This window comes from Oryzias latipes, chromosome 21, assembly GCF_053564925.1.
Source record: "Oryzias latipes strain Hd-rR chromosome 21, Olatipes_Hd-rR_3.1".
NCBI classification, from domain to species: Eukaryota; Metazoa; Chordata; class Actinopteri; order Beloniformes; family Adrianichthyidae; genus Oryzias; species Oryzias latipes.
This window is the reverse complement of record NC_136257.1, coordinates 3,373,061-3,515,356: the sequence shown is the minus strand read 5'-3', so window position 1 is coordinate 3,515,356 and position 142,296 is coordinate 3,373,061. Positions and strand designations below refer to the sequence as shown.

The window sequence follows — 142,296 nt, the reverse complement described above, 5'->3', positions numbered from 1 at the left end:
GTGAAACTGAATGCCTCAATAAGTTGTTCAAGCATTTAAAATCAGCGGTGGGGAGCAGCAACGTTAAATTAGATTCTCTCATTTTTATTACATTATGGGCCTAAAACTGAATTTTCTCCTTGCAAATGAAATATGTGTGGTAACAAAATCTGCCGTCCTGAGAGTTGTTGGTCTTCCTTTGACTGTTGGACCCCCATGGGGGGGGTGCGGGTGTCATGTGCAAAGAGAGGAGGTGCAAATTGTGTTAATCCACAGCTGGCTATGATGCACAGCACCACGCAGCGAGATGTGGCTCCGGGGCCGCGGCATTGGAGGCGCTGGGCGTTCAGCTGAGTGGAAAACCTCTTCCACATGCTGGCGGAGGCTTTGCCCCGGGGCTGCGGCCCGCCGCGCCACGCCACATGTGTGTTGAATTGTTGAGGTGTTATCATGCCCTGGTGAGACTCTGAGCTCCTCCACCTCTGTCTCTGGCAGCGTTATTATCAGACTAAATACGATTGAATCCATTAAAAGCCCCTCGTTTGACTGAGCGGGGAGTTCCTCACCGGCTCATTTCGATTTTAAACAAACAACTAAAGAGAAAAGACGCAAAAACCAACAAAACAACACAAAAACGGCAAGTAAAAGGGCAGACGGCAAAAAGGAGTTGGGTGTTAAATAAATGCAAATTAGGGAGCTTGAAAAAAAAAGAAAACTTGCAGAGCTATAAACCTTTTTCAACAAGGACATTTCTTTAAAAATGCTGCAGTAACATATTCAAAGCAGACAAAAATTTGTTTTTTATAACAATTATTAGGTTAAAAATATTACAATTAAAAATAGATTAAATAATTACAGGTCATGATCAGCTGTTAATCACACAAAAAATTAATTGATTTGATTTGAAATGGTTTATTTCAAACAATCAAATAAGAATAATACACACAAACATTACAATCATCAGTTATACATTCATACAACGACGAATAAAACTTAGGATAATTAGACATATTAATAAATATTGCTTGAAAGGGAGTGGAAGGAAGCGAACTTATATAATCCCTCCCCTGTTCTACCGTAACTATTTTATTCCATGATTTATCAATATCTGGTTCATAACTTTTATCAGACAGAATTAAGAATCCTGAAATATCAAAAAAGCACATGACAAAGATGAATTACTTAAACGATTTTAGAGATCAACATGGCAAATGCAGATCAGTTATCCAAAATATATGCAGATTATGTTACTTATAAAAGTCATTTTAACGACTAAAAAATAATACGATATCAGTAAAATAGACATAACACTGTTTCAAAAATCTTCATAGCAATAATTGATCAAGTATCAAAAATTAAAATATGTGCTTAATTATATTAGGAAAAATCATGAATCAATTTTTGGAGCAAATGAAGTAAGGTTGGTATTTTCTTCTTCTGCTGATAAACAGCCGTTCTTCTGGGTGTATCCCTTGTGCTATCCTAGGCTCTTTAACGTTGGGAGTTGGGTCATCTAGACCCACTAGACAGAGCTCTGAACCTTTTTTCTTCAATGATTTGTGATCTTCACTGGTGTCCATGGATTACATGAAATCTTTCCACCTCTATCCACCTTTGTCATGGTAGGGAGAACACGCCAAAGTAAATGTGGGGTCATCTAAGATAGCACAAGGGTTAAACAGAGTTTATAGTTCTCTTCGATGTTATGTCTGCAGACATTAGAGTCAGGTCCATATCCTTCTTCAGCTGATATCAGTGGTGCTCAAAGTTGAGATCAACTTGTCTGCAGGTCAGAACTTTGCTGAAAATCAGGGTCACTTCAGTCTTTTGGAGAAAGTGATGAATCCAGGCGACATATTTCTTGAAATTATTTGGCTCCTTGATTTATTACTGCATGTTGGCTCAGACGTCCGTGATCAAACACTTCTCCAAATCCTTCATGGTGCTCACAACCAGAACCTAGGACCGGTCCAATGGACCGAGTGGTTTGACATAAATCCTGCAGCCTTTAACCCAAGTGTTCTCAATCTGCTCCTGCTTCCTGAGAAGCCTGGCATGTTTGGCCATTTCAGCATTCCTTCTGGTCAGATGGTCGTTCAGATAAACAGCAGATCCCTTCAGATTCCTTTTTTGATTCATCAGAGCTAGCTTGTGTTTTAGATTAACAAACCTGATGAGGATCGCTGGTTTATCCGTCTCCTTTCTCCTGGGGAGGGGGTAGCAGGTCTCCATGGTATTTAGATCCAGGGAAATCCCTTTGGACGTGAGAAATGATTCCACTTGATATTCCAAAGACTCTCCATCGCTCCCCGTTTCAGAAGAACTGCTAGCAATGCTGGCGTTATTAGCATTAGCAATGCTAAGAATGCTTATAAATGCTGACATGTTGGGAAAGAGTCAAATTTTCCGACAGAGATTCACTGAAGAGAAATAGAGGGATGTTGATTTGGATGCTGGTTTTGGTCAGAAGCATATTGCTCAGTCAGTTAGCTAGCTTTTCAGGTTAACATTTAAAACACAAAGGGCTTCACACATTCACAGTGCAGAAAAATACAAAAAAGCAACATCACATTCAATTAGAAAATAAAAATCCTGAAGGAGAAAAATATGAGAAAGAGATGTGATGAACCCAAACCCTGATTTTTGTTCCCATCAGTGTGAATGCTGCATTAGAACATTATGAACAGAATCCAAACACCGAGGAGACTGATTTAGAACATACCATTACCTTTCATTTAAATCTAAATGATCACTTTAGCCTGAAAACAATAGCAAAAAGTTTAAAAAAAATTAATTTTCATAGTAGACTATCATTATTTTAGTGTAAACTTGTGTGTGCCGTTAAGCTTGTCCTTCGCAATTATTTTTTGCAAAGCCCCCCCAGGTAAAAGAAAATGCCCCCCCTTCGTTACTGTGTCATATTTCTCCATGGTGACTCTGGAGGAGTTTGTTGGCACCAATTTAAAAAGTTTTATACACCTGCACAGACTTTGACAAGGAGGTCGCAACTGCACCACCTGCTGGCGTGGATGTACAAAAAGCAAAGCCTGTTCCCCTGGGTCATGTGCAGCCCCCCTGGCATCGCACTATTTGAGAAGGACTGCGTTAAGCAGTGATCACCATGGTAAGGACGTTTTGGTGTGAAGTCTGTGGGGTTTTTTTGAACTCACCAACAAAAGCAAAGCCCTCTTTCCTTCCTGGTTGAGCTTCGGCAGAGCGCGTCTTGGTAGTTTTGTGTGGACAGCTGAAGCGTCTCCAGCAAAGCTGTAAGCGTCATGTAATGGATGAGTGATGGATGTCCTGAGCATTTGATGTCTGGGAGAAAGCTGAAGGCCATTTCAGACTTCTCTGATTCAAGCCATACCTCCAGGCATCCCAGAGGCTCACATCCATAAAAATTTCTTGTTCTTTTTTGACGGTTTTCTTCTCCGAATGAAGGAATTTAGCATCAGGATTTAGGGTCTGTTTTCCCTCTGACTGTTTTCTTGTGGTCCTTCATTTGTCTTTGTTCAGATTGTTTAGAGTCACGACTGTCCAAATATTCTAAAAAGAAAGCAGTGTCTCTAAGAGCAAATGCTTCTAACACAAATGTCAAAGCGCACGTCTGCAAAAAAGTGGTTAGTTGGAGCGGACAGCAGATGGAAAACGGAGCGACTTGTTCAAAACCACTGGGAGCGTTTTCTTGATGAGAAGAGACGTTGACCTCATTTGACTGCAGCTTTGCTCCTGGTGCTGTACTTTGACAAGCTTCCCCGCTCCGTCTTCACGTGTTTGACTTCACTAACTGTGTTTCTGACTGACTTTTGTCTGTCTTACTCGTGTAAGTCAAACCTCCTGGCAGTTCATCATGTGCACTTCATCGAGGCAGATCTGCAGCTTAAATGAGCAAACAGAGCCGTCACACTTTCAATTCAATAAGTCACTTTTTTTCATTTAGAAAAACTTCTAATAAATGTGAAGAAAAATATATTTTTTTAAATCAAACTTTTGATAAATGTTGTTTTTACTGTTGTGATTTAATTAAGTTTACTTCAGTCAATATGTTTTTTTTCCGTCATTTTAGTGAAATGACTTATTCAGATGTTTGGTTGTTGATTTTCCATAACTCAGAGTGTTGCTATGGCTTTGTGTGTTTCTGTTTAGTCTGTTTCAATTATTTTTATGTTTCATTGATCTCTTAAAAAGTATACAAAGATCTCCAAACTGCCAAGTGGTACCACAACCGAGGCTCTGTATAGCTGACAGCAAACACGACGTTAAAGGGAACTTTGATAAAACCAAGTGTGCTTTTAGCTGTCTTGGATGAGCTGGCAATGAAAAGCAGGAGAAGGAAATGGAGCGTTTGGAAGCTATTGATGAGAACGAATCCAAACACATTTGGCAGACGTCCAAAGCAAAGACCAAAGTGACTGTTCAGATCTCATCATTGTGGCATTTTAACAGTGTTAGGCACAAACACTGGTGCTAATGTATGACCACCAGTGTCTTGCCAAAGGACCCTTCAGCAGATGGGCGGGGAGGCTGGGAACTGAACCTGCAAATCTTTTGCTCATAGGTCAACCTTTCTACCTCTGCACCATGGCCGTCCCCATCAGTCACAACGGCCCTTGAGTGTGGATCCGGGCTGCCTGTGGGTGAAAAATGGGCAAATCTGTACGGGGCACGTAGGTGACCCGCAGGGAAATTCAAGATCATATACAACCCAGTGAGCCCGTAAGGCGGAAATGTTCATGCACGTTTCTTTCTACCGGCATGCTTCAGGGGGCGGGGGGTTAATGAACACTTCAGACACACATAGGGGTAAGATGACAGGTTTTGAATAAGCTGGACCCAAAAGAAGACAAGAATTAGGGCAGAAGTAGTGCAGTTTATTGAAGGTAGAAATGTGGATGGCTGATCCGGTGAAGAGACAACTGGCAGATGGGCAATAGGTCCAGAGTTGTTCTTCCTGGGGGAGGTTGATGGCAGTGAAGGTAAGAATCCAGAAGGGTTTGACGGGGCTTGGCTTGGCTGGATAAGACTTAAAGCTGATTTAAACTTGGCTTAATAGGGTTTGGCTTGATGTGGCTTAGTTCAGCTTAGCTTGGCTTCAACCAGGCAACAGCAGAGGTCGGTGTATTCTTCCATAGAGAAGCAGACAAAGGCTGGACGGCGTGATGGACTGATAAGGGTTGATTAGATCCAGAACAGGTGCGACTGACCCGATCCTCAGGCAGGTGTGCGAGGGCGACCCCGACACTTGACAACCGAATACTGCACAGTGTGCAGGGAGCCTGTTTGTGCTGTTTACCCCTAGCTGTTAGAAATGAGAAATTTAGACAGAGCGTAGTCTGTGTTGTCATCCTACAGGCACTATATACCCTCACGTACCCTGCACACTCCATGTTAGAGTGTGGCATAAGGACACCATACGACAGCATGAGCCTTACTTCACAAGTGTACATTACCTACATTATCCATACGACTGCTTCACAATGTACTTACCACCCGCACGACAATTCATGGCGTCCCTTAAGGTGGTCGCACGAACCACTAGGGACCAGCAAGACACACCTGTGCTCCCTTTAAGATGCTCCTCTCTGCGACCCTCTACAGACCCGGTCAGGCCAAAAACCTGCAGCATCCATACAGGTCGACCTCCCCTACAGGTGCATGTGACTTAGGCCTTTGTCTTTGCAGTCAGCTGCAGGGTCTGACTGAGTCTCCCTCTCTTCATCTCTTTGACCACATGAAGGTCTATTCCGGGTTCTAACACTGAAAATGTGTCAAAAAAAACGCTGTGAGTAGAGATTTTGAGCAAAATGACATGACAAAACAGAGATAGACATGAGGTGGATGAACAGGTCAATTTAAAACCCGAGGTTTTTTCAGGAGTTCTGTAGGGTGAAAGCTTTTATGTAGCCCCACTGTTCTGCATCCAGGCTGCGATATTTCTGCCTGAAGTAGAATATAGAAATTCATTTCTGTTCCAGCTTTAATGCGTTTCTGAATACCATTCATGTTACTGTTCTGGCACTTTTGCCTCAGCTGCAGCCATTGAGGACGATCAGCTCCAACTGAGTCCACATCAACGACTTCCAATCGGATCCAAATCCACGAGGTAGAATCACGGCTGACCTTCTTTCTGCCTGTGAAAATCTTAAAGTAGAATTTAGCACAAAACATCAAACAATCCAAACAAAACTGGAACATAACATGGCTTATTTTGTAAAAGCCTCAGCTTAGTAAAAGTTATCATGGTACAAATGTGGTCAAAAGAATGTCAGCAAACCTTCAGTAATTGCTGTTTCTTTAAGTAAAGAGCCGGACTCCAGCAGGATAGACTGATGGATGACAGCTGCAGATAAAGGAAATCATCACTGTTTCCAAAAGCCCAATCAATCTGAGTAGAGGTTCGAAACGCTTCTTTAGTTCAAAGAGCTGACCAGGGGGTAAGTATTCAGATGGAGGCAGAAAGGAGGGCTATGAAGACCACTCTATGTGTCAATCTGAACCCAATCACAGATGAGGAAGCTGAATGTGAGGCTTTTGCATCAATGAAGGAGTGTTCAGCCCCAAAGTAACTACTTACAATCAAATGTGGTCTGCCAGAAGGAAGTAAGAATTTGTCATGCATTACAGCCTGAATGCTAAAATCTCATTTTCCCACTCTGATGAAAACTGAACAAATTGTCGGCCGTTCTGGAAACCAGCTGCCATTTAAGGACTATTCATGTGCATGCATATGTTTTTGTGTTTTCTACGCATCTGTGTGTATGAATCAGATAAAATAGGCTCTCTGTATTTCTCCCCTCTGGCAATCACTAAAGGTTGCCAATCACCTCCTCTTCTAATTCCTAAAAGATGAGCACTTGCATGCTGAGGCTTGGGCCGCCTCGCCACAGGCTTTGGCACAACCTCTGAGGCCCGCTGGGCTGCTCTTCACCCAGAACGTGGGACTGGGGTTATGGACACAAGAAGGCATGCTCACCAAATGAGAAGTGGCGCCACATTAACGTTACACATTTTCAGCTCCGTTCAACAAAGCATTAAATCCAAAAAATATAAGGCGTATCGGGTGGCAGATGGAAACCATGAATGCTTTTCCTTGATTTTGGGTGTGTGTGTGAGTGTGTGTGTGTGTGTGTGTGTGTGTGCACATGTGCAGTCTTTGGAGGACAATGTGAAAATCTGTCTCGTTTCTGGAGGTAATAAAAAAGAATAGAATTTACAAAATAACAACAGAAAGGCGTAATTACTTCCTGCAAGAGTTTTACTTTAAACCTGGAACACGGAGAACGTTCAGGATAAACAGGTGCAACTCTCATTACTGAGATCAGACTGGCTTTATTAATTGTGATAATTGTGCTTAACACAAGGAAAACATTCATTGTAGTCCTACTCCAGTCATCTTTTGATCTATTGTCAAAGTTTTCCCAGTGGTCTTTTAATTATTATTATTATTATTATTATTATTATTATTATTATTATTATTATTATGCTTCTTTAAGCCAAAATCCTAAAACCTGTGTCTTTTCTAAGACATAGTTTCTGCAGAACAGCAGGAGTTCATCAGAAATTCACCTCTGAGTTGTGGGCGGGACGCTTGGCGCAGAGTAAGCCTGTACTCATTTCCTGTCATCCCTTTGTTTAAACACTCTCTCTAACTTACAGCCCCTCACATTGCCAACCTAACATCATTAGCGTTGCGCTTAAAACTGATGAACATCGTAGCGATCCAGCCGTACAGTTTTGACTCAGATTCCATTGCAGATGAGGAAAACAAAGACGTTCATGGATCTGTAAGTGGATGTATCAGAATGGAGAGGAGCAGGGAGCTTGTGGCCTCCCCAGCTCATTTTCTACATAACAAATACCATTTTTTTTTCAAACTCCATTTTTCCATCTGCCCCTGATTCTCCACGATTCGATTAAAGAAATACTCAAAAAAGTAACATCAGACCTGTGTTTCTATGTCCTCCATCGTGAGCAAAAACAGGATTTTCATTGGAAGACTTGACTGCAGCTACAGTGCCAGTAATTTTTTCGCAATTCATCACGGAGAAAGACAGATAAAAGGGAGAAAAGCCTTCTTCTTCAAGAGCAGAAGCCTTAGAGTCCAGTCAATGAGATAGAAACAGAAACGTTCTTCTGCTTAGAGCAAACCCTGATATCATAAACTGATCTGAGTTGGGGTCAGAGGTGAGAACGGGCCAGTGATGACAGATTAATGAGCTCGTCAGGGCAGATGGAGGCCCCTCTCCTTCAGCGCTGAGTTCTTTACCTGCATCGTGATGGCGGCTTTCCACCTGCCAGCTGCAGTAATGCGCCCCCACCTGGCCACCTGGTGTCCTCACTGACAGGTGAGGTCAGCCATCCTGCAGAGAGCAAGGCTCTGCACTCGGCATCAGGTTTAACAAGCTGTCACCAGGCTTTAGGGAACAGAGAAATGATTGAGAGCCTAAATGTGTTACTGACGTACTGTACGCCCAAGCACACTCACACGTTTGCATGTGTGTGTGTGTGTGTGTGTGTGTCAAAGCACCGCAACACAAAACCTGTTTCCACTTAAAAGCAGAAGCCCCCACAACAAAGGCCCCAGCTGAGGGAGTCATAACGAGGAGAATATCATTTTTCTTTGGCCTCTGTGATCTGCTTTTCTTACATTTCACTTTCAAAGCTCGGCTCGCTGGCAGAGCTTCTCCACATCTCTGATGGAAGGAAGAAAAGCTGGGAAAGATGGAAGGAAGAAAAGCTGCCACCATCCTCTCCTCACACCCCCACCCCAACGCTAAAATGGACAGAAGTAAAGAGAAAGATTCACTCGTTACTGTTGATGAAACCGTCCGGTTGGATGTGGTTCCTCAGAACCAACTTGCCTTCGCTAAAGGGATCCACTTCGCTTCTGAGGTTTTCCTGACAAGGCCCCCCATGGATTATCTTATGCTCTCATTCCAGCATTAATTCAACAAATCTAGATTTCTTTCTCTATGAGGCGCTTTTCTCTGCTTCTTCAAAGACCCTCCCCTTCATGTCCAGGCTTTTCTCCTATTGGTTATTAATTCACTTACAACTTCATCCTGTCCGGCTGCATCAAGCTGTTTAGGAGCAGAACACGTCAGTGCCCTCACACCTCAGAAAAACAAGGTTATTTTGTTTCCTGCAGGGACCCCCCCCCCCCCCCACACACACACACACACACTTTAAACCTTTTCTGTGTAATTGCAGAGTGGAACCAAAGTTCAACAATGGTTCCTGCAGTGTGTGCTTTTCTGATCAAATAAAATACTTGTTGAAAAAGCCTACTGGATGTGTGTCACCTGCACCTGCGTCCCTCACCTGTCCCCTATGGTCGTGAAAATACGGTAACTGTAATATTTCTACGTCATTATCTTTCACTACTCAAGCTTTGTCATTTTTTTAGTCGTTATTTTTGCCAGAAACAATCCAAATGTTTCAACAGCAACCTCTAAGGCAGCTTAAAGCGGAACAAAATACATTTACATGCAGATTCATTTTAATGTGGACACTTTAGGCGAGCTAGGCTAACGTGAAGCCATACGGATTACCTGGCCCTGAGTCTACATTATTATTCTTAATCTTGCTTTCTCTGGCAGCTGCTGTGCTGCTTCTGCAGTCAGAATGATGTATTCATGCGATTGTAAATCAGCCAAAGTGGCACGCCCCCCATGTGGTCTGCAAGCCGCCTGGTCACTCCTTGACCATTTGGTCACTGAGACAATTGATGGCTCTGTAAAAAGCTGGAAACGATCAAACCTGACAAACAATAATAGCATGACAAAGGAATCGCTGAGACATTTATTCTCCCTTTACCACACATGCATCACAACGTAATGTCAACCATGTCTGTTCGTCCTCAACTGATCCTCATCTCTTTGACCAGCCTTGTGGTTTAAGGGTGAAGTCATCTGTCTAAAAATGTGTTCATTTTTTCCTTCTCTTGTTCAAAACTTTCGTTTAATTCCTTCCTATTACTTGACCCTCTTCAGAATTGGATGCTTCACTCACCTGTCGCGTCAGTCTGAAGCACCTTTACCCAAACACTACAGTTGTATGATCCACAAGTCAGTCAGGTTGCATCTCATATGTTGAGCACATGTTGATGTATGAACCGTGGTGACAGTGGGGGAAAGAGGGGGGGTAATTATTTATTATTATTGAATGGGCTGGTAGTTACAGGCGGAAGGAAGCACGCATTTATTGTTGAACGTCCTCCAAGAAGACAAGTACTCATGTCCTCTGCCTCTTCCTTTTCCCATCCCTTTGTGTCTCTGAAGTACCATGTCAATGCAAATATATATACACATATATATATATATATATATATATATATACATATATATATATATATATGTATATATGCTTGGGAATCTTCTTGTGGAATGTTAAACAAGCTATAAATTACCATTGTTTTATATTTGCTTCATGACGTTTAGATCTGATCCAGTTTTTAACTTTCTTTTCAGTCGATTTCTATAACATGACAGTTAAAAAACACACAATGTCACAAACATATAGCTCCAACATTTTCTGCTGTTTGCATTGTAACTCATGCACATTACTGCTAGGCTCTGTTGAAAGAGTTTTGATGTCAAGTTGAAGCTTTGAAAGCGATTGAAACCATGTGTTCCTGTTGCAGTAATGGGTCAGCTGTGCCACACATATGTGTACCAAAGAGACTAAAGCTGGATGGATGCTGCCTGGGTGCCAGTTGTGCTCTGAGTTACTGCACTGGGTTCTGGGGGCTTTGGGGGTAAGTATTGATGCTTTTTTATTTTTTTATGACAGATGTAGTCATCATGACCCTTCAGGTTTTACTGCAACAGCCCCATGGGGTTAAAAATGATCACCGAGTAATGTCTCTTTCCCTGAGAGGAAATGTTTGGAAGTTAAACTGTCCTCTTGGCCATTACAATAATTTATATGTGCGACAAGGATCTGGTGATATGGAAGGTAGCAGTCGAAATGAGACGTTAATACCTCTTTCTTCATCGCAATTGCAGTGCAGAAACACAAGTCTGATAAAAAGTTTGTTTTCCACAGCTACATCTTTGGAGAGATAGATCCAGTTTGATTTGAGAAACTGATCTGTACAAACTGTGTTTGACACAATGCCATGCTAAAGTGTTTTCTCTTTTTTCTTTCTAACTTCTCCTGGAAGTTTGTAATCATTACTGTCAGGTGTAAATAGTCTAAAAGGGGCGGGGCCTGTCCACACTCAACCTTAAATGTTGCAAACATATCTTTTGGCTCTAAAAATCTGCACACACAAACGGGTCAACCTGCACACAATACAACTACTATACAAACCATCACACGTAAAGCATTTCATTCAGCCAAGAAAGAGCCAGTCCCAGGGGCAGGTTCAGGCCCCCGCCCCCAAACTCTGCCACTGTGAGAATCTGGTCAGGCACCGACAGGACCAAGGCAGCCAGCGATGGCCTCAGCGGAAACCCCAACTCTCCAAACCTCCAAAGTCCTGTACCAATAGTGTACCGCCCGCCTCTCACCGCCTCTGTGTTTAGCTTTACCTGGAAGTCCTACCTTGTCTCCACCACCTTCGACCACCCACCATTCCATGGTAAACCAACCCAGGCTCCCAATCATCTGTCATCACAGCTTCAACCAGACCAGCAGCTCACCCGCTGTATCACCTGCCCAAGCCATGCGAATTGCAGCCCAGAACCCGCCACCACTACTGGGACTCAATAAACCGTTTTCAACTTACTGTCCTGCTTCTGGGTCCAGCAACTATCAAACATAACAAAAAGATGCATCTGATTTTACAAAAGAACAGTAAACCAAAGGTCACTTACTAATTTTCCCTTTTTATAATTCTATTTATACTGAGTTTCACATGATCTAATGTTATTTACCAGTATTTTCTTTGCTTGGAATGAGGCATAAAAACCAAATAGGTCAAAGAAAATTGGCCAACAGACTTGAATGTGTAGTAGAACAGGATGTGGGATCTGATTTGAGATGTTACAGCTTTAGGAGCGACTTTGAGTTATTTCCCAGTGATTTTTTCTTTTTCGCATTTTCTTGATCTCCTTTTGATGTGTTTATAGCAAAGCTCACAAAAGTGTCAAAGCTACAACCCAGCCAAAAAAAAAGTCCCCTATCTTCACGCTTCGATGGTTCTGAAGTAGAGCTTTTTGTGCTCTTTGGTTCTCACTCAGAAGGCAAGCATTGCAAACACAAACCTTGCATACATGTGTGCAGCAGGATGAGAGTCACAGCACTTTGCAACGTGTGGAACATGGATTTGACGTAGATGCCTGCCCCACATGTCAGGAAGGTGGGTTTTACATGTGTATTTGTGGGTAAATAAGTTTGAATGAGAGTTGTGAAAAAATAGGAGACAAGTGTTTTGTACATTAGCCTCTAAGAAGCAACAGAAGTGCTTCAAAACTTCAAAAATTGGTACAATAGGGGGACAAAGTGTTGTTCTGTTAATCCAGCCAACTGCAAATAAAAAAAGGCATGCCTTCTATAGAGCACAAACGTACTAAAAATGACCACAACCAAACCGTTTCTATGAATTGTGCACAGAAACAAAAACATGACAGAGGTTTTTTATCGGGACATACACTTAAATTCAGTGTAAAATTTAAAGTTCAAACAAAGGTTCCTGTCTGGAACCATCATCCAGTGGTCATTTGAAGAACTGCAGTATTTGGTATTTCTGTTTTTTCTTTTTAAGTTTTTAAACAGTTATCTAGAAATCAGAATTTGACCGTCCCGTGTAAAACAGAATTAAAGTTGAAAGAAGCACCTGCATGCAAGCACATGGATGTCCTTAACCCTTGTGCTATCCTAGGCACTTTAACATTGGAAGTTGGGTCATCTAGACCCACTAGACAGTGCTCTGAACCTTTTTTCTTCAATGATTTGTGATCTTCACTGGTGTCCATGGATTACATGAAATCTTTCCACCTTTATCCACCTTTGTCATGGTAGGAATAACATGTCAATGTAAGGGTGGGGTCATCTAAGATAGCACAAGGGTTACATTAACTGATTTCAGTTGATCTGATGTATTCTGGTAGTTTTTTTCCCCCCAGACATTTGGAGAATAGAAGCTGAATTCTCCATTTTCAATGTCGGTCCACCTTCACTGTTAAAGCGGACAACCACAACACTTTGGGTTGGAGTAATCAAGGCTGAAACATGCACCTCACACCGTGAACTCATAGAGACCTCCAGATGAAGGAGACTGGCCTAAAGGACACGGGAAAGTCCACCTTTTCAGGCTCATCAGTGAAAACGAAAGCTGCAACCTTCATCTTAAAGCACAGGAAAGAAGGAAAGAATAATTGTGGATTATTTGCTGCCATCTTTGGGATGGTGGCTTGATGCAGGCATTGTTCCATTTTCCACCGATTAGCTTGAGAAATTTGGTAGTTTAACCCTTGTGCTATCTTAGATGACCCCACCCTTACATTGACGTGTTATTCCTACCATGACAAAGGTGGATAAAGGTGGAAAGATTTCATGTAATCCATGGACACCAGTGAAGATCACAAATCATTGAAGAAAAAAGGTTCAGAGCACTGTCTAGTGGGTCTAGATGACCCAACTCCCAACGTTAAAGTGCCTAGGATAGCACAAGGGTTACATTTTATTGGCAGAAAAGTTGTGAGCCATGTTACCTGACCTCCACTGCTCAGGTCGTGTGGGATGAACCTGAGCCCTGCAGCAGATGGATGGCTGCTCTGGGATTTGGAGCAAAATCCCTCAAAAAAACATGACAGCAAAAGAAAGCTGTGATTTCAACTAAAACTTGCTGATTAATAAATAAGAAGTTGTTCTTAAATATTTTACCTGGATAAATACAGGTGTACTAAATCCTCATTCATTGAGATTTTGCTCATTGTGATTTTTGGCCCTTTTCTAGACAACAAGTTCATTTCTTCGTCCTATTGCTCAATACAAACATTGACATTCTGGCACAAAACATCCATCTCTTTAGCAACAAAGTAAGATACACTAAAAGTATTTTTCAGTGAGATTTGGAATGTGGTGTTGCATGAAACAGTGTGAAGTCCTCTCTTTTCATTACCGCCAACGTGGTGATCCAAAAACAAGCCTCTTCGCTCCTCCTTTACGCACACATGTGTTGCAAGTCTGGTTTCACTTTATGAAAAATGAAGAAACTGCAAAAATGAAAGAAGGAGAAAAAAAAATCATGCCTTGTAAATCCATTACTGGTTGGGACAGAAACCCAACGTCAATAGGAGTGTTTTTGTGTGATCCTCAATCCTGCTCACTCACTGAGGCTTAGTCTTATAACAAACACCACAACAAATTGCTTTACATTTTAGTAAACGGAAGGGACTAAACGTAAGATCTTCTCTGACCCAGTTCTTCAGATGACACTAACAAACCACATCGTTAACCTGGGCTGAGGCAATACTGTTCCAATACTACGTCGACAGTTCCTGCGACTCAAGCTCTTTAAGTTTCTATTGGCCTTCATTGGAGCACAATCAAAGTCCACTGATGTTCCTAAATGGAAGAATGTGTTCCTGATGCACAGATGTGTCAAATAAAGCCTTGCACATGCACCCCCCATATGGATGTCCTTATCATTTTTAGTCCTCAGGCTGGAGATGCATTAGAATCAGTGTGTGTTGTTTTCATTAGTGAAAGCTGCCCCCCTTCCCCGTTGTACACTGTACCATATTTGTGTCTCATTACACTAAAGGGGTCATGGGTCGTTATCCTGTTACAGTTTTCCCGTGATTCTTTCTTTTTGTGTCTGAAGTATTACTGTGTGTCTCGTGGCATCTGTTATTGAAAAAATATGGATGCACAATTTCTCCAACTGGATGAAAACATACTTTTATTTGGGAACTTATATTGTCCTGGGCTTTGGGGAAATTCAAAACTGCGATTTGCATAAGGTCGGCGTAAACAATCGGCAGTTATACATTCATAAAAAGACTCACTTAACTCAAAGTCAAGTGAACATTCTTTTAAAGAAGGGATCTTTTTTTTTTTTTTACAAAAACATATGGTAACACCAGACAAATCGTCACACAAGCGAGCGTGCCAACAGTAAACGTTGAAATGAAATAATGGAAATAAAGGACAACTATTTTGTTGGCAGTCTAACAGACAGCTGACATGACATTTTGACCCATCAATCAACCTCAAAGAAACATGTCATCCATATTTAGGTTTTTGTAATAAGCACCAAACGTTTGAATCGATACTGACATTTATAATGCACACTAAAATGAGGCACAACTGTGGTGAGTGTGCAAGTGCAGACCGTTGACTATAAGATTGAATATGATGAGAAGTGGACTGTCTGACCCCTCCCCCCTCACGTTCCACATAGGAAGTACCTGCTGGTTCCAAGAATCCAAAATCAATAGACTTCTATTGAAAGGGAAACAGTTATTTCTCAGTCATTCTTTTGGTCAGAAGAACCATTCTTACTCTGATAACTTTTTTAACATCTTCTTGTTAATCCCCTTTTTTTTCATGATGTTTTATATTGATAAACTGGCCAATTAGATGCCTCAGTAAAAGTCCAAAATGTCAGATTTAAAGATTCTCCTAAGCTGACTTTCAAGTGGTAGGGGTGTGGAGTGATTGGCAGACATGCTGTCCATAGAAATGTTGACTCACGGACCAATCACTGCTCACCGATGATTTCTGCTTCCAACATGCCGACGAACAAATCATGGAAACATAGTGACTGAATTTACTTCATTATGTTGGAACTGGAACCAAGGCCTACTCTATGGATGAAGTCACAGTCAATCTGTCCAGTTCTCTTATACAATCAATGGCATCAAGAAAAAATGGCGGTTGACTTCATCTGGTTGGAGCTGGAAGTAAAACATTTTCTATGGGTGACTTCAGTCCAGTTCTTTATTTACAGTCAACAGTGCGGCAGGTCACTGGTATCTTCAGGTGGGCATCCTCTCAACGATCAACGTAAGCTTTGTTGAATCAGGTCCCCCAACACGAGAAAGGCCCAATTTTCTGTTCCAAAGTCTGACCCCACCTCCGTCTGCTCACACACCCTCCAGCCCCATAAACCAAAGCTGTCAATCAAGTGGTGACAAGCTATCCGAAGATTTGATTTTATTTTGGATTGGAATCCTTTGAGACTTCAGAGGTTGTCTTTATTTCAATTATTGAGTTACACATTATTTCAAGAATTTACTTGGTGAGCTAAAAAACACAGAAAGGACGCTCCATAACAGGTCAATCATCTTTGAACTTTTATAGGATGTGTACATTTCACTCATAGAATCTGATCTAGCTCCTTTTTTAAATGACAGGAATACAATTGCAAAGAAGAGTTGATTAGTCTGATCTTTAACAGGATCCCAACAGTGGACACAGAAATATGGGCATTCTCTGCAGCAGACACATTCAATCTTGTTTACTGCATCCCTTCTGCAGCATCAATTTGGCTTTTCCTTTTTTTTTGCTGATAAATCAAGCTGAATATTAATTCAAATGTGTTGGGAGAGACAGCCTGCATCTCCGGCTGAATGCTAAATAACTTCCAATCACACATGCTCGAGGTCTGACGTGCTGACAGCAGTTGTAATGCATGGGAACATGTTTAACACATTCATAGTGGAGCGCATAAGTCGATGTGTGCTGTCAGTGTACACATCACTTCATCGCATCTGCACTGCTGGAAAAAATGAAATGCTTTGTGGTTGAATAGAAATATTTTTACAGTCCAAGTGGAACTGATTTGGAGAATAGAAATTTACTCACAAATGAATGAGAAAGTTTCAGGCTTAAATAATTCATTCTTTTTTGATGGGGGTGGGGTTGAGCACAGTAGTGAATCCTGTTCAGCAGCTTTCACACAGTGATGCACACGAATCCCCTGTAGGGATACCCTGGATCCCCTCATTCATATCCCAGCAGAACTTCCCTTTCCATCTGGCTTCTTAAACACACAGGATCTCCACCTTTCTGTTTTCCATTGCCATTTCTCTCATTTTCTCTGTCAAAGTCCCTAGACTCAAAGTTTTTACCCTAAATGTCACAAATCTTGCTCCAGACTTTTTCTTTTACAGTTCTATTCCGCTATCTCAAAGACTTTGTGTCATACAATTCTGGACAGGCACAAACCACAATTATTAATTGCTCCTTTATGATCGATTTTTAAATAGCTGGTACTTCTGCTTTCACTGCGAGAGTTGAAGCAGAGACTTTCTCTGGGATGATTTTATGAACGCAAACATGGAAACATGATTACCATGCAGAACTCTTTAATATAATAAACCCGATCTCTCCACATTCTCCTTGTCTACCCAGCAATGTATGTGAGACATACACAGAGAAAGCTCCATGTAGGGATCAGACCATAACTTTAGCTGGTAGCTCCTCCCACAGCAGTGTCAACTATCCCTGGCTGTGGCCCGGGGAGCGCTCAACGCTGCGGAATGCCTGAACGCTACGGAATGTTAACCCCGCCCACATAATGCTGTGGTATGGTCACCCCGCCCACGCTGAGCCCATCTTCTTCGCATTTTACAAGTTTCCATGTGCAATCTTAGGGAGTTAATCAAATTATGGCTCAGTAGCGGTACTTTTTGCTTGGTCTCACTGACCCAGAGGAAGAACTGTACGTGTGGCCGACTTTTATCCTTGGACGCACTTAAAATATGTGCGGGCAATGGAGCAATGTGCACCTTGGCTGCATGCTTTACGAGTGGCCAACGTCAATTTCCATCAGTTTTTGTGTTTGATCGCACGTAAAAAATGCAATTTACTGCCTTTAGGATAAGTACAATCGTGCTTTAAGGTTGATGGTTTTTTTTGCTCCCTTTTCTATACGGCTACAGGCGAAAAAAAAGGCAGACCGAACAAAGCTGCTGACTGTGACGTTAGTTGTCTCTTGGAAATAAAGTTTAACTATACCTGTCATTAATTGATCAATGGTTATATGTAAAATTATATCACGATATAAAATAAATAATTTATCACAAGCAGGTTCCACCAAGATATTGTGTCATAACTGTTGTGTATTTCAGCTCAGTGCATAGTCTCAGGTCAGTTAAACGTGGAAAGTAAAACCCCTGACCCCACGCTAGACATGCATGCGTGGGTTTTCTCCGGGCCTTCCTCCCACCGTCCAAAAACATGCTTTATAGGTAAATTGGTCATTCTAAAGTGTCCATAGGTGTGAATGTGAGAATCAGAAGTATTTTAATGATCCCACACGTGGGAAATTTGTGCGTTACCATAGCAGAAAACATAAGAGAAAATAGAATATAAAAAAAAAAAAATGTAATATAGCAGAAATGTAACAAAGAGTGTATGGCTGTGTGATTGTAGTCCTGCAAAAGACTGGCGACCTGTCCAGGATGTCTCCTGTCTTCACCAGCAAGTGGCAGAGATTAGGCTCCAACAGCCCATGAACCCAAAGGGATAAAACAGAATAGAAGATGAATGAATGTAATGCTACAGTTAGATGGCATTACATTACAATATACATACATAAAAATATAGACATTAAAACATTTTTAAAAAAACGGCAGACACTGCGATTTACTGTTCCTCAAAACACACATACACCTTACAGGCAAAATAAAGGACTGTATTTTGCACCATTTTGCTGCCTGAATGGTGTCATGCAGTAAAGCGTCTTCTTCCTGCATAGAAAAAAAAAAGGTTAATTAATAAAGTAGATACTGGGGATGCACAGACGGTGAGTTCAGAGGGATCCACACATTCCTTCCTGTCCCACTGCTGGCCTTCATGTCACCTTCCCCTACAAAGAGAATAGAATGACACTAAAAAATCATCCTGAACATCCCACCTCTTAAACTTTTATAATAATTACAATATTTCTATGAAGGCTCTCATTCATCCAGGCTGATTCCATCATAGTAGTTGGTTGAAAGGTCGTCATCTGGACTTGGTTTTTAAAGTTGAAGACGTTTCACCTCTTATCCAAAAGGCTTTGTCAATTCAGAATTGAACAGGTTATATGACAGACAGAGCCCGGTCCATTAAGCGTCTCTGCCTGGTGCGTTCACGGAGCTCCAGTACATAGAACTCCAACAGCCACACAGCCTAACGTAGTCCGCTATTATATTTTCATGAGAGAGAAAAACCGCCAAACCGACCCTAAAACCGACCAAATTATGCATACCCGCCCAAAGCCACTTTTACTCGCAAATTTAGAACCAAAACCGCCCAATCTGGCAACACTGGTCCTAAAGATGTTTCCTAGAAACAGCAATGAAAAGCCAAATGGGAATTTTTATTTCTTTTTGGATCATTTGTGTCTTCTTCAAAAGTTTTATTTCATAGTAAATCTATTCCTTTGTTCTGGTTAAAGAAGTGAAATGAAGAATGGGTATTTGACCCACGGTCATTTCCTCCAATGGTGTATTAACCACTGAAGGGAGATGTACTTGCAGCAGGTCTCTCTGAGGACAACATTGGTACGTGTAAGCACACACACAGACACAAAGTTAAAGCCATTAAGGCCGGATGATGCAGCAGGAAACATCACATTCATACTTCGAAGCTTAGTGATCCTTTTTTTTTGTATATATTTCGTTAAAGGTTCTCATTCAGTCTTGGATTGTGAGTCATTTTGTAAAGGTTTCTGACTCCAGAATTATTTCTTGACTGATTACGTCCAGATTGTTTTCAGAAATAGTCCTCTTGTTATTCTGGTCACAGAAAAGCTGAGGGGTCATCATTTCTTTGGGGAGACTCCTCGGCCCACCGTCCGCTGAGAAAATCTGCTTTCAGAGTAAAGCTGAGCAATAAACAGGAAAAAGTGCTGTTGGTTCTACAATTCTAACTCTATTTTTTCGAATGCTTATGTTATTTGTTGAAGGTATGGATGTATCCTGAACAAGCTCCCTTCTTTTCTGTTGTTTCAAAGTCCTTCAGGAAATCTGCGTGACCCTTTCTGCTTCATGTCCGTGCCGTTTTTTCTGGATTTGGACATAGTCTGACTCCAGCTGCAGAAGATGGAAGGTTGTTTTACACGAAGATGCTCCCGTCTGCTGTTTTTGCAGTTGTTTTTGCTTAACCAGTTCTAAACTCGTGTAGACTGAGGGACTGAGCTGCACTGCCCTGCAGCACTCACAACACGAGGGATCGATTCCCTGCATCAACAGCAGACAGGCTTCCAGATATTTTCTACATCTTATGTTTTTAAAAGGTTCATGATTAGCTGCTTTATTGTTTCCCCCTGTTTTTCTTGTAAAAATTATTCATAATTCTGTCTCTTTTATATAGAGATTAGAAATACATGTTTTTGGTAATTCAAACAAAATTAACTGCTTTGATAAAAAACAATGCTACTGTAAAAAGATGCATGCATGTGCTGCATTTCATGCAGACAGGGTTCTTTAATGAAGTCCAGATCTCTCCACCCCCTGTGGGTTGCAAACACTGCTTTACATAAAATACTTTGTCCTGAATGTTTATTGTGTTTGCTGAGGCTTCCCCCGTGAGGAAGCCTGTGTGGAGTGACGCCACAACCTGTGAGCCATCAGTGGTTTGAGGCGTCAAACACATTGTCTCTTCCATCAGTTTTGTTCATCTTTGAGTGTTTTTTTTGCAATTGAATTTGAGTTTCAGTGCATTATGGAATCGGCTGGAGTTTGTGCACGTGATGTTTTCTGAGTTCTTGCTAGCATCATCACGTCTCCTTCTGGCTGAGCTCTGAGCATCCTTCCTTCCATCCACTTGGGAGGTGGACGCCCTGTGGGCTCTGGACAGCGGGGAGATCCTGTCTTTCAGCATCAGGAACCAAAGTCCTGAAAACACACACAAACCCATTTCTGAGGCCTCTCACTCAGCAGCCCCCTCGCTCCCTCCCATCATGCCTTGCTTGGCTGTATTATGACAGGTGGAGTGTCAGTCACCCCAGCTGGACTTCCTAACCAACATCCACATTCAGATTTGTATGTGGTCGTTTTGTACACATCCTTACAAAAAGGGGAGCAAGGTGACATCAGAAGATCAGTAAGAATAACTGAAAAAAAAAGAATTGGAGAAAGAAGTTTGACACCTGATTTAGAAGAGGTTGAAAGAAGTAGAGGACGAGAATTTGAGATAAAAGTGGTGAAGAGAATGAGCAATGAAGGGGGAGAAAAACTCCCCTGATGACGAGGAGACAGTGAGTCTTCAGTCATCCACTGAGCAGCCTTCGTCTAATGTCAGACTGAAGAGTTTGATTTTTGTTTAAAAAAACTGAACAATTAACCAATTTTTCTTGTTTTACTGATAAAAACTGTGAAATGCAACAGAAACGTGTTTCTTCATTCATGTAGGAGGCATTCATGTTCATGTCCTGGGGGGTTCAGTTTCAGCAGCTGCTGTCTGCCTGCAGCACCAATGCTGCATTGTTACTTTGGAGCTATGAAAGAGTGAGCTGGTAGCAGAATGTTTTCCACCAGTTACTAATTTTTTAGTCAGGGGGGAGGTTAGCATAGTCCCTGCGCCAGAAAATTCCAGATTTGAATTTCCAATCAGATTTCCTATGAAGAATGTTCTGATGAGGAGCCAGAAGAGACGAGAACGAAACAGATTTGTCTAAAATCTGCTTAACTTTCAAAGATTAAATTTTCTATCTCTGTCTTGCTAACTTGGAATAACTGCAGTTTTTTAAAAAAAAAATTAACATTTGCATATGTAGACTATATTGTCTGAACAAAGGTTTTCAAATCCTAACAACACATTACCTGTTCAACCCTTGTGTGGCCTGGGGACCCTGACTTGTTTGCACAAACAGAATGTGTGACTGAATGAAATGCTTTACATCTGTATTGGTTTGTATGCAGACGTATGTGCGTGTGAACTGTAGTTGTATTGTGTGCACATTGACATGATTGTGTGTGTAAGGATATTTAGAGCCAACAGGTATGTTTGAAACATTTGAGTGTGTGTAGACAGGCCCCGCCCCTTTTAGGGTAACATTTACACCTGACAGTTATGATGATAAACTTCCAGTAACTTGTTGCTTTATGATTCTACACCCCGCCCCTTTCCCATTTCTTTTGTGCCCCCAACCCAAAACATCCTCTCTAACATCACTCTCTCTGCTTTACCGTCTGGTCCAATAAAAAAAGGATGCAAATGTGATCAATATGAATAAAGTTTAGCTAAATTACAGAAGGGGTTTATACAAATATACACCTTGTGTGTCAGAAGATTCATAAGCCCTGTTGTAACAGTAAAATATGTCCAACACAAGAGGGCTTCAGCTCTCATCTGTCTGCTCAGCAGCTGGACGGGACAAGAAAAAGGTCATAATTATGCTAATAAACACAAACCAACTCGCGCGATAAGTCATTCAAAAACATGGATTCACAGCAGATGAATTTAAATTTCTGCCACGACAGTAGCCCTCATCATTATCAATCAAAGTCTTCTTCAGGCCGTGGAGCGGCGAGCTCCTTACACGTGGGGGGGGCTACGGATGAAGCCATATTGGGAAATGGTGGTTGGTGATTTTACAGAGGAGCTGTGGATCCAACAGTTCCACAGGACATGCCCAACTTTGGATGAGCTGTGAGGTGCTGCGGGACCTCAGTTCCCAAGACAGCCAGTTCTTACCAAGAAGGCCATTGCCATCACTGTCTGACTCATTTAATTTGAAAAAAGTTTTTTCTTTGCAGTTTTGTCAAGTATGTGGCTTTTTGACGTCAATGCTTTTTTTCATGAATGTGTTTTTTTGAAATTGTAATGTCCCCATTCATTTCATTGATTTATCATCAAATTATTATCATAACCAATTTTTCAACCAGTGTCCTGTGATTCATTACTGTACTGTGAGAGATGGTCAATTGTATTATGAGAAATTATTCAATTTCACCCAAATGGTCTCTTAAACATTTACCATTGGCAGGATATCACCTCTCTGTTCATCCAATCAGGCTCAAGTTTCACACTGATGATAAATCACAAAATACTTTTTCTTTGTAATTGTTTGATTCTTCTAATAATGCCTATGTATTGTTAACTTAGACTACAAATATTATTTTAGATTTTTGGTTGATGATGTGCCTTGTCATTTTTCATCAACGAAAACCCTGAACCTTGGCTCAATTAAGGTTGAAAAACACAGGTCTACGACAACAGGTTTGCTGGCATTTTGACTCAGGAGGTCTTGAAGAGGATAGCAGTAGAACTACCGGTAATGCTTTTTGAATTCCATGTTCCAAACCCGTTGAATCACTGTGAATGGTGTCACAGAGCTCCTGGAGCCTATCTCAGCTACTGTTGGGCAAAGGCAGGGTGGACAAAGCACACCGTGGCAGGTTGCCAGCCTGTCCCAGGGCCACATATAAAAACACACACAAAGTTTAGAGTAACTTATGAACCTATGAAGTATGTTTTTGGGATGTGGGATGTGCCCAGACAAAACCCACCCATTCAAGGACAACATGCAAACTCCATGCAGTACGATCCCAGCTGGGATTCGAACAAAGAGATCCTCAATGTGGCATTGGAGTGCAAACCACTACACCACTCCGCAGCCCTGTGTTGTAGCAAGCGTCATGCGCATTTACTTGTGAAAAAGCCACAAAAAGACCCTGAAATGTGTGTTCACCTTTGGTAAAAGGGAACACAAAGGTGCACCACCTTATTGCCTATCAGTCAGCTGTTTGTTGTTATTTATCTCTGCAGCAACTGTTTGTCACTGACTGTTATGCAGCAAACGTCACTTTACAAATGAAGAAGGAAAAGAGAAGCGTGAGAGGGCTTGCACAAGAGGACTGACCTCTACTGGGTGGCCAGGAAACAGAAGCTGGAGGTTTCTGCACATGCACAAACCCACACCAGCAGCCGAACAAATCCACCTCCTGCCCGTCTTTGCTCCTCTGAAACGGTTTCTCCCGTCAGCCAGGCGTGGGAGAACGCAGCAGCCTGAGTCCTCAGATCTGACACACCAAAGAGCTCGGCCTCAGCACCTCAGGAAATAATAATGAATATGGAATAATAGTCTGTATTTTGTTCTGCAAATGCAGCCACATGCAAAACGGTGAGGGCAAAAAAATCAAGAGCAGATGTTGGAGAAACAAGAGGTCTCAGTGAGTGTGAGCAGCCGGTGTGCCCTGCAAACATGTTGTAACCTTACCCTGCTTGGAGCATAATCACTTGTAGCATGGATATCACCATTTTATAATGAGGCAAGGTATAGAATGGTGGATCTATGCAGCTGTACCCTGGGAAAGTTTGGCTGTTGAGGAAGCAGCCAGACACAACACCTCTCAATCAACTGGTAGATCCCAGACAACAAGGAGAGCACACATGTCTGACACATTTCTGTAGCTTACTGTAAATGAGGTGGTGGGAACACGTGCTGCATGCTGCTCTGGGCTCTGACACCACTGTCATGCAGTGCAATCGGCTGGTCAAAGCTCTGCAAAGACCCGGGCAGTTCAGCATTCACTGCCTAGTAAGAGGTCCAGCTGAAGTTCAGGGTATGTGAAGGTTTAATGCCAAACAGTGTAAGGAGCCATTGTCCACTTGGGACATTTTATTGCAACAGAAAAGCAGGATATTCTGACATCCTGTGGCTAACCCTTATCAGAAAATGTTGGCCTGCGACAATATCCAAAACTGAAAATTCTGGAAAGAGTTTTCTGAGTAATTTCTGAACTGAAAACAAAAACGTTTCTGAAAAAAAAAATAACAAAAAAAATAAATAAATATATATATATATATAGATATATAGATAGATAGATAGATAGATAGATAGATAGATAGATAGATAGATAGATAGATAGATAGATAGATAGATAGATAGATAGATAGATAGATAGATAGATAGATAGATAGATAGATAGATAGATAGATAGATAGATAGATAGATAGATAGATATTCTATTCCTCAACAACAGCTGCAAAAAAGAGAAATTATGCTAGAAATATTGCAGGAGTTTTTTTATTTAACAAATTCCCAACATAAAGAAAACGGACTGAAAATGTGTGTGAGATGTGAGTAATGATGCTTTTTTTCTTGGTATATTGCATTACATAAGGTATTTGTGTATTGTGAGGCTGCTTTGGCCTCCAAAGGGACCAAGAATGGAAATCAACCTTGGCTAATCTGCATGTTAACAAAACTATATTTCATTCCAGTTTTTATTTTTTGTCTGTGTTTCAATTGCTTCTCTTTTAGGCAAAAAAAAAAAAAGTTTCATGTAGACGTCGCCTGGCAATAACATTTGATCCATCCATCCATCCATCCATCCATCCATCCATCCATCCATCCATCCATCCATCCATCCATCCATCCATCCATCCATCCATCCATCCATCTTCCTTTCACAATAACATTTGATAATTTCATTAATGTTATTATTTTATTATTAGTTAGAATCGGGTGAAGTCAATATTTTATTTTCATTAGAGAAATATTAGTTTTATTAATGTCATTTTCTCTTTTTTTATTTTAATCGCAGAGCTGGAGTTAAAGCGTTGAGTATTTTGTCCTTTAACAGCCACCGTATTGTGAGATCACGTTCCAATATGGCGCTACCCTTGTGTACTGCGGTGAAACATCCATTCAGATTGATCCACATTTCCTCTTTCCCTCGAAGGTTGATGTGCTCTGGAGTCTGTACGGAAAACAAGGTACATGTTTCGCTTCTTTTGGACTACATGTAGTAAAGAGTTGCCACCGTTTCTCGACGCCGTTTCCTTGGAAAACGGTTGTTACTTTTTTAAGCTGAACTCCCTCTCTCTCTGTTGTGATTTCAATGTGACGAAGAAAAAAACACACAACACTTGAATTGACCTTCTGGGAAAAAAAAGGTGCAACTGTCAGAGAGAATTCACTGAAGCTTTTCTGAGGAGGGATTCCGAGTGAAGTGGGGTTGCCAACTCTGTGTCACGCATTGGCCGATTTGAGTGATCTCTCACGTCGAAATACAATTTTTTTTCTCTTGTTGAATTAATAGTTTTTTGTTGATGCTTAAGCAACACTGTGGGATCCATAACTTATTCCTTCGTGCAGAGACGGTTCATATTCAAGTGAGATTCTTGGTTTACGGGGATGTGGACGCATGCTGATGACGTATGCACCCGCTATTTTCTGTCTGTCGCATCATTCTTACGTTGAACACCAGAAAGAGTTCATCTACTTTGATTTCACATTTTCCAGGCGGGTTTTTAAGTATGAATGGTATTAAGGTCTAAATATTATTTACTCACTTTACTTTACTTCACTTTACTTTATTTACTCACTCATTATTTACTCACTACTCACTTAATGACCTATTTTTAAAGCATTTATTTCATCTTGAGAATCTTGTTTAACATACTGTAGACACGCAGTGAAAAACAAAAGAAGCACTGGAAAAATAAAGGTTTATGTTACCGTTTGTGGTAAACCAGAAAAATATTAATCTGACAATAATCAAGTCAAATTAAGTCACCCTTACTGTTTTTTTTCTAACCAATGCTTAAAATCCTTACATTTGTTCAAAAATGAAAATCTGCCTTGTGATCCAGTGCGCCTTATTTCTGGTTGTGCTTATGGACGTCCAGTTGATTTTCTGTTGTACGCAGTGCACAATAATCTGTCTAAATGTTTAGTTTAACAAGTTTCAATTAGTTTATTTCCCTTTTTTGCTATTTATATTACAATTACTTTTTGAAATGAAAAACTTCAAATGTTTCTGTAACCAGAGAGCCACAATGGCAGCGTGAACGAGCCACATCTGCAGGTTGCAGACCGCTGGTTTAACCTCTTGAGACCTGACGTCCACATGTGAGGACATCACGTTGTGGGTTTTTAATAGCACTGTAGTTAACTCTGATTACCCCTGTGACTATGAAATAAAAAAGACATCAATCAAGAGCTCGGGTCTCAAGAGGTTAAAGGATCCTGTATTTTTACTGGTCAGAGAAAAAAAAAACACCCTTTATTCTAAATTAATTCTGTTGAAATCACAAAAATATTGTCAGTAACCATGGTGTAAATACGTAAATGTGGATGCTTATCGATCTGGGTGGTAAAAGGACAAAGAGGACCAAACCCCCCCCCCCCTGTCTGATCTTGAGTTTACAAACCCTAAAATGCTTAAACTTCCTCCAAAGACCACAGGAGGCAGGAGGGAGAAGGCAACAATTTCCTATTGACTCCCATAATTAAAAATCATAAAAATCATAAATTGTTCTACGTTTGATGTTTATAACTTTTTTATTCATGACAACTTTGGGAAGCGGGTGTTTTTTTTTTTTTAAATCAGATGTTCAGATTTTATTAGATTTATTTGACATTGTGGAGCTTCAAACTTCATTTTGGTCACTTCAGGAGCAATATTGAGGTGAACTAAACTAAACTCTAGTCAATGCCCCGTCCACACACATGCACACTGTTTTTAGAGTTAATATGTCTTGTGTTTTTATATCTTTTACAAGATCTGTTTTTTTCCTTTCTTGATTATTATCTTCCTTAACCAAACTTGTTTCATAGTTCCCATCTTTTGCAATTACACGTCTAATGCTGTGTGAAAGCTAACCAAAGGAGAAGGTGTCACTGTTTTTTTTAACATTTCCCCACCTTTTAAAAAAACGGCTCTCCAAGTATGAAATCACTCTTGTTCTCAGAAAAAGTCTCTTCTCTTCAAGGGTTGCCTGGTCGTTTCAACACAACTTTATTCCATTCCTGCTCCAAACATATTTCTACTTTGACCTTCAGTTACACATCAGCTGTAAATTTGAGTCTCATCTCACTCGTCCTTTGCCTGTGGTCCTGTCATTGACTAATCTCCATCATGTCAGCCCTTTGCAGCACCAAAGAGGAAGTGACTTCTAACTTGCCTCTCTACCCCCCCCCCCCCCCCCCCCCAACTCCAGCTTCACTTACTCGGGTGTCAGCTAAAACCATTAGAGCAGCTCCAGCCCCACATGGGAGAGGCCAGCGAGAGTGAGGAAACATGGCTTCCCCTTGGAGGATGTTCATTAACAGCCCTATTTATTTTCAACTGTCAGAAAAGGCCCGCTAATTCACAGCAGTCCCTCCTGTGTGATTCGGCCTGTCGTAGTCATTCTGCTGCCAGAGCCGTCACTCAGATGCTCCGCACATTAACCCATTTCTTCAAACACTCCCATATGTCAGCTTATTCCTATTTTCAGAATTCATTTCACTAAGTCAAATTACAGAACCGGTCTACAGAAATGCAGCCGCAGTGGTGCCTGGGGAGTCCCCCCCCCCCATGTTTTAGTTGTGTGCCTGATCCAGAGCTCTTTTCTGTGCATCTGACATTTTTAATTAAAACATACCAAGTATCTGATATACTGGGCCTCGGAGCTCCGCTCCAGTCAACAGACGCTTGCTTCCCTTGCAGGAGGAAATGACTGCACCCTTCAGAGATGCTGGTGGTGGAGGTTTGCCCCGAGTGTTACCATAATTATATAGTGATAAATTTATGATGTGTGCACCAGTTATTTTTTGCTGTGTAGTGACTTTTATGTGTTTTTTCGTGTATTATTAGCTCAGCTGTCAGTCATCTGTTTCCTGTAAGTAAAATAAAACTGTAGCACGGCCTTTGTCAACACATGAGAAGGAAGTGGTTTAATGAAACTATTTAAAAAGACCCATAACACGTTTATCCAAAGGAAGAACTTTCATGCAAATAAACTGCTCTCTTACAGTTTCTTTGAGGGCTGTCTGTGTGCAGTCTAGGAGTTGTTGTTCCCCTAAATCAGTTTTAATTTGATTTCATTTGAGTGGCTCTTCATGCTTTTGGTCTTTGTTGGACAGATATCTGTTGTCAATGGGACCCAGACAAAAATGAGCAAACTAGTGTCATTCTGGCTTATCCTTCTGGAAATGAAATCATTTGTGGCTGATTAAAGATGGATAGATCAAGTTACGCATTACAAATGTGGTCTGGGTGTTGCGTAATGTGTATCTTGCTCTTGATTACATTTTTCTATCCAAAGAGAGTTTTGAATCTCTTGCAGCAACATGCTTTACAGCGTTCGAAACAAGCGGTTATCCTGTTGTCCGAGACAAACCGATTTCACGGAGGACAACCAAAAACGAACCTGATGGTTGTCCGTGTGACAACCTGGTGTTTTATATAGTTTTTGGGAAACCGACGTCCGACTTTTTAAGATAAAACCGAGTGTACACGAACGATGTCACGTGACTTCCGGATGAAGCGAGTACGCCCGAAGACATCGCAAAATGACAACATTGCACCTGCATGTCTTGTTCAGGGATATTAGTCTTTACTGCTACTGCAGCACAATGGAAACATGGTATCATTTACACATGTGTTTATTTGAAATAGATGTTAGATCATATTATAACTTTTCATCACATTTAAATATTACTTTATATTTGGAATGCTGTACCAGTCCCAGTCCATACAAGTGTTCTAAATTTTAAAAATACTCATTAGTTTACAGTGTTGGTTAATGTAATCAATTTTCTTATACATTATAGGGTAAGATAAAGTATTCTCATTTGACCGTGACAGTATTTGATTTACATGGCAAGACTTTGTGTAACCAGATGCTTCAATATTTAGTAAAATGTTTGTTTTTAATATTTAAAGAGTTTTTTAAATGTCCCTCATAAGAGGCAGCCGATATTAGATGTATAGAAGAAATAAAGATGTAAGTTCTGACATCTGAGTAGGTTTGGTTGCTGTTGAATATCGGTATAGAAGGACAACCAAAACTTGGGGAGGACAACCAAATATTACTTTCCACATTTCTTTTCCCTTATTTCTAACGCTGCTTTGCTAAGTCTGTGGGGTTTTTCCTCAGCATAGAGGGAATTTGTCACTCCTGTAGTGAAAACTTCAGAATTTCCATTGGCATGAATGCTGGTTACAAGCACTGTGCTGCTGGGGCTTCATGGAACTGGTTTCAATGACACAACAGCTGCATGGACTACTGTAAAGAACATTACCTCTGCACTAGGGCTGCACGATATGAGGAAAACACGCGATATGCGACATTGGTGATTAATATTGTGATAACGATATAAGTTGCGGTATATAAACAAATAGCAAAACAACCAAAAACATCATTCCATTTCACTGCAACAGTTTAAAAATTATACTCCAAATGACCCTCATCAACGTAGGCGGCAAACATCAAACATAAAAGGGCTCATCTGATTGATCAACAACGTAAACGGGTCCTTCCTATTGGTTAAATGCATAAAGGGATTTATTTCTTTTGTTCAATATTTCAAGCTGCCATGAGTTTGTTTTAGCACATTTAAGGTAACCACTTAATGCGATTTTCGGCATGTTTTGCGGTATGCATATTGCACAGCTTAATGTTGCGATAAACTTGCGGTAAATTGTGCAGGCCTACTCTGCACTGTGAAGCAGTGGAAACATGCGTTGTGGATTGACAAAAGATGCTTTGCCACATTATGACAGCTGAGACCTTTTACTCTGAAAGATAATGGAATGTGGGAGTTGTAGGGGTTTGGTTTAGACAAATGCTTTTGGTACAGTTTGGTCGTCTTCACTGGGACAGTCCAATCCTTTTAGCTTTGTTGAAGCAGTGTGCCATGCCGTATTCTGTTACAGCATGGCTGCACCAGTATACATAAAGCAATACCATTGGAGACATGGTGAAACTAGCACCGCTATCTAAAACTTAACACAAACACTAGGGCTTTCACAGCACACCACTCATTTCCTGACAGCGAATGTTTGATCCTAAAGGAGGGTTTGTGTGTCTGCTGTGATCACTATCGTTCGTTTTTATTTTTTTTTGGTCTTTTTTGGCACAAAGATATTGGCCTGCCAATTGGGGGGGGAAACGTGACAGCGTGCAAAGTGGAATAATTTGAACAAAAGTTCATTGCAACCCAGGATCAGAAATGTTTTGCCTTTTGGGAAAGCCAGACTTGCGTCACAAGAGCATTTATACAAACGCAAAACGTTTACGGAGATGACAACAAAGCAGACTTTCTAGTCTGGAGCTGAAGTTAAGTGTCTGCAGGAACATGTTTGTGTACCATGTCTTGTGGCTGACAGGAGTAAATACTGCCACCTACTGTACTCCTGTACATGCTACTGCACATACTCTCCATAGTAAGAGTAATTATACAGCCAGGGACGCTGTGATAAACTTAACAGAGTTTTTCGCCTCGTTCAGTTCAGATGATTAGCTGTGAGCTAAGCCTTTCATTCCATCTAGTCTAACACACAGCATTAGATTAGATTAGATTAGATTAGATTACCAGACCAACAACTAATAAATATTAGTTACAGTAGTTCATTATATAACTACTGTTAAAATGTAGTTTCTAGATAGTTGAGGACAGTGGAGTGAAGGGAAATTCCACTAGAAGGAGCTGTGGGGTTGAATGCTATATTGCTGAATGAAAATGAAGAAATGATCAAAGTTGATAATAAATAACGGCACATTAACAAAAAGTATGGGTCTCGAACCAGCGAAATTGTGCAAACAGCTCACATGTCAAGCCATAATGCCTCCAACCAAGTACAGTGGACAGGACATATAATCCATATAATCCTGGAATATCTTGAAAGTTCAAGGATTTGAAGGATGAAAAGTCATATCTGGAAAAAGCTGAAAGAGCTGAACATTTTAATAGTTGAATGGTTAAAATAGCAGAAAAATTGTAGAATGAGTTAAACGCCAAAAAATGGCGGAAGATACTAGAATAAACAAGAAGAAAATAGGGGTTGACGGCTATATTGCTGAATGAAAATAAAACTTTAAGGGTAATTATTAGTAAAAAAGAAGTAAAAAAAGTGAAAAAAAACACAATAACAGAAAATATATTTTTGTGAAAATGCCAGAGTCGGGTATCGACCCAGCGAGCTTCTGCACCAAGGATTCCCATGTATTTCAATAGAGGCAGAAATCCTGGAATATCTGGAAAAGTTGAAGGATTTGAAGAACCGAAAGTCAGTAGAAGGAGTTAAGCGATAAAAAATGGAAGATACTAGAATAAAGAAAGAGAAACAGGAAAACAATAGGTTGAATGCCTTATAGCATTCAACTAATGAGATTTCCATGAAGTAAATAAAGCATTTTCCACATTGGAACATACATGTTTTCTAGAGATGAGAACTGCTGAGATTTGTTACTCTTTCTCAAAGATGTGTATATTATTATACCTGCAGGTAAAATGATACTGCGATGAATGCTCCATTTGTTTATATGAGAGCCTTCAGGTAAACTGGAAGTCAATAAATGTTTGGTTTCCAATGAGCCAGGTAACGGTTTCCTGCTTTATGATGGTGCTGCTTGCCTTGGTTTATCTCCCCAGGTTCTATTGAAGTGTGTTTCCTCCAGAAGCTGCTGCCTGTTAGGGCTCAAAGGCAGAGCTGACTCACTGCCAGGTTATTTTTGGAGTGCTGTCGGGCTCTGTCTGCGGGGAGTGCTGTTTTTGAAGGGCCTCCAGCCCCATTAATCAGCCAGGGGACCCCACGGCGCGAGCGGGCCCTGAGCCCTCTCCTTAATACTGCAGCGTTCTGTTCCTGTACCCCTGCTCTCCACACAGTGTGAAACTCAGAGGAACCTCATCAATCTCACCTGTCCCACATGTCAACCACAGATTTAATCAAGCGCTCCTTCTGGACCTTCCCCTCCGCCGCCCCTCCAGCTCTCTCCAAGTTACTGGAAAAAGGACTTCATGTTTTTAAGCCTTACTTTTCTGCATTTCGTATTTTTATATCTTTTATTATCAGTATTAAGATGTATTTATACTTGAATCCTCTCTTTTGGGGTCTAACGCTCTTTGTTTCAAGAGCAAATACCTTTTCAGGATAAGCTGGGGAAACGGTAAGCCCCATTTCCTGTTGATGGCTTACTGAAGTGCGGCTCTGTTAGTCGTCGTCTTTAACAGGTCCCCAAGTGAGTAAAACCAAGAAAGATGAATTAAGACACGCAGCCATGAAGTGAGGCATGTCGGCTTGTATTTCAGCGTGACGTTGCTGTTAATGGGATGCCTGTGGTGTCCAGAACTGAAGAGAGACATTGGAGCTTGTATGTGAGACCCCCATCTGAACAGCAGCAAAAACCCTCAATCTGTGGGCCCATCTCGGTTCTCCGCCGATGTCCTCTGATATGAAGCTTTTTTTCTTTCTTTTTTTTCCAAAAGAGGCCGCTTGGCGAAAGACAGATGGTCATGCTGTGGCGCTCCTGTGGTGGATTTTGTGAAATTGGCAGGATAAAGAGGCAGCAACTGTGGCTCCTGGGCGACAGGTTCGTGTTTAGTGACATGTCTTAGAACATGAGCAGAACACAGAGGCTCCAAAACAATGGATGAACCCTCAAAGGCAGGTCTGAACAGAAAAATAAAAAGGGTTCAGTCGCACACCCTGAATTTTAATTAAAAATGTTAAATGACGTCAAGATGTTGCTTTTATACACCTCAGGTACCAACTTGAATTAAAAAAGGACAGTTGAGATGCAGACGTAAGACAGAAATGAATGCATTTAAAGCATTTGCATTTGTCTTATTAAGGCTCAAAATAAATAAGACTACCCACATCTGACAATTGTTGCCATGCAACCAACATCATAACCACTTAACTCTGTAGTTTTAAGAGAGAATTATTGAACATACTCCCAAGTCGAGCACAAACACCAGCAAAATAAGGCTTGTTTGCAAATTCAAGGATGAAGACTCAATCTTCCAATCTGATATTTGTTTTAGTGATTGTAGAGATATGATCCATCCCAATCAGCAATAGTTGTATTTCTTTTTCTTGTCCTAGATTTAGTTACGTAGACTGAGTTCATCTTGACTGTGCTTCCCTGCTTCAATGGTCCAGCTGCTGCCGAGTGTGTGTGATTGTCCGTCTGACGGTTTTCTTGCTGCCACTGCGGATCCTTGGTTTGTGCTGTCAATTACTCATGAACAGACACCTTCACAACTTTAGTCCAATGTTGATGTAGGCGAAGACTCCGACACGTGCAGACATCGTCTGTGTTTGTACATGACCTCTGTCCCTGTGGGTATTGCCACACACGCAGACAGATGCACGAGTATTCCCGGAAAGAGTTCTACAAGTGTGAAAACACGGCCTGTTAGTGTATATAACCCTGTAGCTGTTGGCGTCAGTGTCACAGACACCATTCCTAATCTTTTCAGCATATGTTAGACATGGATGAAAAAGGCTTTTGCCGCATTAGTGATTGTGTAGTGGAACTTTGTTTGTTGGTAGGCTTTAACGATAGAAGAACTAGTCATGCTTAGTACATTTCATGATTAAACACCAGTTTAAAATAGAGGCCAGCAGAAGCCAAAAGGACACATCTGTTCAGAGTTTTAGACTTGTTCGGAGCGAATTAGACAATATTTTAGGTCTTTATTCATTTTTACCTTTAAAATAATGTTTTTTAGGTAGTTGAGCACTTAAGGTTTTAGTACACTACAGGCCACATCACCAAGGCGATAGGTTTAAGGTTAAATGCAATGCCGTACAAATAGATTATCAAAGCTGGCAATGAGAACTGCCCATTTCCAAAGTGGCAGGCAGCTGATTGACTCTGTTAGGTTTTCAGCTGATTTCACAGCTTATGTCACACTGTGGTTGGATGAAGCACAGTCTCGTCAGTCACGGACGGTGGTAACACTCACTTTCAAACCACAAACCGAAACTTTTAGCGCTCCTGCTAATTACCAGTGGGGTGTGTGGACGTGATGTGGGTCTGTTTTGGGTAACCAAAGATGCCAAGTGTGCAAAAATATCAAGTAATCAAGTATAATTTTTTACGCTGAAAATGCTATGCCAATACATCAAATCCATTTAATATTTCTGTAAAGTACTTTGTATATTTCTTTTAGGGAAAGAATTGTTCAAACTTTGATTGCTAAAATCACTGTAATTTGTCGGAAGTGTCATTGTAATATTTTTACCTAAATATGATCATTCAATTTATTACAAGTAGATCATTCATAAATCCCTTCACAGGGTTCATTTAGAGTATGATTCAAAAAGACGGTCATTCATTTCACTGGAGTTTAGAATAGACCTCGTACTTTCTCCTCTGTCATCAGTCCGTAGTTGTTGCAGTCTAAATTACTTTCTCCTCTAACAGCTGTTTAGGCATTTCACTCGCACAAAAACCAACACAGAGGTGTTTGGTGAAGCATTTTGCTGCGTGATAGTCCACGATGGCCCACTGGCAAGTTAGCTGCAGTGTTGACTCGTGTTTGACACCCAATTGGCTCAAATAACCCTATTACCATGCCTGCATGGTTAATGGCTTCCCCTGGGGCGTGCAGCGGAGGGGCAACAGGCATTAGGTGCGCCAGCTTAAGGTGAGAACACACATGAGCCAGGCTCAGTGCCCCGTCCACACCCAAATCAATCCTGACACCTCTTAAGAGCCGCTCAGCATCAATGGCACTCCAGTGCAATTACCCTGTCGGTAATGACATAAGCACCCAGTTCCTTCCTGCCCCCACCTCCCTCAGGCCGCTCCGTGTAGATGCTGTGGATTGTGCTGGCTTTAAAGAGGCTTGTGCTTGATAGGCCAAGGTCCTGAGATCCTGTGCCATGATGGTGAGACAGAAGCTGCCGTAAAACGGGAGAGGCTGTAAGATCTGTAATCTCAGATTCAAAGTGATGTGACCCAGTGAGCTGTCAAGATCAGCACTCGCCCAAAAAAAAAGGAAATCCTCCCCAACTGCTGGGTTTAATGATTAGTTATGATAACCCTGAAGAGTGCAGCTGGGGAACACATGATGGAGAGTCAGATTTAAGGTGATAACACTGAAACCCCTGTGAGGTTTTTGCTTTTGGAGGGAAGCTTTAAGAAAGGCTGTTAACAGCCCATCACTACAAAACCCACATTTCTCTAAAAAACACACTGACCTTTAGAGCAACTCAGCAACGGTTTAAAGTCATTTCATCCTTTTCTTTAAGAGACACTGATGGGATGTGAGCCTAATCAGACCTTTATGAGACCTAAAATGCTGTTTTAACCTCTTGAGACCAGAGCTAATATTTGAGCTAACCCTCTACATACACAGTCACAGGGTCCCAATAGGCTAAATTAACTACTATGGTAAAAGAACCCAAAATGTGATGCTGACGCATGTGGACGTCTGGTCTAATAAGGTTAAGGGAAAAAGAAACATCGTGCCCTTCTTTAGGATATAAAGAAGTTAGTTATAACTGTACTTTTGGTATGTTATGTCGATGGTAACACAAAACATTAACATGTAGATCACATCTTTAAAATCCCCCCAAAAAATCCAAAATATTTTATTTCTAAGGTCATAGTTTTACAATACAGAAGAAGTTGAAAATATTTAGTAAATAATAACAATAAATAAAACTTTGTTTAGTCTTTTCTGTAGCATAGATTCCTACATGAATAGTAAGAATCTTCGCAATAAAACCATGTGAAAGACATGAAAAAGTTGAACTTTTTGGTCAAGAAAAGGACAGTTTGTTGTTTAGTAAAGTGATCTACAAGCGGACATTTCAATAAACCATTTGACAGTTCAGCAGATTTATTATGCTTTGCTAGTTCAAAAAAATGGGACTACTTAGCTAATCGAATTGCAAAGTGAATCATGTCATTGACATCCTTACCTGGTGATTCTGATTGATTACTGAAGCCATTTAGTCCTGGATTCTGCTTCGCAATGTAGGATGACTGATTATTTCCTTTCAATTTCAGTCTTTGTGTGTTGTAAATATACAGTTATTGCAACATTTTCAACAGTCTTTTTGTCAAAAGAAAGGGCTTTCCTTTTTTATATTTCTTTTTCAGGTGCATCCTCATCGTGTATTTTCCGGTATCCAGCCAACTGGAGTGCCACATTTGGGCAATTTTCTTGGTGCTTTGGAGAACTGGGTGGCCCTGCAGAACCAGTACCCCACTGTGCTTTACAGCATTGTGGACCTGCACTCCATCACCCAACCTCAGGATCCAGATCAGCTCCGGAGCAACATACTGGACCTGACAGCCAGCTTGCTGGCCTGTGGTATTGACCCAGAGAAGGCAATCCTGTTTCAGCAGTCTCAGGTGGGCTATGAGTGACTGATGGCAGAGCGCCATGTCAGGAAAAGGTTCCTTCTTTTACCTCAACTTATTAAATCGTTTTAACACTTCTCGGATGATTTTGGGTTTAAACGAATAGTTAAGTTACAGTTTTGTATAGAAAATCACGGTAAGCTTTTTTGTTTTGCATTTTTTGTTATTTTAAAGCAGCAGTTTGCAACATGCATGTAAAGATGTAGACAGTAATGGTTTTAAGTGGGATTTTCAAAAAAGTAGGGAATTCATGGAAATTAATAATAATGTCGTTAATAAACAACCAGTTTTGAGCACCATTAAACTATTTATTTCCAAACAAATAAAAGTGATGCCATAACACTGTTAAAGCTGGCATAAATGTAAATATATGAACATGAACATTCTGGAAAAGTCTAAAATGAATGGTGAAAAAAGTAAGTCTGGATGTGTGATCAGTTTACAAAGAAGCATTTATACCAATGATGGGTCAGATTAAACTAAAAACTTTTCTACATTCAATAAGGACCAAAGCACTTTAAATTCACAAGTACAATTCAGCTGTGAACCAGTGAGGTAAGGTTTGTTTCTGCTGAGGCACCGACTCTTTTAGAGTCAGATTGATTTGATTTGATTGATTTATTTCAAGCATTGTAGTCAAAGCAATAAACAACTTACACATATTTATCAAACTCGTTACAGAAATGTTGAAATGCATAGATTAAAAAGACAGAAAATAAAACAAAACAAAACAAAAAAGTCACTTAAATCACATTTGCTTGATTTAAATATAGTGATCAATAACTAAAGTGAAGTAGAGTTTGATTTATTGCTTGAAAAAGGAGTGGGAAGAAGCAAATTTATATAATCCCACCCCTACTGAGGTAATTCATGTTATAGTTTTACAGTTTTTGTAATCCGGTTCTGATCCGATAGATTCTTTTCAAGTAACAAAATGATTAATTATCTTCAGAAAACATTCATTCATGATTTCAGTAAACAGTAACGGTAACCATTATGTAATAATCATTGATTATCATTAGAACACATGATCACAATAAACTAGTAATTATTGCTACACATTGCAGATCAAGTAAAGAAAATCAATAGCTTATTGATTGTAATTTAAACCTTTCAGTAATCATTATTGCACATTACAATGTAAAACTCATTGATTGTAATTAATAGAGCTTTGATTATTTAACCACAATCAAGTTCACACATTTTTGTAAATAATTTGGAATTATTCAAACACCTGTTGATCCATAAATCCTCTTATCTTTAAATTGTGAAATCAGAGTTTCTTTCTACATTTTCTTGAATATTTAGATATTTGAACATTTTTTTCGCTCATTTATGAACCAGTTCCAAAATTTAGTGCCACACACCGACACACAGAAACTTTTCTTTGTGTTTCTTATCAGTTTGATCTTGAAGTTCCTACATCCCCTCAGTTTGTTCCTCCTTCATTTTCTAAGAACTGTTTTTGGATATTGAATGGTAACGATTTCCCACTGGCTCTGTATAAAAGTTGCATGGTGTAAAAATCCACAAGGTCATATAGTTTCAAAAGTCTAAATTGATAAAATAGATTGTTTGTATGATCAAGATATCCGGCTTTATGTACAATTCTGATGGCTGGTTTTTGAACCGTGTACTCCTGATGATTGTACACGATTCTCAGGACTATGTAGTCGCATTTCCGCCTTCTGCGTGGCGTCTTCTTCTGGTTCTCGGAGACGTCTTTTTTAGAGAAATATTTGTGACGGTTCTCACAAATATATGAACCCAACTACTGCCGGTATACCCTGACCACATGTCCCTGCCATGCACAAACACATTCCCACGCAGATTGGTGGCTCCGCTGTCTTTCGAGGCGTCAGCCTGGAATCAAGTAATCTTGGTTTCAGTGTCCCACTCAGGGACATTTCAACACTTGGGGGCAGGTAAGATTGGACCTGAACCTGAGACCTTTTGATCAGAGGTTGACCACCAAAACCTCCCAACCTAGTTTCAAGCATTGTTTTCCACAAACAATAAAATCATCATATTTTATTGAAGAAATAATAATTTTTTTAAACTAAAAAAAGACATTGTTTGAAAGGTAGTAATTGTATTTTTTTGTTTTTAATTTTAATTTCTTTGGTATAAAGAAATATTTCTTGTCTATACGGCTCATTTGTACCTTGGGTAATCAAACGCAGGTTAAAGAAATGCAATCTAAATGTAATTGGCCCTGACCAAAAAAGACTCCCATTGCATCCAAACTGAACAAAATCTGACTCAAGAATGTTTTGGTCTTAACAGTCATTGTTTTGGGGAGGACTGGGGGGCAGAGCTCCTGTTGGATAGGTGTTCATGGGATTTGTGGATGTCTTTTCAAGAGCCACTCATGAAAAGATTTTTGTCCTGAAACTTAACTCGTCCCAACTCCATCATTACAAAAAAAAATGCAGATGAGGTGGGACCCGTAAGACCTTTTAGGGTCCCCCCATTTGTCAGTCTAAAAAGTATGCTGTCAATTAAGCTCAAAACTGAACTCCAATCAAATTTAAAGCAAGTGATTTAAACCCCCATTCCCTAAGTAATAAGAAATAGAAAGTAAACATCAAGGTGATTTTTGATACCAGGTAGTACAGGGGTTTACTTTTGGTGTATAATCGGACGTTTTGGTAAAAGTAAAAGACCCACTCCGATGAAAATCATGTTTTTAGTTTTAGTTTATTTAACATGTTTTGTTCCATTTCTCATGACGGAAAACTTGTATAAAATTTTTTTTTAAATTAGAACTGCATTTTTGAATATTTAGTGGTTAATTTAAATCGTGGTGAATCAGAACCAGATGAAAAAATACTGCTTTGAAAAGCTGGTAGTTGTTTCGTACAAACTACAGTCGGTGAGCCAAAGTCTCCCTGCTCCGCTCCATTCTGATGCATCCACTTATAGATCCATTAATGCCTTTGTTGTCCTCGTCTGAGCTGGAATCTGGATCCAAACTGTACGGCTGGATAGTTGCACTATTGCTCACCACTTTTGTTGCACCGTTAGTTAGTTTGGGTTTGTGAGTAGCTTTAAGCTAGCAGGATAGTGTGTGAGAAAAAGATGATTGGATATCCTCATAGCCTTACTTCCCCGTCAACAGCCCCGCCCACAACTCAGAGGGGATTTCTGATGAACTCCTGCTGCTCTGCAGAAACAATGTTTTTTGACTAAAAATGGCATAATCATCGTTAAAAGACCACTGGGAACAATTTGAAAGAGTGGGACTTAAAAGGCAAATGGCTTCCTCCTTCTGTTTTTTTCTAAATAAGATGTTTAGAACAGAGGTGTAAAACAAGTTTGATCAAAGGAGCCAATGTATTATAAAACTGGTTTCTGGAGCAAAGCATATCTGAAATAGTTAAACCCTCAAGATGATGATAAAAGAATAAAACAAAAAGAAAGTGCTTAAAATGAGACTTGTGTGGGTGGGGTTTACTGTAAATGTCCCAATCATTCTTCTTAGGTTTGTTGTCTGACAGTAGAAGACTATCATTTGTGGTTTAGCAAAGGAGAACAAGCTGCCAAATCCTAGTATTCACAATCGCGCCTTCAATTCATACTAATGTTGCTTGGATTTGCCTGCGACTGTTGGCGTCTCCAGAGTTTATTTATAACATAAACAACATCCTGATCATTGACTTGCTGTGCCTGCAAACGCACTGAGGAAGAGGAGGGTGGTGTGTTTATCCACTCAGCAGTAGCAGGGAATGCAAAGGCGCAAAGAAGAGGAAACAAATTGCATTGTTCTAGTCTAGAGCCAGATATGAGATATATTTATTTGAGAGGGCTGCACGGTGGCCAAGTTGGTAGCGCCTTTAGCTCACAGCAAGAAGGTCCCGGCATGACCTTAAAAACAGAACACCAATGGGGAGTGATTGGAGTTTGCGTGTCCCCCCCGTTCATGCGTGGGTTTTCTCCGGGGACTCCGGCTTCCTCCCACCGTCTGAAAACATGCTTCATAGGTTCATTGGTTCCTCTAAATTGTCCATAGGTGTGAATGTGAGGATGCATGGGTTTAGCAATTGTGGCCCTGCAGCAGACCGACGACCCATCCAGGATGTCCCCTCCCGTGTTAAACATGTTTAACCCCGCCCCCATTGAGCCACGCCTCAGCCTGCACACTGCAGCCAGGGGTAGTTGGGTATGGGATGGAAATTTCTTGTGAAGTGAATAAAAGCCTCATCATGCAGAACCTCTCCGGGTTGTCTGTTGTATTTTTGGGGGCTGGTCGGAACCAGGTGAGCTGCTCGTCCCTGGAGCCGGTCGGAACCAGGCGAGCTGCTCGTCCCTGGAGCCGGTCGGAACCAGGTGAGCTGCTCGTCCCTGGAGCCGGTCGGAACCAGGTGAGCTGCTCGTCCCTGGAGCCGGTCGGAACCAGGCGAGCTGATCGTCCCTGGAGCCCGTCGGAACCAGGCGGGCTGCTCGTCCCTGGAGCCGGTCGGAACCAGGTGAGCTGCTCGTCCCTGGAGCCGGGACGGAACCAGGCGAGCTGCTCGTCCCTGGAGCCGGTCGGAACCAGGCGAGCTGCTCGTCCCTGGAGCGGGTCGGAACCAGGCGAGCTGATCGTCCCTGGAGCCCGTCGGAACCAGGCGAGCTGCTCTTCCCTGGAGCCGGTCGGAACCAGGCGAGCTGCTCGTCCCTGGAGCCGGTCGGAACCGGGCGAGCTGCTCGTCCCTGGAGCCGGTCGGAACCGGGCGAGCTGCTCGTCCCTGGAGCGGGTCGGAACCAGGCAAGCTGCTCGTCCCTTGAGCCCATCGGAACCAGGCGAGCTGCTCGTCCCTGGAGCTGGTTGGAACCAGGCAAGCTGCTCGTCCCTTGAGCCCCTCGGAACCAGGCGAGCTGCTCGTCCCTGGAGCTGGTTGGAACCAGGCAAGCTGCTCGTCCCTGGAGCCGGTCGGAACCAGGCGAGCTGCTCGTCCCTGGAGCAGGTCGGAACCAGGCGGGCTGCTCGTCCCTGGAGCCCGTCGGAACCAGGCGGGCTGCTCGTCCCTAGAGCAGGTCGGAACCAGGCGAGCTGCTCGTCCCTGGAGCCCGTCGGAACCAGGCGAGCTGCTCGTTCCTGGAGCCGGTCGGAACCAGGCGAGCTGCTTGTCCCTGGAGCCGGTCGGAACCAGGCGAGCTGCTCGTTCCTGGAGCCGGTCGGAACCAGGCGAGCTGCTCGTCCCTGGAGCGGGTGTGAACCAGGCGAGCTGCTCGTCCCTGGAGCCGGTCGGAACCAGGCGAGCTGCTCGTCCCTGGAGCCGGTCGGAACCAGGCGAGCTGCTCGTCCCTGGAGCCGGTCGGAACCAGGCGAGCTGCTCGTCCCTGGAGCGGGTAGGAACCAGGGGAGCTGGAGCGGGTCGGAACCAGGCGGGCTGCTCGTCCCTGGAGCCTGTCGGAACCAGGCGAGCTGCTCGTCCCTAGAGCAGGTCGGAACCAGGCGAGCTGCTCGTCCCTGGAGCCCGTCGGAACCAGGCGAGCTGCTCGTCCCTGGAGCTGGTCGGAACCAGGCGAGCTGCTCGTCCCTGGAGCCGGTCGGAACCAGGCGAGCTGCTCGTCCCTGGAGCGGGTGGGAACCAGGCGAGCTGCTCTTCCCTGGAGCCGGTCGGAACCAGGCGAGCTGCTCGTCCCTGGAGCCGGTCGGAACCAGGCGAGCTGCTCGTCCCTGGAGCGGGTCGGAACCAGGCGAGCTGCTCGTCCCTGGAGCGGGTCGGAACCAGGCGAGCTGCTCGTCCCTGGAGCCCGTCGGAACCAGGCGGGCTGCTCGTCCCTGGAGCGGGTGGGAACCAGGCGAGCTGCTCGTCCCTGGAGCGGGTGGGAACCAGGCGAGCTGCTCGTCCCTGGAGCCGGTCGGAACCAGGCGAGCTGCTCGTCCCTGGAGCCGGTCGGAACCAGGCGAGCTGCTCGTCCCTGGAGCGGGTCGGAACCAGGCGAGCTGCTCGTCCCTGGAGCGGGTCGGAACCAGGCGGGCTGCTCGTCCCTGGAGCCCGTCGGAACCAGGCGGGCTGCTCGTCCCTGGAGCGGGTGGGAACCAGGCGAGCTGCTCGTCCCTGGAGCGGGTGGGAACCAGGCGAGCTGCTCGTCCCTGGAGCCCGTCGGAACCAGGCGAGCTGCTCGTCCCTTGAGCCCATCGGAACCAGGCGAGCTGCTCGTCCCTGGAGCTGGTTGGAACCAGGCAAGCTGCTCGTCCCTGGAGCCGGTCGGAACCAGGCGAGCTGCTCGTCCCTGGAGCTGGTTGGAACCAGGCAAGCTGCTCGTCCCTTGAGCCCATCGGAACCAGGCGAGCTGCTCGTCCCTGGAGCTGGTTGGAACCAGGCAAGCTGCTCGTCCCTTGAGCCCATCGGAACCAGGCGAGCTGCTCGTCCCTGGAGCTGGTTGGAACCAGGCAAGCTGCTCGTCCCTGGAGCCGGTCGGAACCAGGCGAGCTGCTCGTCCCTGGAGCAGGTCGGAACCAGGCGGGCTGCTCGTCCCTGGAGCCCGTCGGAACCAGGCGGGCTGCTCGTCCCTAGAGCAGGTCGGAACCAGGCGAGCTGCTCGTCCCTGGAGCCCGTCGGAACCAGGCGAGCTGCTCGTTCCTGGAGCCGGTCGGAACCAGGCGAGCTGCTTGTCCCTGGAGCCGGTCGGAACCAGGCGAGCTGCTCGTTCCTGGAGCCGGTCGGAACCAGGCGAGCTGCTCGTCCCTGGAGCCGGTCGGAACCAGGCGAGCTGCTCGTCCCTGGAGCGGGTAGGAACCAGGGGAGCTGGAGCGGGTCGGAACCAGGCGGGCTGCTCGTCCCTGGAGCCTGTCGGAACCAGGCGAGCTGCTCGTCCCTAGAGCAGGTCGGAACCAGGCGAGCTGCTCGTCCCTGGAGCCCGTCGGAACCAGGCGAGCTGCTTGTTCCTGGAGCCGGTCGGAACCAGGCGAGCTGCTTGTCCCTGGAGCCGGTCGGAACCAGACGAGCTGCTCGTTCCTGGAGCCGGTCGGAACCAGGCGAGCTGCTCGTCCCTGGAGCGGGTGTGAACCAGGCGAGCTGCTCGTCCCTGGAGCCGGTCGGAACCAGGCGAGCTGCTCGTTCCTGGAGCCGGTCGGAACCAGGCGAGCTGCTCGTCCCTGGAGCCGGTCGGAACCAGGCGAGCTGCTCGTCCTTGGAGCCGGTTGGAACCAGGCGAGCTGCTCGTCCCTGGAGCCGGTCGGAACCAGGCGAGCTGCTCGTCCCTGGAGCGGGTAGGAACCAGGGGAGCTGGAGCGGGTCGGAACCAGGCGAGCTGCTCGTCCATGGAGCCGGTCGGAACCAGTCGAGCTGCTCGTCCCTGGAGCCGGTTGGAACCAGGCGAGCTGCTCGTCCCTGGAGCCGGTCGGAACCAGGCGAGCTGCTCGTCCCTGGAGCCGGTCGGAACCAGGCGGGCTGCTCGTCCCTGGAGCGGCTCCCCTGTGCTGACGACAACGGTCGGCAAGCAGTAAACAGTAAAGGTTCATAAAAATCATTTTAAGAAACCAAACAAAACGGGCTGAGTATTAGGTTTAAAAAAATCTAGATGTAGACATTTTCTAAGTAAAGTTCTGCGTGACCATCGAACCTGCGTCACCACCACGACCCCCGTCGGCGTGTAATCTCAACAGTGTTCCGACCCAGGTAGGACAACTATGGAGAATTTACAGAAAATGGAAGTTCCTTTAGAAAACAGAACATTAGATGGCGCCTGGGCAAATTTGTTAGCTTTCTACGACTTTACCAGTATTAATAATAGACACTGAGGAATTAGCAGACAACAAAGTCTCAAATGTAGCGAGGCATCCCAGAATAAACACCCAGCTTTTGCCCAAAAGCTTCCTGATCCAGATGAGAAAAAAAGTTGTTCGCTGACAAAAATCTATTGGAGAAGCAGATGAACTGCTAGTTCATTACAACATATTTGCCAGTTTTGTGGCCTCTGGAAATAGTTTTCATCGGAAGCCATTAAATGACAGAGGATAAAAAAAATTAAAATCTCTTCACCAACTTAAAAAACGAGTGGTGCCATTCATCGGAAAAACCGGGTTTTCCAAAAGGTGTTGCGGCTCTTTGAGTGGTAAAGGTTGACACGGCCCCTTTAAAATCACACAGTGATGATTATTTCAACTAGCTTCTTTTATTTACCTTTTAGGATTTACTGGACTCAAGTAGGAAAATGGTAATCCCCGTAATGCAATAAATGTTTTTTTTTTTCATAAAACCTGAAATATGATGTTTAGAAAGTCACATTTCAGTTATCTGACGGCACATTCGTTGGTTTAAGCGTCAAAATAAAGGAAAGAGTAAACTTCAAACATGTGGTCACAGGCAGGTCAGCTCTCTACTTCACACATCACATCGGTCCACGCCCCCGTTCTCCACAGCCGTCCCGCTCTGCGTGTTTTCCAAACACACAAACCGCTGATTTAATGTTTACCTGCTGATGTGCCGAGCTGCTGCAAAATGCTCCTTTGACTGCCTCTGAATCTTTTCTGCTCTTCTAATTCACAGAGATCGTAAAAACACAAACCACCATTAAGTCCACTTCAGAGTCTCGGCAATCGCAGCACTTCGGCACATCCTTCAGTTAAACCGAGCCAGGATGGGGGGGGATGTCAGGGTCAGGACTTTTCCCTAACAAAGAGAAGAACCACACAGGAAACGAGAATTTCTGTTAGACTTCTGCGGAACGAGAAGCCCGTCTGTCACCGAGGAGTTCTGCCTTCCCAGCGTATCCAGTCTGGTTCTGTTGGTTGATGACATGAAAGTGGGTCATTCCATCAGGCAGCACAGGAACATCATGTCTTCAGTCAGCACCGAGCACGTCAGTGTTTTCTTACTGAAAGATGGAACTGAGACGATCGTATTATGGTCATAATAGCGTGTAAGCAAATTATAATGACGTAAACCCCAACAGGAGAAATCACAGCAGCTGTTCTGCCCTGGAAAGGGCTGTGTGTGTGTGTGCTTTTCTTACAGGTGTGTGTGTGTGTGTGTGTGTGTGTGTGTGTGTGTGGGTTTATGTGTGACGCTCAGTCCAGCTGTGTTTCTTTGCCACCCTCTCCTCTATCCAATCCTATTTTTATTCCCGTTTAGCTCAGTGTCACATAACGTGGCGGCGAGGCGACCCCTCTGTTAAACACGTCTGCTGCACATGTAAAAATACGACGGCCGTCCAAAACAAATACTCTACTTCATTGACAGCAGCAGAGCTGAACAGAGCAGCTGAACTCTGAGGGTCTGGGCCTCTTTTCATAATTTCATTGATTTGAAATGTTGCTCAGGTTTTAATGTGCCATCCAATAATATAGACTTTTTAAATAGATGTTGTGTGAAGAGATGCAGCAACCTTATTGACCATGAGGGTCTTTGCTAACTGAAGACGCAGCTTCCTGCAGTCTTACATCCGAGCCACGTTCCGGCTGTCCGCACTTCACAGCGAACGGGGACTCCGCCATGTTGGAAACAAATCCTGGTTTATGCTCCCCGTGTCTGCCGCTGACGTCAAGCTTCCCAGAATGCTTTTCAAGCAACAGGAGGCAGAGAGCACGGCAATATATTCAGAATTCATAAACTTTAATTTGCTGAAACCCAGGAATTTCCCTGCATCCCCTGGTCCGGCCTCCGAGGCGCGCTGACTTTTTTCACATTAAAGTCAGCCTCCATTAAAGTGGATCTGTTACGTCGGGGTTCATTTATGACTGCCAGATGTGGATGAGGACGCTACACGTGGCCTTGACGTTCACCCCTTCATCCTTCCACAAAGGCCTATTAGAAACCCCAAACAAACGCTCCTAAAAACAGCCTTTTTTGTAAATATTTATTTGGTTTTTCATTTTTAAAATATATTTCCTTTATTTTATAGTCATTTTTATTATTTTATAACCATTTCGGTTTTACATGCAAACTGATTGATAGAATTAAGGGTAAAATCCTGGTAAATATTTAAGACTTTCAAATACAAATTTTTTTTTAATGACGCAGAATTTTATAACATTTTTATTTTAATTTGAAAAAATGTTACCATAAAGGCTCAATATAGAGAAAAGACTTTTGTTTAAAGTTTGACCAGCTAACTTAGTTTAACTGTGTTTATTCAGATTGTCTCAAATCAGCAAAACATTAACTTTTAACTTTTTTTTATGTAAAGATTGTTTGAACTACATTTTTTAGTTAACTATTGATATTAGTTAATACATTTAATTGAGCAGTTAATCTGATCATTTAGGAACTACCTGTATTACCACCATTTTATATTTTGCTTTTTTGTTCCGTTTTTGTACATTTTTATTCATAAAGCTAAACAGAATCCAGCAGAATTTTGCAAGGGAAGTCCGTACATTTCTGTATGTTGTTGTTGTTTGCACTTTTGCATGTTAATAATATTCATTTTATATCCTGAGAAGCATTTTTGTTTCATAGAAACCCACAGGTTCAATTATTAATGGAAATATTGATTAATTTAAAAAACAAAAAGCTCATTATTGTTACTTTTTAAAAGTAAAAATTGCCTAATTTAATTTTATAGTTGAATTGTTTGACAGGCAAAAAAGGAAAACAAAAAAAACAGACGGGAATAGTGAATTAGATTGTCTGGGGATTTATTTTTCTGTGAAGTCCTAGTAAAAAAATAAAAAAGTCCCCACAAAAGCTTCACATACAAACAGAGTAGATATTATAGGGGAACGGTCTGAACCTGGCACTGCAGACTTGCAGTTCTTCTCCTGTCCACTTGGAGGAGCTAGGGAGTCTCCCTTTTTTCCTCTGACTCAGCTGTAGTCCAAACTACAAACTTCTCATTCTGTTTTATTTACTTTTACTCTTTAGGGACTGTTTCTGTTTCTACAAATTCTAAAATTCATAATATATATATATATAACAAAAACATCAACATTTTAAAATTGTTTCAGAGATTCATCATTTGTGGTCATTTTTTATTTAAATTTGTAGCTCATGAAATTATCTTTTTTAAACTGGATTTCAATTCATTTTACCAATTTAAAGAAATAATTTTACCAATGGAGAAAAGAGCTTTACCTTTGTCCTCAAGCCTTTATTTGTCCGACTCTAAATTACCCAAATAAATTCCAGATTGGGTGATCTTTGACCCCAACTGAACAGCTCCTCATTTTAAAAATGAGAAAACATGTGAAGACTTTCAACACAGAAGGATCGTTCAGTGTCGTTTGACACGGCACAGTATTTCCTCTTTGCATTTTAAATTCAGTTGTTTGTTGCTAATCTAGAACTGATTCTATTGAGCAGATTCAGCTGTTTAACTATGTATTTTGTCATGCTGCACGGTGCACGTCCTGCCAGCCCCGACCCCCCCAGTCCAACCTCTGATCCTGCTTCAGCAGATGATGCAGTTATGCTGACGTGTTTCCAAGCAGCAGCAGGTGAACTAAGGTCATCTGCTCGCATCGTGTCGTCTTGATGTTTGCTAATGTCTGGCTGTGTCTCCAAACTCCCAGGTGTCGGAACACGCAGAGCTGGCCTGGATCCTCGGCTGCATGACCAGCATGCCCCGCCTGCGCCACCTCCCTCAATGGAAGGTGGGGCTTTCAGAAATGAATGGAAAAGACCAACTCTGACCTCATTAGAGCAACAGCTTTTAACAAACGAACTAAATCTATTCTAGACTTCAAGGATTTAAAGAAAAATCAAATGGATATTTTAAACGAATTTATGAATATTTTCTTATTATATCTTAATATATATTTAGATGTTGTGATATCATAAACCTGCCTTTGCATCTTTTCCCACGTCTGAGGAGTCTAGTCCGTCCCGACTTCTCTCCAGCACGTCTGCCGTTTCATTCATCTTGGTTTTCTGGTGGTGTCCACATTTCCTCCCTAGTCTCTACTTTGTGCTCTTCTTTGGGCGTTTGCCATTTTTCTCTGGACGTCTGAAGCTACAATTCCAAAATCCAGTGCCGGGAAATTTTTGTCTCAGCAAAAAGATAAAAATAAAAACACGAGTGTGCATCAATGCTCACTAGATTTGGAAATGTAGACCACAATGCATTGCATCTGAACAATTTTGATTTGGAAAAAAATGTATATATTAATTTTTTGTCTTCTGGCATCAATGAATGGGATTATTTTGTCTGATTTAGTTATTCATTGTTGGCACATTTACTTCTGTAATGAATAGAAAATCCAAGTGGGTGGACTTTCAGTTGAATTTAAACTAAATGAAAAGTTTATTGTTTTTTTTAAACCGTCCAGGAAGGAATGTCTCAAATGGCGATAAAATGCAATAAATTAGGCTAATTGGACTTTGCCTGTTCTGGCATTAAACTGCAAAATACATCATTGAAAAAGAACTGGAACTCATCTAATCTGGAAAAAATCATCCAAATCACAACAAGGGAAACGTTTTTTTTATGATCTCATCCATGCAGAATTATTGGAACATGATGAGTTGGAAAGCAGCTGCACTAAAAGCAGAAATTTCACCTGCAGCTGAGCCGAGCCGGACCGGACCGGACCGGAGGCTTCTTCTACAGGAATTCTGGAGAGAAGGATGACTCCCATGCACACAATGAAAACAGTTTTTATGTGTGAAGACGCGTCTCCTAGAGAAAAGGATGACCCTTCAGGGAAAAAATAAATTTGCAGATTAATAAATTAAAATGCTAATTTGAACTGTTGGATTATATTTCTCTGAAGCTTTTGGTTTGGCACACATGTCAATCAAAAGGGGTCAAACCTGAAGCTTTACTGGATGCTGGGCTCCGTTCCGCCGCCTGCTGTCTCTCTGCCTCAATCCAAAAGATTCAGTTTGACGAACATCAATTATCGATTTTTTTTTTCTTTCCATTTTTTTTCTTAATCCCTTCAAATTTAGAAAAACTCAAATAATATATTTGACCGTTAAACTTTCTACCAGATCTCAGTTTTATTTAGAAACCGTCTCTGCGTTTTTGTGTAGCAGATGTTTTGTTTTCTGCTCAGGTTTCTCCTTCTTTGCCGTTGTGTTTGATCCGAGTTTTGAAGTGGCGTCAGTGCGGTCGTCTGAATGCAGACCAGAGCGAGCAGGCGATCCCCCGCTGCTCCAGAGAAAACTCTGCACGGATGAGCCGGTCCTTAACGCGCTGGAAAAAACAAAAAAAAAAACTAGCATGAAATCATCTGCTTCTGCAGAAAAGGGAAGAGAGTTTTTCAAAAGGAAAAACAAATCTCTTTCCGCCTGCCGGCTTTTGTTTTTGCTCCTCTTTACAGTTCTTGTTTTATGAACACGGTCTTTTCCTCCATAGATGAAGAGTGGGCAGAAGAACGAAGGCAGCGTGGGTCTGTTTACATACCCCGTCCTCCAGGCTGCCGACATTCTCCTCTACCAGTAAGACATCCGTTGAGAAAGCCTTCTGCGTGGGTGGGTGTGCCTGTGAGATTTCTTTTCCCGCATTTCTCTTTAAAATGTTTGATAATATTTAACTTTGCATTTCCCTCCTCCCTTCTTGAACAGTGTTTCTTCTGCTGTTTGGCGTTAGTGCTTTTTGTGTGTTGGATGACATGGAACGGTTGTCCTGGAAGCAGAGCATCCCCACGTTTCAGCCTCTCTGCTGGATCAAACCAGCTGGCGTGAGCTCGCCGTGGTCACCAGCAGATTCCTCATTTTCAGCTTCAAGGCAAAAACATTGGAGTTTATTCTCACTGAAATTTCACAGGAGGAGCTGCTAAACAGCTTTCACTCTACTTTAGTTTAGGAGAATACCAAGAGTGTGCAAAGCAGTAATCAAAGCAAAAGGTGGCTACATTGAAAAACCTAGAATTTGACACTTTCAGTTGTTTCACACTTTTTTGTTATGTATATAATTAATTCATAGTTTTGATGCCTTCCGTGTGAATCTAGAATTATCATAGTCATGAAAATACAGAAAACTCTTTGAAAGAGAAGGTGTGTCCAAACTTTTGCTCTCTGCTGTGTGTCCTCCTTCATGAGAAAAATGCTACAAGAACATGTTGAAAGCACCATTTTCATCTTAAGCAAGAGGAGATGCTTCAGTCTGACACGGACGTAGAGCCGGAGTCCAGCTTTGGTTCCTGTTCTGGTCTTAAAGCAGAACTCTAAAGCCCACATTGCTCGATGGCCTGGTTGGAGCCTCACACAGTCAGTGATGTGACTGGGTTTGAACGGGTGAAGTGACAGTAAAGCGCTCTGATCCTTGAAGCAGAGATGAAACCTTTTCCGTCTTCAAAACCGTCTTCACCTTAGTTTCTGGAGTAACTTGACCAAAGCCTGAATGAGCGTCAAGCTGATTGTAGTCTTCTTTAATTTTCTGCTCACATCTCTTCTCTCAGGTCTACTCATGTTCCTGTTGGAGAGGACCAGGTCCAGCATCTGGAACTGGCTCAGGATCTTGCTCGGATCTTCAACAATCACTATGGGGACCTGTTCCCCGAGCCCCGCACACTGCTAAGTAAGAACCTTAGACACAGACTCCATACACTTCACCTATCTTCGACTTCTGCAGTACTGATAAACTACAACACTCACCGGCCACTTTATGAGGCACAACTGTTCGTTAACGCAACTTTCTGCCAATCACGTGACAGTGTCTCAATGCATTTGGTCTGGTAGATATGCTCATGGAGTTCTGCTGCAGTTCAAAGCGAGCACCAGAATGAGGAAGAAAAGTGACTGAAGTGACTTTGAACGTGGCATGAATGTTGGCGCCAGAAGAACAGGAAACTGTACAGTTCACACAGGCTCACCAAAAGTGGACAGTAGTCACCAGAACCCAACAGAGAACCTTTGGGATGTGGTGGATCTTGAGATCAGCATCATGGATGCTCAGCCGACAGACCTGCAGCATCTGTGTGATGCTGTCATGTCAACATGGACCAAACTCTGAGGAATGTTTCCAGAACCTTGTTGAATCGATGCCACCGAGGATTAAAGCAGTTCTGAACCCGGTACCAGCAAGGTGGACCTAAAATAGATTCTGCTAAGTGTACACAAATCTGTAAATGAGCTTTTATTGCAGTTATTTCTCCCTGTTTCACTTTGATTGAGAAACCTTTTAATGGTGAACAGTATTGGAAATGACGTTTCTTTCTTTCAGCCACTGAATAGTTAAACTGTCCCACAACAAATGCTGGTCGACTAAAGAGAAAGGGAACTGTAAATACGGACTCATTTTGTTCTTCAGGGACAACTTGAACCGCGTCTTTTATTCACAGCACTTGCTGTGATGCGGTCATCTTTCACGCACACACATATTAAACATGCTCATTTCCACGCCCACTTCCCAATTTAACTTCCCTATGAGCATCATAAAAAGGCAGGACAGACTGTTAGTCTCTCAATGAAAACATATTTTCTTTAAGGAGGACAATAGAGGATTTTAGGATTTAGAAGGATGTCCGCAAGATGGTTTCAGAGACGTCTGCCTGTTTGTGCGTCGGCGTAAGAAGCCGGCAGATACATTTGGCTGACTGCTGGATCCGTCTCTTGTTGTGAGGAACCAGCTTGTCTTTGAAACCAGCCCAAAGGCTAAAAGGCTTTTAATGCACTTTACATGACGGCGCCTCAGGAGGACACATGTGGACGGCTCATATGGAGCCTGCAAGATGGCGGAAGGATGTCGATGATGAATGAAAAAGGAAAGCAACCCCAGGCTCCTGTGGTCTGCTCGTCACTTCACACTGCGATGCGTCTGTCTCACATTGGGAATCTTTCACACGACCACATCCACAGGCAGCCGGGATGGCCTGTTATTTCCCTCTGACCGAAGAAGTGCGTTCAACTCTGCTTCAGCAAAGTTTTACTAACTTCATTCTCTTTAATGGTGGAGCCAGTCCCATGTGGAAAGCAATACCTAGCATTTCAAGAATACTTAGTAGATAAAAGCTCAAACATGTCCTTGTTGGGGGGTTGACCCACATGGGTGCTGTGGGCTGGAGGGTCGTGGAGAGGAGCAGGTGGGTCTTGCAGTTCTTGTAAGGGACTTGATGAAAGTGGAACGTACCATTCTCATGCATTTACGTATCGTATTTTATGACTAGTTTCATGTATATTTTATTCCGATATGGAGCCCATTGAGACAACTATTGTTGTAATACAATTGAAATGATTTGAATGTGGTAGGTTTATTGTGAAGTATTTGTAAGGCAAACCAAAGCTGCTCCTTACTCACCATGCGAATGCTGCACGGATGGGGTGTGCACGTCAGATCTACAGGGGGACAAAAAAGTATTCAGTCAGCCACCGATTGTGTAAGTTTTCCCACTTAAAAAGATGAAAGAGGCCTGTCATTTTCATCATAGGTATAACTCAACTATGCGAGACGAAAAGAGGAAAAAAAAATCCAGACAATCACATTGTCTGATTTTTAAAGAATTTCTTCACAAATTATGGGGGAAAATAAGTATTTGGTCGATTTCTGATTCTCACAGACTTGTAACTACTAAAAAAAAACTAGATAGCACGGCACTATGTTGTGTCCTAGATTTTAAAAGCAATTCAGACACCGTGTTTACTGTTTTTTTGTTTTTTTTAATTAATCCACTGTCTTCTGAAGACAAAAACGTTGATATTTTATTAAAAAGATACATTTACTTTTTTTTTTTAGCAAAAATTGTTCAAACGCAATGCATTGTGGTCTATAATGGCCAATCTAGTGAGCATCGATGCACACTGGTTTCTCCACAGAGACTTCTGGGAAATTTCTAGGATTTTTTAATTGTAGATTCAGACAGCACCACAAAATGAAGAGCACGTTATCAGGTGCACTATGTAGTGAGTAGTGAAGGAATTCAGACACAACCTTATTCTTTAAGAGGATCCTCTGTCCTCCACTGGTTACCTGTACTAATGACACCTGTTTGAACTGGTTATGTATATAAATACACCTGTACACAACCTCACACAGCCTCACTCCAAACTCCACTACAGAGACCAAAGAGCTGTCTGAGGACACCAGAAACCAAATCGTTGACCTGCACCAGACTGGGAGACTGAATCTGCAACAGAGAAGCAGCTTGGTGTGAAGAAATCACCAGTGGGGGCAATTATTAGGAAATGGAAAACATACAAGAGCACTGATAATCTCCCTCCATCTGGGGCTCCCCCCAAGATCTCACCCCGTCGGGTCAAAGTGATCACAGGAACGGTGAGGAAAAACCCCAGAATCCCACGGGGGACCTAGTGAATGACCTGCAGAGAGCTGGGACCAAAGTAACAAAGGCTACCATCAGTAACACACGACACCACCAGGGACTCAAACCCTGCAGGGCCAGACGTGTCCCCCTGCTTGCAAATACCTATTTTCCACCATAATTTACAAATAAATTCTTCATAACTCAGACATTAGGATTTTTCTGGATGTTGTTCCTCATTTTGTCTCATGGTTGATGTCTACCTCTGATGAAAATTCTAGGCCTCTCATCTTTTCGAGTGGGAGAACTTGCACTATTGGTGGCTGACCCGCTGTGAGTGCCTGTAGGACGTCCATAGGACGGCCAGTTGCTCCGATGTCTCATTTTCTGATCTCTGACAGTCGGGTGGCAGGCCGGGGGCGCTCACTTACCTCTTCAACAGCGCTAACGGACTCCCTACGCAGTCCACAGGATTTAGGTGGGAGCATCAAAAAAGGGAAAGCCTACTGCTGAAAAATGACCAACTTCACTCTTACTTATTACCTTTGCGTGTTTAATAGGTGTCCCCACGACCTGTTGCTCGCAGCATGCCGGTAGAAAAATGAGCATGGACCATTTCCTCTCTGCAGGCCAGAGCAGTCTACGACTAATATTTTGTGCACGGAACCTGCGTGGTCCATACTGGCCTTTTGAACGCTCAGACGGCCTGGATCTAAGAACCCTAAGAACATGTGACTAAGGCTTTACATCGACTTAAAAGGAGAAGAAAGAACTTTATGTGCAGATTTTGCCTATTGGGGATTAATTTCAGAATTGTAACTCCCACGATAAACGAGGGAAGACCGTTTTCTTCTCGCTTCCTAATCCCATCTTTGTAAATCCAGGGGCAGAACAGAATTTGTACTGGAGTTTTAAAGTGGGGGGGTTTCCCTCAGTAGGTAATTACTGCCCTCCTGGTCTCTGATTGGTTGATTTTGCTCAGAGAACCCCATGAGAAAACCCTTACCAAAAGGTTGAAATCTGAAGACCGTTGCACTGACACATCCTTGTCATTTTTCTAATCCCATGCGATTAGATTTGAATCTGTTTTCTGTCTTCACCAAATGGAAACTTTCAGAGTAAAACCTGTTTTCCAGTCTGATCCAGAAACGTGTCTGAAGTTTATGTGCTGTTTTGTTAAAAACCAGGAATCTGTTGTGACTCTTTCCTCGTCATCTAACAGCTTTCTCCTTTATTCTCACAGGTTCCACACGAAAGGTCAAATCCCTCCGTGACCCCTCAGCCAAAATGTCCAAGTCGGACCCGCAGACGATGGCAACCATCACAATCACAGACTCTCCAGAGGACATTGCCCTTAAGATCCGCCGCGCCGTCACCGACTTCACCTCTGAGGTGACCTTTGACCCAGAGACACGGCCGGGTGTGTCCAACCTGGTGATGATCCACGCTGCCATGGCGGCCATCAGCGTGGAGGAGGCCCTGTCACAGGCCAGAGGGCTGGACACGGGAGCCTACAAGAAGCTCGTGAGTGACGCCGTGGTCCAGAGGCTGACGCCCATCCGGCACGAGATCGGGAAGCTGAGGTCGGACCGAGCGTACCTGGAAGGACTTCTGGCTCAGGGACGTAAAAAGGCTCGGGAGCTGGCCGCTCCTGTGCTCGCTGAGGTCCGACACAGAGTAGGTTTTTCCTGACACGCTGACCGCGGCAGAAGAGGCAGAAGGCCGAGAACTGACAGACTGGAGGTGCTGGAACCTGCAGAAGCTTCGTCTGCAGTACCTTTATGAATGCAGGGTGTCGCGTTTTCCCTTTGATTTTGTTGCTGCTTTCTGCCTCAAAGTCATAATAATAAAAACTTCAATAACAAAGTTACACATAAATCCAGCTGTGTTCAACCTCAAACCATTGAAGCTGTACTTGATTTTGAAGGTTTGGCGTTCATTTTAGGCTTGAAAAAGCTTTTTATTCATTGATCTGATGAACCAGATGTGAGCTCCAACTCAACTCATGATGCCATCCTCTTGACACGTTCCACGGGGTTTAGGTCCGACGAGTTGGCAGCCAATCGAGCACCGTGATGCGTGGGATCCAAGCAGGTTCTGGTGCCCCTGGCAGTATGGACGCTTCCAAGGTTCTGCCGCATCTCCATCCAGATCCTCAGCCGATGGAATCCTGTATTCCTCTAGAACATTCTGCTAGACTGTTGCGGTGATTTTAGATTGAAGAAACCAGAGTTTACCAACAGCAGTTCTGGACATTGCAGCCCAAAATGTGACTGTGGGGATTTCACTCTGGACCTCCAGCAGCTTGGGTTCTGCTCCTCACCAGTCTGCCTCCAAACCCTTGGACCTCGATTACCGAATGGGAGACGCATTTTCCTGGATCACTGTCCAGCAGTCCAGTCCTTCTTGTCTTTGGCCCGGTTTCCTCCGTTGGTCCAGGCTCAGAAGTGTCTTGACCCAACAGTTGTGGCCCGTCTCCTGAATGTGTCTGAATGCGATGGTTTTGGAAGCTGGTCCTCCGCCTCTTTCTGGACGTCTGCAGGTCCTTGAGTCTTCTGAGAATCCGCTGAAGTGGTCTGTTTTGCTGCTGCGTCTTCTCCGGACACATAACCTCCCTGGCTGGGAAGGTTTGTGGCTCACCCAGACTATGGAGGAGGTCCATGAGGGTCTTCTGGCTAGTTGTCTAAAGTCTGGAGTCTTCAGACTCTAGACTTTAGACACATCTTTTTAGCGTGGCTTTTCGATAATCTTATCTGATGTTTGAAAAAATGAATGTATGTTAATTATTTGTATGTATTTGTTTCATGTAATTTTTATTCACTTTTGTGTTTTAATATTAACATTCATTTTAAGTTTCTAACTTGAACTTCTTTATATGCTTTTAGCCCCCGTGTTGCCCTGTGGGGGGCCTTCAGGCCTTGCCGGTTTGGTCTGGGGCTGTTGCTGTGGGGCCCCCCACCCTTGCTGGGGCAGCCTCGTGGCTGTGAGTGGACCCTGTTGCTGTCTTGATCTGGGGGGGTGCTGTGGCGATGCTCCTGTGGCTGAGCTGCCTGCTGGCATGAACAGATTCCTAGTAGACGGTTTCCTCACTGCAGAGCCAAACCATGTGTCTGTTTTTTTAATTGCATTGTGTGTGGGGTCATAGGGTGGGTCTGTCAATGGAGGGGAGGGCAAAGGGTTGGGTTGGTTTAAAAAAAAAATTTTCATTTTGTTTGTCGTCTTGTTTTTAACTGTAAAGCCTCTGAGCTTTGTGCTGAAAATGCGCCTTTTTTATTAATTTATTTTTACAAATAAAGTCTGATTTTATGTAATTTGATTTAATTTGATTTGATTTGATTCCGTAACCTGTGCAGGAAGTTTTAGTTTAGATGATTCGTCGGTGACACTCCATTTAAGACATTCACGGCCTGCAAAATGTGGGATTTTTTCTCCAGATTTCCAATATTAAGAGAATAAGTTTTTGTGCTAAAAACCCCAATTTATGTTAAAAAATAAAAATGGTTAGCCCTGAATCTAAATACAATGGAGGTTTTTTATAATTGAATCAAGGACATGAATACACTTTTCTGTGATATTCTAATTCTTTGGGAAAAGCTGTTCATAGCCGCTACAGAAAAAATTTACAAACAGAATTTCTTAAAGAATTTGAAATTTCCCATTTCAAAGCTGTTGGTTACATGAGGAATATTTGTCGTGAATTTCTTTTTTGTAAATATTTTTCAATTAAAAACAGCGTCGGCTGACACTGAGGCTGGGTGCCTCCTGATTGGCTGAAGCCAAACTTCTTATTACACTTTGTCTTCATCATTGACACAGAAGAAGGTAACTTCTTTGTTCACATGAACACAGATGTGAGAGAATAGCCTGTAGGTGTTCATGTTTCCAGCATGGCAGCTGGAACCCGTCCTACATGAGCCATGTCTGCAGAAAACCTGAGCGCCTCTGCAGAGCGTCAGCGGACCAGAAAAACCTAAAACAGAACCTGGAACGCACTTTTGACCTCAATACCAATTCTTCTTGTTACAGATTTCTGTTATGTCCTTTAGATCTTTAGTCTGATTATTTCTAAAATAGTTATGTCAATTTTTTATATAATAATTAAGAATTTCATGGATATCTTTCTCTTTTCGTTTGTGTTGTCATCCCAACATCACACTTTAGCCTGTTAGTCCAAAAGAATTCTTCATATTTCAGAGAAAATCCAGATTTAGGGTGACAGAAACAAAAGTTGAAGGCTTCATTGCAAGTAAAGAAACAAAAAGAAACCTTAGTACCTCATAGGTGTCTGGCCTGCTGCAGAGGATGCTCTTAAAGCGGAAGTCTGGTTTTGAATGTACAAACCTGGAGGCTTCGTCTGTCTTTGTTTAAGCTTTGAATTGATTTTTGTTTCTGTTTTTCTCTTCATCCCTCCCTAACAGATATTCCTCCTGCTGCTTTCCATATAAAAAAATATATCAATAAATTCGAACAGATTCTTTGAAGAACAGAACAGAGCGCGCCAAATGCGCGTCATTTCAATGACGCGCATTTGGCGCGCTCCAGAAACTAGATTGAAACAAAAGTGTTTCTTTTTTTATTTTTTTTAATAACATATTTTGTGATTTTTGTTTTATTTTTTATTGAATTGTTGTTGTTTTTTAATCCGGATAGGATCGGGAATCTAAACCGTTGAAGGTGAAGCTTCTAAAAAGCTGCTCCGCTGAAAAACTTGCGTGGATTTAGTGGCGAACAGCTCAGCGCGCCTCATGCAGGCAGAGGCGCAGCGGGACGGAGGCGTGAAATGGAGCCGGACAGACAGATCCTGGGTTATTCAGCACAGACTCGGAAGTTTTGGGGTTTTTAAAAATCTTTTCTTTATTGTAAATATATGATCGATCAAAAAACATTTGTATTTATTAAAAAAAAAAACAGACTGTCAGATGAGAGAGGTTAAAAAGCAGCAGCGCGGACCGTCGGGGTTCTGCTGCCCCTCGAAGGGCAGTTTGTGTGGGGTCTGACTGAGGAGCTGCTGCTGCTTTATGCAGGCTAAATGCTGTGAAACCTTCTGCGCATGTCACACACTAACGATGCGGATCTGAGAGGAGGGACAGACACGCGCACCGTCCGAAAAAGAGGCCTCTCGTTCGTGGAAAATTAAAAAATATATATAACAAAATAAAAAAGCCTATCTGCATTTCCAGAAGAAAATGCAGGGTTCAATTGTGTATTAATTAATGGATAAAAAAAGAAACCTTCAAGGGTAATAATTGGTAAAAAATATCTAAATAAATAAAGGAATGATCAAAGTTGACCATAAGTAAAGTGAAAACAGCATAAAAACCCAAAAAGATGTTTGTGAAAAGCCGGGTATCGAACCAGCGAGTTTCTGCACCAAGGATTCTCCATGTTTTTCAATGGAGGCAAAAATCCTGGAATATCTGGAAAAGTTCATAGATTTAAAGGACCAAAAGTCACAGCTGGAAAAAGCTGAAAGAGTTGAACATTTAAATAGTTGAATGGTTAAAATAGTTGAACAATTGTCGAAAGAGATAAGCGGCAAAAACCGGTGGAATATACTAGAATAAAGAAAGAGAAACAGGAAAACAATGGTGGAAGGATTTTTAGCATTAAACTAATGAGATTTCCATTAAGTAAATAAAGCGTTTTACACATCTGCAATTATCTAACATTCACAGTTGCACTGAAAGAAAAAGGGCTGTGAGTGTGTTTGTGTGTGTGTGTGTGTGTGTGTGTGTGCGTGTGTGGGTGTGTGTGTGTGGCTCTGCGCTCTCAGTCCTGCCGCGCCTCTCCCGCCTCCTTTCGGCTGCTTTTCTCCTTTTTGTTTAGGAGCCTTTCTGCCTCCTGAAACTGCCTGAAGCTTTTCAGCCTCACAGCCCAATGATCTTCATCATCATCATCATTATCTTCATCATCATCCTTTCAGGCCGACCTGTGCTGATCGTCTGCAAACGAGTTGAGGTGAATCGGAGACGCTGTTCTGCTGCTTTTACGTTCAAGCACAACAATGATAATAATAATAATAATAAGTAATTATTAAATTTAATTATGAGAAAATGTTTTTTCTTATCAAGAAAGGTCGCTGGTAGGCCTAGTTAAAAAATAGAAGATGCAGTGTCCACGTATTATTATTTTTTAGAATATTTTTAGAAAAAGTTATTTTCGTGACAGTTGAGATGTTTATTTCTTTTTTTTATTTGCTTCTGAAAATCATTATTAAATTCAATCATGACTCTATAAACACTTGTGTTGTTTCTTCAACCTAATTCTTGGGATTTTATGTTGGGATATATTTTTGCGTTACGTTTTGGAGCAATCCTCATTTTGGGGGTTTTAGTGGTTTCATTTTATGTCAATTTACCCCCCCTCCCCCCCCCAGTTAAAATAACCCAGAAAAAGTTTGTCTTTTTAACCTCGTGGTCCGGTTGTAGAACAACCCGATTCTTTTTTAGCTGTGGAATTTGTTTTTTGTGATGTTTCGATATTTTCGCTTCAAAAACATTCGTTCGCTTGTTGATCAGTTTATTTCAAAATAGGTTTGAAAAAACATTAGATTGAGATTTCACCATTGACTCTGAACGCATCAGTCTGTGAGGGATGGATGGCTGAATCATGAAGACGGGCACAGTGGCCCTCGTGCGTTTGTGGATCCCCGCGCGCGCGCGCACAGCTCAGATGAGCTCCTCTTCAATCTGACAAAGCTGTCTTTAACTTTGACCTTTACCTTTTTAACAGTGACTGCACCTCTACTGAAAGCTCTGAACGGCAAAGCGCAGGCGCGCGGAGCCACGGCGCGTGATCCACCTGATCAGCAGTCCACCAAAAGGACCAGATATTATAGCAGGTCAGTGAACACACCGCGTGACTTGTTGACTCTTCATATTTGTGTGAAGTACTTGACTCAGAATCGACAGAAAGTGTTGTTGTGAGCGCAGCTGCTTTGTGTGCACGAGCCTCCGGATGGAGCGCGTCCATCAGGCCGCTGCAGTCACTTTGGTGCTGCTCCTCCAGAACTCCCATCTCCTCTCCGCTGCTATTGGACGGAGGACTTCATGCGGCTCTGTTTTCTGACTCCTCATTGGAACAGCACTTTTGACATGAAGGAAGGACGTCCAGCCCCTCGCGCCAGACAGAAAGGGGGAAAAAAACTCCCCCAGAAGTGAGTATCAATCAGACACAAGTTCGGGGGACAGAAAAGGCAAAAGGAGAAGAGGCTTTGACGCGGGGCGTAAAGCGGCAGACGGCATCCACAGCGTTCCCCGTCAGGACTCGATCCCTGCAGGATGACACAGACACAACTTTGACTCCTCGTTTTTTAGTCACTTTGGATTATTTCTGGGCATTTGGCGAGTTGGCGCCCCGCTGTAAACACTGACGTGTGCGCCTTTTACTGCTGTGCTTCGCTGCGTCGGACGAACGGAGAGGCTTTTTCTTGCCCCCATCGGGTGGATTTGAGAGAGATGAGTGAGAGGAGGCGATCTGCCGCAGCTCTGAGCTCGAGAGCCCACGCGTTTTCCGTAGAAGCCCTGATCGGCTCCAACAAGAAGAGGAAGCTCCGGGGCTGGGAGGAGAAGGAGCTGGAGCTGTCCATGGAGAGCCTGGCCACGGACGGAGAGGACGCGGCGCACTGTCTGGACATGGACCCGGGTCAGTCAGTGCGCAGCACCGCTGGGAAGCCCAGACTAGACGCAGCACCACGAGCCCACAAGTCCCGAGTCAGAACACGGGCTCAGTCAGAGCCCCGAGTCAGCAGGCAAAGTATCCCAACCCTCCCGCGGCTTCCTCTGAAGCTCTGATGTCTGTCTGACCAGGACGCGCGTGGAGAGGCTTGGTTCGTAGCGCAAAGATCCAAATAAAGTTTGCGTTAATTCCGACAAAATAATAAATCAAGAAAAAGTCAAAGTTCACACAAGTTCTGACTCGGGACTCGTGGATCTCCAGAAGAGGGTAAACATTTTTCAAACATGGACGCCTAAAGTTTTTTTCTTGCTCGGGCGGTTGGCCTCAAGGCCGCGCGGAGGTTCACCTAAGGAAACGGGAACATCACGACAAAACGAGCCTTTAAATGCGCTTCGCCGCTTTCAATCTGTAAAAAAACAAGCTCCAATCCTATAAAGGCGGATGTTGGTCACTATCTTTTTTTTCTAATCACTTTATTGTATTTATTTATATTTAGATCATTTGACGCGCAATCGTCTCCAGAATTGAGGCTGAAACGTTTCAGAGATGAAGAAAAACAAAAAGTCTTTGTCAACATGAGGCTCAACGTTCAGGAAACGCTGGAAGAAAAACCTAAAATATTTCAACAAATCAAAGAAATAAGGAATCAGGTTCTAATATAACCTGGAGGTTCCCTTTGGAACATGACCATGGAACATGTCGCGGCCCTGAGGTTTTCTCAGCCACATCTTAAACTTTATTTGTCTTAACAAACTTTATTGGAAGTGCTGCGCCGTGGTCGTTGGACAATCACCACCAGCGGCAAACAGGCCTCCGCTTTGGAGCCGCAGTCCTTGAGGCGCGAGGCGCAAATCCGCGCGCTTCTGTTCAATATTTAATCAGAATGAAAGAAAAAACAACAACACATCCTCTGAAGCTGTTAACGCGGACAGAAAAGATTCAGAGAACTTCTTGCGCGCCCGTTGCCATGGAGTTAACGCATTAAAAGAGCTCAGAAAAGACGTGGCAGGCGGAAGTGAAGTCTCTCTCCCTCCCGGTACCGCCGCCGGCTGACCTCTGGGGCGCAGCGGCCCAAGTTTTCATGAAAAACAAAGTCCTTCATTTGTCTTTGTGTCCAGAACGTGAGGGTTTGTACTCATCTTCTGTTCGGTGTTAAATCCGACACTAAACTTTAATGCAGCCGGTTTTATTTTATGCGTTTTTTTAAGCTGATGATCATTGAAAGACTTCCAGCCTCCCGGGCCGGCTGCTGCAGAACCCTCAGGTTCTGTTTGTGGCTCTTTTCCCGCCGCCCTGCAACAGTCTGTGGTTGACAGGAATCCTGGACGGAGGGGCTTTTATTTTTACCCCGCTGCTCGTATAACACGTTTATTAGCCTCTAAGACGGAAAGGCCCTCTAAGCCCCCCCCCCCCCCCCCCCCTCCCATGTTCACCCGTTAATCCAACAAGTAAATCTGCTGTTTCTAACACCGGAACCAGAAACGCCCGTCAGGAAAGACATTTTCAGAGGTCTGGGTCTGAGAGCAGGACTTTAGCAAAGACTGTCAGGCGTCAGAAACCTGGTTTGCGTTAATGTCAGATGTTCTCCAGAACCGAACCGCTAACTTGGGTCATTTGATGAAGTTTCATTTGCGCAAAAACCGGTTTCCTAAAAGACTCGAGCTTTTTTTCTACTTTCCTGTCCGTTTTCAAACAGCCTGAAACTCTGAGGGACTGCAGAAAAAGGGATTTTTGTCTTAGGATTCACAAGGTTTGTGCAGTTTTGTGTGTTTTCAAAAAAAAGAACAAATAAACCGAAATGCTCAAAGGCTGCAGATGAAGGAAAAAGCGCCAAAACATCAAATCCTTAAAAAACAACCGTTGATCAAGTTCAATTTAGGTTTAACTAAACTAATACAAATGGAAAAAAGACACAAAAACACAAAGGGATACACAATATAAACAAACACATAATGAGGATTTCTTGATGGAAAGGTGCAGTGTGCGTGTGTGCGCGCGCGTCCCATCCATCAGTCTAAGCCAGGGGTCGGGAACCTTTTTGGCCAAGAGAGCCATAAACGCCACATATTTTTAAATGTAATTTCGAAAGAGCCATACAATAATGTAGCGTCCCTTTCCCACACTGAGGCACGGATACTTAACCTCTTTTAAGGTTCTTTATTCTGGTTACTGTAGACCACAACAAACGCCGTACAATTAATTCAGCAACTCCTGAATATCTCCTGTCGACATGAGACGAGAGCGCTTCTCCCAACTTTATATTCCCCTGCTCCCGCTCCAGCCCCTCCCATTTTCCTTATTCGGCCCATAGCTGAACCCCATTGGTCCAAACTACCTAACAACAGGCTGAGCGACAGAACTGAGAGCCAATCAGATCTCTGCTTGATGCGGTCAATGAACTCCAGAACTTTTAACGCGGCCCAACAGCCATCCAACTCAGTCCGCGACAATATGTTTAAAACTAAATATACAAATGAATGTGTGCATTTGATGTAATTTCAACATTTTTAAAGTACAATAAGTCTGTGGATTCTTTTTAATAACATTGTTATGCTATTGCTAATAAATGATGAGTATTCCTCGTGGTAGTTTTGCTGATCGTCTAGTCTTGTTGATACGTGGTGAGTTTCTGCTTCGTTCAGGCGTTGAGACTTTAAACGTGATCGTAGGTCTGAATGTTCTGTAGATGTGACAAAGACTGATCACATGCAGTCATGGAGCCAAACACACACTCACACGCCGCAGTGAGTGACGGGCAGCGGGTTTTACGTTTTTACAATCCCTGCGCGATTCACCTGCTGCCTGTCCCCACAACACCTCAGCCCCCCCCCTCCCCCCCCTGCTTTCTTCCTCACACATCCCGTCCCCGCAACTGCGCGCTCTTTCTCAGAGACGGGAGCGCGCACTTTTAGGCACGGCAATTCACAGGTTTCCAGTTGGTACAAACTCTGTGAAATTATAGATAATTGTAAACTTATAGCGCTGGCGCAGATTTTTTCTCCAAGCACCGCTACTACTGCGCGCCTCTGGCATCGCATGGCGCCCGAGAAGGACTGGACTAATGATAAAAAAAAGTATAATTAAAGATTTGTCTGCGAGCCACATGTGACCATCAAAAGAGCCATATATGGCTCGCGAGCCATAGGTTCCCGACCCCTGGTCTAAGCGCTCGAGCCGCTTTATGACGCAGAACATCTGAGTGGAACTCATCTTCAGTCTAAATTCAAAGGAGATTAAATAGAAAAAGAGGAAAGCTTTTTTCTGAGAGTCACTGAAATCAATACAAAAAGGAAATATTTCATTCATTTAATACGAATTTGAGTTTGACAACATAAAAATATTTGTTTTAATTCAACATATATATATATATATATATATATATATATATATATATATATATATATATATATATATATATATATATATTTTTTTTTTTTTTTTTTACAGAAAAGAGATTCTAACAAACACAAAGCCTGATAATTTTCTTCTGATGTTTGAAAACTTCCGTCTGATCCCATCCTTGTTTGTTCGCTCACACTATTCCCATCATTAGAAAACATTTTGTGTCTTTTTCCGGGCTGGGGGGCATTAGGCATAAAAACCATGGTGCGTCTTTTTTTAAATTTCAGCTTTTTCTGCTGAACATTTGTGGTGCATCAGTGTCGCGCGGAAGATTTGGCTCTGATGGAGGCGCGCTTCTGAGCTGAGATGCTGCTTCTCCTTTGATTGGCTGCAGCATCAGGCGGATTGCTCCGTCTTTGTTCCAGCTTAGCTATCCTGAACTAAAGAAGATCTGCGTCATGGATGGAAACTCCCGTTTGGTTTGAATTTGTTCCCGATGGATTGAGGTTTTATTCTCTCTGACATCGCGTCCTTTTGATGGTTGTAAATGCTCAGTAGATTCCATTTGGGACAGAAGGAACCCTTGATGGAAATTGTCATTAGCTGAATGTTTCCCATGAGGAATTCCTCCCAAGGCCCAGTTTCAATTTGAAGACGTTTGCTCGGCTTTCAGAGGTTTTTACGCAGCATCTCTCCTGCTTTTGGCATCAGCTCAGAGCTTCACGATGGTCCAAGCTCGACCGCTTCCCAGGCAGCTGCAGGTGATGTGGAGTCAGGCAGAAACCGCTGAGCTCCACTGCGCCAAGTTTCCTGCGTCAGATGAAGTCCGCTGCTCACCGCGCTCCTTCTCTTCCCAGCAGACTCGGAGGCGAGTCCGGGCTCGGACGGAGAGGGTCTCGCCGAGAGGACGTCGTGCTCCTTCGGCTCACCCGCCGATCTGGTCCCCGGCCCCTGTGACGCCTCTCCGCCTTTCTCCATGGAGGAGATCCAGGTGGAGCTGCAGTGCGCGGATCTGTGGAAGCGCTTCCACGACATCGGCACGGAGATGATCATCACCAAAGCGGGCAGGTAGGCAGAGCTGTCCCTCCTCAGGCGGCGGGACGGAGGCGCCATGGCGCAGACGGCCTGTGCGCCACCAACACCTTTCAACAGTTTGCGCCTTCATTTAGCGCAGCTCGGCTTTCTTAGATTTTTTTGTTTTACATTACATTCCTAAAATGCGGATTTCCAAAGACGTTCATTAGGATGGGGGCTCAAACCCGCGCGCGTCCTCCTGTCGGGGCGCCCGTTGGTCCTCCTGATGGGCCTGCAGCTGCAGCCTAACCCGAAGCTCGCGCCAGTTTAGTGAAACTGTTGAATTTCGACGCTGAAGGATCAGCGGGATCAGAGAAAAGACACCAGTTCACGACTTTAAGGCCATTTGGGTTTGTCCGTCAACCAAAGGAGCAAAAATATATTTACCTTTAAATATAATAAAAATCTGAAGTTAATTTATTTTATTTTATTTTTATATTGAAAGCTTTTAATTTAAACATCAATCACATTACAGGGGTTCTGCATTTGCCAATATATATATATATATATATATATATATATATATATATATATATATATATATATATATATATATATATATATATATATATATATATAATTTTTTATTTTACTTTACTGTAGAACACAAACCGTTGAATCCTCAGGCAGATTCGTTTCCAGGCCTGCATTTCGCCAGTAACGTTAAAGACACCGAAAAAGTTCACAGGTGGACTCAAACCGTTAGAAATATCACTTCCCTCTGAGCCTTCGTCTGTAAGCTCCGCCCCCTCACGCCGCTTCCTAAAACCCTGAAGGTCGCTGCTCGTTTCCCGCTTTTATGGACAGGCCTTAAATTGATCAACAGCTTGTAAATGGAGCCACAATGCGAGCGCGCGCGGGCAGACAGGGAACGGCCGGGGCACGCGGATGTGGCCGCGCGCATTTCACGGCGTGCTCATAACAAGGCCATAAATCCAGCGCATGCAGGGCTGTGCGCAGAGCACAGGCCTCTTTTCTCATTAGGAAAAGACGATTTATGAGCTTTAAATGAAGAAGGGGAAATGTGGCGTTTGATGTGCAAACGGAGAGCAGGGCGGAAATGTGCCTCCACCGGAGCGGAGGCCGGACAGTTTGGGAGATTTTAGTCAGTGGACAACCGGCTGAGAATTTCAGATTGAAGGGGTTAAAGAATAATAACCTCTGAACTGTAAAGGGAAACGTTTCTAGAAGGTTTTAGGAAGGAGAACTGTTCTAACTTTGGGAATATTTGAGCGTTTTTCCAGCATCACGTGATGAGGCTCTGATAAAAGTAAAAGAGCTTTTTTGCAATAAAACCTATCAAAAAATTAAAAGTTTGACATAAAAAAAACATCTGGAGGCTCACGAGAATTTCTCATTGATTCTTGTTTTTTAAAGTTTGTTAAACTATTTCCACCAATAATAGTGATGATTTGTCAAGAGTTTACAGGAGTATTTTGTTGCATTTCATCTATTAAAAGCAGACATTTCTTTGCAGTGAGAACGATGCAGAGTTATTTATTTATTTTCAAATCTCTAAATCTGTTATTGTTGTAATTTGGTGTTTTCCCATCATTTCTTTGATTGAAATAAGATGAAGTTCATGATCTGAACCAAAATGTTCCTCTTTTCTCAGGAGGATGTTTCCAGCCATGCGGGTAAAGATCGCAGGTCTCGACCCGCATCAGCAGTACTACATCGCCATGGACATCGTTCCCGTGGACAACAAGAGATACAGGTATTGTGACATTTTACGCAGCGAGAACCGAAGGACTTAAAGCTCTTAAATGCGTGTTCTGCTTGAGATATGAGGGTGATTTCCTCTCTGAGCATGCAAATCTGCAGAGGAGAAACACATCTGCAGCTGGAAACAGCCGGGCTTTTTCTCCAGCATGCAGCTGGCTCTGTGTGCACAAGCAGACGTGCACCCTGCTGCTCTGAACGCTGCACATGCTCAGTTTGGGGACTTTCTGCCTCATCTAAAGACCATTTATCATGCTGCAGTCGTTCATAACAGGATTTAGATTAATCCAAGGTATTGTCTCAGTCCAGGAAGTTTTTTTTTTGTTTCTTTCTGTAAGCTGTAAAGCAGAGAAAGCATGCTCTCCCATCATTTGGATCAGGGATGTGACAAAGAGTGCATGTGCTGGAGGACGGCTCATTTATGATGGATCTTTCTGGAGAAGCTATATGACTGATTTCCTGGCTCTCTGCGAGTCTCCCCCGGTCTGAGCCAGAGAAAGAAGATTGAAATGTATTCATCATCCCGCTGCTGCAGAGTCAGAGCAGAGCTGCGTCCGTGTCTGAAGGCTGTGACGGGGTAGAAAGCAGGGCAGGACGGCTCTGCTGCCACCCGTTCACAGTTTTAAGGTTGACTTTATGGACAATGAGAGAGGAGGATGAGCGCCTGCACGTTCTGACGCTTCTTCTGAGGCAAACAGATGATGTTTTTCTGATGCATTCAGGTGCATAAACATGATCTTTTACATATCTCCTAAAACTTGAATGCTGTTTTCTAAAGACATTTGAATATTTTGTACAATTTGTTTTAACGGAAGAAGGAGTAAGTCTGGAGACTTTCCCTCCTCTCCTGTTTCTAAAGATTCAGGACATGTAAATGCATTTAAAAGGATATTTCACCATGATTTAGAATTAAAAAGGAAAACATTTTACTAATTAAATAAAATGTAAATATTTTTCAAATGTTAGGTGTTTTCTAAATCCAAACAATTATTTGACAAACTTAAATATTTTGCATAAACTGTCACATTTCTGCCATTCAGGCTGTAATGAGTTAAAATTAGATTATTATTCACTGTTTGGAAGTTGTGAGAAACAAAAAAGAAACCTGTGGAATGCTTCAGCCGAAACCTTTAGTGACGATGAAAACGAGTTTCTGTTTTGGATTCTCTCAGTTTGGAACATCCAGATGTTGATGTTCGGCTTCAGAGCAGAAACACAAAGGCATTTCAACGTTAACCCTTAGAACTCATCAAATCAATTTACACCGATTCACATTTTTCCTTTACAAACCAATTTTTATACATATATATATATATGTAAACATTTATAAAAAGCCTCCACAATAAATCGAAAATGTATCGTTATCTCAATATTAAGCTGTGCAATGCAAGAGACGGTGAGAATTGCAATAAATTGTCATCTTAAATTTGCTAAAAGAATTTTATGGCAGCTTGATGTATTTAACCAATCAAATAAATCCTGTTCTGCATTTGACCAATCAGATGGAGCCCTTTTATTTTAGATTCTCTCCTGTAGACGAGGGTCATTCGGAGTATCATTTAAATTATGTTGACTCTTATTCAAACTAAACTGTTGCAGTGAAATGGAAATGAAGATTCTGGTCGTTTTGCTATTTGTTCATGTCTCTCAAGTTATATTGACATCGCAATATTGATCAGTAATATCTCAAATCACAAGTTTTCCTCACATCGTGCAGCCTTAACATATAAATTTACATATATTTGGGGGGGGGCGTAAAAGCAATTTAACACACAGGTCAGATTTATTTAACGCTGCCTAAATGGGAACAACATGAGCTGCTGTAGAATGAAAAACAGTCAGTTGTGATCTGACCTCCTGCAGCCTTTCTTTACGTCCCTGTTGGAAACGTTTTCCAGTCTTTTTGCCTCAGTGTCTGCCGCTCCAGTCAACCAAGACGTGGTGGAGGATTCCTACAGGCTAGGAGATCTTGTAAAATGAAATAGGATTTTCTCCCTCACTGGGGACTCTACCGCACGCAGGGCTTTGCTAACGGAGCTGGAAGCCGTCCGTCCCGCTCCGTCTCTGCAGTCTGGAAACACAGTCTTTATGTGAGCTGACTTGCAAAGACTGTCTGTGGAACCACGCTCATTAAATATGTGGATCCCTCCATTAAACACATTTCTTTGTGTGGACTTCACTCAGTTTGCTGCTTGAGTTGCTCCTAAAGTATTTCATGTCTCTGCTCTGCCAAACACATGGCACAAAGGGACATAATTCAAGTTTCTGCTGATCATATGCATCTGCAAAAAAACATCTATGATCCAAACATCACCCCAATGACACTTTCATGAATGCTGGAAAAAAAAGGGAAATAGTTGCAGAGAAGTTTTTTTGTGATCTCCACCTGTTTTAAAATATGTTTAGATTTTAGTACAAATCTCTTTTCTTAGGAGGGAAAAGGCCAAATGCGTATCTTTGAATTCTTACATGTTTAGTTGCAATGCTAAAATACATTTTGTTATGATGTGTGATTATGTGATGATGGTCTGCTGAGTCTCTGCAGACATTCAGATTTTTTTACAGGATTCTCATAAAACATCACATTAGTGATATTAAAAGTGTTAACTGATGCTCTGCTTGAACAAATGCAGGTGTAGGTGACCACCTCCATCCTCTGTAACGCCATTGGCTGAGTAAAAGCTCGTAAACAAGTGAACAGGTGTACCGGATGAACTGTGTGGTGACGGCGAACACACTCATCGTGAGTCACGTTGCAGACCTGTCAGGATAACGTCAATCCAGCAGCGAGCACAAACCTGATCTGAGGACCTCACAGGAATCCGATCTAATCTGATCCTTAGGTTGGGTCCGAATTCCTGCACTACCATGTAGTGCGTTTGCCACCGGAACCAAATCCAGAGCCCTGGAAATTTCCCAGAAATCTCTGCGAAAAACCAGTGTGCATGGATCCTCATTAGATTGGAGAAAATAGACCACAATGCATTGCGTCGGAACAATTTTTGCCAAAAAAGTGTATATTTTTTAAATAAACCATCAGCGTTTTTTTTAAATCTTATTATCAATTATTAATTGGATTTTAACTTTGTGAAATCTATGACGTCATATCCGCCGCTGAAAAAAAAAAAGTAGTGAGCATGGTTTCCGAATTGCTTTTAAATCCAGCACTTTACAGTTTTTTAGTAGTTGGGGGTTAGGGTGGGAATTCAGACACTGTGTCTGAATTTCCACCCTAACCCCCAACTACTAAAAAACTATGGTTGTGTCCGAATATTATGCACTAAATTTTGTGTTCGCCATTTTCTAGCGCTGTCCGAATCTACAATTCCAAAATCCAGTGCCCTGGAAATTTCCCAGAAGTCTCTGCGAAAAACCAGTGTGCATCGATGCTCGCTAGATTGGGGAAAATAGACCACAATGCATTGCGTCAGAACAAAAAATGCATTTTTTTTAAAAGAAACCATCAGCGTTTTTATCTTCAGAAGACAGTGGACTCATAAATAATCATCGCAAAATGTTCATATCAATTTGATTTTAACTTTGTGAAATCGATGACGTCATATCTGCCGCTTAAAAAAAAAAAACAAGTAGTGAGCGTGGCGTCCGAATTGCTTTTAAAATTGAGGGCACTAGGCCTTTTTTTTAGTAGTTAGGGCTTAAGGTGGGAATTCAGAGAAGCGCTCAACCTGTCAGCCAGCAGGAGCACCTATAGAAACATGGGAGGACGCACACACACACACACACACACACACACACCCACACACACACACACACCGCCAGCACCTCTCAGGCTGCTTTTGCTTTGTGCTTCACGTGCGCGTCTCTATTAATGAAGTTCATGTGCGTTGGGTCTGTGCGCGGCGTTCTGCACTAAAACAATGAGGTTTGAATTTGTGCGTGCATTTCTGCAGGGTTTTGTCAGCTGCATGGGTTCGGTGCTGGCCGAGAAACCAGAAAGCCCCCCCCCCCCCCCCCCCCCCCCCCCCCCCGCCTGCCCCCATCTGTCCAGTAAGAGTGTCACATAAAGTCCAGCCTTTATTGATCATGCTGCTGCCAGATGGCAGATTTATGGAAGATCAAAGCGGGGCACTAATCAGATTTCCAGTCCTGTTTGGGACTAAAGTTTCGGCGTTTCTGAGAACATTGCCGCCTACGCCATGCAGAACAATCCAAACAGGAAATTACAAGAAACGCCTGGCGTTCTGCGTTGCTGTGCATGTGTGTGGAGGTGTGCGTGGCCTTGATGTGACACTTTTCTCCATAATTTCACGTTTCTACTCCACTGTCCTCCTGCTGCCAAAGAAAGTCTCAAAGTGGAGTTTGAGCCTGAAAATGTCGCTGGTTCTAATCCCAAAGGCAGACCCAAGTTGTGTGCGGATCATACGTCCAGTGGCCTTGAAGCGGGTAAAGTCAACTGTCTCCAGTCATAAGAATACTAAATGAAAGTTTTTTATGATCTGATCCTAAAATCCACAAAAAAGTGGAAGTAAAATATATTAAAAAAGAAAAAGTTCACTGTTTGTGGAAAGATCTTTAGGAAAAAATACCAGGCTGGTCTGGAGACGCCTCAGTTTCTCAGAGGTTTGCAGACAAAAGCTGACTCTGGTCCTTTGGATCCTTGTGAGGCTGAGCCGGTGAAAGTGGGGAAAGACGGCATCAGCTGTCGAGACGAACTGAAGATAAACACACGGCAGGAAATCTGAGGGTGTTTCGTCAGAATCGGTTTCAAGTGTCTGGAGTTTGGATCTTTGTTGCAACTTGGCTGTTTGATTTGGTGGAAGAGTTCAAATAAAACAATAAAAAACAACATTTGATGTCATTAAATCCACTTTTTCATTAATCCTGATATATTTTTTGGCTTTGAATGATGCTCCTTGAGGGTTGAGAGCTCACTAGGCTTTAGCTATTACAAAATGATGAGAGGAGGAAGGCCTGCAGATGAGTGGCGGGTCAGACGGGCGTCCGGCGGCGGCGAAGCGGCTCTGACCTCCCGCACGGACCGGAGCGCCTCTCTCCAGCTTTCTCTGAAAAGGGTCAGGAGTCTGTTCTCAGAACTGTGACGAGGCTCGACTTTATTAGCCACTGGCTGAAATAGCAGCCCAAAAGCTCCAGACGCTTCAATGAGCGTGTCAGAAAAGCGGGAGTTCACCTGCAGTTGAGCAAAGTCTAAAAACAGGGTGCTGAGAAATCAAGACCTTCAAAATATTAAAGAAGACTTGACAGATTTATGTGGAACGCTAAACTGGTGTGAAGGACGTGCGTCGTTCCTTCCTAAGCAGGCCAGCTTCAGCTTAGAAAATGCAGCTTTTATCATTTTGTTCCAGACGCCTCCTGCAGCACTTTCTTTGCACTCTGGGAAACAGGCGACAGATTCACGGAAATCTTTAGGCCGGAGAGATCTGCTCAGATCAAACCTCCTCCTTCTGATCCTCAAGGCAGATTTCCCGGAGAAACCAACCACCTCAAGGAATTCAGAGGATAGACATCCAACTTCATGGATTCATGGAATTGTTTTGGTTTGGGTTGTTATAATCCTTCAAATTCCCCATTAAATCCAGCTGTGGCCTAATCCAAAACCAATTGTCTTTAGGCTGTTCAAATGCCAGTGTGAAATAATAAAAACTCATGAATCCTGACGGATCATTTACTGTCACCTGTTTGAAAATGCAAACTATAGGATGAAGGAGGATTTGATCAGTTTGTTCAAAGAGCCTCCTTTAAATCTATAAAGTGACAGGTGATGATTTTTTTTTCTATGTCACTCATTTCAAAATATTAAAAACAAATTATGAACTTCATGCAAACAAAAGGTTTTTGAACTAAATTTCTAAACGTGGATGATAGGAAACATTTTTCAGATACGCATTTTTATGGCCTTTAAAAGTGAAACTTCCATCTAAAATGCTGACAGTAACAAGATGACAGAAAATCAAAGGACTTTTTGACTGTGATTCAGAAAATATCAGGAAATCTAAAGTTCTTTGAACAAGCTTCATAAAACAGCTGAAAATCCACCTCATGCCACATCTTTTCCCTCCAGAACTCTCAGCCCCCACAGTGGTGGCCCGACGGCGTGCTCGCCAGCGTTCCCTCACTGGGCTATTTTTCATAAACGGTGTGTACGAGGAGGCTGAAGGCCCGCCGGCAGTAACAAATGAGGGTTCTGTCCGTGTTTCAGCGCTGACTGATGACTTTGGCAGAGAAGCTGCAGATAAAACACTTTGGAGCGAGCGCAGGGCCAGAACTAAAGGCAAACAGCTGTGCTGCACAATCGCTGTCCTTCACGACCAGCACCACTCTTCTTTTTTCACTCGTTTGTCCTTTGACTTCATCTCACTCCATTTCTCTCTTTTTATCTGAGCCCGCCCGCTCTTTGATTCATTCCTTCAAAAAAAAAAAAAACATTTTCTGCTCTTTCTTGCGAGTTAAATTTAAGGAGGCTCCACATTGGTTTCTGTCCCTCTCTTCCTTGCATTCTTTCTCCCCCCCCCCCCTGCTGTTGAATGGGCGGGACGCCCCATTGTACTTAAACCTCATCAAATATTATGGCTTTTCTTAATTGAAAGAATGCAGCAGGGCCTGCGACTGCATATGGAAGGTTTTAGTTCACACTTGTTCAAAATGTCTTGCACAACGCAGAAACAGCAGAGGAGCTTTCGCGGCTGTTGCTGTGGCAACCCGGCTCCACACTTAGAGTTTGTTTTGGAGGAGCCTGAAAAAAAAAAAAAAGAAGGGTTGGAATCCCAGTGGGATGCTGTAAGAACCCCCCGCAGGTTTTGGAAGCAGTGAGGTGATGAGAGAATGGAAGAGCTCCGCCTGATTTTTCAGGAGAGAAAAACAAGATCAGCTGTTTATATTCAAGGGCAAACGAACGATGAAAGTCGGTTCATCGAGCGTTCATGCAAGATGAAGTCTGTGTTTCCTGTTTGAATCTGAAAGCTCTCTCCATTCCTTCCTTGCAGGTATGTGTACCACAGCTCCAAGTGGATGGTGGCGGGAAACGCGGACTCCCCCGTGCCCCCGCGGGTCTACATCCACCCGGACTCTCTGGCCTCAGGAGACACGTGGATGAGGCAGGTGGTCAGCTTTGACAAGCTCAAGCTCACCAACAACGAGCTGGACGACCAGGGACACGTAAGAAACACTCCCTACTCCCTGTTCTTTGCTGTTGCTTTGCCAAATGGAGATATTAAAAATGAAAATGTTGTGTTCTTCTGCATCTTAATGAAGCAGGGGGGATTAAAACGAGAGCAACGCTTTAATGTCTCTGTCAAAAATACCAAAAAGACAATTATTGTTAATGTTTCACCTTTTAAGAACTGAAGTTCTTACAAACTGACAGATAGGAAGCTGCCACAAAGTTATTTCATGGTGAAGCCATCAGATGGCAAAAATTCTGATAACTATTATTAATCATAATAATTTTCAATAACTTCGTTTTTAAATGTGTAATTTGTGTTCTACTGATATTGAAATTCAATATAATATTTTCCTTGTCTCCTGTTTCCTATGGTGTTAACATTTGCACCTCAAGTTAACAACAACAACAACAATAATAATAATGTTAATAATAATAAACAATATTGATTTAGTACTTTTTTTTTTTACACAAACACTTTTGTCAAATCCTTTCAAACTGCAAACACTGACCTTTTTCTGTGACCGAACAGAGAATCCCCACCTTTCTGTCTGACAGCTGCTGAACAAAACATCTGCAGAAAATTCCAAACAGATTAAAAAGAAAGAAACAGAACAAATATGTTCATGCTGTGTCACATTTCTGTGACCAACGTAAAAACCAGAGGTCGGCTATTTCCTGCCACATTTCACCAAAGTGACCTTGTAAAGGTGAGGTGCAGTCGTTCACATGGTCATTTGCATCGGTTCCCTTTCACACTGCACTTGTGAGAGTGGACCAAACCACCCGGCTGGTGGAACGGTTTGAGGGCTAGCTCAGCTGAAAGGAGCACTAATCTGAGGAGGAAACTAACCCCGCTATTCGTCTGACTGTTGGTGGTTGAGAAGCGCTTCAGCTCTCACACGGAGAAGAACTTTCCCAACGTTTGACTGACTTGCGCTTCTTCCAGTTTCTGAGAAGCGGCTCTTTCTTTCACATGGAGGTGGAGTCATGGCTGTCTTACATCTGGCTAACTGTTCTGTCTCCGTCACTGACGTCCATCTTGGTTGGATGCATCGTGGACTAACATTTGACTGCATACTTAAAACACAGAGACAGAAGCAGAGACACCACTGGATCATCTGGAAAGAGAAAAAACAGAGTAAAGGACGCACAAACGCGTTGGGTAGCAGCCTCAGAGGAAGTGGCTGTTGTGTGTGCAGTGCCATGGCGATGCAGTCAGCTGTTGCCTTTCAGCAGAGACAGCTGGAAAGAACAGATGCACGCTCCGCCACTTCTTCATGACTGGATCGACTCTGCAGAACTGAAGGTTGGCAGAGACCGGGGGTGTTCACGGACAGACACACCCACCAATAAAATGTTAACTGTCGAGTCTAATTATGCTTTAACTGAGCACAGAAGCTAAGTAGTGAGGATGCGGATGAATTCCTGCAGGATTTTAGAGCCACACAATTGGTGCTTGGCTGGTTCTGTGTTCGCTTGGAGTCATGTCTTTGCTTTCCACATAACTCTATGGCACCATCTATCTGCTGTTGACCTGGATCAGGTGTGTTAAACCAATAAGGAGCTTCAATGGCAGGATGGTTGGAACTGGCCCTCGAGGCCTGGATTTGGTTCACCCCTCCTCTATGAGGCTAAAGCTCAAAATGATGCCACTCCTTAGTGTTCTTGATAGATTGCTAGGAGTTTCTGATACGATTCATAGTCGATATCGGTTCATTTGAATCCATTTAGAAAAATCCGATTCACTGAAATACTAGACCGCACTCTGCAAAACATTTTTGGTAAAAACAGATTTGGCTGCCTGTGGTTTGACGCCCCAAGTTTGAAATCACAACCACAGCGACCAAAATCTCCTTTCTGACTCACCGGAGAAGTTGACTGTAGATAAATAAAAATCTACCAACCATTATTTAACAAGGTAAAAAACTATTGCTGTTAATTAAAAAAGTGTTATACAGTATTACGTTACATTCAAACGGAGAAGAAGTCACAGCATCATGAAAACATCAGATAAAAACATTTTTTTTCAAAGGATCTCCTGTATTGATTTCTAATCCATCTTTGCTTTTGCTTTTGCCGTTTTCACGCCATCTGGGAAATTTTTGGTTTTCAATCCCAAATGAGTCGTTTGTGTTTTCCTGCTGAAAAACCCCCCATGAGAAAAGGGCTTTCAGTCCATCACCTGTATTCTGAACCAAAGATTCAAACCTGCAGAGAAAACGAGGACAGATTCCCTGAAGAGGAGCAGACGGTCAGAACAAACACCTTTTACCTGATTCTGCCCCCAGATGATTCATGTTTACATGAAATCATAAAAAACTGCCTAAAAACAGGATCATGTTTAGCATCATAACATTTAGCATCGTCTCCAAATTAACACTTTTTATTAAACTTTCTGTTGCCGCTGTCAGTCCAGCAGATTTATCCTCCAGTTCTTTCTGGATCCTGGTAAAAATCCTCACATGTTCCGCTGCTTCATCAGCCAAAACTAAAGGCTACACGGAGGCAACTAGCAGAAATGACAGGGGTGGGGGGCTCTTCTCGCTTCCCTTTAGCTGCGACGGACTGACTTTTCTCTGAACAACGGAAGCCCAAGAGAACAGAGAGCTGTGAACGTAAAACCTCCATTTTCCCAAAACATCAAACATCACGTGTGAATGCCTCAGAGCTGCACTGATGGACGGCAGGAAAAGCCGTTCTCCGACTCTCTGATCTTCACCCGTTGAAGCCTCTCCGCTCTGAGCGGCTTTATAAAAGAGTATACGTTTAGGATTTGGAACCGCACCTTTGATTTGAAGATCTTGCAACATTGCATCTTAATCATTTGATTTGCAGAGCTCTGCAGCCCCAACGGGGGGGGGGGGGGGGGGTTTGGGGCTGTGGGATCAACTGCCTCACTGACACCCATCAGTTCTTAGTGACTGCTGCACAAATTTGAACTGAGTTTCGTGTCAGCAATATTTCACTCTGTTCCAAAAAAAAGCAAAACTCTTTGTTAGGTAACGTTTAGTCCACTACACAGGAGAGATTGATGTTTTCAAATAGAAGGAAACGTACCAAGGCCGTCTTCCCTCTTTTCTCCCCGTTCAATGGTCAAATTTTACTCAGTGAAGGTCAGTCGCTGTGCTGCTACAGGTCAGCCAGGCCAGACGGAGAAAAGCAGGTTCATTTGGACGGAGACATCCCTGGATTTAGAGAATCATCCACGAACATCCATGTTACTTTAGGAAAACATTTGAACATAAAATGCAGATGTTGACTTTTTGCAATGTTCCCCAATGTACGTGTGATACAAGTGGAGACACTGTGCATGGTAACACAGGTAAAGCTACTCTATAGGTGACTATTACTGGCTCTTGTCCCTGAAGTTATGGCTATTTGCCCTTTTTACTCCTTCAACCACAAGCAACTGTGGTGTGAAAGGATCTGCCGGATGTTTTGGTGTCCTCTGCCACACAAAAAAAGCATACTGGACTCCCCTTTATTGAAATTGGAAAATTCCTTTTTTTCAAGTGAATCATCACTTAATAACAGATTGTGTATTTGTCCCTTGAGGCTCAAACCTGCGTCTCCACTGGAGGTGTCCAAATGACTAGAAAAGAAACCCCTTTGAGACGCTGCGATGTGCAACAAACGTCTGAGGAGCACGCCGGTTTGTTGCATCCGGATTCTTCTTTAGAGGGAGCTCTTCTCTTCCCCTGCTCCTCCGGACTGGCCGGGTCATAAAACGTCTCATTAGAAACAGAAAGCATGAAGTGAATGTCGTGAATCATCAGACGTGACAGAAGAAGCGGAGTCTGGGAAAAAGAAAACACGGCTTTTTAATGTCTCATTCAGCGCATAAACAATGTCTCCTTTAGTTTGTGATGACATCTAGAAGTGCCGAAAGCAATCCTGTAACAGTAGAGCTAAGAGGGCAGAAAGAACAGAGTCAAAATATCAACGGGTTGGTTTTTAGGGAAATGGATCAGACCAAAATATCTTTATCCTTTAAGAAATGTTATTGTTTGACTGAACCACAGGTATTCTCTCTTTTTCCCAGCAATGCAGCTTTTATGGTCGACATGCAAAGAAAGCCGTTTGTAGCTAAACTTTTTATGGAACCGTAATCCTCCAAGTTGTTTGTCTGAACCGCGTCCTCCTTCCTGGGATTTTCAAAAGGTCTGAAATGTCATTTCTGAGAGGAAAACTTCAACCCTTTAGCAGTTTCAGCAAACATATAGATGAAAACATCTTTACTCTTCTTTTCCTAAAAAAAAAAAAAAAAACTTCTTAAAAAATGTGGTCTCCTTAAAAGACTAAGTTGTTTTAATGATGAATGTTTAAGTCTACAAAGAGGCTTCAGATTCACACGCAGTTTGATCCTTTTCTCTGGTTTTGGAGCCACAGTCGGCGCTGATCCACTGCTTGTTTGGTCTCAGCTCAGGGAAAACGTTTGACATCATCTCAGACTGAGGAGGACTTCATCCTCTCATTCTGAAGCCACACATCAACAGGAGATATTCAGTCCGTCCAACACTTCAGAGTTCAGCAGCTTTGCGGCCACAGATTCTCCCTAGACAGAAATGCTATATCTGTGATCACTTTGAGATGTTTTAGGACCACTCTCTCTTTAAAAAAGGGGAAAAGAAGTTTCACAAAACCATAAAATGTGCAGGTCACTGAAGAGCAGCCTCTGTGTGTGTCAGATTGATTGACAGCTGAATTCTGGACAGAGCAGAAAGGCACACCACGAAAAACCTGAGCGGAATAAATGTGCATGCCTTTTTGAAAGGAGTGCAGATTAAAGCCCCCTTCAGCGCCTGAGTCCTAATTTGCCTCTTTTCCGTGTGAGGTTTGAGTTGCACTGAGTGCCGTGTTTTTGATATGCAGAGGTGTTTTCTTCCCTGCAGCTCCGGTTTGAAATGACCCCCTCTGCTGTAACTAAATGTGGGTAGGGTTGGGGGGGGGGGGTGTTTGGCTCTGGGGAGGTTTTCTCACTCTCAGATTAATCAAGAGCAGACGGAGGCCCCGAGGCGAGGCTGGGGCCGACACCAACTGACGCCTCTGCTCTGCTGTGAACTAATCCTTCAGGCAGCGTCACTGCTTTCTCCTCAAAAGAGGGGAAAAAAAAAGGTGTTCAAGCTCTTATGATTTCAGTTTGCAGGAACCTTCACCTTTGATGTAGTTCTTGACCTTCAAGGGCTTCCATTTATCACACTGTGGAGCTGCGGCTCCTTAAACCCGACAAGCCTCTTGTCCAGATCCATGCTAACAGACCATCTCCACTCACAGATCATCCTGCACTCCATGCACAAGTACCAGCCTCGGGTCCACGTCATCAGGAAGGACTTCAGCAGCGAACTGTCTCCAAACAAGCCGGTGCCGAGCGGAGAAGGAGTTAAGACCTTCAGCTTCCCGGAGACGGTCTTCACCACCGTCACTGCCTACCAGAACCAGCAGGCAAGCAGCCGCCTTTGCACTTCCAGGAACCAAATGAGTTTTTTTAAAAAGCATCGCAGCCCAACTCCCCAGTTAGTTTTTCTAAATTTCTTTTCTTCTTTACCCGTCAGATTACAAGACTAAAGATCGACCGGAACCCGTTTGCCAAAGGATTCCGGGACTCAGGCAGAAACAGGTACATAACATAACTCAAGAAGGTTCTGAACTTACGGGCAAACCGGGATGTTCCTGCAAACCAAAGCAGCAGTTTAAGGGGAAAAAAACGATTTAAAGATTTGATAGGAGCCTCTGTGTCAGGCAGCCATCAGGCAGAATCTGAGCACTGATCCACGCACGCCTCGGACCAAGAAGAAAACGTACCGAAGGGCTTCATGCTAACACGAAGCAGCTGCGCTAATCAGGAGTGGAATGCAGGTGTGAAGTAAACACAGCAGACAATCCATCAAATCTACAGAAAAAACAAGATCTAGAGAAGGAATGTATAATTATGTAAATATAAATAAAGTTATTGTTAAATCTATAGTCAATTGTCTTCACTCATCTCCCAGGAATAAGATTAGCAGCCATTGAAATGGTTTTGCCCGCTTTTTATCAAATGCTACTCCTGAAATGATCTGCGTTGACATTTGTCCTCTAACAAGAAGCCCTCTTTTTACCGTCTCCATAGCAATTCAGTTCAGCGCATGTACTCCTCTGCATAGAATCACTGTTATTAACGTAAAGGCTGAAAAGTCCAAATGTCAAATTTGAGCTGGTAGAGCTCTAGCTGCTGCCATGAGGTTGACGAAGGTCTACCTCAGCTGACACAGCGGAAATACATCTACAAAGATCTTAAAGACAAATCAATATTATTGAATCCTCTCCCAATGTAACGTCAAATCTCCAATTCAAGGGCGTCAAGGCAAAACTTGGAGTCTTTATGTTTTTTTTCCAGGACCAACAGCTGCAGTCTCCTGCCGATTTCTTTCCTCACTGTGACCTTCTATATGGAAATAGTGGTCTGAATATAGCGCACTGTAACATGTGCTATAAAATCCACACTTGGGGGAGCTCGTCAGTGGACTTTTACCTTTAATTTGCCTTCTAGGAGTCCAGCCGAAAAGCTGCTCCTTTACTCCCCAGTGGGTTGGAAATGAATAAACATCTTTGGACAAACAGCTCTGCATCGGCCAAATGGCCTCCAACTCATTTCCAGACCTTCTGGTAAAAAAAAAAACGGTCTGATTTTTAATGACGTGTTGGTGAGCACTGGCACAGGAGACAGTGACCAGCTGTTTCTTTAACGTGAACAGTACAATACTGCATCTTTATACTATTTATGTTCTTTCATTTTCCAAAGTTACTAAGTGGAGACTGTGTTTACATTTTGTGGAAGCTAATAATTTGGTTATGTGCCCCTTCCTAACTATTTTCTTTAACATTCAGCCTCATAAAAACATCCACATTTCAACACATATTTAAGATCTGCTTGGAGCTCAAAGGCCATAAAGTGCAGGTGGAACAATGTTTTGTGTAAGAACATTTTAGCAGGACGTCTAGACATCTTTAGAGTTACAAGTCAAAGCACTAAGTTGGTTATTAACACTGTCTGGAGGGGTGGGGGGCATGCGTCACTCTTGAACTTTAGGCTCTTTCAGCTGTGGGCCTAGTGTCTCACTTTCCTGCTGGGTTATGTTTTGTTCCCCCCAAAAGTTTCTGTTAGCATGTTTTTGGCAGGGCATCATGCATTTTTACCACAGGCAGACATGTGCTACACAAAGCCGAGTTCCATCCCCAAATCAAACTGGCTGCGCCTCAAAAATGTGGCCTCAAACCAATGTTGCACCTTACAATCCTTTGAAACAGAAGACTAAAACGTTCTTAAACTCAAATTTCACATTTTTTAGCTCATATCCAAGTATGTCCCAGCTGCAGGTCTCCAGCATTTGTCTTCCAACAGGGAAGACAAATGATGGAAAAAGTAAATACATTTCCTTAGAAACAGTATTTAGAAGAAACTGATTAGGTTAATTGAAATTGGGTCTGTAAAATGATTTGCTTTAAGAAATGGTATAAAGTGACAAAATGTTGCTTTACTTTACATGACAGATGTCATCATCTCCAGCACATGATATATAATAAGAAGAACGATGGCAAACATGAAATAATAATAACAATGGATTGGATTTATCTGGGCTTTTCCAGACACTCAAAGTGCTTCCATTGTGTCTACTCTTCATTCACTCCTCATTCATATTAGGTGATGGTAGAGGTGTGGCTGCCATTTCGTGCCTATGGTCCCTCTGACCATCACCAGTATCATTCACGCGCATTCATGCTGGTAGGCAGTAGTGTTAAGGGTCTTGCCCAAAGGCCCTCACTGGGTGATGTTAATTGCTCGCCATTGATATGGTAACTGCCCCCAGTACCATTGTTGATTCCCCTCCGGGAATCGAACCCTGAATTACCTGGATACCAACCGAGCTACCCAGCCGCACATTAGAACATACACCCATGCACTCCCATTGTGTGCCAATACTCATTTAAAGGGTCTATATCCTGCTTTTCCTAAGCCTTTCAGAGTAAACTATATCCATATACATGAGCATATTCTACCTTTGGCACACTAAACAAACAACATCAAACTTTTGCAAAGATGGATGTTCATATTGTGCATCTACAAGGAGCCGCTAGCTTCACAGACAAAGTGGGAGTGTGGGGCGATGGGCCTGGGGTGCGATGCCGGCAGTGCAGATTCCTCCTCGAAGGGGCGGTTCTCACTGGTCTACGTCACAATGTAAGAAACCCATTCGTCTTGGTGGATTGGGAGGGGTTAGTATATAGTGAATAGATCAAAATACAGCGTCGTGGTTGTTTACATAAGGATTTAACTTTGTAAAACACTTAAAAAGCTCAAAAAGAGGATTTTTTGCATGATATAGGCGCTTTATAATGGACAGTTTCAAAACTGGAAAGTGATTCATGCTCAGATGAGTTCGTAGGTGACGCTCTTGTTTTGTAAACATTCTCTACGGGCTATAGAGGAGGACCTTCCAGCGCATGAACAATATTTGCTGGAGTATAAGTCGCTCCATAGTATAAGTCGCACTTTTGGGAAAAAAGTACAAAACATATCTGCCAGTTTCTCTGTAATTCTGCGTTCACACTGAACGCAATTCACACGTCAAATTTGATGTTCAATGCTTGTTCAACGATGTGTTCATAACCTAGACGTTTTTGACATGTGTGGGAGGAGCTACTGCCAATTTTAGCGTCATGCTAGCATTGACTTTAGATCTCATTTACATTGCATGAAAGACACGGATGACGTTGAGAGATCAGGTTCATTTATTTTCGACAAAAGCATCGTAATCGCGTCTCCATGTTTTTTATGACGATCTTTAACTGTGCACAGGAGGAGCTGAAGCTGAATGACGATGCTTTCAGCGGTTTTCTGTCTCTCTGTGATCCTGTTTAAAGACTTGCTGTCCTGCGTTAGTCAAAAAAATGAAAACAAAAATAATGATGTCTCAATGCAAATAGGAAAAATATCATAAAGTTTAGGAGGCGAACGATCAGATTCCATGCTTGTCCATTTTTTCTGTGTTGCTGTCAGTAGCTCTACGTTACAGTCTATTGCTCTGAATAGAAAAAACTCTTTATGTTGAGAAGTATTCCAATGTTTTCAAGAAATGTTCCAAAAAGTATCTGAAATGTTTCTAAAGAGTTTTTGATGAGTAAGGATCGGTGACGGACATTCTTCGGCCACAGGGTATGGTGGTGGTGGTGGTTTTCTGGGTAGTCGCGGGTGTCTCTCGTCCCTAACCCCTCAAGAATACAGGGAAGGATACTGTAAGCCTATTTACGTTCTAAAAAATCACACATTTGCACTCCTGAGTATAAGTCGCACTCCTGACCAAACTATGATAAAAATCTTGACTTGTAATCCCAAAAAATTAAGATATTCAGTTCAGAGGAATCTCCGATATCAGGGATGTGCTCTCGTATTTGGATACAATTTGGACAGATTGCATGTTTAGGAAGGAACCCTGGGAAAAACATAAAGGAAAAGTTTATTTCAGCCAGGGCTATGTGAGTTCAGCAGGACATGCAAAGCCACAGACTGCAACTTACTTTGATGATGATTCACTTCATACAGGAGGTTTTTATTTTTTAACCAACTCAACAATTACCAAGTCCTTTACACAGGCTTCCAAATTAAGGCAACTTTTTTAAAAGTTGCATCTGCAATGCAGAAGGTTTCTGAAAAGACTTGATCCCTCCACATGTAAAAAGTCTAAATGTCTTCTTCAGAGAAAGACGTTATATCACATGTGATGTGAGGACTTCCTTCCGTTCATCTGAGGACGCGTCCCCATCAGACAAGGAGCTTCTTGTTTGATCACTTTTGATTTTTTCATAAGACTCAAATATGGTGGAGTGGTCTTAAAAGCGTCTTCTGCTTTGTTTTTTCCAAATCTGGCTTTCTTCACTTGAGCCATCCCATCATTATGAATTGTCATACATCAGTCTGTTGGGGGAGAAAGAAGATGTGTTGGATCAGCAGCACATGAAAGAAGCCCCTCATCTGGTCTGCATTAATCACACAAAGATATTTGAGACATATTTTTTCATTTTTCAAACAATGGGCAGTTTGATTTATGAACTGGCATTAGAATTCCACTGCAAAAAAGTTACAGATGAAGGAGTAAAAGAGCATGAGATGCTTGTCAGGAGAGGAGGGGAAAATGAATTTATCCTCACGTACAGGTTCCTTTCCTCAGTTTGCTCCTTGTCAAGTAGAACAATGTGAGAATTTAGGCTCCAAAGCTCAGCTCTCAAACAATCTCTTTGCATTCAGGCTTAAATAATACCATTATGATTCAGGTCTAATAGAAAAGATGCTCCTTTTCTAAATTTGCTGGAAAATATTGGTTGTGGGTACACTCTTGGTGAATGACAGCATTCTGGAATGATATCTTTCCTTTTTGTTTAAAGCAGGAAAGAGCAGAAGTACAGTAAGATATGAATCCTCATCCTTTCTTTCACCTTTTTCTTGGAATTTAAAAGAAAATAGTTTCAGAGACTGTAGAAAACATGACACAAAAATAAAACAAAGCAAAGCAAAAGAAAGTAGCACATGCAGTATTTTCCAGAGGTGACGGTTTCCCATAAAAGTTTGAGGAATGGTAATGACTCCCCCTGCACTTCATTGTGTGTCATTATGCTGCAGACACTCAAACCCTTCACCAATTCACCTCTTAAATGCAGGTTCTTTAATGAAAATAGGATTTGCTTGAAAATCACTTTTTATGGACAAAACTATAATCCAACCCCCACAGGCAGAGGAAGTGTTCCATCCAGAGCAAAACTAGACAGGACAGGACAAGACAAGACAGGATAAGAGAACAGAACAAGACGGGACAGGATAGGACAAGACAGGACAGAACAAGACAAGACAAGATAGGACAAGACAGGATAGGACAGGACAAGACGGGATAGGACAGGACAAGATAAGATAGGACAAGACAGGATAGGACAGGACAAGACAAGACAAGACAAGATAGGACAAGACAGGATAGGACAGGACAGGACAAGACGGGATAAGACAGGACAAGATAAGATAGGACAAGACAGGATAGGACAAGACAGGATAGGACAGGACAAGACAAGATAGGACAAGACAGGATAGGACAGGACAAGATAAGATAGGACAAGACAGGATAGGACAAGACAGGATAGGACAGGACAAGACAAGATAGGACAAGACAGGATAGGACAGGACAAGACGGGATAGGACAGGACAAGACAAGATAGGACAAGACAGGATAGGACAGGACAAGACGGGATAGGACAGGACAAGACAGGATAGGACAAGACAGGATAGGACAGGACAAGATAAGATAGGACAAGACAGGATAGGACAAGACAGGATAGGACAGGACAAGACAAGATAGGACAAGACAGGATAGGACAGGACAAGACGGGATAGGACAGGACAAGACAAGATAGGACAAGACAGGATAGGACAGGACAAGACGGGATAGGACAGGACAAGATAAGATAGGACAAGACAGGATAGGACAGGACAAGACAAGACAAGACAAGATAGGACAAGACAGGATAGGACAGGACAGGACAAGACGGGATAAGACAGGACAAGATAAGATAGGACAAGACAGGATAGGACAAGACAGGATAGGACAGGACAAGACAAGATAGGACAAGACAGGATAGGACAGGACAAGATAAGATAGGACAAGACAGGATAGGACAAGACAGGATAGGACAGGACAAGACAAGATAGGACAAGACAGGATAGGACAGGACAAGACGGGATAGGACAGGACAAGACAAGATAGGACAAGACAGGATAGGACAGGACAAGACGGGATAGGACAGGACAAGACAGGATAGGACAAGACAGGATAGGACAGGACAAGATAAGATAGGACAAGACAGGATAGGACAAGACAGGATAGGACAGGACAAGACAAGATAGGACAAGACAGGATAGGACAGGACAAGACGGGATAGGACAGGACAAGACAAGATAGGACAAGACAGGATAGGACAGGACAAGACGGGATAGGACAGGACAAGATAAGATAGGACAAGACAAGACAAGATAGGACAAGACAGGATAGGACAGGACAAGACAGGACAAGACAAGACAAGATAGGACAAGACAGGATAGGACAGGACAGGACAAGACGGGATAAGACAGGACAAGATAAGATAGGACAAGACAGGATAGGACAAGACAGGATAGGACAGGACAAGACAGGACAAGACAAGACAAGATAGGACAAGACAGGATAGGACAGGACAGGACAAGACGGGATAGGACAAGAGAGGACAAGACAAGATAGGACAAGACAGGATAGGACAGGAAAAGACAGGACAAGACAAGACAAGATAGGACAAGACAGGATAGGACAGGACAGGACAAGACGGGATAGGACAAGAGAGGACAAGACAAGATAGGACAAGACAGGATAGGACAGGAAAAGACGAGACAAGATAGGACAAGACAGGATAGGACAGGACAAGACGGGACAGGACAGGACAAGACAGGACAGGACAGGACAAGACAAGACAAGACAGGACAGGACAATACAAGACTTTATTGATCCCCGGAGGGAAATTGAGTTGTTACAGCAGCCCGTGGCAGTAAAAGTAAACGTCATGAACAAATAAGTAAACACAGCAGCAGTTTCATTAATCCTATTCTGTGTGGTTGTACGGTCCAACTGCTTTTGTGACCTACACACACCAAAGCACCTCAGTGTCCCCAGAAGATGGAGGCGTCTCTGACCCTTTTTGTGTAGGACCCTTGTGTTTGAGTCCAGTTTATGACTGATGTCAACACCCGGGTACCTGACCACATCCACCCTCTGAACGTCCAGTCCCTGGATGACCACTGGTGGAGACTGGGAGGCCTTTTTTTTTTTTTTTTTTTTTTTTTTGAAAGCTAAGCTCATCTTGAGTAATGGCAGTGCTGTGTTGTGTCTGTGGACAGGGTTTATGACCCCATCAGAGGGATTCAGCTCACTCATTGGCTTTTCCTCCTGCAGCAGGGGCTGCATGAATGAGCGCAGTGACGGGGTGTCTGGGTAAATTAGCGTGGCGCACTAACGAGCTGCTACGCTCTGGGAGTTAGCAGCCCTAAAATAACAGGAGTGAGGGTGACAGGCGCAGGTTTCCCTGGACGGGGAACGGTGAAGTAAATCACGCAGGAAAGAGAAACACGTACAGATTGGAAATGAAACGTCCCTCAGATTTATGTGCGCAGTAAAAACCTGCAGATTCTTAACGGTCACAGTTTCCTCCAACCAGACTGCAGCTTCCTGCGTCTCTGTTGAGCTCAGTCTGTGAAAGACTCCAATCCTCAACTCTCTCCTTTTTCAGTTTGTTTCCTTCATTTTCTCCGTTTCTTTCAAGCTCCTTATTTAACGGCTGGTTACTTTTGCAAAAAACCAATGTTGGCGGATAGAATTACTTACAATGACTGTATGTTACAAATCATTTTAGTATAATAATGTCGGAAAAGAATATGACCAAAAGTGGAAAAACAACTATAATGTCAAAAGTATTAAAAGATCATTTAATGAATTCTTCTCCCCCGGAGAAATTATGAACAAAAATCTCAGTTTCTGCCATCAGGACAAGTTTTTTTAAAATAACTAAGATTTTGAATTAAGTGATTTTAACTTGATAAGTTATGATTACAACCAACCAGAGTTGAGCTTGTTTCCGATCTCTGAGAACAGCCGACTCACTGAAAAAAGACAACTTTCTGTTAAGAAAATGAGCTAGAGGATGCAGAAGACGGGGTTAACCGGAGGAAGCTGATTCGCTGTGGCGACCCCAGAAAGGAAAAGAAAAGACTGTTCAGGTTTTACATTTCTGCCCTAAAATGACTAAAGTAATGTTGTGCTTCCATGATCCAGCTTTGTGTGTGTGTGTGTGTGTGTGTGTTTGTGGGTGGGTGTTTGTGTGTGTGTGTGTTTGCCAGCCTTTCCGTTTTGTGGCCCCACCTAACCCTTCTCCTTCACACGTCTCTCCGCCAGGACCGGCCTGGAGGCCATCATGGAGACGTACGCCTTCTGGAGACCTCCAGTGAGGACCCTCACGTTTGAAGATTTCACCAGCATGCAGAAACAGCAAAGTATGGAAATGAAGATTCCCTTTTGGAAAATGATCCTGCAGCCTGTCTTGTTCACTTGTAAATTTCAGCCTGTTTTCTTGTTCGGTCGAGTCTGATTCCTTACTTCCTAAGTAGAACCAGATGGGAAAAGCTGGCAGTCATAGATGCGGACAACCTCGCTTTAATCAGAAGGAAACAAATCCACCTGACCAACATTTTACCAGCTAAGCTTTTACACACCTGAAATGAAGGCAACAAAAATATGAGTAAATATGTCTGAAAACCCTCCAGTGCAGGAGATCGGCTATGTAGTTCATTTATCTTTAACGTTTATGCACAAGGTCAAACTTTTTGGGTGACTTTCTCCTCCACAGCAGGAATGAAGTTTTTTTTTTCTTTCAAATTTCCTTTAAGTCAAAATATATATATATCAGCAACAACAAATTCACAACTGCATGTTGCTGCAAGTGCGGGTTTAAAAAAATCAGAACTTCAAAAACGTAAAAGAAAAAGCCCATTTGTACTGCAAAATCAACCCCTGGTTTGTTTGTGTATTTGTGCTTTGTGTTTGTGAGTTTTCAGCTCCTGCAAAGGTCCAACTACCCCTTGTCCTGTGTTTACATTACATAATACATGGAGGACATATAGAAAGGATATTTAGATGAAAGCTGCATTTCTGAATGTTTCTCGATTTATATTGTGGTGACATAAGAGCTGATGAAAAAATACAGTTTGAAAAAGATCTCTTTCGTTATGTCACAAATGTGCGGGGGGGGGGGGGGGGGGGGGGGGGTAGGGGCACCAGCTTCCTGCTCTGCTCCATTCTGGTGCATCCACTGTCAGACAAATAGATCCGTGTACATCTTTTTTTTCCTGGTCTGAGCTGGAATCTGGATCTAACCTTTATGGCTCTGATATTGCTGTAATTTGTGTTGCACCACTAATGTTCGTTTGGCTGATGAGGGGCTGTAAGTTAGAAACGATGGCTTAGAAAACAACACTTTTTTGTTGTTGTCAAAAAACGGCATAATTATAATGAAAGGACCACTGGGAACACTTTTACAACAGATCAGAAGACGATTGTTAGGAAAGACGGAACATCATTTAGTTTTCCTGACAATCAAGCTGAGAATTATCTCTATGTCCTGGACTTCTTCGTGCTCCTCTGACTTGTGTTATTTTTTATTTTGAACATTTGTGTCGTGTCCAGAATGACTTTCCCCGGCTGACCTCTCTGGATAGTCTCCCTGTGAATTTCAGCACACACTGCAGCAGCTTGTCCTTCACTTGAGCTTGGCCATGCGCTGCTTCTCTGACAGCTCCGCCTGCCGAACTTTTCACACGACACTGAGTAAAACGCAATAAAGTCCTTACGCTATGGATTTCATACACTTTTACAACCTGCTGTCAGCATCATGCAGACCGCCTTTGTTAGTCTTGAGTCTAAGCTCGCAGGTCCACATCATCTGTGTGCAGCCTCACACGTGTTTACGACCCCAAATTCCTCTGCAGCCATTAGGAATTAATTAAACTGCTATTGGACTCTCGGTGTCACCCTGTAAAGACGCTGAGCTGTTTTGCAGATAACGGTCACTGCAGCTCAGCCCTTATGACAGCAGACTTCTCTTCCTATTCAACTAATCAAGTGTTCTCTCTCGGCACAAAGGCACCCGAGCTCTTCTTACCAGAGGAAAACATGACATCACTAAGCTATCTTCCTCTCTTCCCTTCTTCTTCTTCTGTTTATTACTCTTCCTCCCCCTCCAAGCTCCTTGAGCAGAGCCTATAGTGACATGATCAAAGGCATATGGTGCAAAATCAGACTCTCAGCCAAACCAGTCCTGGATTATTCCGCTATGCCTGCTCCTCAGTCTGGTTTCAAACTGAATTTCTGTAGCAGCAGTCTGAACGCCGGCCAAAGTCTCATTAATAGAAAAACATCTGACTGATATACCCGAGCTATTCTTCCACCAAATGGCTCAACTTACAGATACCAGCTGTGCCAAGAAAGTCCCTCATCAGATCGTATACTTATACACGTGTACGGGTAGGACTGCTGACCACACCAAGACAAAACGGACTTTATCTACATGTAGCAATTCACAGAACCATTCATGATCATTTTTGCCATCAGTCGGAAGAGAACAGTCGCAAAAAGTCAATGCATCTAATATTTTCAAGCGGTGATAGCTGTATCAGTATGTGCACTGCTTATTTGATCGTTTGGATTTTGCATTTGTAGAGTTCATGGCAACATTCTTATTGGCAAGTATGAGGTTACAGGTTTTTTTTAAACCCCCCCCCCCCCCCCCAAACCCTGCACACTGCGCTGGGGGCCAGTTAGTGCAGTTTAAGTGATGGGGGCATGCTGCGCTTCATAGCGGCTTGATGCCTCAGTTGGCTGCATGTAGGACTGGCGCATGGGAAATCAGGGTTTGATTCTCAGCGGAGACAACAAGCTTCATCCAGTGTTGTGTCCTTGGCAGGAGCCTTTGTGCTGCTGCCTCACCATGTAGCTACATAGACCCAAGCCTGTGCCGGACCCCAGCCCGGATAGAATACAGGGTTGTTTCAGGAAGGGCATCCTTAAATCTTAAATCCTTAAAGCAACCCAGTGAAAACTGCTTTGTTTTGGCGGACCCTAAAGGGACAAGCTGAAAGGCGAACAACAACATTTCTAAGCTGCACTTCCATCACCTTTTTTGGAAAAAACGGAAAAGCAAGACAAAGTCCATTTCTGCACATGAACCAGGACTCATGGTTTGGAATAAAAAAACAACAACAGCTTTGAAACGACTCATTTAGGTTTCTTTTCCTGTGTTAGAATAAGGTGGAGGTCTGTCATCAGGAGAACATCTGTCCCATTTGGACTAAAGGACTGAAGCACACTGTGACCAGTAAAACCAAAGCATAAAGTCCTGAGTTCCCCTGGATCATGAAAAAACTCAATGATTTGAGGTGATCAGAGGTTGTATCCGATTGTAGATATTGGCAGATAAGCTATTTTTCAGCGGCATCCATTGAGTGTGAGGTCACAGTGACTGAATGCTACAAACTTTAGCGTGTCAGCCATGTGGAGGTGTTTAATCTCAGACTGATCCGTGTCTCCAAGTGGGAGAAAATTCCGGCTGAAGCTGGAGAAAAGCAAAACGTCAGGAACCTCAGTCCTGTGTTTGAACCCTTTACCATGCACAGGAACCAACCTTCTTCCAAATAACATCATTAATGATGTCGTTATGGTTGGAGTTTGTCTTGTCTTTAGTTGGGTTTGCTCCATTACATGATGAACTCATAATTGGAACATGTCTGGAAACCTGATTGCACCGCATGCTATAATGACACTTGTTTTCTGAAAGAGGGACTGGAAATACCAAACTTTCTTGTCAAATGCCGTTTGCTTCACTTTCTCTTCTTGTTTTTTTTTGCAGGTGGCAGCACAGGCACGTCCCCCACCACTTCCAGCACAGGAACCCCTTCTCCTTCAGGTGCAGCACACCTCCTGTCCCCTTCCTGCTCTCCCCCAGCCTTCCACCTGGCTCCAAACACCTTCAATGTGGGCTGCAGAGAAAATCAACTGTGTAACCTGGGATTGTCGGAGTACCCAGCTTGTGCGCGCAGCAACATGGCGGCGCTGCAGGGATACGGCGGCCTGGCTGACGGTTCCTATGGACGCCTTCAAGCTGCGGGAGGCGGTGTGGCCTCCGCTCAGTCCTCTGAATCCTTCCTTCCACAAAGGACTTCCTCCTTGATTGCTGCTGGCATGCAGGGCGGCACTCACCCCTCCCTGACCGGCAGTGGCACCAGTGGAAGCACCGGTGGCAAAATGGATGCCTATAGCAGTCAGCTGAGCTCTTTCCCAACCTCTCAGCTTCAGTATGTCATGCAGGCAGGGGGCAGCTCCGGCTCCTCTTCATCTTCATCTTCTGGATCGTCCTCTTCTTCCGCCCACATGTTTGGTGGAAGCCACCACCATGTTCAGCAGGGCTCTTACAACGCTTTCTCCCTCCACAACCCTTACAACCTGTATGGTTACAACTTCCCCACCTCTCCTCGCCTGGCTGCCAGCCCAGAAAAGCCCCAGGGGGGGCTGCTTTGCTCCTCCTCTCCTGCAGGAGCTTTTGCTGAGCGCCAGTATTTGTCCAATGGAAACATGGATGCTATGCACATGATTGGAAACACCCCCAGCAGTCAACAGGGCGGCAGCTCTTGTGATGGTCGTCAGTATAGCTCTTCTTCTCAAATGTCCATGCACATGGTGTAGAAAGAAGTCCAAGGCTCGAGCTGCTTAAAGTCTTTAAGTTAAGAACACATCTCCAGCATCGATGTGCTGAGAAACAATCCATCTGTAAGCAAACGGAACAGAGTTGTTAAACACCAAGCAAAAGCAACAACATTTCCAGAAGGCAAAGACAGAACTCAGATCAGCAACAGAACGGGAGAACGGAGGAGACGCACTCGGGTTTGGACGGGCTTTGAAGATGTCATGGTGCAATAATGGAAAGTGCTGATTCAAGCCAAACGGTCTTCACTGTGATTCACATATTTTCGCTTTACGCAGTACTTGGTTGAAATACATTGAAGGATGTATGATTCCCTGCCACAGGTTTGGTTCCATGTTCACCAAGGACACAAAGTACCAGATCCTGAAGCACTGGGTCTTCTGCAGTCACTTTGCTGGGGGTATTTTTTTTAAAAGCTCCAGCTGACATGAACACTAAACAACCAATAAATGCCATAGTCACAGGCACCCACATGGAGGTTGAGCCGTACAGCTGCTGCGGGGGATCGTGGAGGATCTAAAGAGGAGCGAAGTTGTGCAGGTTTGTCTGGTAGTTCCCTTGTTGCTGGAGCGGCCTCCTTCAGGGACGCCATTAAAGTGGAACGTGTAATTGTTGCGTGTGTGATAAATGAGTCACGAAGTCTTTGTAAAGTTGATACAGGTTATGGCGTGCAGGTGAGGTGGTCGTACGGTTGTTAAGTAAGATGCACATACTGGCTCCTCCCTGCATGCAGGTGATACGTAAGGACATTGATAAGATGCCCAGTGCCCACAATAAATATGCTATCTGGTCTAATTTCCTCATTTTAGACTGTGTGCACAGAGTACACTAGCGCTAACTGGCCCCTATGCTTCCTTAACCTTACATGTTGCTTAGGTTTTTGCAACCATCTGCAGTATGCCTGTAGGTAACAAAATGTGCATGAACGTTTTCGCCATACGGGCTTAGCGAGTGGTCCACCATCTCAAAATTTTGTGCGGACGCCCCGCCCTGCCCACATGCCCCGTACTGATGTTTTGCCCGCAGACAGCTTGTATCCACCTGTAAGGGCAGTTGTGACTAAGGCATAAGACTGGACAAGACCTCCTCCGTCGGTTTTTCTTATGGACTGGACTAGTTTCACTATTTTTGAGTGAATTACAATTACTATAACTTAAACATATAAATATATATATATATTTTTGCCAGCCACTTTATTGTGTATACACCTACACGAGATTACTACATTGTACTAGTGCAATCCACCACAGCAGTATATACAGACAACCATTTATGTACTCTTAAAAAGTTGAAAGAAATTTATTGAGACAATCTTAGCCTATTAGAATAGACTGTTCTGGATTGTTATAGATAATGTGGCCAGTAAAAACACTCACACATGTATATGGATATGCATATATGTGTCAGAATGAAACCATAAGCTTAACGTTTGTTGTTGTGTGTAACATTACAAAATAAGCCATTGCAAAAATGTTTAAAGTATGTTGTGGTGTGTATTGCAGGTGTGTGTATTTAAGAAATGAACAATGTAAAATTTTACCACCTGGTCTGTCATTAAAACTTGTGAAAAGAAAAAAGCATGGTGAGTTTCTTCTTGAACAATAAATAAACATTTAAATCCGGGTGCCAAGCACATAAAGGCTCAATAAAGAATTGTCTTTATTCAAATAGAGTCTTTCATTTACTAGTTTCTTAGAATCCAGCAACTTTTGCCATCAATGAATATTAAAGGTTTGTGTTTTAGTTCAACCTTTTAAAAACCTCAAGAAGAAAACAACGTCAATGAGAAAAAGTTGTTGCTATTTTTCTTCATGTCCTTGTCAAAGTAAAACGTAATCAGTGTTTCTAAAAATATGTTCTTCTCTACCACTTGGGTAAACAGGCACGTAAATATTTAAGACAAACCAGGTGTTGTCTACAGGGTTAATTAATGCATTGGAAGCAAATATATACGCCAAAAGCTCAAAATCAGAACAGGACGGCTGTCCAGTCCAGTCTGACATTGAGCTGAACTTCCCAGGTCCACTGTCTCAAAGGCTGTTTCCAAATTCTTTTACTACCTGCCACATACTGCACAATATATTTTTAAGATGATAAGATCCTTTTGACAGTGTCTAAGAGTGTCCATGGTCTTAGTCCTTCTTTTATATCAGATTTGCTTTTCTCCCAGAGCCGTTAGGTCCTCAGGCCCGGGCCTGCTGTGACGGGCCTCGTCTGTGGGACAGCCTGCCTGAGGATGTGAGGGCCTCATCCACGGGCCAGGTATTAAAAAAAAAATTAAAGACGCATCTATTTTAGTCAGCTTTTAATTAGATCTCCTAAGTGGGATCTAGAATTTTGACTCTTATATTTTATGATTTTTCATCACATATTTTTTTGTTTATTGTTTTTTTTAGTCAAGTTGTCTTAACATCTTAACGTATTCTTATTTATTTTTTAGGTGTGTGAGACTTTTTCTTAATGCACTTTTTATGCATTAACTTATTTTGTATTTATTGTATTTGTATTTGTATTTATTTATTTAAGGGACAATGCATACAACAAACAGTGTAGAATACTCTAAAGGTAATGAGACACTGTAAATATGCAGGATTGTAGCCTAGGCTAATTTCCATCCTCTGTCCCGTTCTGACCATGGCCAGCCACCTAGAGACTTAAAATAAAATGAGTAAAACAGAGTAAAAATGTACATATATAGCGTAAAATTGCATTAGAAAAATGACATAAAATTAACATAACTCGGATAACATTTAAAACAGTTTCAAATGCATAGTTCCCCAAAATATACATCAATAAAATCGCCAAAATCAGAACAATACTATGACAACTGTGACCACTTTTTTTAATTTTCATATTTTAGCTCTTTTTATATTTTCACTTTTCTATTTATCACTTTCACATTTTAGATTGTTTACGAGCGTTCCCCCCCCCTTGGCTGGGGTGTTTGTGTCTATGCTGACACCCCAGCTATCAGGAGGACAGGGCGGACCCCTTCTGGGTTCTCTCTTCTTTGGCTTTTTTTTTTATTTGGTCATTTCTCTTTTACTTGTGTTTGTTTGTTATTTTATTAAGAGGGGCTTATTTAATTATTTTACAGCACCTTGAGCTGTTTTCTTTACATGAAAGGTGCTAATAGAAATAAAATTACATTGAATTTGAATTATATAGTGTGTGTGCTCCATTTCGTAGTGCTGTCCGAATCTACAAATTTCCCAGAAGTCTTTGAGAAAAACCATTGTGCAACAAAGCTCTCTAGATTTGCGAATTTAGACCACAATGCATTGTGTTTGAACAATGTATATACTTGTATTTTTTTACTGAACCATCAACATTCACCTTCAGAACACAGTGAACTCATAAATAATCGTAGTGAAACGCCCAAATCAGTTAGGTTTTCCCTTTGTGAAATCAGTGACGTCATATTCGCCGTTAAAAAATAAAGTAGTGAGCATGGAGTCCAAATGATTTTTCAAATTCAGGGCAGTAAATAGTCCCGCACTACAGTATATGGTTAATGGTAGTTAGGGTGGGAATTCGGACACAGCCAATGTCTTTTCATTGGATGCTTACTTGTGAATCAGGAAGTGTCTTCCCTCTAAAGTCAATAATCATTCTCTTTGTCTTGCTGGCAATAATTCACTGGGACAGCCGAGGTGCAGAGGTAGAGCGGTTGACCTCAGATCAGAAGGTCGCAGGTTTGGTTCCTGGCCTGCCCACTTGTGTGTCCTCTCCAGCTGCAGGCATAGAACACGATCCTCACAGAGCTTTCCTGCCTGGTCCAGGTAAGAGAGAGATTGGAGCTGCAAATAGATGGCGGCAACGTGAACGCCATTTCTGGGTGTGTAAGCAAACGGCCAAAAGCTGAGTTCATCACTGATGGTACAGTATGAGTGATTGTTTTCTGGAATGGGATCCTTTTGAACAATTGTTTAGGTAACTCAATAAGTACAACCTTTTGGTAGATAAAAAGGTGGGTTACTAGCAGACATCACCTCTGGGGGCGGAGAGGCCAGCATAAACTTTGTGCTACCCTATGACCCCACCCTTACATTGACGTGTTCTCCCTACCATGACAAAGGTGGAGAGGATTTCATGTAATCCATGGACACCAGTGAAGATCACAAATCATTGAAGAAAAAAGGATCAGCGCACTGTCTAGTGGGTCTAGATGACCCAACTCCCAAAGTTAAAGTGCCTAGGATAGCACAAGGGTTAAGCAGCAATGTGCATTTTGGCCACATGGTTAACACTCATCTCACAACAGCATACATAAAGAAATAGTTTTTTATTAATGAAATTAACATACTTTATTGGGTTTACTGGATCATGTAAAAAATGAAAAAAAAAATCAGCATTAAAATGAATTTTTTTACATCATCTCACTAATTCTGACTCTAACTGCTCTAACTATCAACCCATTTAAGGTTGTGGATAATTGACAAAAGATCAAAGCTCCCCAGTTTAGAAAGAAAAAACGCTTCACGCTTGGCTTCAAGTACCTAGTCGAGTCCTGCATCAAATCAAGATCACCCAGTCTCAAGTCAATTCAATTCAATTCAATTCAATTCAATTTTATTTGTATAGCCCAAAATCACAACAACAGTCGTCTCGATGGGCTTCGAAGTAAAACATGAAATCAAAAGGATCACGAATACAAAGAGTTCAATAGGAAAATACTAAAATGAACTAACAAACTGACTAAGCTATACTGGCATCCCTGCCCTTAGACCCCCCTTCGCGGTAAGGAAAAACTCCCAAAAAAACCGGATTCCGGAAAAAACGAAGAAACCTCAGGGGTGCCCACATGAAGGAGGGATCCTCCCCCAGGACGGACAGGCGATTTACCAGAAATCTTAGAGAAGAATTAAACTTATCTAAATCTACAACTACATATATAAAAGTCCAGCAGACGAGCTTCATCCAGCCGTGGTTATCGGGACAGTCAAAGGCGCGAGTCGAGCCGGAGACAGGAACCACAGCCAGGTGTAGGAGCAGGAGCAGAGACGAGGTACTCGGTCAGGTACAGAGCAGAGACGAGCCAGAGATGAGCCAGAGGCAGGATCCACAGCCAGGTGTAGGAGCAGGAGCAAAGGCGAGGTAAACGGTCAGGAACTGGAGCACGGATGAGCCAACTGGAGTCTGGAAGCACTCCCACTCCCCAGGAGGGGAGAGGAAAAGAGGGACAATACATGAATCGCACTGCACCAAACAGAGGCATGGAGAATTAAATGATAAATTATGATCAAGAATAGAGGAGAGGAAGGGTAGAAGTAAAAAAAGGAAAGAGGACAGAACCCCAGTGTACCATAGTTACCCCAGCTTCAACTTCTAGCAGCCTTTTAAAAGAAATAGTTATTATTAAGTTTAATTTAAACAAACTAACATTAAGTTAAATAATCTCTGAATACTAACTAGTCTGACAATAAGCCTGTCCAAAGAGGAATGTTTTCAGTCTAGCTTTGAATGTAGAAACTGAGTCGGCCTCTCTTACATGAGCTGGGAGTTTATTCCATAAGACAGGGGCTTGGTGGCTAAACGCTCTACCTCCAACCGTACTTTTACCAATTCTAGGAACCACAAGCAGTCCTGCATTTTGCGAGCGAAGTGTTCTGATTGGTTGGTAAGGGACTATGAGGTCCTTAATATAGGACGGGGCCATTCCATGTAAGGCCTTATAGGTTAACAGGAGGATCTTGAACTTAATTCTAGAATCAACTGGGAGCCAATGGAGCGAAACTAACACAGGAGTGATGTGATCTCTTCTGCTGGTTCCAGCTAACAATCTAGCAGCTGCGTTCTGAACAAGCTGGAGACTTCTTAAGGAACTCTTAGGACACGCTGCTAACAAGGAGTTACAGTAATCCAGCCTCGACGTAACAAATGCATGGATGAGTTTTTCAGCATCACTCTTAGAAAGTATATTTCTGATCTTAGCAATATCCTCCGAGTCCTGCCATTGAATGTTTCAAGTCCTTTCAAGGACAGAGTGATAACATTTACTGAGACCGCGTGTGCTTTCAGGAACTGCTTTTATTCATCAAACTTTTGTAGGCATCGTAGGTAAATTGCCTCTGAGCTCATGTGTTTCAACTTCAGGAATCCAAAATGATTTCTCTGTAACAGAAACACAGTTTTTGATTCAGGCACACGACAGATGAACACGTTCTTTACCTTCCACTGATGTCCGTTCGTGAAGCCCATGGAAAATCACGGAATGAATTCCTTCATAAATCGTGTCAGTGTTGTGTTCAGCTCAAAAAGAAAAAAGAAAAAACAGTGGAAAATGTAGAGATTTTTATCAGGGGCCAGCCAGCCTTCAAGCAGAAAACACAAACAGATGCATGTTAATTGTGAAGGAACTCACTATATCTTAAATGTCAAATCAATACTTACACATGTAGATATTATAGTAATGTGAATAATTTATTTGATTCTTGTGCTTGTCTTTATGCAGGTTTTGAGTTAATGTGGGTGGGGCTTGTATGTGGGGGGGGGCTAGCCAGGTGAGCCGACATCAAAAGGGTGTAATGTTGTTTTTAACAACAATGTTATTCATATCATAATTTCTGGTTGCTAATACAATTCACAATCAATTTTGGTTCATTTTGAACGATCTGATTCTCTGACCTAAAGTGGATCCAGATCCTCCTCATCCAAACTTCCAGATAGAAATTCCTGCTACTGAACAGTTTTCCAGATTTTCTTCCAGATCATCAAGTTAATGAAATCTGTGTCCAAACAAACAAGTAAACTAGAATGAATGTCAAATCCGTTCACATGTTAGTTTTCTAAAGTTCACCACTGTTGTTTTTCCACATCCAAAGAATCCAAAGGGAACATTCTTAGAACATTCTAGACACTGGATGGTCACATGACTTTATTCACAGTCTGTCCACACATTTTTTTTTTGAAATGGTTTATTTCAAGCAATTAGGTAGAAATAATACACAACAGCAATATAATCATCAGTTATACATTCATACAGTAACTAATCAAACTTAGGATAATTAGACATATTAATAAATATTGCTTGAAAGGGAGTGGAAGGAAGCGAACTTGGACTGGAATGATGGACTGATCCGTGTTCATGACATCACATGTGTGTTGTTGCTGTGATCGGTTGGTTTTACATTATAGTAGAATAAACCTACCACGTCTCAATCCAAATGTTTTTACAATATTATTGTAAACGATTTCTTTCATTTTAGAACGATTTTACAAAGGTTGATTTGGCTCGATCAACCACTTGCCTTAGAAAGATGGATCTGGTAAGACAAATCAATCGATCAACTAATTGATGATTCGTTACATCCCTAAAGTTCAGTTAAACTAAAAGGACGGATTACAAGTAAACTGACACTTCAGTGAAGAGGGTATTTATGCTCCTTTCATTAAAATTATGAAATATTTAACATATAAATCTATTTTTTAATTCAAAACAGAAAGCATATTGAAATATTACTTGTGTGTCAGTTATATCTTTTATCCCTTGTGCTATCCTAGACACTTTAACATCAGGAGTGGGGTCATCTAGACCCACTAGACAGTGCTCTGAACCTTTTTTCTTCAATGATTTGTGATCTTCACTGGTGTCCATGGATTACATGAAATCTTTCCACCTTTATCCACCTTTGTCATGGTAGGGAGAACACCTCAATGTAAGGGGGGGGGGACCATCTAAGATAGCACAAGGGTTAAAAAGGTTTAGAATTTTAAAACATTCCAAAAAGCTTCCTTTAGAGATGAGTTGCTAAAATCTGTTCACAGTTAAACCACAAAATTTGATAAATAAATATGACATTAAAAAAAGTAGCAAGCAACTGTTTAACATGTGGCACATCTGTAATGTTTAATGCAAATAAAACATTTCTTTATTGCATTATCTCTGTATTGTATTACTGTGGCTGTGTGTCTCTGCAGCCCTTTGGTGTCCTGAGATTCTTCATACCCAATTTAAAAAACAGATCAGAAAAATAACACCTTCCTTCCACATGAAAGACCAAGTAATCATTGTTTAAGCTATGTAAAAAAATCTTTTAATCGTAGTTATGTCGTTTTTTTTATTTTGGTCTAAATAAAAAAAAAAACTTGCCCATTGTTCCTGACCCTAACCCAGTTCATTACATATGGTTTTTATATCAGTGAGGACATTTAGTTTGATTTCTAGATCAGCTTTCCCATCAAATGAGAGGACACAAAGTGTCCAGTCGTCCACACACTTCATGTGAGAGAACGCAGAAGGACAACTGAAGGCTTGGCATTTCAGTTCAGTGAAAAAGATTGAGTGAAGGAAAACGCTTGCTTGATATTTCTTGCTTTCCATGTCCACTCTGTGTATTTTTTTCCCTTTTGCACAACAATTCATGACATGATATATCAGAGGAAACTCTGCTCATTACGCTTCTTCACATCACAAGCATGAGCTCCAAAAATGCACACGATGGGTTTCATTTTCCCATCGCTGGTGTTCTCCCTCCAGCTGCACTTGGTACCACTTTGAGTGAGCTTGATGCACCTCTTGCACACAGGTGCCAGACCCGTGTTTGAAAAAGGCTGGAAAACCTCTGTGCAATCATTTAGACCTCAAAGGAGGAGACCCTTCAGGATCGTTCCCGCTCTCGCTTTGTGGTTCCATGAGCTCAGTCCCCCAGGATTCAGCCGCGCCAATCAGCATCCATTACATGGACGTCTTCTGAAAAGCTCTCCCCAGTCACTTGCTATCATCCACACAGTTCCAGTCATGAAATATATCTGAACCATCATCGGAAAACGAAGGGGGTGCCGGACAGCGGGACAGCACAGACAGCAATGCCCTATTAGAAACACCTGTTTTTCCAAGCGTGACCTCAAATAATGAGCAGGATGATGTACGGGGGAAAAGCCATGATTTCATAATTTGGCAGGACTCCATCTATCTGGACATTATTTTCTATGGTTTTTTACATTATCTGCGTTCTTTAGTTTTAAAATGATAATCAGATCAGTTGTCTGTCGTATTTTTACCAAAACCTGTTGAGTTTATGTATGGATTAGCTCCTAAAATGAAAAGAAAGGGCAAAAAAAGAAGTTACTGATCAGTTCCTTCTGCTTTTTTCTGCTGCTCTTCAATATTTACAAAAATTATAAATTCAATGTTTCAAAACTTTAAAAACTCATTTTATTTGCTGATCACACCAATATATTCTATTCTACAGACAATCATAGGCAATGTATCAATGTGGTGAAGACAGAGTTAAACAAAATAAAATCATGGATGGATTACAACAAATTATTTCTGAACAAAGCAATGTTTTTTTTTGCCAACTACAACGCCCAGACCAAGCTGTCATTTTAAATAAATAATGTGTCACCGAAATCAAATTCTTAGGGGTTGTTATCGAAGTTTGGAAGCCTCACATCAGACTTGTGTCAAACTAAAGTCTCAAAAAGTATTTCAGCCATAAATAAATCTAAAGATAATAAATCTAAAGATATATTAGAATACAACAGTAGATATTTATTGCACTGCTCCTTAATATTACCATATTTCACCTACTGCAGAAGAATTTGGGGGAATAATTATAAAAGTTCACTACATCCTCTCTTTTACTTCAAAAACCAGCCGTCAGAATTGTACATAAAGCTGGATATCTTGATCATACAAACAATTTATTTTATCAATCCAGACTTTTAAAACTGTATGACCTTGTTGAGTTTTACACCGCACAACTTTTATTCAGAGTAAGTGGGAAATCGTTACCATTCAATGTCCAAAAGATCAGTCTGATAAAAACCACAAAGAAAAGTTTCTGTGCGTCGGTGTGAGGCACTAAACTCTGGAACGGTTTCAGTAATGAGCACAAAAATTTTTCAAATATCCAAATATTCAAGAAAATGTAGAAAGAAACTCTGATTTCACAATTTAAAGATAAGAGGAGTTATGGATCAACAGGTGTTTGAATAATTCCAATTTTTTTCCAAAAATGTGTGAACTTGATTGTGGTTAAATAATCAAAGCTCTTTTAATCACAATCAATGAGTTTTACATTGTAATGTGCAATAATGATTACTGAAAGGTTTAAATTACAATCAATAAGCTATTGATTTTCTTTACTTGATCTGCAATGTGTAGCAATAATTACTGGTTTATTGTGATCATGTGTTCTAATGATAATCAATGATTATTACATAATGGTTACCGTTTAATGTTTACTGAAATCATGAATGAATGTTTTCTGAAGATAATCAATCATTACTAGGCACTAGATTTTGTTACTTGAAAAGAATCTATCGGATCAGAACCGGATTATGAAAACTTTGTAAAACTTTAAAATGAAATAACTCAGTAGGGGTGGGATTATATAAACTCGCTTCTTCCCACTCCTTTTCAAATAATACATTTATAAATAATAAATCAAGCTCTACTTGACTTTAGTTATTGATCATTATATTTTATTAAGTAAATGTGATTTAACTGTGTCTTTATTTTTTATTCTGTTTTTTCATCCATGCATTTCATCATTTCTGAGTTTGATAAATCTGTGTGAATTCTTTATAGTTTTGATTACAATGCTTGAAATCAATGAATCAATCAATCATTCATCAATCAACCTCGAGAAATCTTTTCTGAAACAAAACGGCAGATGGCTTTAATGACTTAACAATGGCAGAACAGGACTGACCCAAAAGCGAACATCTTCAACTACAAATGCAGAGTTGGGGTTAAAGGTGCCATTCCATCAGAGGCAGAATTCCCACCCCAATCTCTCACTACTAAAAAGGAAAAAGTGCCCTGGAGTTTTTAACGGCGAATATGACGTCACCGATATCTTGAAGTGAAAATTTAATTTACATGCACGTTTTACTACAACTATTTATGAATCCACTGTGTTCTGATGATGACAACGTTAATGGTTTATTGAAAAAAAAAATGTTTCCCCCCAAAATTGTTCGAAACGCAATGCATTGTGGTCTATATTTGCTGATCTAGCAAGCATATCTGTTTTTAGCAGAAACTTCTGGGACATTTCTGCTGCACTGGATTTTGAAATTGTAGATTTGGACAGCACTACAAAATGGCAAAGGTACTATAGTACAGTAAGTAGTGAGTATTGAAGGAATTCAAACAGCCTTAATTGACAATGGGCTTACTGAAGAGTTTCCCCTGATCTCCTGTTCTCCATCATTGATCTGTTCCTCCAAACTCTTGTAAAACATTTTTTTAAATGTCTCTGTGGAGAAGTTGCAGAGAGGAGCCGCACATACACCAAACAAACGCATTTAGACCTTTTTCAAAACTGTAGGCCTGGTTTTTATTTAGTTACCGACACTTAAGGGGTTCTTGGTAGGCTATTGCCCTCTTGTGTTTATCATCTCTTTTGCTGAATTTTCACAATGTGTGCGTACAGCAGACACAGACTCACTTCAGCGGGGTTTCACCAGGACCCAGATGGAGAAAATGTAATCACTTTCTTTTTAAACCACTTTACATTATGCTAAAAGCAACTTTTTTTTCCTCTTAGAAAAACTTTACCTTCAGCTTAGTATTGAAAATACACAGAACCTGAAGATGAGGTCACCATTACCCTCTGATAGTGAGGAACCCTTATTCCCATCTAGTTCTGTGTTTGTATCATCAAAACAAGCAGAATCTGCCCAAGATGGTAGCTCATAAATGATGCTGATGGTGAGGAGGAGGTAGAAAACAACAGATTGCTGAAAGAAAAAGGTCTATAGATAGAAAATCTCTATCCATCCATCTTCAATATCTGCTCAGGCTCATGGGGCTGCTGGAGCCTATCCAGCAACCTTCAGGTTAAGGTGGGATACACCTACATACACCTGCACAGTTTGCCACTGATTCACAGGGTAACACAAAGACAAACAACCACACCTAGGGGCAATTGCAAGTCACCAATTAACCTATGAAACATGTTCCAAGACTGTGGGAGAGTTAAAGTATGTTTTAGATGTGTTTCCCTAAATGTCAGTATAGTAATTCAGGTATGAAACAAGCTGACGGGCACTTGGATTCTTTCTCTGGAGCCGATACTTTCGATTCGATTCTTGGGGAAGAATCGGCTCTTCAACTCTTGACTCTCTACAAAGGATTTTTTGTTGGCCATTATTTTACCATAATTTTGCAAAAAATAATGGTTTGTATGTTAAAAATGCTTTAATGTGTTCTTGAAAAGCCTTAGAATTGACTAATCCTTTGCATTTATTCCACTACAAATCTTTCTTTAGTTTAGTACTTGATTAAATATCAGCATTCTCGTTTATTTTTGTTTTTTTTGTAGAGATTACTTTCTATTACTTCAGCTTTTATTTATTGTTTTAAAGAACTCAACAACAGGGGCAGATCACATACGTTTTTTTCTATTTTTCTGCTCCTTTTCATTCATAAAAAAATCTTTTTTTTTGCATTTTAATAAACAAAAATGAAATAAATATCTAATAAAAAATAAAAATGTTATTTGACCAATGAATGAGCTTGAAGGCATGCTGTCCTGCATTAAGCCATGAGGGGGAAAATTAAAACAAATTTGGGGACCTTTTTCTATTATTGTCTGGATGGAAATAAGAACAATATCAAAAAGTTCAGGAGACCCGAGCAGACGGCCTCCCGGGGGCTGGCATTGCATACAGCGGGTTAGAAAAAATGGATGTTCAGGACGAGAACTGTCGCATCAATCCACCATATTGGATGTGTATGCGTCACGCGGCCAAAGCCGAGTCCCTGATTGGTTGCTACCTTTAGCAACCAGAAAATCTGCACACGGTCTGATAATAAAAATAATAATAATAATAATAAAATACAGAAAGTAAATTATCATATATTAAACACCTCTATTAAGTATCTCCTGAAAACCATAAAAGAACCCTCTAAATCTGATTCCTGTTCACATTTTAACAGCTTTAATGGCTACAATGCAAACTTTAAAGCAAAAACTTTAGTGTTCTCAGAAGAGGACCTCTGCCATGGCATGCTAAAGGGGAACCGTCAACGACTTTCCTTCTTCCTCTGGAGAGAAACAAAAAAAGATGTTTGAAATATGGGCCATTCTCCGAAGCAGGTGGTTCTGATAAAAAGTCCAGGCCCAGATGGAGCAAGATCCCCATCCAGGGCTGTCCCGTGGTGCCATGCCCGCTGAGAACAAAGACGCCCTGCAGGCTCTTAATGAGAGAAGTCCGGTGCTGTGCGGTGCGGTGCAGTCAGGCCCTCAGAGATCCAGCAGATTGAGTGACTGACCGGGCAGGCGACCCGGATACTGAGGCCCCCATGGAGGCTTGATTTTAGAGTGTGAAAATTGGAGTGCTGAGGCATGTGAGGGGTGTGGAGTGTTAAAGGTAAGCCAAGTCAAGCTGTGCCAAAAACATAACTGATCTATTAGCTGAAGATCACAAAACAGATTGTCCAGACCATGAATTGTTAGCTAAGCAGCTTGTCATCTATTCAGGACACATCCAAGATTTTTGGGTTAACTTTTATAACAAACACAGAAGAGGTTCATTCTTTTTTTGAGAGACAGAGCTAATATACAATATAATATGACTACATGTGATGGCAGGGCCGGCCCTGGTCTTCCGGGGGCCCTAAGCGAAATTTAATTTGTGGGCCCTCTAACTGATCAGCAGCACCAACAAAACGCAACTGTTGTTGTAATATAAATGAGATCTCTATTAATACATTTTGTGAACGTTTTAGTGTTGCTGCCGAAGACTTGAATACAGTATATTTCCTGCATGTTGGATGCACATTTAGTGCTGCCAAACTAATTTTACAAGCGAAAAGAAAAAAATATGAATGACAAATGTATACAGTATAGATATATATATTTTTAATGTAACATTTGGCACTCAACATATGACATTCACAAAACTCCAACTTATTAAAAACAGCAACTTAATAGAAAATCAAATGTCAATAAAACAATCCAAAATAAAGAACACAACAGCTCAATGAGGGTGGTTTTGGAAAGTCAAAGTCTTTATCAGTCTGAAAAGGATCTCTTTGCACCAAATCCATTCTTATTGGATCAGTGGGTGTGGTTGGCCGTTCAGCTGGACCAATTGAATTTGAAGTAGGTGGAATTTTGGATCCAGTAGGCTCCTCTTTCATACACGACTCTCTTGGAGCCTCTGGAACATAAGATACAGAACTTCAACAAAAGCAAACAGTGAAAAGTCAAACAGTCTCATCAAATCTACATAACAGTTGCTGTGATGCTGGAAGCAGAATGTTGGAAAGAAGTGGTTAAAGTTCTTCAGTTCTTCAAGTTTAAGTTTTTCAGCGCCTGATGGATAAAGTCTCTTTGGCATGAAGTTCTCTGGTTGTCGCTTTGATCAATGTGTCAAATGTACTCGTTTTTTTTTCTTTTCCCCAACTTTATTGAAACAAAATGCGCTCGTAAATGCACAGTGTGCAAAGCTCAGATGCAATGATGTTGACCAATTGTTGCTAAGAGTGGCGTAACGTCATTATTTGGGTTGCCAGATTGGATCAGGTGAGTTGAAGGGGGGATCATTAAAGTGCAGGCAACATTCTCTTGCACAACATTTAGAGCGCACGTTGGTACGGAAATGGGTTGCCAGATTTGGGTCTTTTTTTATTTTATTTACTTTCGCCACTTCGGGGCCCTGGTGGTGACGGGGGCCCTACGGGGCTGCGTAATTCGCGTATAGGGAGGGCCGGCCATGTGTGATGGAATATGACCCTCTGCTTTATAATTGTCAAAGGTAGGAACTCTGTTTCCCCTTCTGGTCACTGGCGTGAAGTCTCTAAAGTTCAAACCACACTACAGTTCTCAGCAACCCCCAGCGCACACTTCTGGATGCCGCACACCTGACTCTCATTCATTCATCAACCACAGCAGACTGGAGCTCTGCACTGAGACACGCTCACTGTGAAATACTGTTTGTGCCAAACAATATGCGGACCTTTAGCAGAGCTAATAAACCTGCTGCATTTGGATCCAGCCATCTGCCTGTTCTTGTGACGGATTTTGCCTGATTTCAAGCTAGTTATCACAAAGTTTAATCCTCATGTTCACACGTCCTCCTCTGTTCTAGTGAGTATTTGGATTTAACAGCCTGCACGTCCACTTAATTTCCTAGTTCTGGTTTTTCTCTTTAGATTGGTTGTCTTTAAATACATCCATAATCTAAATTCTGTTAACTTTAACGTTTGGTGTTTTGCTCAGTTCTGTAAAAGGTAACTTGTTTTAGGTAGCATTAGCATGACCATCTTAATTTGAGTCTTCTTTGGTTCTTCTGTTTGTTCATTAGGTCTTTTTGTTTTGTCATCAGTAATTTTGTCCAATTTATTTGTCCTGTGATCCGATTTAATTTGTTGCATCTTAGTGATGTGATTTTATTATTAGTGTTTAATTCAAGGCAGTTCTTGAGTACTTCATTTGTAACTTTCTTCAAAATGGTGGAACATTTTCACAAGGAGGTGATCAGAAATAAAATCTGTGATGGTTATTAGGAATATTTTGATATATATTTTGCATTTACACCATTGGCTTCAGGGTGTCCATTAAAGAGTGTTATACCATGGTCCAGGTAGATACTCGATTCTGATTGGTTGCTGGGTGTGGATTAAAGAGTAATAATAAACAGGGATAATGCCCGCCTAAAAAGAAGCCCCGATCACATAGCAGGAATGTTCTGTATCACAGCGTTGGCTTCTTTAACCCTTGTTCTATCTTAGATGACACCCCCCCCACCCCCCCTTACAGTGACGTGTTCCCCCTACCATGACAAAGGTGGATAAAGGTGGAAAGATTTCATGTAATCCATGGACACCAGTGAAGATCACAAAGCATTGAAGAAAAAAGGTTCAGAGCACTGTCTAGTGGGTCTAGATGACCCAACTCCCAATGTTAAAGTGCCTAGGATAGCACAAGGTTAAAAACAAATGTTTGCTTCACCATCTGGACAAAATCAAGCAGTAATAGGTGAAGTTTCCCTCTGAACTCATGCTTTGTATCTCCTAATATGGTGTTTAGTGTAAATACCACTTTCCTCCGCTGGTTAGCCCTCATACATCAGGGGGGTATTCCAAAAAGCAGGTTATGCTATGCTAAGGAAGTTGATAACATCAGCTTTCTGTTCCAAAAACAGAGGTATGTTTCAGGGTATGTCAAGTTGCCACAGCAACTCATGCTCTGAACATAACCTGGTCTGGAGCAGGTTTAGTTGAAGGTTAGTTTGTTTACAGAGAGGTGAAGGAGCATGGCGTGTCCATTTGAAGAGGATTTAGTGGATGAAGAAGCTCAGATAATACTTTTTCCACCGTGAGAGGGTGATGAGACCACATAGAAAGATAAACTTTTTCACATTAATTTAACTTAATTATTTGCTTCAGTTAGGATAAATCTTTTTTTTTTAGTTCAGTCAACTTAAAAATAACACCTAGTTTTCAGACATTTATTTTACTTTTATTTAAATTAATTCAATTAAGTAGGTGTAACTTTGATGCTGCTGTTAGATCGGCACCGCAAGGGATTTTGGGATACCATTCCCTTTGCTTGTCTGGATGGATTTGGGTTCAAGTGTGGGTTTTTGACCAAATGTGTTTAGTTTTTTAGCTGTTTTACTGTGTTTTATCGAGTTATTTTACCCTGTTATGTTTAATTATTTCTGCACCATGAGTGAGAGGGAGGAAGAGGATGATGAGGTTATTTAGGACCACTAGTGCTGCAACACGTTTTTAGAAATGAAGTGAAAGTCAAAGTCACATTAGCTGAATACGTGTTACACATTGCTAATCCACACTACAGTAATTCATTCTATTTTTATAAAAATGAGTATATCTGAAGGCTCAAACTTAGACACATGAGAGTTCAAGAAGTACAATAAATGAAGATGGAAAAACATTTAATTGAATTGGAGTAATATGACATTTAGTTAGATAAATATGTAAATTTGAGTTGTAAAAACAATTATTGAGTTGGATAGACGTAAGAAATTAGGTTGAATAAATTTAACTCAATTTCTTGTTACCAATTGAATTAATTTAATTTAAGTTGGATGAATAATATATGAGATAGAAACTCGTGCGTTTACTTTGTTCTTTTTCTCCAAGCAGAAACTCTTTCTTTTGCTGATGATGCAGCAGTGTTACTTTTTGATGGACGTATAATCTTCATACGCCGTCATTTAAATCTCAACCTCTGTCTCACTGAAGTACAGCTCTCTCTTTTTTTCTCCACGCGTTTCCATGGTGACTCCGGAAATCGGCGATCCATTGAGAATGTCTTTATGTACCTGCCGTGCACGTGCATTAACCCAGGGTTACCAAGTGGAGCGTAATTACGCCAACTCATATCCGGTCTTTTGGAACCGACATACCCAGAGTAAGCAAGTTCAGGCGGATTTCAGCCAGAGTTCAGGATTAAAGTCAGGGGAGTTTAAACATGATTTCTGGAATACCCCCCTGCTGCAGCAGAACCCTCTGCAGGCTCTGTAGCCGTTACCATGGCAACACGTCCACTTCTTGTGAAAAAAGATTAACACATTTAGATACAAGATTGAATGACGTATATTCGATCAATTTTTTTCTAAGTGACGACGCTGTAAGCAGAATAATGGCCGCTGAAGTGTGCATGAACAGAAAAGAATGCACGCTTCCAACGCTAAGTACGTGGCACTGCAGCAGACAGGTGAGCAGGTAGCTGAACAGGCAGGTGAGCAGATTAACAGCAGATGTTAGAAAAGTTACTGAGATGTAATAAAGATTAAAGCATTAGCCCCTTTGGAAAATGATAAAGGTTACAGCATTCACTGAACAGCTGCTCTGCTTTCTTTCTTTAGCAAACATTTTTGTTAAAGAAATGTTAATCTTTTTAAACAGCTTGAAATATTATTGGGTGACGACAAATGGCCGCATTTTGAACAGTTTTCGCCGTGCAACACTGTAAGAGACAGAAGTGTCTCTGATAAAGTGCCTTTATGATTTTCTGAGGTTTTGTATTGTTTTATCTCGGCATAGGCAAGAATCACATTCATTTCCTCCACATCTGCTTTTAAAATCGGATTATTTTTCTTCAATTTTATGATCTTAAGCTGACATGAAAGGGTTCAATTTAACAACACATTTATTTGGATGTTTTTTTTTCTCAACTGACAATGGCTTAAATAATTAAAGTGGGTGAAATATTTGCGTCAGGTGGTTTTATAGGAGCTTTTCTCTTGCTTGCATATATTTGCCTTAAGGCTGTCAAAACAATCAAACATTTTAGATTAAAATATATATTTATCAACAAAAAACAAGGTTTACATCAATCAAAGGTGGGGCATACCATGAACAGCTCACCAGTCTGTTGCAAGGCTACAAAACCACACACACACACACAAAATAGAGGCACACACAGGGGCAACTTAAAATCCTCAATCAACCGCTGAAGCATGTTTTTTTTGACTGTGGGAGGAAACCAGAGTTCCTGGAGAAAACCCACACATTCACCAGGAGAACATGCAAACCCCACACAGGAAAGACTGAGCTGGGATTTTAACCAGGATGTTCTCACTGCGAGGCAAGAGTGCTAACCACTGCACCATCATGCTGCCTGAAGTTACAAAAATCAGTCCAAACGCATTTTTCCGGTTCATGTATGGGAAAACATTCAGACTTGCGACACGTTTTAAAAGCCCCCATGATTCATGATTACTTGTGAATTTAACAAATTCAACTCTTTTTATTCAAATGTTTTTTACATTTTTGCCGCAAATTAGGATGATTACATTTACATCTGCTTCCTCCCCGATAAAGGGTTAACACCAACTCTTAAGTATTGACCCTAGGCCCCAGGTTTGCATAAATATAAAGGAGAATAGGTCAGAGGTCAGAGCTGTGCATCAAAGCTAATCTCCTGAAAGCATGGTGTGTGCTCGGAGCCTCATGTCTCCAATGTCCTTGTCAGGACTCCTGAGATTTCCATCCACTACACGTATTACTTCCTTAGAAAGTTTCTAGCACAGTCTTAGCAGAAACAACAGGGCAGATCTAAGGCCCAACCTGAACATTCTAGAAAACATTCAAGTTATCACGCACATAACAAACACCTTTATATTGCTTGTCTCTAACAGTTTGGGCTTGGGAGCATGTCCTCTGTGTTAAAACTGGCCTGACTTCAGGACAACCACGCAGCCTTTTGGTCCACCCACCCCCCACTGTCATCAATCTATGGGGGCCATACATGCCGGTTCGTGTCTGAATGCAAGTTTGAAAGTGGCAGCTGTGCCCCGTCATGCCGCTCACCTGCACTGGCTGGGCAGAGGCCAGGGACGGACATTTCTCTGTGACATTTCCAAAGCTGTCGGTGAGCCAAGACTCTGACTCATTACTCTGATAAAACAACGTGTTATTGTGGTCTGTGCTACACTTTTAAACAACAGCAGGATAATCCTTGGTAACAGGACTGTTGAAAGCTGAATCACACCCGCGCCCAGCCCGGCTGAGGTCACATTACGACGCGTGCTCAAAGGGAAAAACAGGAAACCGGCCTTCTCCCTCTGTAATCTGGAGAGAGGACACACGTTCACAGAAATCCTGATACTTCGATTGGAAACTTTCTCTGGGCAACTGTTTGAAACCCATCTCATCTTATCTGAGGTTGGAACTGCACAGCTGGAAGACAAACGCTGCAGTGCTTAGCTGCTACATTCACAAGAAGCAAAAACAGCAAAAAGTTAAAATAAAATAAACAAGACAAAAACACTGATGCTGACGTTTCCAGATCAGGTAAACCCACTGCTCAACAATAAGTCAATTAATAAACAGAAAATAAGAGTTCAGCTTGATTTTCCTCCCAAAATGAGTTCATGATTAATAGAGGAGAAAACACATCTACAGGCCCGTACACACCGGGACGAATATCGGCGCACGTTATTCGCCAGCGTTTTTCAACACGTTTTTTGTGTTCACACCCAGGCGATTTTCGGTGACGATGAGCCGAGTGAACATGCAAATTCATTCCCTGACATTAGATGGCTCTTAATGAAAAAACAGAAATACCCCTGTACACAAGGTGGCGCTGCGCAACTTTACACTTCTTAAAGTCGCTTTTCACTCAGAAGAAGAGAGCAAGTATTCACGCGCTTGTCAGAATCATAAAAAGAAAACATGAATATTTCAAGCACCAGTTGCTCCAGCTCCAGTTCCAGCGATGAAGAAATTATTGTTCTGTTAAATGATGAAAGACGCCGGAAAAGACGCCGAATTGGGTACATCCCATAGTTACGAGAAGAGAAGAACATGGGGAGTTTTATCGACTGGTACAAGAGCTGAAAGTGTATCATTAGCGTTTTCAGGGATATTTTAGAATGTCTGTCCTTATTTCTTCGCGGCAGTGTAGACGCTACTTGGCGTCTGTCTTCTTCGCTGGTATGTGTGCTCAGCAAGACAGTTTTGTGTTTGAGCGCCCCCAAGTTGTGTTTTACTGTAACTTCAGAAGCTCCAGACACGTGTGCAAAAGCGCCATTCTCATTGGTCGAATAGATTTCGATGCGGCGCGTCAAACAAAAAAACGAACCCGAGGCGTTTTTAAAAGAATGACGCTTTAACGCGTGGCGTTTTTCGCGTCGGTGTGCACACTCACATTGGTGCCCTTTGTTTAGTCACGAGGCGTTAAACGTCGGCGAATATCGCGCGCGAAATTCGTCCCGGTGTGAACAGGCCTTTAGACTGACGTAAAGAATAAATAACTGCATGATGGGACCACTTTGAAAATCATCAACACCAAATTTGAAAAATGCACCTTGGGGAAGAGTGTCTTTGCCATCTTGCACTGGACAATGTAAAAATTCACTTTCTCTCCTCTATTACAGTATGTTATCAAAAAAAAAGCTTCTAACTGTAGTTTTCTCACATTTCACTAATAAGGACATATTAAATCCTGTTTAGCTAGTTATAGAATCCTCTCCTGGTCAGAAAAACATGGTGGGCTGCAGGCTAAGACACGTTTGGCACACTCCACACAAACACTCTTGACTGTCGTCCAGATTGAGACCTCATGCTCAGCCATAGCAGGAGCATTTCGTGGTTGGACTGCACGTTTCTGGCCAGAACTGCTCTACCCTGCCTCCCACCTAATCCACTAAAAACCAATTACAAGTCTGTTAGTGTGATCGCCCTGCTGAAAATGACAATGCAACCTGCGTGGAGGGAGCCGCAGGGGGGGACAGGGCCCATCGCTCCAGTCCTCTGTGCTGTCTGTCACAGCTTTAAACCTCTCCCACGTGGCTGTGATCTCCATTAGCGGCAGCAGCAGCCATTGATATAATCATTGTTATGGCTAGAGAGAGCCAAAAGGTGTTGAAGGATGAGTTCCTACTCCAGCAAAATGAGTTTTTGAAAGTGTTCTGCAAGTCTGCCTAAAGGTCAAAGGAGAGATGGAGAGACACATCAAGACTTCCACCGTTTGACAGTTTGGTTAATTCAAAACACTCACCAGGAAATCCTGGATTCCTGCCGAGATGCCGCCACAGGATAACGAGTTTTGTATTCTGGTCAAAAACGTTCTCAACGACAAAAAAAAACATCACTTCTTCCCAATTTTCAGTTTAGCATCAAAACATTTACTACAATCTACTGCTTAGGAGCCACGCTGGGCAAGGACACTGTCCAAGCCTTGATTGATTTGGTTTGTTGTTTTCTCGTGTCTGAACTATTTAATGAATCAACAAAAAGTGGAAATTCTTTTCAGCAACAAAAGCAGGTATGGTTGCAGGACTCCTTTGCCACATTTGAATCTCCTCTTGTTCTACCGTTTTGATCACATCCATGTCTGCAAATCTTTTCCTTCCTGGGTTTGATTGCATATTTCGCCCAATTTGTTAAAAGTTTGAGCCAGAGGGAAAAAAAGGCTTGAATTATTACACCGCCCACCTGGTGTTCAGACGAAAATGGAAGAAATAGCGCCCATTTTCTGCATGTCTTGGTAGGATGGCATTGAGGAGAGGTTTGGTGAGTTGCCTTTTTTAAAGTGTCGCTGGAGGCTTCCCCCCCATGGTTCAGTTTAATGACCTCCTAACTGGATTGCTGCACAGGTCAGTTTGCTATAGACTTGCTAAGCAAAACTTTTTAATAATGAAATATTGTAATTTTATTTCATAAATCTTTATTTATGGCCATTTACACTGTATGCTTTACCCATTTCAACCTTTAAAGTGAATTACAGAATGACAGGCCTATACTAGGCCTGAACTATTGCTAATCATGCGTCCGTAATACTCAGTAGAAAGTAAGAAATACTTGACAGTGACTATAATTATGCAATTTTTACAACTTTCTTTAAATTTGTTTGTAAATTGTCACTGAAGTACAGTCCACAGCTCCACAGTAAGTCATTAGTGTTTTTAGAGGGAACTTTCTTGTCAAATATCCTGAACATTAATGTAAATTGACAGTCAGATACAATTCACCGGACTTGCTAGATTTAAGTTGAACACAAAGGTAAGATAATGTCGGAAATAACATTTTTACACTGCATTCAATTCGTATTTAAATACAGATATCTGTTTTTACGTAGAAATTGCATAGTTTAACCATAGAGGTGTGAAGAACAAGGACTACGAGTTTGTGTCTGGGTGTTTGTGTTGGAAAGGGGGGGATTAGGGAATCACACATGGCGACCTTGTAACATTTAATATAGTTAGACACCTTGATTTAATAATACTGGAAGCCGGCCCTTGACATTTTTTCTATTTACGATGTGATTGGACGGATGTAAACCATCCGCAGGGTTGGGGGACCTATCCAGGGCAGCGAGGAATTTTAACCAGCTATGAGGAAAAACACTGTTTTTAAACATCAGTAAGAAGAAAAAATAGCGGGGCTTTCCATAACCCACTTCATAACACATGACTAACATAAAAAAAGTGACGTTGGACCCATTAATTATTCAAAACTTTCAAATTTACACTCACCAGTGCTGTTTTTAATTCATGCATTAAAGTCTCACTCCGACTGTATTTTTATTGATTGTTAAAGGGTTCCCAGTGATTTTAATGATGATTATGCAGTTTTTAACTTTTGGAAATATAGTGTTTGTTTGTGGGCTGTTCATACAAAAACACGTGGCGAATGAGCAAGCATCCAAAGTTAAACCAGTTGAACTTTGATCAATCAGGGACATGGATTTTCAGGTATGGATGGTGTTCTTTTTATAACACGGAGGTGCCAAGTTTTTGAAAATCGATCAGGAAGGAGAAATTAACAATTGCCGTTTGCGCTCGGCTGGAATATCATGACATCAAATCTTTTAAATCTAGAATAGAGTTGTGAAAAAAAAGCAAGATTTGCACTAATTCCACATTTTCCAGCAAGCCTCTTCTAACGTTTAGAATATGCAAGTGACAGTCCAGTGTGAACACCATGTGCTATAGTTCAATGTTCAAGAACCAACATTAGACAGACAGACAGATGGACGGACGGATGGATGGACGGACGGACAGACAGACAGCCTTATTTATCATTGTCATGGGTAAAATGAATATGAAAGTGGGCTGGTCAGTGCAACACTTATACCTTAAAAACAACCCATGGTAAAAACATACTACTAAAAATAATCAACAATACATAAAAAGATTTGAAAAAGTACTTAACCAGCAACTAAAACAGGAAATTAAATCAGTTTGTTACACATGAAATACCTCTAAAAAAACCAGGATACTAAATGTGTGTTAAAATTGTTAAAACCAAATAAAATAATATTAATAATATATATGTAGTTAATAATTAATAAAACATATGTAGTTGTGGGATTGTTGGATTCTTCTTTTTGCTGATGATACTGTCATTTACTTCTCCTTGTTTTGAATGTTTCTGCACATCTCTGTAGTTTTTTTCCTCCATGATTGCGCTGCCAGCTTTACTTGTATAGATTACAGCCCAGCCTAGATGGGAGCTATCTGCTTACCACAGCTTGTGTGTGTGTTTATGTGTGAGCAGGTCGGAGAGCGGCAGTCTGAGCGTTTGTTGAGTGGAAAATGGCCCCTAAAGCCCCGCTGCTCACCTTTCACAGTGATAACATTTAACACAGTCCCCCCCCCCCCCCCCACCCCCCCCCCCGTGCAGGACCCTGTCCCACCTCTCAGCCTTACTCGCATTTCCCTTTTAAGGCCTCAGAGAATGTTTTTGGAGTGATAAAGGCATGAATTGATTTCACAGAAGTAATTGCCCTTCAACAGATGGTCAGACATGACAGGAGATGGTGGTGGTGGTGGTGGGTGGGGTGGGGGGGGTATGAAGTTGGGGGTTGAAGTCTGGCCCCCACTGTGGCTGAATGTGACAAAATGCAAAGCGGAATTTGCCGGCCCCTCCAATCCAGAATTGGCGCAGGGAGCGAGCATGTGAGAGGCATGATGGCATGTCCTTCACAGTCCGTACGCGTTTGGGTGACAGCTGCAATGTTTATAGGCCAGCTTTGATGACAGTCGGGAGGGGGGGGGGCGGGTATGGACCAGCTCTTTTCAGACAGGAATTAGGTTTGTCATCAGATTCTAAAATCCCTCTGATTTATGACATTTCCACTCGTGTTGTCCCTTCTCCCCCCCTGACCCCTACCAACAAACACCCAGCAGGGAGATGATGACATTCAGCAAAATTGTTTGTTTATCTCTTACTTTCACCGCAAAGGATCAATTTCCCGACATGCACCCACAGCAGATCATGCTTCTTGCAGAGGTTTCATTGGAAAGAGTGGCTAAAACAATTTTCACTGGCTGATTTATGACGCGTGCAAACACTTTTCTTTGCTCATTACTATTACTGTTCTCATTTTCTAGACCTCTCGTTCATTTTTTTATGAGATCATCACCGTTTGATCTTAATAACTTTTGCAACATAATTGCGTAATCATTGACAAAAACAAGCAATTTTACAGCCGAACAATTTTTTATTATGTTTTCTTGAAAATATGAAAAAAAGGGATAATGAATAAACCTAAAGAGCAGCTCAAGCACAGACACATGAGATTGTGTTTAATAACACAACTTTTTTTTTACAACAAATACAAAATATCCCTAATGTATAATGCTTTAACATATTTTTTTTATCAAATGTGTTTATTTTTTTCTCATGCTTTATTGGTAATCCTTTTGTAATATTCCAAACTTCAAACTGTCTACCACATTTGCCACCTTTTAGGCAGATGCATGTAGGTGGCAGGAATTCAATTTAAAAAGCTTCAATGATTCACAAAAAAATACAGTTTCTGGAAGTCAATAATTAGTCCCATTGTCTGTATTGCAGAGCGGAGTTTTTACAGCTTCTGACGCCATTGTCAGCTGATTTTTATCAGATTTGAACATATTTAATTTTTTTAATTGACCAGTTGGTGGACCCAATGAGCTTTTTGAACTGTACTTTGTCCTGCCATTGTGCTGTTTTCAGAAAGTTTCTGAATTGAGGTGAATCTGCGAATCCCTCGGAATCCAAAGGGTGCATCAGAGGTTCTCCCTCCAGTGTGTGAACGTACCTGAGTTCATTCTCATCTGGCTCATCCTCACAATCTTGCCTCATAGCAGTTCACTTTATCATGCCTGAGCATGGAAGGATCACTTCAGTCAGGTAAACCATAACTTGAAACCAAAGATTTTCTGGGATGAATATAAAGCATCTCTGCCCTGGTCCTATTGTAAAAAAAAGGACATTTTCCACATGTAAATCGCAGAAAAAGTAAAAATCATTCCACCATCGTCTTTTTGGGCAGCTGAGGTGCAGAGGAGGAGCGGTCAACCTCTGATTGGAGGTTCGGTACTCACCTTTACTGGCTGCGTGTTGAAGTGTAGCTGGACAAGAAACTGAACCCCACCTTGCTCCTGGTGGTTATGGGTTAGCACCAGTGTGCGTCAGTGGAGCAGCACAACTGTGTGAATGTGTGTGTGTGAATGGATGTGTGTGAATGTGTGTGTGACATTTTTTGTGAATGTGTTTGTGTGTCTGTTAATGTGTGAATGGATGTGTGTGAATGTGTGTGGGAATGTGTTTGCGAATGGGTGTGTGTGTGTGTGTGTGTGTGAATGCGTGCGTGTGAATGTGTGTGTGAATGGGCGTGTGTGTGTGTGAATGTGTTTGTGAATGTGTTTGTGTGTCTGTTAATGTGTGTGTGTGAATGGATGTGTGTGAATGTGTGTGGGAATGTGTTTGCGAATGGGTGTGTGTGTGTGTGTGTGTGAATGCGTGCGTGTGAATGTGTGTGTGAATGGGCGTGTGTGTGTGTGAATGTGTTTGTGAATGTGTTTGTGTGTCTGTTAATGGGTGTGTGTGAATGGGTGTGTGTGAATGTGTTCTTGCACTTACTGCTTACTGAGGACCAGCGTGAGTTTTTAACCAACAAAGTGAGGTCAATTTCTGGAAGTGAGGACATTTGCCGGTTCTCACTTTTTTTTTGATTGAAAACTGCTCTACTTTGCCCATAGATGCCTCCCTCTCATTTTCCCAGAAGTCCCCACTTTTGGCCAAAAGTGCATTTTTTTCACCTGAATTTTCACACAGACTTTGCTCATGATCTCCCCCTACAGTTTTTTTAGGCACTGCTGTTGTAAAAGCGTACTTTGGGGCCAACTACAGGTCTAATCGGGAATTACATCAAGATGGTCCATTAACTGAAAATGGCATCTCTAGAAAAGCATGCTTTGCTTAATATTTAATAGTTTAAAAATAATATATATATAATATATATATATATAAAATATATATTTTTTAAAAATATACCTAATGTGACTCAGTTTTAAAATTAAAATCTAAAGATTTATTAAATATCGCTAATTTTTTAATTAAATCGCTAATGTAATGTATCCTCTTTACACTTCTTGCATGGGGTTTCACATACATTATTATTATTATTATTATTGGTATTCATACTGTAAAATTTAAGAAATTTTGTAAGCATCTTTTAGACATTGTATATTAGAAGAGGAGGTACAGGACTGCATTTTGCACTATTGACAAAAGAGACTTAGTGGCCCAGCCAGTGCTAAAAGAAGCCAGTGGTCAAATTGGTTGAGACTTCTAAAACAGGTCATTTGTTGTAAATATCTGTTGTCATATTCTTCAAGAGTGCTTTTTGATCATATCAAAACCATTTCACATATTTTGATTTAGTTCCTCAGTAAATACATAGCATTGATTCATAAATTGGTTGATGTGAACTGATTAACGTTTACAACTATTTTCATTATTAGAGCTCATTGTGGGAAAGAGGATAGATACACCATAATAGGGAGATAATCCTTAACAGAGCATTATCTTTACAAATAAGTGGTTTAGAAACAGTGTCATCAGTCAGAAGCTTCAACAGATTTCCTGCGATGGGGATCAGTGTTTCCTTCAGACCCGACCAGAAGAGTCTCCACAAGTCTACAAGAGATCCTTTCTGTTCAGAGCAATAAACTGTTAGAATATATCAAATTACTGAAGCAAATCATTTTCTATTAGGAATTAAAAATAATTTTTCCATTTTTTTTTAATCTGAATTGACCACTGACCAATAAGTCTGGACACTTTTAACAATTATAAGTATGAAGTGTTAATAAATGCATGATAAATGCATAATTTTTTAATAATAATAATTCATTTTATTAATCAGGTTCCTTTTTTCGAACTCAAGGTCGCCGAAAAGGGATAAAAGCACAGATTTAAAAGACGTTAAGTTTAAAGTTTAAAAAGAATATGCAGTCCAGTCAGGAAGAGTAGACTAGTCTGAAAAGGTGAGTTTTGAGGCTGGAGATGAAGAGAGGGAGTGAGTCCATAATCCGGAGGTCGGGGAGGAGGGGTTCCAGAGTTGTGGGGCAGAGCAACTAAATGCCCATTTCTCCACAAGGTGAGCACTTTGGATAACAAGTTGAGGGGAGGATGACGACCCAAGGGAGTGGGTGGGAGTTAAAACTTGAGGGAGATCTGAGAGTTGGGGGGGGGGGGGGGGTATGAATGGTTTTGTAGATTAGAAGGAGGATTTTGTAGGTGATCCAGTGGGGGACATGTAGCCAGTGAAGCTGCTTGAGTATGGGTGTGATATGATGGATCGGGGAGCACTGTATGATGATGCAGGCAGTATAGTTTTGAACTACTTGAAGTTTGTGGGGAGTTTTTTGCGGGAGTCTTTACCTAAGTGAATTACAACAATCCAGACGAAATGTAATGAAGCTGTGAGCCAGTATAGCAGTGGAATGAGGGCTGAGGGTAGGGCGACGACAGTCGGTGTTCCAGAAGTAGAATTGAGCTGTCTGAGTGACGTTAATGTGAAAAGTGAAGCAAAGAGGACTGTCCATGATGACACTCAGGCACTTAACTTGAAGGGGAGGGGAAGATGAGGGAGTTGTCAAAAGGGATTATGTTATTTATTTTACTTAGACTGGACTTGGTGCCTACAAGTAAAAGTTCTTTTTACTGCTGTTTAGTTTGGGGAAATTGGATGTGAACCAGGGTTTTATTGAAATAAATAAAATAAGTGAAAAAGGTTGCGATGGTGTTGCAGAAATCCGAGCTGAACAGGTGAGGAGGAAGTAAATTTGGAGGTTCTGTTATCTTTGAGAGTATAGAGACATGGGTTTTGGAGTTTCCTTCACTTGAGTTTACTAAGCTGGAGTAATATGTAGATTTGGCATTGGGAATTGAGTCTTTGTAGAGGAGAAGGAGTACGTGTCTTTATGGGTATAGAGGCCGCTTTTAGAGTCTTTCCAGTTGGCGTCCACTTGATTTTAGTTTCCTGAGGGTGGAAGTAAACCAGGGGGCAGTTACATTGAAAGAGACAGTTCTAGTTTTAAGGGGGGCATTAATGTTTAGAAGATTAAGGTTGTGATTATTGTAGTACGAAATAAGTTCATAAAGTGTATGAAGACTGGCATGAGCCATCATGTAAAATACCCTGAGGTGGGGTTTGAACCTGGGTCTCCCCAAACAAGGTCAGTAATATCTGCAACTGAACTATAGTTAAGAATATGGAGATGTTTAAGGGGCACCCTATTATAGTGGTGCAAAATGTGTCAAAATGTTTTCAACTTTTGATTATTAAAAAGTAAATAAAATAAACTAAAGTATATAAGCAAATGGAAATTGTAACAATTCCCTCTGCACTCCCGCAGAAAAACACAGATAAGCAATTAAATACTAAGTTGATTAAATGTGCGAGTAAAAAATGTAAACATAATGGTCAAAAACAAATCAGCTGTCTCAAATGTATCAACAATAATAACCCCACCCTCCACCCTCAAGCAGTTCATTAAGCAAAATATACTCCACCATATATACACCACCATTCACTTTGTAAATTTGGAAATACCGCTCATAAATAAACAAAATAAACAGACTTGATCTCACCATCTTCTTTCCAAGTCTGTGAATTTTGTATCCAATGGGAAGGAAAAAAGTGAAGGAAAAAAAAATGCAATAACCCATTCACAGAGAGAACTACAAAAACTTAATCCAGTGGTGTAAAGCTTGTATTGGAATGGCCCTGGGACGTCAAGCATAATCCTAAAACACTGCTAACAATCTCAGCCAAACATTTTTAATTTGCCCAGGCTTCCTGTTTCTGGTCATCTGGTCTTTTAAGCTCCGCCCCCTTGATGATCCATGGCAGGCTTCTTAAAGGTGCAGCTGATCTTGTCCACAGGATCAAGACCATAATACCCTGTTATACTTATTGTGGTTGTATTTCTTGAACTTGTCAAAAACATGTTTGATATGGTAGCAAATTTAATAGATAATCAACATATTTGCCCTTTGTAAGGTTGTACAAAAACAAATGTTTATTTTTTTTAAACCCACCCCCTACATTTTCAAACTGATTTCTGAAACCTTTTATTTGACTTGTGAAAATGTAAAATAGGGTTGTTGTTGTAAATTTCCACCTGCTAAGTATAATTTTTTCAGGCACTGCTGTGAATTACTCTCTGTTTAGTACATTCTGTTCAGGCGTGTATCTGGACGAGCAAGGTCCTAAGGAAAAAACAGAGGGAGGGAGGGGAGCAGGCAGGCTACATGTGGCAAGGCTGTGAGCTCTGTAAAAACTGAAGAAAACTGAAGATAAAAGTTTAAACCGCTCATCTGTCCTGTGCTCTCTGATCAGAGTCCTGACGCGGATGTCCCAGTCCTAGGAATATAGTGCCTCCTTTATTCAACATTATTTATTTATCACATTTTTCACACTCAGACCATCTACGACCAGGTCCAGTCAAAAACTGCAGGACCTGAATTGTTTCAACCCTTTATTAAATTGTGTCTAAGATAGTAAATAACCTATAAAACGCAAAAAAGCAAGTGCCTTAGAGATACAAATGTATATTTTAGTCTAACAGTTTGCACAACAACTCATTGTTCCTTTGTATAGAGTTTAAATTTGCCAGAAAAATAATTATAAATCCCCTTCGAAAATATCTGGAGACTTGATAAGGAGTTTTAGGTTTGATGACTTCTGAGAAATACCTGCTGAGCCTCCCCCTCCTCCACCATTCAATTAATGGTCGACCAAAAATCAGCCAATCAGAGTGCTGCGGCACACAGTGAGGTCAGGAGTTCAAGTAGTTTGCCACAAACTGGAGAGAACAACGTTTAGAGAGAAGATGGACCACATCTATCTATCGACCGATAAATAGGTAGCAATTAATTGAACGGTGGAGAGGGGTTTGGCCCAGCAGGTTGATCTGCTAATTCAAGAATGCTGAAATCTCATGAATCTCATGATATTTTCCAAGATCATCACATTAAAACTTTACAGTAAAAAAAGTGACTTAATTACGTACAGTAGCTTCTTTCCCTATCAATAGCTGTTTAACATGCACAAAATAAAGAGTAAAATTGTATTCCATTAACCCACATTAGATAGTGAATGAAGGAACTGTAGCTGTTAGGGTTGTGCCGATGGACGATATCATCGTCCATCGTGATGGGTGACTGACATCCCGATGGAGAGACCACCATCGTGATGCCACGCCCCCGCCACGTTGCGCGTCGACATCATAAGCCGCGGTTACATGTACAAAATATCTTGATGGGATCAATGGTCGGATTAGAATCCAACCGTGTACATGGGCCCAGAAAAATGTTTTCAGAATAAAAAAACGTTCACTAAGGTCACAATTTCGGTCGGAATAAATCATTCGCACACGCGCAGTATTCGCACATGCGCAGTTTGAAAACCGGAAGAGGATACAACTTCCGCCGAGCGGCTTTTTTTCCAAACTTTATTGAAGGTAACAATTCAATACAAAACGATAACAGCGGCGAGCAGCTATATACATTGACATGTCAGCTCGGTAAAATACGAGACGATCTTCTAAACGTGCTTTTAATAATGTTACGGTTATTATCAAACACCTGTTCGCTCATCATTTGAATTTTAATCCGTGTGGTCAGTGCTTTTTCTGAACGTAGCCAGGATTAGCAGTATGCTAACACGGGCTAACAACATTAGCTTTGGGTGGCGCTGCACGTAAACGTGTAAGAATAACATCAGCCTTTATTTAGTCGGGACACGACTGGAAACACAAATCCACGTGATTGATTGAATGTTTTCTAAGGACTGAGCGAAATTTCTGCTTTGAAGCTCAAACCGCTGTGTGTCTGCTGACGATCTGAACTGTGCTCAGACACACGTTTAGACCCGGTTCTGAGTTTGATAACTCGTACCCCTAGAGCTGCGGGACGGATCGCAGTCTTAAATCTCCCACACATACCGCTCATGTACCCCCCCCCTTCCCATCAAACATAAAGCTGTAAATCCGCCCTCCGCCGGTCCACTTCGCTAGTTAAGTGCAGGAGCGGACCACTTTTTTTCTATTTTGCTTGTTATTTTTTCTGTTAAAGTCACTTCCCTCAGTTTATACTGGATCATCGCGGATTAACCATTAGTTGGGAAATAAAATGAAAAAAGCAAAATAAGGAATAGCAGTTATATAAGAACGAAAAATGTAAAAATACCCCCCCCCCCCCCCCCCCCCGACGATGTCATCGTCCATCCCGATGGTTGACAGCAAACATCGTCAACGGCCAAATTAGGGGACATCGCCCAACCCTAGTAGCTGTGTTTACATGGACAAAAGAAATTGGAATCAACGCCTGATAAGAATAAAAATGCGTCATGTAAACACGCCAAATACTCTGACCCGATCAGACTCATTCGGATAAAAATTTCCTTTAGATAGGTGGGTTATGCCAATTGCATACAAACAATTAATTACTATTGTGGTTCACTTCTGCACTGGCTTTTACGTCGTGCAAAGACGGTGTGGCGCTCCAGAGGAGGCTTTGGAGCGCAAAGAGGACCGACTGGCTGCTCTGAGTTTGCTAACCATGTCTCTGAGCAGAGCAGACAGACTCACAGCTTCTTATGTGTGAGCAGGGAAAAGTGCTTTGTTACCGTGTGCACTGCACACTGTCATGCTCTGCATGATCGAGCTGCCGGACTCAGGAAAACTGTGTCTCCCAGGGGAACTGTGTCTCAGAGCAGAGGAGCGGCTTTGAGATGGTGTGTGAGCTGGTGGAGGTGGCACTTGAATTAAGAAATTTCACTACGCACAGTCCTGAGAAACCGTGCAAAGAATCATGTGGATTTGTGTTACCATTCGTGTCCAGACAAAATAATGGCTGATGTTATTCCCACATATTTAAGTGCAGCCAAGAAGCACATTGTGGCATTGACCGCATAGGTTTTAAGTACATCCTAGGCTAAATGCTGTTAGCACGTACTAACCTAATCCTAACCCTTCTTCTGGGTCTGTGCTTCCAAGAATAAAGCACTGGCTGCACATAATAAAATGGCCCTTAATTAAAATCACAACAATAATAAAAGAATGTTTAGAAGATCATCTTGCTCTATGCTGCAGTTTTGTTTGTTTACAACGGAACTCCAATTTCTTCTTCTACAGTCGTTTACATTATTACGGTATTTGACAGTTCTGCTCATGTCAAAATGATTTATTCCGATCAAAAATGTGGCATAGGTAAACGATTGTTATTATCAGATAAAGTTTTTCTGGTCCCATGTACATTACATGTACATAGGCTCATGTTCATATGTAATACGATTTCAGATCCAATCAAAGACATTTTGCACGTGTAACCCAAGCTAGTATTGGACTGAGAGTGACTCAGAAGCAGCCCCTTTACCCTTACTCTTTATATATATTTATTACTTACTTAGGCCTACATCTATCTCTATCTCAGGGTTGCTCATTACGTCGATCGCGATCGACGGGTCTATCTTCAAGGACATGAGGGTAGATCGCAGACCACCAAAGATAAATAAAAAATATATTTCTAAATAATCAGTCAGAAAATCAAAATCCTCCAAGAAGTATGGGACTTGATTGACATGCAGAACAGCCAATCGAACAACCTCTGATACATATGTCACTGCACATACGTCTCCTCCTGCTGCCTGCTCCACAGTTCCCCCCTGATGGACCTGAGCTCACAGAGGAAGCAGTTTTTTCCGCGGCACACGCTTCCAACGGTGCCAGCAGTCCTTTAGAAATGCCATGCTCCCCCCAAAACACGGTTTACAGCATGTTCATGTTCCTTCTTCCTGATATTTCCATCGCTTGGCACTGCCACATCCACCACAACGGCTTTCATCCGTTCTTTATCCACCACTACAATGTCTGGTTGGTTCGCCATTACCATCCTATCAGTCTGGATCTGGAAGTCCCACTGGATCTTTGCCCTCTAATTCTCTATCACCTTTGGAGGTTTCTCCCATTTTGACCTTGGGGTTTCCAGTCCATATTCTGCACACATGTTCCTGTATATTATTCCAGCTACTTGATTGTGGCGCACCATGTATGCTTTCCCAGTCAACATCTTACACCCTGAAGTTATGTGCTGGATTGCTTCAGGCGCCTCTTTGCACAGCCTACACCGTGGGTCTGGTCTGGTGTGGTAGATCTACACCTTGGGTCTTGTCTGGTGTGGTAGATCTGAGCCTCTATGGCTCTGCTGCTCAGAGCTTTTTCCTGAGCTGTCAGGATGAGTGCTTCAGTGCTGTCCTGTAGGCCAGCCCTTTCTAGCCATTGGGAGGACTTCTTGATGTCAGCCACTTCAGTTATTGTCCGGTGGTACATCCCATGCAGGGGTTTGTCCTCCCATGAGGATCTGTCCTCCAGCACTGTATCCTCTGCTCTTCATTGCCTGAGACATTCACTGAGCACACTGTCAGTTGGGGCCTTGAGCTTGATGTACTCATGCATCTTGGATGTTTCATCCTGGATAGTGGCTTCTACGCTCACTAGTCTTCGGTCTTCTTCCTTGCAGCTAGCATACAGTCTCAGGGTGCTGGATTTGGGATGGAACCCTCCATGCATGGTGAGGAGCTTTCATGTTTTAACATCCGTGGTCTGTATCTCTTCCTTTGGCCATCTTATTATTCCTGCAGGGTATCTGATAAATGGCAGTGCGTAGCTGTTTATTGCCTGGGTCTTATTTTTGCCATTGTGCTGGCTTCTAAGTAAGACCTATAGAGGTTCAGATCTAGAGGTGCCTGAAACAATCCAGCACATAACTGCAGGGTGTAAGATGCTGGCAGGTAAAGCATACATGGAGCGCCACAATCTAGTGGCTGGAATAATATACAGGAACATGTGTGCAGAATATGAACTGGAAACCCCAAGGTCAAAATGGGAAACAGCCCCGAAGGTGGTAGAGAATGAGAGGGCAAAGATCCAGTGGGACTTCCAGATCCAGACTGATAGAATGGTAATGGCGAACCAACCAGACATTGTAGTGGTGGATAAAGAACAGAGCTAAGCCCTTGGGGTGGACGCGGCAGTGCCAAGCGATGGGAACATCAGGAAGAAGGAGCATGAGAAACTGGAGAAATACCAGGGACTCAGAGAAGAACTGGAGAAAGCACGGAAAGTGAAGGTGACAGTGGTGCCTGTGGTAATTGGAGCACTGGGGGCAGTAACCCCCAAGCTGGAGGAGTGGCTACAACAGACACCTGGAAACACCTCAGACCTCTCAGTCTAGAAAAGTGCAGTGCTAGGAACAGCTAGAATACTGCGCAGAACCCTCAAGCTCCCAGGCCTATATATATATATATATATATATATATATATATACACATATACATACAGTGATCCCTCGCTATCATGCGGTTTACTTTTCATGGTTTCGCTATTTCACGGATTTGCATTGCGCATGGTGTTCTGCATTCTGATTGGCTCAAAAGTCACTTCGCTTCTTCTCTATCTGTGCATCAATAAAATTGCAGTATAATATGTACATGTACGTAAAACAGCTTGCCAAATTTACATTACGTACGTGCAAATACTGTTGCAATTTGGAGTTTCTCCAAAACCCATAATGTCGAAAAAACTCTGTGGACCAGCAAAAGCACCTGCGGCACCGCGGGCTGCAAAAGAAGAAAACACTACAGAGCGGAGTCAGGATGTAGCGGCTCAGTCTGAAGAGCAGTGAAATACACCTGAGTCACTATTTTGTCCCACTGTACTTTGTATTTTTTTCAAAATCATTTTAAATTTTCTCCCATTTAATCCAATTACTCGGGTCGCGGTGGGCAGTGCTAATCTCTGCAATTTGAACCCTTCTGTTCACATCGATGATTAAAATTATTATTTGACAGTACAGTACAGAAGTTATTTGTTGAAAAAAGTTTCTAAAGTACTTTTATTTGTGATACAAATGCTTGAGCCTGTAAAATGTTTTTTTCTTTCTTTTCAATGTATAATAGAGTATTCAATTGTATAATAATTGTTAAAAAAAAGGTTTCTACTTCACGGATTTTGTCCATGATGGGTTCTTTTTGAAACATAACCCCCGCGAAAAACGCGGATATACTGTATATATATATATTGATATATATATATATATATATATATATATAGACATATATATATAGATATGTCTATATATATATGAGCTCACATGTCAAAAAAGCTACTACATGTATTAAACAGTATTTTATTCTGAAAATAAATAAATAAATATATAAATATATATATATATATATATATATATATATATATATATATATATATATATATATATATATATATATAGCTCACACCCCAAAAAAGTGTGAGCACCTCTGATCTATCTATTTAATTTGAAAAGAAAAAACGGCCAACAATATCTGGAAACTCAGTGAGGAGTTTTAGGCTTCATGAAGTAGCAGGGTGTCACCCCTCCTCCACCGCTCAATTAATGGGCCCATCAGAATCAGCCAATCACAGCGCTTTGCCAGAGAGCAGTGAGGGCAAAAGTCCACACCTGCAGGGAGCTGCTTTGTGACAAGATGGAGCGTTTTCAAAAGGGGATCAAGAAGTTGCAGACTCAGCATGGAGAGTGTGAAATAAGGCATGAAAAGGCACAGGTAAGAAAACAATTTATTTAATGTTTTTTGTATTTTTAAATAGTTTGTTTTTGTCAATTTATATTTTATTTTTAAGTGAAACCCAACAAGCTATGATTGAAAACCAGGGCATGCAGATTATTAAATCTTTTAAACAGCTCATTTATGTTAAAAATTTGACTCTTTAAGCTAAGAATCTTTATTTTGTTTTTTATTCTCCCACTGAGAGTTTTATAACTCACAAAAATGCTCAAACAAGCTCATCCAGTGGGGGAGGAGAAGTAAGTCTGCACGGCAACAGCTAAGAGCCAGGTGCATGGGAGAAGGGGGGGGGGGTGCTCAATCATCTTTCTTGAGTTTTAGTCATGAATTTAAGTTGTTCTATTTGATTTATTTCAGCAGGAGCTTTTACATGGAGCTTCTAAGTAGCCTAATATGTTTCTTATTGAGCATAAATAATAGGTTTGTAAGTTACATGTTGTTACCATATTAGAGTTATTTTGGTTATCTCTTAATAGTTTAATAAATCTGTTTTTAACCACACCTGACATGACACTAAATTAAGAGGCCTTATGGGTTTTATCAATTTTCTAAAATGCACAGGTCAGATGATTAACGATGATTAAATCTATTATCAAAACTGTTTATATTTAGATTAGGTTTAAAGAACACACTCTTATCGTATGTTGAACCAGCAGTTTCTGTTTAGAAGAAAAGTTCTTAATTGGGAGAAATGCATTATAACAACTGCCAATAAATGGACTGCTGTAGGATATTTTTTGACACAATTTTATTTTTAAAGGAACTTGAATGTGCTCCTGTCAGATTAAAATATATCAAAATTGATATATATTCTATTGAAAAATATTATATTCTGATAGTTTAATTACTGTGAACATTGAAAATTCATTCATTTTTATATATTTAATAATTTTTTTTAGATTTTTCAGACCCATGGTTTAGCTGTTGTAGATTTGACTCCCATAATTTATGTACAATGAATGTTAATTTATATCTTTATTTCAAATAGGCCTAATTATTTGATGGCGACATGACCTATGATTTGGCGGCCATTTTGTGCCAAAATCTGCCATTTTGAGATTTTTGCGTTTTACACAATATGGAAAAATTAACTTATTTTCAAGTGATTGTTTTTTTTAGGAAATTTGACTCGCAACTCCCTAGCGTAAGTCTACAATCACCTCTGGAGTTTCGTCAACCTTTGACCCCTGGAAAAGGTCGCCATCTTGAATTTTCCATAAAAAACACCTTTACCACCGGATTCAAACATAAACTTGTCGTTGGAATTTTCATCGATCATCTTGAAACCTTTTCAATGGCATGCTGTTGGAATTAGAAGTTGTAGTTTTTGAACGGCGTGCACGTGGTGAGCTAGCAAAGTGGCGCACTTTTATAACTCTTATGTTGCTCAATGGAATACTGTGAAAATTTGAATGCATGCATTCATGCCTGAAACTGAATACATTGAAAAACACTGGGTATGGACATATAAGGAATCTGGGCGTGTCTAGCACAAAACCACTGTTGCTAAGGACAACAAAAAGTTTACTTTTACCGATTCGTCTGAAACTAACGTCGATCTGTTCATCATCCCGAGGCGACCAAAACACAAAATGGTTGCTATGGAGATAGAATCAACAGATAAGCAGTCATTTTGAAAAAAGTGGGTTTTTTACCATCTTATGACGTATAGCGATCGCTATGCTAGCACTTGTAGCCACATCAGACTTGTTAGCATAAAGAGCATTTTAGGTAATATATTTTTCTGAGAGAGTTGATGCTGATCATAATGCTAGCACTTTAGCCAAAATAGCATAGCTAGCATACTTAGCATCATTAGCATTTTGAGCAATGTGTTTTTCTGAGAGAGTTGATGACGCTGATTGCTACGCTAGCACTTTTAGCTACGCTAGCACTTTTAGCTACATTAGCATAGATAGCATAGTTAGAATAATTAGAGTAAGCAGTTTTGACTAGACTTGATCAAATGTGGCAAGTGAGGGCGGTGAGGGCAGCAGTGGTGCGAAGAGTTGGGCGCGGAAGGCGGGTTGCATCTGCGGGCCATACAACGCCGCTTATGGCTTTAATTTTACCTGATGTCACTTTATTTTATATTAGTTTTACTGAATTTGCAGCAGTTTTTTAGCAGATGAAAAATATTTTTTGTGTATGTACATTTTTATGTTATTTGTTTAGTTGTCAACCTAATGAAGCTTTGATATCCTCTGAATTCATATGGCCCACAGGTCCACCTTTATGTACTGCTATTGACTTTGTTTTCATGTGTTAAATATACCAAATATAAACCTCAGGAGGGGAGTAGAGTGGTGAACTGAAAGAAGTTCATCACTTCATGAAGTTCATGGTTTAAGTGTATTTTTTTATTTGCAGCCTATATTAATTCAGGCTGCCAATAACAATTTGATTTAGCCTTTTTTTTCTCTGTCCTGCAGTTGGAGGCTGCTATGGCAGATCTTGATCGAACTGAATGCCATACAGCAGCTGAAGAATGCATGTCATCAGGTAAGACTGATGTTTGGATTTTTTTGTTTGCTTTTTACATTTACTTCCTTCTGTAGATTTGATGCAGATAACCACTGGTCATCATGTAATGATACAGCAGCATTAAAGGGCCTAAAAGTGGGTCTGTGTTAGACTACAAAGGGGGGGTGCTGGCAGCGAAGATTCTGCCTAGAAGGGGCTGTTCTCACTGGTCTATGTCAGTTCGCTAGAACGCGCTTATTTACGTGGGTTAGGAGGGGCTGATTGTCAGAGTTCAGGTTTTTAGAGGAATACTCGGGAATGTGTGAATGGATCAAAATACCATTTTGGGTTTTTTTTTATAGTGAGGAATTAACATTTTAAAACACAAATGCTCTAAAAATAGATTTTGCATGGTTTAGGCCTTTAAAATATTACAAAGATTTGAACTAAAACAAGATTTATATCTCATCAGGTCATAATGTATTAACGTATTAATTACATCTCTCTCAGATGGAAACAGGCAAGCCTCAAGCTCTGGTGAAAAAAAGAAAAAGGATGAACTCAAACATCATGGTGGCGATGATTATGGCGATGATGGTGCATTAAGCTTGTAAAACCTCAGTTATTAACTGTAGTGTAAGACCTGTATTAATTACATCTCTCTTAGATGGAAACAGGCAAGCCTCAAGCTCTGGTGAAAAAAAGAAAAAGGATGCACTCAAACATCATGGTGGCGATGATGATGGGGATGATGATGGCGATGATGGTACATTAAGCTTGTAAAACCTCAGTTATTAACTGTAGTGTAAGACCTGTATTAATTACATCTCTCTTAGATGGAGACGAGCAGGCCTCAAGCTCTGGTGGAAGAAAGAAAAAAGGAGACACCAAAAGGGACACACCGAAACAGAGTGTAGGCGATGATGATAACGTTGACGATGATGGTGCGTTAAGCTTTGAAAACCTCAGTTATTAACTGTAGTTTAAGACCTGTATTAATTACATCTCTCTTAGATGGAGACGGGCAGGTCTCAAGCTCTGGTGGACAAAAGAAAAAAGGAGACACCAAAATGGAAGCACCGAAACATCATGGTGGCGATGACGATGATGACGATGATGGTGCGTTAAGCTTTGAAAACCTCAGTTATTAACTGTAGTTTAAGACCTGTATTAATTACATCTCTCTTAGATGGAGACGGGCAGGTCTCAAGCTCTGGTGGACAAAAGAAAAAAGGAGACACCAAAATGGAAGCACCGAAACATCATGGTGACGATGACGACGTTGACGATGATGGTGCGTTAAGCTTTGAAAACCTCAGTTATTAACTGTAGTTTAAGACCTGTATTAATTACATCTCTCTTAGATGGAGACGGGCAGGCCTTAAGCTCTGGTGGACGAAAGAAGAAAGGAGACACCATAATGGAAGCACCGATACATCGTGGTGGCGATGATGATGACGACGTTGATGACGATGGTGGTGCGTTAAGCCTTGAAAACCTCAGTTATTAACTGTAGTGTAAGACCTGTATTAATTACATCTCTCTTAGATGGAGACGGGCAGGCCTCAAGCTCTGGTGGACGAAAGAAGAAAGGAGACACCATAATGGAAGCACCGAAATATCGTGGTGGCGATGATGATGACGACGTTGATGACGATGATGGTGCGTTAAGCTTTGAAAACCTCAGTTATTAACTGTAGAGTAAGACCTGTATTAATTACATCTCTCTTAGATGGAGACGGGCAGGCCTCAAGCTCTGGTGGACGAAAGAAAAAAGGAGACACCAAAATGGAAGCACCGAAACATCGTGGTGGCGATGATGATGACGACGTTGATGATGATGATGGTGTGTTAAGCTTTGAAAACCTCAGTTATTAACTGTAGTTTAAGACCTGTATTAATTACATCTCTCTCAGATGGAGGCGGGCAGGTCTCAAGCTATGGTGGACAAAAGAAAAAAAAGTTGATTTCAAAGAAAAGAGGTAAGATTGGAGATCTTAACTCTTAAAAAAGATCTTCGGAGGAGAGACACGGGTGGGCAAAAATCAAGGCAACGATCGGGCAGCTGGCAGGCAAACAGAGGCAGGGTCAGGTTACAAAAGATGAGTTCCAGTATGTCTATATAAACATATTTCTAATTGCTGTGAAAAGGACAAGTTTAAGAGAACATTTCATCTAAAAATGTACATTTAAAGTTTAAATTAAAGTATTTTCAAATCCTGCAACAGACTGGCGACCTGTCCAGGGCATCCCCTGCTTTCGCCCAAGTGGCCGGGATGGGCTCCGGCAGCCCTGTGACCCCGAAAGGGAATAAAGGGTATAGAAAATGAATGGAAATGAATTCTCAAATTTTAGTGTTTTACATTAAAATGTAAAATGCATAACAACATTGGTTTTATAACTTTAAAAAGTCACGCTAAAACAAAAATTTATTATATACATTTGAATGTAAACTTCTGTGCATCAGATCACACCCACGTGAAGTAAAGCACTTCTCCTCCGTGGCACAGCGGGACGTGGAACACCCTCGCGGCGAAGAGATGCAGAGCTCTCACTTAACTAATGAAGGAGGAAGAACATACTCCTGGTATTAAGGCACAGAGAGACAGATTGACACTCCTAATGTGCGTTATAAAGTACAGTACGGTACAGTCTATTTTTGATGAGTAAGGATCGGTGACGGACAATCTTCCGCAGTGGGTTGGGGTGGTTTCCTGTATTTGCAGATTCTGTGGATTCTTGGGTGTCTCCAGTCCCTTACTCCCATGAATATGGAGGGAATACTGTACTGATCTTTAATTATTTCCAGTATTCCCCCCATATTCGCTGGGGTTAGGGACCATAGGGACCAGACACACCCGTGAATACGGAGAACCACCCCCCAACCCCACCCCCTGCTGCGGCCGAAGAATGCCCGTCACCGATCCTTCCACATCAAGAAACCTTCTGAAACATGTTTAATGCTTTGTGAAACATTCATTAAAGAACATTGGAATATTGCTGAACATAAAGAGTTTTTTTATTTTATTCACAGAAATAGACCGTAGTGTAATTTATAACACACATTAGGACTGTCTCTCTGTCATTCTGTGCCTTAAAACCAGGAGCCGTGTTTCCTCTTTCATCAGTTAAGTGCGAGAGGTCCTGCAGATTTAAGCGTTGGCCATGGCGCGTCAGTCTGACAGCAGCGTGTTTCTGAGCGTGGCTTCCTCCAGAAGAGGGTTCATCCACCATTTATTCATCCAGATGATAATTATTCTCCATGATTTTCTTCCTCAGCTATCAGAATATTTTCTGGCCGCTTCTGAGTCAGCTGATGCCATTTCACCATGCAGGGTCACAAACTTCGGCTATAGTGACTTAGGAACCATTGGAACTAGTTGGTGCTCGCTATTAAGTATTTTTTAGCAGTCAGAGGGGAAGCCGGAGGGCCGGAGTGCTCCTCATCTCCGTCCCCATTCCACAGAAATTCCCTCGGTACCTTCCTTGGACACAACAGTCTCACACAAGCGTCTTAAATGGTCTGATATTTTTTGTGAACTTGCTAATACGTGAAACTGCGAACACTGAAACGCAAATATGCGGTGGAACAATGCATTGTGGTGTGCTGCCTGCCCGAAAAGCTTCTATTTCTGAAGAAAGGGAGAGCTGCTTAGCCAGGCTGCGATCACACCTTATTCTAAATGTGTGTTTAAATGTGCTCAAAGCATGTGGTGAAGGTATTTTAAGAGTATTTTTAAAAAATGTTTTCTATATAATGTCACTACTTTACAGATTTTTCACCTAATGCGAGAAGTCCAGGAGCATAACTACCACCGTAGACAGTGTTACAAACAGGCAGGCAGTCCGCTGAATCCAAAGGGATTATTACCTGGAAGTTTTTACAACAGTCAAGCACAGCTATAAATCCATGAAGCTAAGTCAGCGTCAGGCAGGCAGAAGTCAAACACAAGGATTGGAATTTCCAAGATCAAACGTCGGGTATAACAATTCAGGCATAGGTAATTGTCAACGACGGTCAGTTGAGTGACATTGGGGACTGTGTGCTGGGGGGGCTCGAAGATCTAGTGCGTTAGTAAAGCGGCGATGATTCCCACCGGTGCCCGGAGAGAAAGCAGAGCTCTAAGTCCTTACAGACAGGGGTTTAACTGTATTCAGATAAGAATAAAGGTCAGGAAGAAGTGGAACGTGGAGAAGACAAGAACCTTGACAAGGAAACAAGGAGATGCAAAGAAAGAGGAAGCTTAAGTAAAATAAATGTCTGAGTCTGGCTTTTTACAGAAAAGAAGATGAAATCTGCAGAAGGTTGGGCTAAGACTCAAGCATTGGTTGTGTTTTATTTTTAGTTTTTGAAGAAAATGTTATGAACATATTTGGTCACCTACTGTAGTCATGTATTTACCCAAGCTACTTTGAGAATAACAGAGATTTGAGAAAAATAGAACATGTGACTTTTCAAACTATAAATTTGTTTACAAACTTTGCAAGATTTTTTCTTCAATTCTTTTGCTTTCTTTTTTATTTGTAGAATTGCCAAGAGCAATCATTAAGAAGCCATGGAGCCAAGAAGAGAGAACTGCAGTCACACAAAAGATGGCCGGCTTTATTGGACTTAGAAGGGTACCAGGAAAAACTGACTGCAGCATTTGCATCGAGGAGTCTCCTGAACTAAAAAACAGGTCATGGAAAGATATAAGATACTTCGTCTACAATGAAATCATTAAAGTGAAAAAGAAAAATATGATTTAGGATTATTTATCCTGTTTTGCTCTTTTAATTTAATGTTACTTAATTTTATGCACAATTTCTATTATTTTTAAGTGCAATATATTTATGTTTCTGGATTTATTTTTTGTTAAAAGATTTCTGTTTTTCTAAAAGATTTATATTTTTCTAAAAGATTTCTGTTTTTCTAAAGGTTTTATATTTTTCCAAAAGATTTAAGTCTTTCTAAAAGATTTCTGTTTTTCTAAAAGATTTATATTTTTCTAAAAGATTTCTGTTTTTCTAAAGGTTTTATATTTTTCCCAAAAGTTTAAGCCTTTCTAAAAGACTTCAGTTTTTTTTAAAGATTTCAATTTTTCTAAAAGATTTCTGTTTTTCTGAAGGATTTCTGTTTTTCTAAAAGATTTATATTTTTCCAAAAGATTTAAGTCTTTCTAAAAGATTTCTGTTTTTCTGAAAGATTAATGTTTTTCCAAAAGAATTCTTTTTTTCTAAAAGATTTCAATTTTTCTAAAAGATTTCTGTTTTTCTAAAAGATTTAAATTTTCTAAAAGATTTCTGTTTTTCTGAAGGATTTCTGTTTTTCTAAAAGATTTATATTTTTCCAAAAGATTTAAGTCTTTCTAAAAGATTTCTGTTTTTCTGAAAGATTAATGTTTTTCGAAAAGAATTCTTTTTTTCTTAAAGATTTAAATTTTTCTAAAAGATTTCTGTTTTTCTAAAAGATTTAAATTTTCTAAAAGATTTCTGTTTTTCTAAAAGATTTATATTTTTCCAAAAGATTTAAGTCTTTCTAAAAGATTTCAGTTTTTCTGAAAGATTAATGTTTTTCCAAAAGAATTCTTTTTTTCTAAAAGATTTAAATTTTTCTAAAAGATTTCTGTTTTTCTAAAAGATTTAAATTTTTCTTAAAGATTTCTGTTTTTCTAAGAGATTTATATTTTTCTAAAAGATTTCTGTTTTTCTAAAAGATTTATATCTTTCTAAAAGATTTTTGTTTTTCTGAAAGATTTCTGTTTTTCTAAAAGATTTCTGTTTTTCTAAAAGATTTCTGTTTTTCCAAAAGATTTCTGTTTTTCTAAAAGATTTATGCTTTTTTAAAGGATTTATGTTTTTTTACTATGAGCAGATTTGCTGTTAAAAGGTGTTCAATAAAGAAAAAGCCTGAAAATACTGTAATTGAATTTTATTTTTCTTTGAAAGCATGCATAGTCCGTTTTACAATCAATTGTTGCAAAATCAATTACTTAAAACAAATGTAGAATTGATTATAAAGAATTTTTGTACCATAGCTCTCTCCTGGAATTAAGTTTTAACATCAATATTTCATCCACAGGAAAACTAAAAACCTGGAGTGTGTTTTCCATGCTGGTCCTCACTTACACAGTTTAAAACTTTTATCAAAAACTTAATGTTACCCAGAATCTAACCTCATATTGTTAAAAAGGACGACCTCTGGTGTCCAAAAGGGCGTTTTACACTCATGTAAGTGAACCAGAAAGGCTGGTCCTCACTTCTCTGGCGATTTCCCTGGACCTCACTATGTAGTATGTGCAAGAATGTGTGTGTGTGTGTGAATGTGTGTGTGTGAATGTGTGTGTGAATGGGCGTGTGTGTGTGTGAATGTGTTTGTGAATGTGTTTATGTGTCTGTTAATGGGTGTGTGTGAATGTGTGTGTGTGTGAATGTGTGTGTGTGACTGGGGGAATGGGACTGTAAGTGTAAAGCTCTTTGGGACTTTAAGGAAGGTAGTGAAACAATATTTAAGTGTGCAGCATTTTTAAAGTCTTCTTCCTGTCAACTCAAAATGATCTTTGCCTATTGCCATTTTTTTTAACTAAGACACCAAAGAAATGTGGACATTTATCTCAAGCACACCGGATTCCTAAATCTAAGATTCTTATTTGGGGTTTTCTGAGCGCTTCAATGTTAGGATAAAACTGGGGGGAAAAGCTGTTTAGTCCAGCTTTTCCTAAGTAAACACCTGAGACGTAGTTCTGATTTCAACAAAACAAACAGGAAAAGGTTTGTGGGGATTCTGGTGAACCTGTTGCATTCTGCGCTCACATGGGTGACAGCCTCTCCACCTCCTGCCTTACATGCCCTCCTCATCCTCCCATCTGTGGTTGAACATCTCGGTTTGGAATAGCACCAGTGACCTGCGGGGCAAATGTCTGCAGATCCTGTCACGGACTCCCCAAGCCCACTGTGCCCCCTGTGATTTATATGTGAGCCCTGAATTTATGGCTCATGAATTGCTTCACGTTAACAGCAGCACGAGAAAGAATGAAAATATAAAAGACAGGAAACAAATTTTCCATTGATTGGGACTCAAATTCATTTAGTAATGTCCATTTGCAGTAAAACAAGCCTTTTTGAGATTTTCAATCTAGCAATTTTATTTTCTGTAAGTTGCACAAGTCTGCACTGCAAGAGTTTGTGTGTGTGTGTGTGTGTGTGTGTTGGAGCACCTGGCGTAGAGGAGAGCTTATAAATTCCCACGATAAGCAGAGGGGAAGTGTCACATTGCTGGGTGTCATTTTTTTAAGATGTGAAGAAATGCTATCCAGCTTGGTTTCCTTATGAAATACAGCAAGACTGAAAATGATAAGCTTCCCCGACTTTTACGGAGGTAGAAGAAAAGCGGGAAGAATAGAGACATTAGCTGACAAATTGCACAAATCCCAAAAATTATTTTTTATATTCTACAGTTTAGTTCCTGAAAACAGCTGCAAATGATGAAAATAAACCTTAACAAGGATGAAACGGTGACAACTGTTTTTCTCATATCACACAAAAAGTGAAATGGAAGTTAAACATCTCACTCTGCACAGATTTCGATGGAAACTCTTACAAGTGAAAACAAAGCAAAAGGTTACATGTCTTCCAAAAAAAAGAAATAAATAAACCACACAAGATGCCACTGATGCAACTTTAATGATCAATAAAGACAAATAGGCAAATATCGCCTCTGGATAGGTGCTATACAGACGGTAATGAGAGAAAAACACTGTAAATAGAAAGATGCGCAACGTAAGCTCATGTTTATTTTCATTTTGTGTTTGAAATAAAATTAAAAAACCTTGATGATGTTTTGTTCGTGTCAGTTTTTAGGACACCAATCACGTGTAGCTGCATCGTTTTGAACAAATGAACACAGAACTAGAAACGCTGGTTGTAGTGTTTTACATCACAGCCAGAAAATATTTTACAAGGAAAGATCACAAGAAGGGGCATGTCAGTAACAATCTTCTACGTGACGGGGCGGCTGTGGCACAGAGGTAGAGCGGTTGACCTCTGATTGGAAGATCGCAGGTGCGGTTCCTCTCTTGCCCTCCCATTTGTCGAAGCGTCTTCAGACACTAAACCCCACATTGTTCCTGGTGGTTGTAAGTCGCTATTGTACGCCAGCGGAGCCGCCATCAGTGTGTGACTGTAAAGCACTTTGGGCCTTCCAAGGTAGTACAGCACACATACATTTGCCATTTGACTTTAAAAACAAGAACATCAGCAAACAAGGCCACTGACTGTTACCTAACATAGGATAGATTTTCCATTTTTGACATAAAAATAAATGTTTATTACATACAGGGCCTAAAAGCAAACTAAACTAAATGATTTCAATAACTAAAAGTATTAAACCAACTTCATTCCATAAAAAACTATAGAATAAAATGTTCTGAAGAAATCACCAACTGTTTTTTTATCTTCAAAATGCAATATTTTAGTTTAAAATGATGTTTTTCTGTACTTTCACACAGCCAAAAAAAAGGCATTTTTATCTATTTTTCTGGCGCTTCACCTCAAATCTGCTGTCAAGCACTTTTCAGAGTTGTTTTATGTCTGTAACATTTTATAACTGTTTTAGTAGGTGGGAAACGATTTGGAGAAGCTTAACACACATTTGAGACACTTTATGAACCCCGCCATTGACAGAAATTGTGGTGCAAAATGTTATTTCAACGTGAAAAGTTCCAGTTTTGCAGTTGACATAAAAACATTTCAAATCTCTGTCATTTTTTTTAGACATTTTATAACCTCTGTGCAAACGCTGGTTTGTTCTAAAGTCGACAGTCCAGTGAGCTGCATCATGTCCCACTATCAGCAAGCTTCTTTTCCCACAATTTCCCTCTGGATGTTGTCCAAATATCTAATAAAGATACAATTTTGCGATAAATCATTTGGTGGGGGTGCACAGGGGAGTAGTGGTTAGCACTCTTGCCTGACAGCGTGAACCCCATTGTTCAATATCTGCCTGGGTCGTTTCTGTGTGGAGAGGGATATCCCTAAACGCCAGAAAAAATGGGAAAGAATTGATGTCTTTATTGATATTCCACTGCAACGTGTAGAATATCAATACTAATCCTAAAAATGGTGAGTTATCATTTAACCCTTGTGCTATCTTGGATGACCCCACCCTTAAATTGACGTGTTCTCCCTACAATGACAAAGGTGGATAAAGCTGGAAAGATTTCATGTAATCATGGACACCAGTGAAGATCACAAATCATTGAAGAAAAAAGGTTCACTGTCTAGTGGGTCTAGATGACCCAACTCCCAATGTAAAAGTGCCTAAGATAGCACAAGGGTTACAAAAGGACATATGCCATGGTTATAGAAAAAAGGATTGTTAAAAAAGGAGGCCAGAAACATTATTGGGTTGATTTGGCAATAAAAAGCAGCCTCATTGAAACTTTAACAGAGAACTAGTGTAAAACGCTGTAAACCAAACCACAAACCCTTTCACTTATCTTCCTGGATAGGTAACCACAGCCACATCAATTTACCAGGAAACCATACGATTGTTTTTACATGATGTAACCATTCAAATTCTACGCAAAATTTACAGTTTGGCTTCAAAATTTCTTTTCATTTTAGCGATGAAATTTCACATCCAAGACAACTGAGCTAGAGATTGAACTCTGGCGAGGTCTTTGATTGACAGATGGCCGCAAACCCAGATCCAAATCTACGTTCCTAAAGGGGGAGATGTGACACCATATCCAGTCAAAATGACTTAAGGGGTTGTCCATCTCTTATATCTCTTCATTCAAACTGGAGATTTCTCTTGACATTACCATCAAGGACTAGGTCAACAGAATAGAGAGAACCCTGAGCTATGTACCTCTAAATGTCAGACATCTGCACAGCGTGTACCACCAGAAGGTTAAATGAGGGGCTCAAAGGGAGAAGACCAGGCAGTGTCCAGTAACATTGTTGACTTTTACAAATTTTAAAACTGGGAGCAAAACATTAGCTACAAGAATAAAGGTGAAATAAAGGCATTGTCCTCAGACGGAAAACCCTTCTGGGACATAGACATGGATGCCAATCTTGCTGTGTGGCAACCACATGGTATGAATACTGTGCTATAATTCTAATTTTGACAGAGGATAAACTTTATTTCTAACAGAGTTGTA

At 41.7% G+C, this 142,296-nt stretch overlaps 3 protein-coding genes across 12 annotated transcripts; all 3 read left to right on the top strand.

The window, feature by feature from the left end:
• Positions 1 to 25,426: 25,426 nt before the first annotated feature.
• On the top strand, positions 25,427 to 57,351 carry wars2 (tryptophanyl tRNA synthetase 2, mitochondrial). Its single transcript, XM_011489207.4, has 6 exons — positions 25,427 to 25,584; positions 36,700 to 36,954; positions 48,410 to 48,490; positions 50,197 to 50,279; positions 51,242 to 51,360; positions 55,284 to 57,351. The coding sequence occupies exons 1-6, from the start codon at positions 25,480 to 25,482 to the stop codon at positions 55,730 to 55,732; spliced, it is 1,092 nt and encodes a 363-aa protein (XP_011487509.1). The 5' UTR covers positions 25,427 to 25,479; the 3' UTR covers positions 55,733 to 57,351.
• Positions 57,352 to 58,663: 1,312 nt separating this feature from the next.
• tbx15 (T-box transcription factor 15) lies at positions 58,664 to 94,924 on the top strand. Of its 6 annotated transcripts, none has more exons than XM_078939089.1 (9): positions 58,664 to 59,998; positions 60,773 to 60,881; positions 65,920 to 66,127; positions 67,749 to 67,850; positions 74,818 to 74,989; positions 80,271 to 80,438; positions 80,549 to 80,613; positions 88,991 to 89,088; positions 92,496 to 94,924. In XM_078939089.1, the coding sequence occupies exons 3-9, from the start codon at positions 66,036 to 66,038 to the stop codon at positions 93,326 to 93,328; spliced, it is 1,530 nt and encodes a 509-aa protein (XP_078795215.1). In that variant the 5' UTR covers positions 58,664 to 59,998; positions 60,773 to 60,881; positions 65,920 to 66,035; the 3' UTR covers positions 93,329 to 94,924. The 6 variants fall into 6 exon arrangements, with proteins under 6 accessions (XP_078795215.1, XP_078795217.1, XP_078795216.1 ...); XM_078939091.1 differs by having other exon boundaries at positions 65,917 to 66,127; XM_078939090.1 differs by lacking the exon at positions 58,664 to 59,998 and having other exon boundaries at positions 60,623 to 60,881.
• A 34,436-nt stretch (positions 94,925 to 129,360) lies between these two features.
• Positions 129,361 to 138,050, top strand: LOC110015455 (uncharacterized). 5 transcript variants are annotated; one of them, XM_023951107.2, is made up of 12 exons: positions 129,361 to 129,667; positions 132,121 to 132,190; positions 132,662 to 132,748; positions 132,819 to 132,917; positions 132,988 to 133,095; positions 133,166 to 133,270; positions 133,341 to 133,445; positions 133,516 to 133,629; positions 133,700 to 133,813; positions 133,884 to 133,997; positions 134,068 to 134,133; positions 136,680 to 138,050. In XM_023951107.2, the coding sequence occupies exons 1-12, from the start codon at positions 129,590 to 129,592 to the stop codon at positions 136,898 to 136,900; spliced, it is 1,281 nt and encodes a 426-aa protein (XP_023806875.1). In that variant the 5' UTR covers positions 129,361 to 129,589; the 3' UTR covers positions 136,901 to 138,050. The 5 variants fall into 5 exon arrangements, with proteins under 5 accessions (XP_023806875.1, XP_078795320.1, XP_023806877.1 ...); XM_078939194.1 differs by lacking the exon at positions 132,662 to 132,748; XM_023951109.2 differs by lacking the exon at positions 133,341 to 133,445.
• Positions 138,051 to 142,296: the final 4,246 nt, after the last annotated feature.

What these genes read in the sequence shown, in the direction of transcription:
- wars2 (XM_011489207.4), top strand. Translation starts at nt 25,480, where the DNA reads ATGGCGCTACCCTTGTGTACTGCGGTGAAACATCCATTCAGATTGATC. An exon ending in TCCTGTTTCAGCAGTCTCAG is followed by an intron (nt 36,955 to 48,409) that starts GTGGGCTATGAG and finishes CCAAACTCCCAG; the next exon opens with GTGTCGGAACACGCAGAGCT. An exon ending in GCCGACATTCTCCTCTACCA is followed by an intron (nt 50,280 to 51,241) that starts GTAAGACATCCG and finishes CTCTTCTCTCAG; the next exon opens with GTCTACTCATGTTCCTGTTG.
- tbx15 (XM_023950849.2), top strand. Translation starts at nt 61,498, where the DNA reads ATGAGTGAGAGGAGGCGATCTGCCGCAGCTCTGAGCTCGAGAGCCCAC. An exon ending in GTGGACAACAAGAGATACAG is followed by an intron (nt 67,851 to 74,817) that starts GTATTGTGACAT and finishes CCTTCCTTGCAG; the next exon opens with GTATGTGTACCACAGCTCCA. An exon ending in CGGGACTCAGGCAGAAACAG is followed by an intron (nt 80,614 to 88,990) that starts GTACATAACATA and finishes TCTCTCCGCCAG; the next exon opens with GACCGGCCTGGAGGCCATCA.
- LOC110015455 (XM_023951107.2), top strand. Translation starts at nt 129,590, where the DNA reads ATGGAGCGTTTTCAAAAGGGGATCAAGAAGTTGCAGACTCAGCATGGA. An exon ending in GGATGATGATGGCGATGATG is followed by an intron (nt 132,918 to 132,987) that starts GTACATTAAGCT and finishes CATCTCTCTTAG; the next exon opens with ATGGAGACGAGCAGGCCTCA. An exon ending in TGATAACGTTGACGATGATG is followed by an intron (nt 133,096 to 133,165) that starts GTGCGTTAAGCT and finishes CATCTCTCTTAG; the next exon opens with ATGGAGACGGGCAGGTCTCA.